This window comes from Oncorhynchus mykiss, chromosome 13 (genome assembly GCF_057628025.1).
Source record: "Oncorhynchus mykiss isolate SJ-2025 chromosome 13, ASM5762802v1, whole genome shotgun sequence".
Lineage (NCBI taxonomy): Eukaryota > Metazoa > Chordata > Actinopteri > Salmoniformes > Salmonidae > Oncorhynchus > Oncorhynchus mykiss.
The window spans coordinates 83,133,386-83,277,564 of record NC_143034.1 but is presented as its reverse complement, the minus strand read 5'-3'; the positions used below and the strand labels follow the sequence as shown (position 1 = coordinate 83,277,564).

General features: G+C 47.0%; 2 protein-coding genes across 2 annotated transcripts in view; both read right to left on the bottom strand.

Annotated features, from left to right (window-relative positions):
* tnrc6a (trinucleotide repeat containing adaptor 6A) overlaps nucleotides 1-51,542 on the bottom strand; it is a 77,394-nt gene extending 25,852 nt beyond the window's left edge. Inside the window, 16 exon segments of the mRNA XM_090194506.1 lie at nucleotides 1,379-1,501; nucleotides 5,926-6,109; nucleotides 7,224-7,328; nucleotides 7,438-7,572; nucleotides 8,367-8,483; nucleotides 8,845-9,000; nucleotides 13,397-13,582; nucleotides 14,180-14,257; nucleotides 16,517-16,788; nucleotides 18,079-18,288; nucleotides 22,341-24,804; nucleotides 25,529-25,617; nucleotides 29,501-29,548; nucleotides 41,265-41,355; nucleotides 51,217-51,270; nucleotides 51,373-51,542. Of these exon segments, the coding sequence (XP_090050632.1) occupies nucleotides 1,379-1,501; nucleotides 5,926-6,109; nucleotides 7,224-7,328; nucleotides 7,438-7,572; nucleotides 8,367-8,483; nucleotides 8,845-9,000; nucleotides 13,397-13,582; nucleotides 14,180-14,257; nucleotides 16,517-16,788; nucleotides 18,079-18,288; nucleotides 22,341-24,804; nucleotides 25,529-25,617; nucleotides 29,501-29,546 (4,165 nt within the window). The 5' untranslated portion in view covers nucleotides 29,547-29,548; nucleotides 41,265-41,355; nucleotides 51,217-51,270; nucleotides 51,373-51,542.
* A 32,506-nt stretch (nucleotides 51,543-84,048) lies between these two features.
* Nucleotides 84,049-142,930, bottom strand: rbbp6 (retinoblastoma binding protein 6). Its single transcript, XM_090194380.1, has 20 exons — nucleotides 141,819-142,930; nucleotides 138,378-138,477; nucleotides 130,939-131,050; nucleotides 127,158-127,202; nucleotides 114,836-114,924; nucleotides 111,918-112,014; nucleotides 111,625-111,767; nucleotides 110,073-110,245; nucleotides 107,242-107,345; nucleotides 103,444-103,658; nucleotides 103,234-103,341; nucleotides 102,565-102,640; nucleotides 102,392-102,452; nucleotides 102,071-102,085; nucleotides 101,946-101,995; nucleotides 101,466-101,785; nucleotides 98,901-99,020; nucleotides 92,900-95,284; nucleotides 89,596-89,734; nucleotides 84,049-87,463 (listed from the first exon to the last, which is right to left on the bottom strand). The coding sequence occupies exons 1-20, from the start codon at nucleotides 141,982-141,984 to the stop codon at nucleotides 84,611-84,613; spliced, it is 7,371 nt and encodes a 2,456-aa protein (XP_090050506.1). The 5' UTR covers nucleotides 141,985-142,930; the 3' UTR covers nucleotides 84,049-84,610.
* Between the last annotated feature and the right edge of the window lie 1,249 nt (nucleotides 142,931-144,179).

Sequence of the window (144,179 nt, the reverse complement as noted above, 5' to 3'; positions counted from 1 at the left end):
ACACACTGAGAGACGTCCCAGGCCTGGACACACACACTGAGAGACGTCCCAGGCTTGGACACACACACTGAGAGACGTACCAGGATTGGACACACACACTGAGCGACGTACCAGGCTTGGACACACACACACTGAGAGACGTACCAGGCTTGGACACACACACACTGAGAGACGTACCAGGCTTGGACACACACACACTGAGAGACGTACCAGGCTTGGACACACACACACTGAGAGACGTACCAGGCTTGGACACACACACACTGAGAGACGTCCCAGGCTTGGACACACACACTGAGAGACGTCCCAGGCTTGGACACACACACAGAGACGTCCCAGGCTTGGACACACACACTGAGAGACGTCCCAGGCTTGGACACACACACTGAGAGACGTCCCAGGCTTGGACACACACACTGAGAGACGTCCCAGGCTTGGACACACACACAGAGACGTCCCAGGCCAGGACACACACTGAGAGACGTCCCAGGCTTGGACACACACACAGAGACGTCCCAGGCTTGGACACACACACAGAGACGTCCCAGGCTTGGACACACACACTGAGAGACGTCTCAGGCTTGGACACACACACTGAGAGACGTCTCAGGCTTGGACACACACACTGAGAGACGTCCCAGGCCAGGACACACACACTGAGGAGACGTACCAGGCTTGGACACACACACTGAGGAGACGTACCAGGCTTGGACACACACACTGAGGAGACGTACCAGGCCTGGACACACACACTGAGGAGACGTACCAGGCCTGGACACACACACACACTGAGGAGACGTACCAGGCTTGGACACACACTGAGAGACGTAACAGGCCTGGACACACACACTGAGGAGACGTACCAGGCTTGGACACACACTGAGAGACTTGGACACACACTGAGAGATGTGGACACACACACTGAGAGACGTACCAGGCTTGGACACACACTGAGAGACGTACCAGGACACACACACTGAGAGACGTACCAGGCTTGGAGACACACACTGAGAGACGTACAAGGACACACACACTGAGAGACGTACCAGGACACACACTGAGAGACGTACCAGGCTTGGACACACACTGAGAGACGTACCAGGCTTGGACACACACACTGAGAGACGTACCAGGACACACACTGAGAGACGTACCAGGCTTGGACACACACACTGAGAGACGTACCAGGATACACACACTGAGAGACGTACCAGGACACACACACAGAGACGTACCAGGCTTGGACACACACACTGAGAGACGTACCAGGCTTGGACACACACACTGAGAGACGTACCAGGACACACACACTGAGAGACGTACCAGGCTTGGACACACACACTGAGAGACGTACCAGGACACACACACAGAGACGTACCAGGCTTGTGCTCCAGAGGTGAGTTAACGGACACGTCCAAGGCCGTCCACTTCTTCAGACGAGACTGAGGCTCCTTACAGCCAGACCCCGTGTCAAGGCCTACATTCAGGTTAGAGTTCAAGCCTGGAGAAGACGAGAGAATTTCAGTATTTCAGATATACACAGACAGAACTACGTAGACACCAGGATAAAACACTGTCTAGAACTACGTAGACACCAGGATAAAACACTGTCTAGAACTACAGATCTACGTAGACACCAGGCTAAAACACTGTCTAGAACTACGTAGACACCAGGATAAAACACTGTCTAGAACTACAGAACTACATAGACACCAGGATAAAACACTGTCTAGAACTACAGAACTACGTAGACACCAGGATAAAACACTGTCTAGAACTACAGAACTACGTAGACACCAGGATAAAACACTGTCTAGGACTACAGAACTACGTAGACACCAGGATAAAACACTGTCTAGAACTACAGAACTACGTAGACACCAGGATAAAACACTGTCTAGAACTACAGAACTACGTAGACACCAGGATAAAACACTGTCTAGAACTACAGAACTATGTAGACACCAGGATAAAACACTGTCTAGAACTACAGAACTACGTAGACACCAGGATAAAACACTGTCTAGAACTACAGTACTACGTAGACACCAGGATAAAACACTGTCTAGAACTACAGAACTACGTAGACACCAGGATAAAACACTGTCTAGAACTACAGAACTATGCAGACACCAGGATAAAACACTGTCTAGAACTACAGAACTACGCAGACACCAGGATAAAACACTGTCTAGAACTACAGAACTACGCAGACACCAGGATAAAACACTGTCTAGAACTACAGAACTACGCAGACACCAGGATAAAACACTGTCTAGAACTACGTAGACACCAGGATAAAACACTGTCTAGAACTACAGAACTACGTAGACACCAGGATAAAACACTGTCTAGAACTACAGGACTACGTAGACACCAGGATAAAACACTGTCTAGAACTACAGAACTACGTAGACACCAGGATAAAACACTGTCTAGAACTACAGAACTATGTAGACACCAGAATAAAACACTGTCTAGAACTACAGAACTACGTAGACACCAGGATAAAACACTGTCTAGAACTACAGAACTACGTAGACACCAGGATAAAACACTGTCTAGAACTACAGAACTACGTAGACACCAGGATAAAACACTGTCTAGAACTACGTAGACACCAGGATAAAACACTGTCTAGAACTACGTAGACACCAGGATAAAACACTGTCTAGAACTACGTAGACACCAGGATAAAACACTGTCTAGAACTACGTAGACACCAGGATAAAACACTGTCTAGAACTACAGAACTACGTAGACACCAGGATAAAACACTGTCTAGAACTACAGGACTACGTAGACACCAGGATAAAACACTGTCTAGAACTACAGAACTACGTAGACACCAGGATAAAACACTGTCTAGAACTACAGAACTATGTAGACACCAGAATAAAACACTGTCTAGAACTACAGAACTACGTAGACACCAGGATAAAACACTGTCTAGAACTACAGAACTACGTAGACACCAGGATAAAACACTGTCTAGAACTACAGAACTACGTAGACACCAGGATAAAACACTGTCTAGAACTACGTAGACACCAGGATAAAACACTGTCTAGAACTACGTAGACACCAGGATAAAACACTGTCTAGAACTACGTAGACACCAGGATAAAACACTGTCTAGAACTACGTAGACACCAGGATAAAACACTGTCTAGAACTACAGAACTACGTAGACACCAGGATAAAACACTGTCTAGAACTACAGAACTACGTAGACACCAGGATAAAACACTGTCTAGAACTACAGAACTACGTAGACACCAGGATAAAACACTGTCTAGAACTACAGAACTACGTAGACACCAGGATAAAACACTGTCTAGAACTACAGAACTACGTAGACACCAGGATAAAACACTGTCTAGAACTACGTAGACACCAGGATAAAACACTGTCTAGAACTACGTAGACACCAGGATAAAACACTGTCTAGAACTACGTAGACACCAGGATAAAACACTGTCTAGAACTACGTAGACACCAGGATAAAACACTGTCTAGAACTACAGAACTACGTAGACACCAGGATAAAACACTGTCTAGAACTACAGAACTACGTAGACACCAGGATAAAACACTGTCTAGAACTACAGAACTACGTAGACACCAGGATAAAACACTGTCTAGAACTACAGAACTACGTAGACACCAGGATAAAACACTGTCTAGAACTACAGAACTACGTAGACACCAGGATAAAACACTGTCTAGAACTACAGAACTACGTAGACACCAGGATAAAACACTGTCTAGAACTACAGAACTACGTAGACACCAGGATAAAACACTGTCTAGAACTACAGGACTACATAGACACCAGGATAAAACACTGTCTAGAACTACAGAACTACGTAGACACCAGGATAAAACACTGTCTAGAACTACAGAACTACGTAGACACCAGGATAAAACACTGTCTAGAACTACAGAACTACGTAGACACCAGGACAAAACACTGTCTAGAACTACAGAACTATGTAGACACCAGGATAAAACACTGTCTAGAACTACAGAACTACGTAGACACCAGGATAAAATACTGTCTAGAACTACGTAGACACCAGGATAAAACACTGTCTAGAACTACAGAACTACGTAGACACCAGGATAAAATACTGTCTAGAACTACGTAGACACCAGGATAAAACACTGTCTAGAACTACAGAACTATGCAGACACCAGGATAAAACACTGTCTAGAACTACAGAACTACGCAGACACCAGGATAAAACACTGTCTAGAACTACAGAACTACGCAGACACCAGGATAAAACACTGTCTAGAACTACAGAACTACGCAGACACCAGGATAAAACACTGTCTAGAACTACGTAGACACCAGGATAAAACACTGTCTAGAACTACAGAACTACGTAGACACCAGGATAAAACACTGTCTAGAACTACAGAACTACGTAGACACCAGGATAAAACACTGTCTAGAACTACAGGACTACATAGACACCAGGATAAAACACTGTCTAGAACTACAGAACTACGTAGACACCAGGATAAAACACTGTCTAGAACTACAGAACTACGTAGACACCAGGATAAAACACTGTCTAGAACTACAGAACTACGTAGACACCAGGACAAAACACTGTCTAGAACTACAGAACTATGTAGACACCAGGATAAAACACTGTCTAGAACTACAGAACTACGTAGACACCAGGATAAAATACTGTCTAGAACTACGTAGACACCAGGATAAAACACTGTCCAGGAAACCCCCGTAGACACAGGGATAGTAGCGAGACAGCTTGATGTACCAGGACACCCCCTGGACAGGACACTAGTCTATCTCCTGTTACTGTAGTGTGAGACAGCTTGATGTACCAGGACACCCCCTGGACAGGACACTAGTCTATCTCCTGTTTCTGTAGTGAGACAGCTTGATGTGCCAGGACACCCCCTGGACAGGACACTAGTCTATCTCCTGTTTCTGATGTACCAGGACACCCCCTGGACAGGACACTAGTCTATCTCCTGTTTCTGTAGTGAGACAGCTTGATGTGCCAGGACACCCCCTGGACAGGACACTAGTCTATCTCCTGTTACTGTAGAGAGACAGCTTGATGTGCCAGGACACCCCCTGGACAGGACACTAGTCTATCTCCTGTTTCTGTAGTGAGACAGCTTGATGTGCCAGGACACCCCCTGGACAGGACACTAGTCTATCTCCTGTTACTGTAGAGAGACAGCTTGATGTACCAGGACACCCCCTGGACAGGACACTAGTCTGTCTCCTGTTTCTGTAGTGAGACAGCTTGATGTACCAGGACACCCCCTGGACAGGACACTAGTCTGTCTCCTGTTTCTGTAGTGAGACAGCTTGATGTACCAGGACACTAGTCTATCTCCTGTACCAGGACACCCCCTGGACAGGACACTAGTCTGTCTCCTGTTTCTGTAGTGAGACAGCTTGATGTACCAGGACACCCCCTGGACAGGACACTAGTCTGTCTCCTGTTTCTGTAGTGAGACAGCTTGATGTACCAGGACACCCCCTGGACAGGACACTAGTCTGTCTCCTGTTTCTATAGTGAGACAGCTTGATGTACCAGGACACTAGTCTGTCTCCTGTTTCTGTAGTGAGACAGCTTGATGTACCAGGACACTAGTCTGTCTCCTGTTTCTGTAGTGAGACAGCTTGATGTACCAGGACACTAGTCTGTCTCCTGTTTCTGTAGTGAGACAGCTTGATGTACCAGGACACTAGTCTGTCTCCTGTACCAGGACACCCCCTGGATAGGACACTAATCTATCTCCTGTTTCTGTAGTGAGACAGCTCGATGTGCCAGGACACCCCCTGGACAGGACACCAATCTATCACAGCAGGCAGTGTGAGGGCCCTACTAAATTATCAGATTGATATTTCCTTCAGGCATCATGAAGGCCTACCTAAAGGGAAGTTGGTAAAGGAGCCCATGTGGTTGGGCTCCTTCTGCAGCTCAGATGCATTCTGGGGCATGTAGTTGTCCATGTAGGACTTGAGGGGCTGGTGGGCGGGGTTCTGCTTCAAGAGGGAGTGGTCGAGGTGTTGCGGAGGCTGCATCATCGACTGGGACGAACCAATAGGACGGCCCTGCACACAGAGAAGGGAGGGGTTAGATGACGGCACAGACAGTTAGTCTGTACTATAGACTAGTATCGGAAAACAACCAAGGTTGTGTATAACGTGAAACACAGACACCGAGAGACAGGCAGAGAGACAGACAACACCGAGAGACAGACAGTTAGTCTGTACTATAGACTAGTATCGGAAAAGAACCAAGGTTGTGTATAACGTGAAACACAGACACAGAGAGACAGGCAGAGAGACAGACAACACCGAGAGACAGACAGTTAGTCTGTACTATAGACTAGTATCGGAAAAGAACCAAGGTTGTGTATAACATGCAACACAGACACAGAGAGACAGGCAGACACCGAGAGAGAGACAGACAACACCGAGACAGGCAGAGAGACAGGCAGACAACACCGAGACAGGCAGAGAGACAGACAGACAACACCGAGACAGGCAGAGACAGAGAGACAGACAGACAACACCGAGACAGGCAGAGACAGAGAGACAGACAGACAACACCGAGACAGGCAGAGACAGAGAGACAGACAGACAACACCGAGAGACAGACAGACAACACAGAGAGACAGACAGACAACACAGAGAGACAGACAGACAACACAGAGAGACAGACAGACAACACAGAGAGACAGACAGACAACACAGAGAGACAGACAGACAACACAGAGAGACAGACAGACAACACTGAGAGAGGCAGAGAGACAGAGACAGGCAGACAGACAACACCGAGAGACAGACAGACAACACCGAGAGACAGACAGACAACACCGAGACAGCCAGAGAGACAGACACAAAGAGGCAGAGAGACTGAGACAGGCAGACAGACAACACCGAGAGACAGACAGACAACACCGAGAGACAGACAGACAACACCGAGAGACAGACAGACAACACTGAGAGAGGCAGAGAGACAGAGACAGGCAGACGGACAACAACGAGAGACAGACAGACAACACCGAGAGAGAGACAGACAGACAACACCGAGACAGCCAGAGAGACAGACACAAAGAGGCAGAGAGACTGAGACAGGCAGACAGACAACACCGAGAGACAGACAGACAACACCGACAGACAGACAGACAGACAGAAACAGACAGACACAGCCAGTATGTACCTGCTGGTCCTGCTGGCGTCCCACAGGCATTGGTCTGTGACTCTGCTGCTGTCCAACAGGCATGGGTCTCTGATTCTGCTGCTGAGACTGCTGGAGGAGGAGACGCTGTGGAGACAAACGACCCGTCAGGAATTACACTAGATTTCAGATCTGAGTTAACGGACATCAGTGTTAACCTGTGTATGACGGTGTGTGTGTGTCTGTGTGTGCTAACCTGTAACTGGTTAAGCTGGTTGAGTTGAGACAGCTGGTTGAGTTGAGACAGCTGGTTGAGGACAGCTACTTGCTGTGGACCAAACAGGTTCAGACCTCCTGCACTGGGAGGGTACTTCAGGATAGAGGGAGGGACCTGGAACACAGTCACATCAACTAGATTAGTAGAACAGAGACAGGCCTCCTGCACTGGGGAGGACAACTAGATTAGTAGACCAGTCAGGCCTCCTGCACTGGGAGGACAACTAGATGAGTAGAACATAGTCAGACCTCCTGCACTGGGAGGACAACTAGATTAGTAGAACAGTCAGGCCTCCTGCACTGGGAGGACAACTAGATTAGTAGAACAGTCAGACCTCCTGCACTGGGAGGACAACTAGATTAGTAGAACAGTCAGACCTCCTGCACTGGGGAGGACAACTAGATTAGTAGAACAGAGAGACCTCCTGCACTGGGAGGACAACTAGATTAGTAGGACAGTCAGACCTCCTGCACTGGGGAGGACAACTAGATTAGTAGAACAGAGAGACCTCCTGCACTGGGAGGGTACTTCAGTAGAGACGTCACTAGTAAGGCAATGGGGAGAATATTATTGGACCTTCAGGAGGTTGAACATCCCCTTTAAAGGGACCCCCTGGTTAACATCCCCTTTAAAAGGACCTCCCGGTTAACATCCCCTTTAAAGGGACCTCCCGGTTAACATCCCCTTTAAAAGGGACCTCCCGGTTAACATCCCCTTTAAAAGGGACCTCCCGGTTAACATCCTCTTTAAAGGGACAGTCTGGTTAACATCCCCTTTAAAGGGACAGTCTGGTTAACATTTTTATATGATCACACCAGGTAGTTCTTCGGTGGCCACATATATTGAGAGTGTGTGTGTGTGTGTGTGTGTGTGTGTGTGTGTGTGTGTGTGTGTGTGTGTGTGTGTACCTGAGAGGACAGGACGGGTGGAGGCACTTGGTTACGGAGATTGTTCTGGGCTGAGTTGAGGGGCTGGGGAGCGTTATGAGATGGTACTGCACTGCTGCCATACATGGAGTTCACGATCTGAAACACACACACACACACGTTAAGAGGACTGAAACACACACACACACACACACGTGAAGAGGACTGAAACACACACACACACACACGTTAAGAGGACTGAAACACACACACACACACACACGTTAAGAGGACTGAAACACACACACACACACACACACACACACACACACACGTTAAGAGGACTGAAACACACACACACACACACACACGTGAAGAGGACTGAAACACACACACACACACACGTGAAGAGGACTGAAACACACACACATTAAGAGGACTGAAACACACAGGATACACACACTTCGGACAGATTGTCACAAACAAACACACTATATTCAAGAGCATCGTAACCACTCACCTGCCTACCAGCCTCAGAGACAGAGGGGGTGGGAGCCTGCCCTGAGCAGAGAGAGGGGATAGGCTGAGCAGAGTGGGAGGGGGAAAAGCTCATGCCGTGATTGGAGGAGAGCTCCTCCGAGGCGGAGCGATCATAAGCAGAGAGCGGCAGGGAGAGCTGCAGAGGCAAGGACAGACGGACAGATGAGGAAGGAGGCATGACATCGTGGAAAACAGGGAGAGGAAGAGAGAGAGGAGAGAAGGCCCGAGAAGATGGAGGGAGGAAGAGAGAGAAGGCCCCAGAAGATGGAGGGAGGATGGAGAGAAGGCCCCAGAGGATGGAGGAAGAGAGAGGGAGGAAGAGAAGGCCCCAGAGGATGGAGGGAGGAAGAGAGAGGGAGGAAGAGAAGGCCCCAGAGGATGGAGGGAGGAAGAGAGAGGGAGGAAGAGAAGGCCCCAGAGGATGGAGGGAGGAAGAGAGAGGGAGGAGAGGAGAGAAGGCCCCAGAGGATGGAGGGAGGAAGAGAGAGGGAGGAGAGGAGGCCCCAGAGGATGGAGGGAGGAAGAGAGAGGGAGGAGAGAAGGCCCCAGAGGATGGAGGGAGGAAGAGAGACGGAGGAGAGAAGGCACCCAGAGGATGGAGGGCGGAAGAGAGACGGAGGAGAGAAGGCACCCAGAGGATGGAGGGCGGAAGAGAGAGGGAGGAGAGAAGGCCCCAGAGGATGGAGGGAGGAAGAGAGAGGGAGGAGAGAAGGCCCCAGAGGATGGAGGTAGGAAGAGAGAGGGAGGAGAGAAGGCCCCAGAAGATGGAGGGAGGAAGAGAGAGGGAGGAGAGAAGGCCCCAGAAGATGGAGGGAGGAAGAGAGAGGGAGGAGAGAAGGCCCCAGAGGAAGCTAGAGAAGCGGCAGGAAGCCAAAGCTTTTTTATGACGCTGAGCTACCACCAGGGGACTACATTCTGTAATGACACTGAGCTACCACCAGGGGACTACATTCTGTAATGACACAGAGCTACCACCAGGGGACTACATTCTGTAATGACACTGAGCTACCACCAGGGGACTACATTCTGTAACGACACTGAGCTACCACCAGGGGACTACATTCTGTAATGACACTGAGCTACCACCAGGGGACTACATTATGTAATGACACTGAGCTACCACCAGGGGGCTACATTCTGTAATGACACTGAGCTACCACCAGGGGACTACATTCTGTAATGACACTGAGCTACCACCAGGGGACTACATTCTGTAATGACACTGAGCTACCACCAGGGGGCTACATTCTGTAATGACACAGCTACCACCAGGGGACTACATTCTGTAATGACACTGAGCTACCACCAGGGGACTACATTCTGTAACGACACTGAGCTACCACCAGGGGACTACATTCTGTAACGTCACTGAGCTACCACCAGGGGACTACATTATGTAATGACAATGAGCTACCACCAGGGGACTACATTCTGTAATGACACTGAGCTACCACCAGGGGACTACATTCTGTAATGACACTGAGCTACCACCAGGGGGACACTGAGCTACCACCAGGGGACTACATTCTGTAATGACACTGAGCTACCACCAGGGGACTACATTATGTAATGACACTGAGCTACCACCAGGGGACTACATTCTGTAATGACACTGAGCTACCACCAGGGGACTACAATCTGTAATGACACTGAGCTACCACCAGGGGGCTACATTCTGTAATGACACTGAGCTACCACCAGGGGGACACTGAGCTACCACCAGGGGGCTACATTCTGTAATGACACTGAGCTACCACCAGGGGGACACTGAGCTACCACCAGGGGACTACATTATGTAATGACACTGAGCTACCACCAGGGGACTACATTCTGTAATGACACTGAGCTACCACCAGGGGACTACATTCTGTAATGACACTGAGCTACCACCAGGGGACTACATTCTGTAATGACACTGAGCTACCACCAGGGGACTACATTCTGTAATGACACTGAGCTACCACCAGGGGACTACATTCTGTAATGACACTGAGCTACCACCAGGGGACTACATTCTGTAATGACACTGAGCTACCACCAGGGGACTACATTCTGTAATGACACTGAGCTACCACCAGGGGACTACATTCTGATATGACACTGAGCTACCACCAGGGGACTACATTCTGTAATGACACTGAGCTACCACCAGGGGGCTACATTCTGTAATGACAATGAGCTACCACCAGGGGACTACATTCTGTAATGACACTGAGCTACCACCAGGGGACTACATTCTGTAATGACACTGAGCTACCACCAGGGGACTACATTATGTAATGACACTGAGCTACCACCAGGGGGCTACATTCTGTAATGACACTGAGCTACCACCAGGGGGCTACATTCTATAATGACACTGAGCTACCACCAGGGGGCTACATCCTGTAATGACACTGAGCTACCACCAGGGGACAACATTCTGATATGACACTGAGCTACCACCAGGGGGCTACAATCTGTAAAGACACTGAGCTACCACCAGGGGACTACATTCTGTAATGACACTGAGCTACCACCAGGGGACTACATTCTGTATTGACACTGAGCTACCACCAGGGGACTACATTCTGTAATGACACTGAGCTACCACCTGGGGGCTACATCCTGTAATGACACTGAGCTACCACCAGGGGACTACATTCTGATATGACACTGAGCTACCACCAGGGGACTACATTCTGTAATGACACTGAGCTACCACCAGGGGACTACATTCTGATATGACACTGAGCTACCACCAGGGGACTACATTCTGTAATGACACTGAGCTACCACCAGGGGACTACATTCTGTAATGACACTGAGCTACCACCAGGGGACTACATTCTGTAACGACACTGAGCTACCACCAGGGGGCTACATTCTGTAACGACACTGAGCTACCACCAGGGGACTACATTCTGTAATGACACTGAGCTACCACCAGGGGACTACATTCTGTAATGACACTGAGCTACCACCAGGGGACTACATTATGTAATGACACTGAGCTACCACCAGGGGACTACATTCTGTAATGACACTGAGCTACCACCAGGGGACTACAATCTGTAATGACACTGAGCTACCACCAGGGGGCTACATTCTGTAATGACACTGAGCTACCACCAGGGGGACACTGAGCTACCACCAGGGGGCTACATTCTGTAATGACACTGAGCTACCACCAGGGGGACACTGAGCTACCACCAGGGGGCTACATTCTGTAATGACACTGAGCTACCACCAGGGGACTACATTATGTAATGACACTGAGCTACCACCAGGGGACTACATTCTGTAATGACACTGAGCTACCACCAGGGGACTACATTATGTAATGACACTGAGCTACCACCAGGGGACTACATTCTGTAATGACACTGAGCTACCACCAGGGGACTACATTCTGTAATGACACTGAGCTACCACCAGGGGACTACATTCTGTAATGACACTGAGCTACCACCAGGGGACTACATTCTGTAGTGACACTGAGCTACCACCAGGGGACTACATTCTGTAATGACACTGAGCTACCACCAGGGGACTACATTCTGTAATGACACTGAGCTACCACCAGGGGACTACATTCTGATATGACACTGAGCTACCACCAGGGGACTACATTCTGTAATGACACTGAGCTACCACCAGGGGGCTACATTCTGTAATGACAATGAGCTACCACCAGGGGACTACATTCTGTAATGACACTGAGCTACCACCAGGGGACTACATTCTGTAATGACACTGAGCTACCACCAGGGGACTACATTATGTAATGACACAGCTACCACCAGGGGGCTACATTCTGTAATGACACTGAGCTACCACCAGGGGGCTACATTGTATAATGACACTGAGCTACCACCAGGGGGCTACATCCTGTAATGACACTGAGCTACCACCAGGGGACAACATTCTGATATGACACTGAGCTACCACCAGGGGGCTACAATCTGTAAAGACACTGAGCTACCACCAGGGGACTACATTCTGATATGACACTGAGCTACCACCAGGGGACTACATTCTGTAATGACACTGAGCTACCACCAGGGGACTACATTCTGTAATGACACTGAGCTACCACCAGGGGACTACATTCTGTAATGACACTGAGCTACCACCAGGGGGCTACATCCTGTAATGACACTGAGCTACCACCAGGGGACTACATTCTGATATGACACTGAGCTACCACCAGGGGACTACATTCTGTAATGACACTGAGCTACCACCAGGGGACTACATTCTGTAATGACACTGAGCTACCACCAGGGGACTACATTCTGTAACGACACTGAGCTACCACCAGGGGGCTACATTCTGTAACGACACTGAGCTACCACCAGGGGACTACATTCTGTAATGACACTGAGCTACCACCAGGGGACTACATTCTGTAACGACACTGAGCTACCACCAGGGGGCTACATTCTGTAACGACACTGAGCTACCACCAGGGGACTACATTCTGTAATGACACTGAGCTACCACCAGGGGGCAGTGCAACGCTGGGAGACGGTACACTACACAGACAGTACCTTGTCGTAGTAAGGGCTTCTCTCCATGGAAGGCTCTTTGTGGATCTGGTGCCTGGAAGCTGAGTTTTTCCCCATCACTCCACTGTACTCTCCCATGTTCACATCCATACGCTTGTCAGACATCATCCCTCCTCCTCCTCCCATCTCCATCTTATTGCTCTTCGACAAGTCTTCAGGAGAGTCTCTCTAGAAGGGGATGGACAGAGAGAGGTATAAGATAGGTCAGAGATGAGAGAGAGAGAGAGAGAGAGATAGTCCACTGATGTGCTGGGGGCTGGTCTTGTGGTCGTGCTGCTGCCCAGAGGTTTGCAAGTTCAGCAGGAGAACATGTGTAATTATTTATCTCCCTCTACCGCAGCGGTCGGGTCTATATGGGTCCTAGCAGGCAAATCTGTTACACATAAAGTCTACCCAAGACCTGTTACAATCACACCTGAAGGGTCGGGTTCACGGAACAGATTACCCTGATTACCCTTCCGACCCCTCTTCTCTAAAGGGTCGACATCTGACGAGTTCCGACCCCTCTTCTCTAAAGGGTCGACATGTGACGAGCTCCAACCCCTCTTCCCTGCGTACTCACAGGGTAGTTCATGTTGTTGAACTGTTTGATTTGAGGGTTCAAGGTTCAAGGTTGCGTACTCACAGGGTAGTTCATGTTGTTGAACTGTTTGATTTGAGGGTTCAGGGTTCAAGGTTCAAGGTTGCGTACTCACAGGGTAGTTCATGTTGTTGAACTGTTTGATTTGAGGGTTCAGGGTTCAAGGTTCAAGGCTGCGTACTCACAGGGTAGTTCATGTTGTTGAACTGCTTGACGAACTGGTTCATCCAGGCATCCTCCTGCTTGTTCACCGATTTGTTGATCTGAAACAAACAGAGACCCGGGTTAATAACCTACACAGAGAGACCCGGGGTAATAACCTACACAGAGAGACCCGGTTTAATAACCCACACAGAGAGACCCCGGTTAATAACCCACACAGAGAGACCCGGGGTAATAACCTACACAGAGAGACCCGGGGTAATAACCTACACAGAGAGACCCCGGTTAATAACCCACACAGAGAGACCCGGGGTAATAACCTACACAGAGAGACCCGGTTTAATAACCCACACAGAGAGACCCCGGTTAATAACCCACACAGAGAGACTCGGTTTAATAACCCACACAGAGAGACCCCGGTTTAATAACCCACACAGAGAGACGCCGGTTTAATAACCCACACAGAGAGACCCCGGTTTAATAACCCACACAGAGAGACCCCGGCTAATAACCTATACAGAGAGACCCGGGTTAATAACCTACACAGAGACCCGGTTAATAACCTACACAGAGACCCGGTTAATAACCCACACAGAGAGACCCGGGTTAATAACCCACACAGAGAGACCCGGGTTAATAACCCACACAGAGAGACCCCCAGGTTAATAACCTACACAGAGAGACCCCCAGGTTAATAACATACACAGAGACCCCCAGGTTAATAACCTACACAGAGAGACCCCTGGTTAATATCCCACACAGAGAGATCCCCTGGTTAATAACCCACACAGAGAGACCCCCAGGTTAATAACCTACACAGAGAGACCCCCAGGTTAATAACCTACACGGAGAGACCCCCAGGTTAATAACCTACACAGAGAGACCCCCAGGTTAATAACCTACACAGAGAGACCCCCTGGTTAATAACCTACACAGAGAGACCCCTTGGTTAATAACCTACACAGAGAGACCCCCTGGTTAATAACCTACACAGAGAGACCCCCAGGTTAATAACCTACAGAGAGACACCCAGGTTAATAACCTACACAGAGAGACCCCCTGGTTAATAACCTACACAGAGAGACCCCCTGGTTAATAACCCACACAGAGAGACCCGGGTTAATAACCCACACAGAGAGACCCAGGTTAATAACCCACACAGAGAGACCCAGGTTAATAACCTACACAGAGAGACCCCCGGGTTAATAACCCACACAGAGAGACCCCCAGGTTAATAACCTACACAGAGAGACCCCCGGGTTAATAACCTACACAGAGAGACCCCCGGGTTAATAACCCACACAGAGAGACCCAGGTTAATAACTTACACAGAGAGACCCCCGGGTTAATAACCCACACAGAGAGACCCCCAGGTTAATAACCTACATAGAGAGACCCCCAGGTTAATAACCTACACAGAGAGACCCCCGGGTTAATAACCCACACAGAGAGACCCGGGTTAATAACCCACACAGAGACCCCCTGGTTAATAACCTACACAGAGAGACCCCCTGGTTAATAACCTACACAGAGAGACCCCCTGGTTAATAACCTACACAGAGAGACCCCCAGGTTAATAACCTACACAGAGAGACCCCCAGGTTAATAACCTACACAGAGAGACCCCCTGGTTAATAACCTACACAGAGAGACCCCCTGGTTAATAACCCACACAGAGAGACCCGGGTTAATAACCCACACAGAGAGACCCAGGTTAATAACCTACACAGAGAGACCCCCGGGTTAATAACCCACACAGAGAGACCCCCAGGTTAATAACCTACACAGAGAGACCCCCGGGTTAATAACCTACACAGAGAGACCCCCGGGTTAATAACCCACACAGAGAGACCCAGGTTAATAACCTACACAGAGAGACCCCCGGGTTAATAACCCACACAGAGAGACCCCCAGGTTAATAACCTACACAGAGAGACCCCCAGGTTAATAACCTACACAGAGAGACCCCCAGGTTAATAACCTACACAGAGAGACACCCAGGTTAATAACCTACACAGAGAGACCCCCAGGTTAATAACCCACACAGAGAGACCAGGTTAATAACCTACACAGAGAGACCCCCAGGTTAATAACCTACACAGAGAGACCCCCAGGTTAATAACCTACACAGAGAGACCAGGTTAATAACCTACACAGAGAGACCCCCGGGTTAATAACCTACACAGAGAGACCCGGGTTAATAACCCACACAGAGAGACCAGGTTAATATAACTCCAGTAAAAGCCTAGAAGTTGACCCACACAGAGAGACCAGGTTAATAACCCACACAGAGAGACCAGGTTAACATAGCTCCAGTAAAAGCCTAGAAGTTGACCCACAGCTAGAAGCCTCAGTAATACCTTGGGAGGGATTTTCTTCATGTAGTTCCAGCTGTGTTGCTGTGGCCCGTTGTTCCTGTTGTCCTGACCGTGGCCGTCTCTGTGGTTCTCTCTGTGACCGTCTCTGTCCCGGTCTCTGTGGTTCTCTCTGTGACCGTCTCTGTCCCGGTCTCGGTGACTTGGGGTGTTGCTCCACATCCCGATCTCCACCTCCTCCTCCTGTTCCCAACTGGCCTGGCACGACACCTCCTCCCCACACCAGGTACTACTCTCCTGCTGCATGGGCTTGGGACCTGGAGGGTGGAGAGAGGACGAAGGGATTAAACCTGGAGAGAGACACGAGGGGACCTGGAGAGAGACACGAGGGGACCTGGAGAGAGAGACACACGAGGGGGCCTGGAGAGAGAGACACACGAGGGGGCCTGGAGAGAGAGACACACGAGGGGGCCTGGAGAGAGAGACACGAGGGGGCCTGGAGAGAGAGACACGAGGGGACCTGGAGAGAGAGACACACGAGGGGGCCTGGAGAGAGAGACACACGAGGGGGCCTGGAGAGAGAGACACGAGGGGGCCTGGAGAGAGAGACACGAGGGGGCCTGGAGAGAGAGACACGAGGGGGCCTGGAGAGAGAGACACGAGGGGGCCTGGAGAGAGAGACACGAGGGGGCCTGGAGAGAGAGACACGAGGGGGCCTGGAGAGAGAGACACACGAGGGGGCCTGGAGAGAGAGACACACGAGGGGGCCTGGAGAGAGAGACACACGAGGGGGCCTGGAGAGAGAGACACACGAGGGGGCCTGGAGAGAGAGACACACGAGGGGGCCTGGAGAGAGAGACACGAGGGGGCCTGGAGAGAGAGACACGAGGGGGCCTGGAGAGAGAGACACGAGGGGGCCTGGAGAGAGAGACACGAGGGGGCCTGGAGAGAGAGACACGAGGGGGCCTGGAGAGAGAGACACACGAGGGGGCCTGGAGAGAGAGACACGAGGGGGCCTGGAGAGAGAGACACACGAGGGGGCCTGGAGAGAGAGACACACGAGGGGGCCTGGAGAGAGAGACACGAGGGGGCCTGGAGAGACACGAGGGGGCCTGGAGAGAGAGACACGAGGGGACCTGGAGAGAGAGACGAGGGGACCTGGAGAGAGAGAGAGACGAGGGGACCTGGAGAGAGAGACACGAGGGGGCCTGGAGAGAGAGACACGAGGGGACCTGGAGAGAGAGACACGAGGGGACCTGGAGAGAGAGACACGAGGGGGCCTGGAGAGAGAGACACGAGGGGGCCTGGAGAGAGAGACACGAGGGGGCCTGGAGAGAGAGACACACGAGGGGACCTGGAGAGAGAGACACGAGGGGACCTGGAGAGAGAAACACGAGGGGACCTGGAGAGAGAGACACGAGGGGACCTGGAGAGAGAGACACGAGGGGACCTGGAGAGAGAGACACGAGGGGACCTGGAGAGAGAAACACGAGGGGACCTGGAGAGAGAGACACGAGGGGACGAGGGGGCCTGGAGAGAGACGAGGAGATGGGTGTGTGTGTATCTGTCTCACCAGGTTGGTCTGTGTGTGTGTATGTGTGTCTTACCAGGTTTGTGGTGGTTCTGTGCTCCAGGTCCTTCCCAGCCTCCTGTCGCAGAGTTGTCCCCTCTGTCTCTCAGCTCCTCCCAGGTGGAGCTGGTGTCCATGGGTTTCCCCCAGGCCGATGTCCCGTTGTCCACAGAGACGGGGGGGCCTGGCGGATCACCCCACGTTCCTGACTCCATCTTCTGGGGACCTGTGTACTGTTCACCCCAACCTGGAGGAGGAGAGAGAGGGGGAGGAGGAGAGAGAAAGGAGGAGAGACCGTAGGAGAGAGAGAGAGGGGGAGTAGGAGAGAGAGGGGGGGAGAGGTAGTAGGAGAGAGAGAGGGGTAAGAGAGAGAGGGGGGAGGAGGAGAGAGGGAGGAGGAGAGAGAGAGAGGGGGGAGGAGAGAGAGGGGGGAGGAGAGAGAGAGGGGGAGGAGAGAGAGAGGGGGAGGGGGGAGGAGAGAGAGAGGGGGAGGGGGGAGGAGAGAGAGAGGGGGGAGGAGAGAGAGAGGGGGGAGGAGAGAGAGAGGGGAGGGGGGAGAGAGAGAGGGGAGAGGAGAGAGAGAGGGGAGGGGGGAGGAGAGAGAGAGGGGAGGGGGGAGGAGAGAGAGAGGGGAGGGGGGAGGAGAGAGAGAGGGGGGAGGAGAGAGAGAGGGGAGGGGGGAGGAGAGAGAGAGGGGGGAGGAGAGAGATAGGGGGGAGGAGAGAGAGAGGGGAGGGGGGAGAGAGAGGGGAGGGGGGAGGAGAGAGAGAGGGGAGAGAGAGAGGTATGTGAGGTGGAGTTTCGTAAATGGCAGGTAACCTTGTACCTTCTCAACTCTGCTGTTGTACTCACTCAGACGATCAATAACAGACTAGCTGGGTTTCTAGATCAATAACAGACTAGCTGGGTTTATAGACTGAGATGATCAATAACAGACTAGCTGGGTTTCTAGACTGAGATGATCAATAACAGACTAGCTGGGTTTCTAGATCAATAACAGACTAGCTGGGTTTCTAGATCAATAACAGACTAGCTGGGTTTCTAGATCAATAACAGACTAGCTGGGTTTCTAGATCAATAACAGACTAGCTGGGTTTCTAGATCAATAACAGACTAGCTGGGTTTCTAGATCAATAACAGACTAGCTGGGTTTCTAGATCAATAACAGACTAGCTGGGTTTCTAGATCAATAACAGACTAGCTGGGTTTATAGATCAATAACAGACTAGCTGGGTTTCTAGATCAATAACAGACTAGCTGGGTTTCTAGATCAATAACAGACTAGCTGGGTTTCTAGATCAATAACAGACTAGCTGAGTTTCTAGATCAATAACAGACTAGCTGGGTTTCTAGATCAATAACAGACTAGCTGGGTTTATAGATCAATAACAGACTAGCTGGGTTTATAGATCAATAACAGACTAGCTGGGTTTATAGATCAATAACAGACTAGCTGGGTTTCTAGATCAATAACAGACTAGCTGAGTTTCTAGATCAATAACAGACTAGCTGGGTTTCTAGATCAATAACAGACTAGCTGGGTTTCTAGATCAATAACAGACTAGCTGGGTTTCTAGATCAATAACAGACTAGCTGAGTTTCTAGATCATTAACAGACTAGCTGGGTTTCTAGATCAATAACAGACTAGCTGGGTTTATAGATCAATAACAGATAGTGTAGTTTCCCCAAATTCAGTTTCATCATTTTGTTTATCCAGGTTTCCATTTTCCCCCTTTAATTCCAGTAAGCGCCCAGAAAGAGGCCGCCGTTTAGCGCCCAGCATGAGGCCGTTGTTTAGCGTCCAGCATGAGGCCGTTGTTTAGCGCCCGGCAAGAGGCCGTTGTTTAGCGCCCGGCAAGAGGCCGTTATTGTTTAGCGCCCGGCAAGAGGCCGTTGTTGTTTAGCGCCCGGCAAGAGGCCGTTGTTGTTTAGCGCCCGGCAAGAGGCCGTTGTTGTTTAGCGCCCGGCAAGAGGCCGTTGTTTAGCGCCCGGCAAGAGGCCGTTGTTTAGCGCCCGGCAAGAGGCCGTTGTTTAGCGCCCGGCATGAGGCCGTTGTTTAGCGTCCGGCAAGAGGCCGTTGTTTAGCGCCCGGCAAGAGGCCGTTGTTTAGCGCCCGGCAAGAGGCCGTTGTTTAGCGCCCGGCAAGAGGCCGTTGTTTAGCGCCCGGCAAGAGGCCGTTGTTTAGCGCCCGGCAAGAGGCCGTTGTTTAGCGCCCGGCAAGAGGCCGTTGTTTAGCGCCCGGCAAGAGGCCGTTGTTTAGCGCACAGCATGAGGCCTTTGTTTAGCGCCTAGCAAGAGGCCGTTGTTTAGCGCCCAGCATGAGGCCGTTGTTTAGCGCCTAGCAAGAGGCCGTTGTTTAGCACCTAGCAAGAGGCTGTTGTTTAGCACCCAGCAAGAGGCCGCCGTTTAGCGCCTAGCAAGAGGCCGTTGTTTAGCGCCCGGCATGAGGCCGTTGTTTAGCGCTCGGCATGAGGCCGTTGTTTAGCGCCCGGCAAGAGGCCACCGTTTAGCCCCTGGCAAGAGGCCGTTGTTTAGCCCCTGGCAAGAGGCCGTTGTTTAGCGCCTGGCAAGAGGCCGTTGTTTAGCGCCTGGCAAGAGGCCGTTGTTTAGCGCCTGGCAAGAGGCCGTTGTTTAGCGCCTGGCAAGAGGCCGTTGTTTAGCGCCTGGCAAGAGGCCGTTGTTTAGCGCCTGGCAAGAGGCCGTTGTTTAGCGCCTGGCAAGAGGCCGTTGTTTAGCCCCTGGCAAGAGGCCGTTGTTTAGCGCCTGGCAAGAGGCCGTTGTTTAGCGCCTGGCAAGAGGCCGTTGTTTAGCGCCTGGCAAGAGGCCGTTGTTTAGCGCCTGGCAAGAGGCCGTTGTTTAGCGCCTGGCAAGAGGCCGTTGTTTAGCGCCTGGCAAGAGGCCGTTGTTTAGCGCCTGGCAAGAGGCCGTTGTTTAGCGCCTGGCAAGAGGCCGTTGCTGTTTAGCGCCTGGCAAGAGGCCGTTGTTGTTTAGCGCCTAGCAAGAGGCTGTTGTCAGTCGATTCCCTACTAGGTTCAATACATTTAGTCGATTCCCTACTAGGTTCAATACATTTAGGTGATTCCTTACTAGGTTCAATACATTTAGTTGATTCCCTACTAGGTTCAATACATTTAGTTGATTCCCTACTAGGTTCAATACATTTACTTGATTCCCTACTAGGTTCAATACATTTAGTCGATTCCCTCCTATGTTCAATACATTTAGGTGATTCCCTCCTATGTTCAATACATTTAGTCGATTCCCTACTAGGTTCAATACATTTAGGTGATTCCTTACTAGGTTCAATACATTTACTTGATTCCCTACTAGGTTCAATACATTTAGTTGATTCCCTCCTAGGTTCAATGCATTTAGTTGATTCCCTCCTAGGTTCAATACATTTACTTGATTCCCTACTAGGTTCAATACATTTACTTGATTCCCTACTAGGTTCAATGCATTTAGTTGATTCCCTACTAGGTTCAATACATTTACTTGATTCCCTACTAGGTTCAATACATTTACTTGATTCCCTACTAGGTTCAATTCATTTAGTTGATTCCCTCCTAGGTTCAATACATTTACTTGATTCCCTCCTAGGTTCAATACATTTACTTGATTCCCTCCTATGTTCAATACATTTACTTGATTCCCTACTAGGTTCAATACAATGTCTGGATTCCATGATTCTGTCTGCGTTCTCTGCAATGCAGATATTTATAGAGCCCTGACCTGTGAGTGATTTTTATAGATCTCCCCCCTTTCTGTCTCTCTCTCCCCCCCTTTCTGTCTCTCTCTCCCCCCCTTTCTGTCTCTCTCTCCCCCCCTTTCTGTCTCTCTCTCCCCCCCTTTCTGTCTCTCTCTCCCCCCCTTTCTGTCTCTCTCTCCCCCCCTTTCTGTCTCTCTCTCACCCCCTTCCTGTCTCTCTCTCACCCCCTTCCTGTTTCTCTCTCACCCCCTTCCTGTCTCTCTCTCACCCCCTTCCTGTCTCTCTCTCACCCCCTTCCTGTCTCAGTCTACCCCCTTCCTGTCTCAGTCTACCCCCTTCCGGTCTCAGTCTACCCCCCCCCCTGGAACTATCTGTATTTCAGTTCAAACAAAGGTCTGTGTTTCTGCCTGCACTCACAGCTCAGAGAGAATAATCAATGCTGTAGAACATTCCAGAAGGATGACGCAACCCTAAAACACACACACACACACACACACACACACACACACACACACACACCAAAGGGGAGGTGGATGACACTGTGTGTGTGTGTGTGTGTGTGTGTGTGTGTACAGCTCCCTCCACTCACCAGAGCTGCAGGTCTTGTCCTTGTTGGCCATGTTGTTCAGGGGTGGTGGGGGCTGGGGCTGGGGGGGTTTGGTCGTGGCCATGGCATCCTGCTCTGATTGGCTGGTCTTGTTCCACATATTGACCCCGCTACAGTTGTATTTGCTGGGGTCTCCCCACGCCGAGGTGCCGTCATCGATCTCCATCCTCCTCCTCACCGACTCTGGACTAGGCTCCTCCCACCCCGTCGACGACGACTCCTCCTTGTGGGAGGGTCCAGCTGGGACCGCCACCCCAGTCCAGCCGCTGGGTTTGGAGGGGTGGGGACCGCCTGGTGGAGGTCCTCTAGGGTCCGGGTTGGCGTCTGAACCTTGACCCCACTCGGCCGGGTCTCCCCAGCTCTGAGAGGGGTGGCCGGGCTTCATGGCTGGCTCGCCCCACCCTCCCTGGGTCTGGTGGTTCTGGGGTTTGTGTCCGGCGGAGTTGGATACAGGGGGCTCCCCCCAGCCAGAGTGAGGGTTGCTGGGGTGGTCAGGGGTCCCTCCGCTGCCACCCCAGGTGCTGCTGCTTCCGTCGGGGTGTGTGTTGGTGTTGGCCGGGCGGCCTGGCTCGCCCCATCCTGCAGACCCTGAACGGTCGCTGTCGTTGTCCCATCCCCCAGACACGCTGGTCTTCTGGGGCTGACCCCAGTAGCTGCTCCCTCCACCTCCTCCTCTGGAGCGGTCTCCACCACCCATCCCCCAGCCCTGCTTTTGGGGTTTCGGAGGGTTGATCCAGGTGTTGGAGAGGTCCTCCTTCTGGCTGTTTCCCCAGGTAGAGGAAGGGTTACCGTTGTCCCATCCTCGCTCTCCTCCAGGACCTTTGTTGTCTCTGTCTCCACACCCAGACAAGGTCTTCTGCTCTACCCAGCCAGACCCTCCTGACTCTGGGCCCGTATTGCCCGGGCCGTCCCCCCCACGCCATCCTCCAGAGCTGGAGGTCTGAGAACGAGCGGCGTGGCTTTTCGAGCCCCAGCCAGGGCCTCCGTTACCGGGTTTTCTGTCATCGGGTCTGGGGGCGGGAGAGGTGACGTCCCAGGCGGTGTTCTGGCGTACGGGGGTCTGGCCCCAGCCGGTGTTGCAGAGGACACGGGGGTCCACGTCTGAACAGGAGAGGACTTGAGTAGACCCAGGGAGGGGGCCTCGTCGACGGGGGTCGTTCCTGTCCCTGTCTAAGCTACGGCCTCCAGAGCTCTCCCCGCTCTCCTCACTGCCGCCAGACGCCCCAACGCTCGCAGGTCCTCCTCCTCCTCCTCCTCCTCCCACCCTCAGGGCGTCGTCTTCAAGACTCTTCCAGCCGTTGGCTCCTCCCCCTGACTTCCGTCCGTCGCCGGAATCCTGAGATTTGTTACCGGGCAACGAGCTCCACTCCCCATTGGGGGGTTGCCTGTTGGAGGAGGAGCCAGAGGAAGAAGAGGAAGAAGAGGAGGAGGCGTTGCCCCATGGTCGGGGGATCCCGGCAGGACCCAGTCCGTTCCCATTGCTCGCCCCTCCTCCAGTCCCCAGGTTGTGAGGAGAGGCAGAGTCCCACCTCCCTACAGAGGCCTTGCTGTTAGTTTTACTGTTGTAAACAGCAGCAGCAGGGGAGGGTTGGCCTTGTCCCTGGCCGTTCACAGTGTCTCCAGGGCCCGAGGCCCCCCAGGGCTTAGAGAAGCCCCCTGCCAGGCCCTCGCTGTGGGGGTGCTGGGCGCCAGACAGGGTCCCGTTGGAAAGCTGATCTCCAAGCTCAGACCCCGCTCCTCCTCCTCCTCCTCCTCCTCCCGCTCCCCAGGAACGCAGCCCCGAGCCGGACTCGTTCCTGTGCACTGAGTTTGGTAAACTGGAGGTGTCGACGACGTTAGTAGTGTTATTTGGTCCGTTGGTCGTGTTAAGGTGGCGAGTCTTGATAGTAGTATCATTCAGGAGGAGGTGCTGCGGCTGTTCAGACAGAGAGAGGCTGTCCGGTTGTGTCCCTCCCCAGCCCAGAGAGCCTCCCTGCTGGCCAATCTTACAGCCGGAGGGTCCCTGGGGACCGGGCCAGGCACTGTGGTTAACTTTTGGGTTCAGAGTGCCGGGGGTCAGACCAGCACCGTTGGCCGACGCCCAGGGGCTTGGCTTGTTGCCGTGGCTACCGTCGGCGGGGGCGTCGTTGGGGCCGACGTTGGCCAGGCACCCCCACGGGCCTTTCCCCGCCCCGTTATACGTTATGATGTTATTGCTGCTAACGGGAGGAACGCCGCCGGTAGTCAACGGGGAGAAGTGGTTCCCGTTACGGCCTCCGTTCCCTTTAGTGCCGGGAGGCGGCGGCGACGACGACGTCATCGCGGTGACCAAGTTCTTCTCCGAGCCGCCAGAACTAGAGGCAGAGTCCGTGTCCATGCATTCTGAGGTGAGCTCGGGGTCGTTGCCGGCTGCCGAGGAGGACGAGGAGGAGGAAGGCGTGTCGCTGCAGACCGAGTCTACCAGCACCTTGAAAAGAAAATCAACTTTTATTAATAGGGTTACCAGGGTTACCAGTCTAACTAGCTAGTTCACCAGTCTGATTATAATAGGGTTAGGGTTACCAGTCTAACTAGCTAGTTCACCAGTCTGATTATAATAGGGTTAGGGTTAGCAGGCTAACTAGCTAGTTCACCAGTCTGATTATAATAGGGTTAGGGTTACCAGTCTAACTAGCTAGTTCACTATTCTGTCTAAACCAGTCTGATTTCATTACTAACTAGCTAGTTCACTATTCTGTCTAAACCAGTCTGATTTCATTACTAACTAGCTAGTTCACCAGTCTGATTTCATTACTAACTAGCTAGTTCACCAGTCTGATTTCATTACTAACTAGCTAGTTCACCAGTCTGATTTCATTACTAACTAGCTAGTTCACTATTCTGTCTAAACCAGACAGCTGCGACACTCTTGAGGTCAGGGAAGTTTGAGCTACCGTTTTCACATTGGGTAATGCAAACTAAACTTGGAAATGTTCCTTATTAAGTAAAATCATCAATCAATCATTTTTTTTTACAGTTAAGGATTTACAAAAACAACCAGAAAAACAGATTTCCGATCCATTTTTGGCGAGACATCCGAACGGGTTTCCCGTAAAAGCCGAATCACATTATAACGTTTGAAGATTAAAATACAAGAGGAGAAAACCAAACATGGAGGTATTTACGTTTGGAGAACCTCAGAGAGTACCCACCTTGTCCCAGTTACCGTCTCTGCTGCAGGGAGAACCAGAGCTCCAGGGGCAACTCTCATACTGAGAATCCAGGCCAGGATGGTCCAAACCTGGGGACAGGAAGACGGAGAGACGGGGTGGTGGTGGAGGTTTGGTTAGCTCACATGAGAACACACCAGGACATTCTGTCACTAATCATTGATCTGACGTGTGGATTGGTGGAAACGGAGGGATGGAACCCAGACGTCTAACCCGGCCCAGTCCCCGCCCCTCTGACGTGTGGATTGGTGGAAACGGAGGGATGGAACCCAGACGTCCACCTGTTACTGAGTGAGAAGATGGAAAAGTCCCCGTGTCCCTCTAACCCGGCCCAGTCCCCGTGTCCCTCTAACCCGGCCCAGTCCCCGTGTCCCTCTAACCCGGCCCAGTCCCCGTGTCCCTCTAACCCGGCCCAGTCCCCCTCCCTCTAACCCGGCCCAGTCCCCGTCCCAGTCCCTCTAATCCAGCCCAGTCCCCGTGTCCCTAACCCAGCCCAGTCCCCGTGTCCCTAACCCAGCCCAGTCCCCGTGTCCCTAACCCAGCCCAGTGTCCCTAACCCAGCCCAGTGTCCCTAACCCAGCCCAGTGTCCCTAACCCAGCCCAGTGTCCCTAACCCAGCCCAGTGTCCCTAACCCAGCCCAGTGTCCCTAACCCAGCCCAGTGTCCCTAACCCAGCCCAGTGTCCCTAACCCAGCCCAGTGTCCCTAACCCAGCCCAGTGTCCCTAACCCAGCCCAGTGTCCCTAACCCAGCCCAGTGTCCCTAACCCAGTCCAGTGTCCCTAACCCAGTCCAGTGTCCCTAACCCAGTCCCCGTGTCCCTAACCCAGCCCCCGTGTCCCTAACCCAGCCCAGTCCCCGTGTCCCTAACCCAGCCCAGTCCCCGTGTCCCTAACCCAGCCCAGTCCCCGTGTCCCTAACCCAGCCCAGTCCCCGTGTCCCTAACCCAGCCCAGTGTCCCGTGTCCCTAACCCAGTGTCCCGTGTCCCTAACCCAGCCCAGTGTCCCTAGTCCCTAACCCAGCCCAGTGTCCCTAACCCAGCCCAGTGTCCCTAACCCAGCCCAGTGTCCCTAACCCAGCCCAGTGTCCCTAACCCAGCCCAGTGTCCCTAACCCAGCCCAGTCCCTGTGTCCCTAACCCAGCCCAGTCCCTGTGTCCCTAACCCAGCCCAGTCCCTGTGTCCCTAACCCAGCCCAGTCCCTGTGTCCCTAACCCAGCCCAGTCCCTGTGTCCCTAACCCAGCCCAGTCCCTGTGTCCCTAACCCAGCCCAGTCCCTGTGTCCCTAACCCAGCCCAGTCCCTGTGTCCCTAAACCAGCCCAGTCCCTGTGTCCCTAACCCAGCCCAGTCCCTGTGTCCCTAACCCAGCCCAGTCCCTGTGTCCCTCTAAACCTAACCCAGTGATGTCAGTGATCATGATGCAGACATTCAGTGTCTCTAACCCAGCCCCTGTGTCTCTAAGCCAGCCCAGTCCCTCTAAGCCAGCCCAGTCCCTCTAACCCAGCCCAGTCCCTCTAACCCAGCCCCTGTGTCTCTAACCCAGCCCAGTCCCTGTCCCTCTAAGCCAGCCCAGTCCCTCTAAGCCAGCCCAGTCCCTCTAAGCCAGCCCAGTCCCCTAACCCAGCCCAGTGTCCCTAACCCAGCCCAGTGTCCCTAACCCAGCCCAGTGTCCCTAACCCAGCCCAGTGTCCCTAACCCAGCCCAGTGTCCCTAACCCAGCCCAGTGTCCCTAACCCAGCCCAGTGTCCCTAACCCAGCCCAGTGTCCCTAACCCAGTCCAGTGTCCCTAACCCAGTCCAGTGTCCCTAACCCAGTCCCCGTGTCCCTAACCCAGCCCCCGTGTCCCTAACCCAGCCCAGTCCCCGTGTCCCTAACCCAGCCCAGTCCCCGTGTCCCTAACCCAGCCCAGTCCCCGTGTCCCTAACCCAGCCCAGTCCCCGTGTCCCTAACCCAGCCCAGTGTCCCGTGTCCCTAACCCAGTGTCCCGTGTCCCTAACCCAGCCCAGTGTCCCTAGTCCCTAACCCAGCCCAGTGTCCCTAACCCAGCCCAGTGTCCCTAACCCAGCCCAGTGTCCCTAACCCAGCCCAGTGTCCCTAACCCAGCCCAGTCCCTGTGTCCCTAACCCAGCCCAGTCCCTAACCCAGCCCAGTCCCTGTGTCCCTAACCCAGCCCAGTCCCTGTGTCCCTAACCCAGCCCAGTCCCTGTGTCCCTAACCCAGCCCAGTCCCTGTGTCCCTAAACCAGCCCAGTCCCTGTGTCCCTAACCCAGCCCAGTCCCTGTGTCCCTAACCCAGCCCAGTCCCTGTGTCCCTCTAAACCTAACCCAGTGATGTCAGTGATCATGATGCAGACATTCAGTGTCTCTAACCCAGCCCCTGTGTCTCTAAGCCAGCCCAGTCCCTCTAAGCCAGCCCAGTCCCTCTAACCCAGCCCAGTCCCTCTAACCCAGCCCCTGTGTCTCTAACCCAGCCCAGTCCCTGTCCCTCTAAGCCAGCCCAGTCCCTCTAAGCCAGCCCAGTCCCTCTAAGCCAGCCCAGTCCCTCTAAGCCAGCCCAGTCCCTCTAAGCCAGCCCAGTCCCTCTAAGCCAGCCCAGTCCCTCTAAGCCAGCCCAGTCCCTCTAAGCCAGCCCAGTCCCTCTAAGCCAGCCCAGTCCCTCTAACCCAGTCCCGGTCCCTCTAACCCAGTCCCGGTCCCTCTAACCCAGTCCCGGTCCCTCTAACCCAGTCCCGGTCCCTCTAAGCCAGCCCAGTGATCATGATGCAGACATTCACAGTGTGTGTGTCAGTCTAGTCAGCAGACACCATTTTGTTTCAGCAGTGTGATGCTACAGCCAACCAGGAGGGAGGAAGGGAGACAGAGGAGGGAGGGGGCAGGGGGAGGAGGGACATTGGAGAGAGGGGAGAGACGGGAAAGGGGGAGGGTGGGGAGAGACGAGGGAGGGAGGGGAGAGACGTTGTTTGTTATTTTACGACGAGAACCTCTTCCTCAGAACTAAATGAACCCTTTCATGTCTCCAGTGTCCGCTCTTCTCTTCTGGCAATTAACCACCTTGGTTTTCTGTAAAGCCACGCTCATTCTCGCCAGTCACACACACACACACGATGGCTGCCAATTCTCCTTGAATGTTGTCTAGTCTGCCTGCTCAGTCAGAATGTTCTCTCCTCCTCCTTTCTCCCTTGATGTGCCTTTAACCCCTAACCCTACCTTTGTAGGAGCACATGCTGTTCTGTGCCTTTAACCCCTAACCCTACCTTTGTAGGAGCACATACTGTTCTGTGCCTTTAACCCCTAACCCTACCTTTGTAGGAGCACATACTGTTCTGTGCCTTTAACCCCTAACCCTACCTTTGTAGGAGCACATACTGTTCTGTGCCTTTAACCCCTAACCCTACCTTTGTAGGAGCACATGCTGTTCTGTGCCTTTAACCCCTAACCCTACCTTTGTAGGAGCACATGCTGTTCTGTGCCTTTAACCCCTAACCCTACCTTTGTAGGAGCACATACTGTTCTGTGCCTTTAACCCCTAACCCTACCTTTGTAGGAGCACATGCTGTTCTGTGCCTTTAACCCCTAACCCTACCTTTGTAGGAGCACATGCTGTTCTGTGCCTTTAACCCCTAACCCTACCTTTGTAGGAGCACATGCTGTTCTGTGCCTTTAACCCCTAACCCTACCTTTGTAGGAGCACATGCTGTGTTTAAAGGTAGTTTAACTTGAATAACAAGGTGAGACGATCTACAGGAGAAGAGATCAGACAATGACCGACACACTGAGACTACATAACAGCCGCCAACGTTAACGTGAGCACCTGGGCGGGCGGGAGAACTGGGATTCAGGAATGACCTTGTCTGACTGGAGTAGTATAGGGAGAGGTCCAGGAAGACAGGGAGAGGTCCAGGAAGACAAGAGAGAAGAAGAGTCAGGGTCAAAGGGTAAAATAAAAAAGGTAGTCACCTGTTTGGTTAGGAGAGTGGCTGACCGAGTCCCGAATTGGAGCCATGCCTAGGATACAGAGAGAGGAGGTTAGCGAGAGAGGAGGACAGCGAGAGAGGAGGCCAGCGAGAGAGGAGGGTAGCGAGAGAGGAGGCCAGCGAGAGAGGAGGCCAGCGAGAGAGGAGGCCAGCGAGAGAGGAGGCCAGCGAGAGAGGAGGACAGCGAGAGAGGAGCGTAGCGAGAGAGGAGCGTAGCGAGAGAGGAGGACAGCGAGAGAGGAGGACAGCGAGAGAGGAGGGTAGCGAGAGAGGAGGACAGCGAGAGAGGAGGGTAGCGAGAGAGGAGGCCAGCGAGAGAGGAGGGTAGCGAGAGAGGAGGATAGCGAGAGGAGGATAGCGAGAGGAGGACAGCGAGAGAGGAGGACAGCGAGAGAGGAGGACAGCGAGAGAGGAGGACAGCGAGAGAGGAGGACAGCGAGAGAGGAGGACAGCGAGAGAGGAGGACAGCGAGAGAGGAGGACAGCGAGAGAGGAGGACAGCGAGAGAGGAGGACAGCGAGAGAGGAGGACAGCGAGAGAGGAGCGTAGCGAGAGAGGAGGACAGCGAGAGAGGAGCGTAGCGAGAGAGGAGGACAGCGAGAGAGGAGCGTAGCGAGAGAGGAGGGTAGCGAGAGAGGAGCGTAGCGAGAGAGGAGGGTAGCGAGAGAGGAGCGTAGCGAGAGAGGAGCGTAGCGAGAGAGGAGGACAGCGAGAGAGGAGGACAGCGAGAGAGGAGGACAGCGAGAGAGGAGGACAGCGAGAGAGGAGGACAGCGAGAGAGGAGGACAGCGAGAGAGGAGGACAGCGAGAGAGGAGGACAGCGAGAGAGGAGGATAGCGAGAGAGGAGGACAGCGAGAGAGGAGGACAGCGAGAGAGGAGGACAGCGAGAGAGGAGGACAGCGAGAGAGGAGGACAGCGAGAGAGGAGGACAGCGAGAGAGGAGGATAGCAGCGAGAGAGGAGGTTAGCGAGAGAGGAGGATAGCAGCGAGAGAGGAGGTTAGCGAGAGAGGAGGACAGCGAGAGAGGAGGTTAGCGAGAGAGGACGACAGCGAGAGAGGAGGTTAGCGAGAGAGGAGGTTAGCGAGAGAGGAGGACAGCGAGAGAGGAGGACAGCGAGAGAGACAAGGGATAGAAGAAAAACACCATTAAAATGTTAAAACAGCGTCAGGAAGACAAGCAGACAAAGAAATAAAGCAGGTTTACAAGAAGAGACAAATACTACAGACAACACTGTCAGCTCTAGCTAAAGGCTAAAGGATAGAAAGCTAAAGGATAGAAAGCTAAAGGCTAAAAACTAAAGGCTCGAAAGCTAAAGGCTAAAAGCTAGAAAGCTAAAGGCTAAAAGCTAAAGGCTAGAAAGCTAAAGGCTAAAAGCTAAAGGCTAGAAAGCTAAAAGCTAGAAAGCTAAAGGCTAAAAGCTAAAGGCTAAAAGCTAAAGGCAAGAAAGCTAAAGGCTAAAAACTAAAGGCTAGAAAGCTAAAGACTAGAAAGCTAAAGGCTAGAAAGCTAAAGGCTAGAAAGCTAAAGGCTAGAAAGCTAAAGGTTAGAGCTCCCGCTTTCAAGGAGCGGGACACTAATCCGGACGCTTATAAGAAATCGTCTCTGAAGCTCATCGGATGTGGCAGGGGGCTTTCAAACTATTACGGACTACGAAGGGAAACACAGCCGCGAGCTGCCCAGTGACGAGGGCCTACCAGACGAGCTAAATGCCTTTTATGATCGCCTCGAGGCAAGCAACAATGAAGCATGCATGAGAGCACCAGCTGTTCCGGATGACTGTGTGATCACGCTCTCTGCAGCCGATGTGAGCAACACCTTTAAACAGGTGGCCGCGGGGCCAGACGGATTACCAGGACGTGTCCTCAGGATGTGTACTCAGAGCATACGCTGACAAACTGGTAAGTGTCTTCACTGACATTTTCAACCTCTCGCTGACCGAGTCTGTAATACCAACACGTTTCAAACAGACCACCATACTGAGACAGAGGACCTAGGTGTTGACAGTACTAACCTACTGATAGAGGACCTTGGTGTTGACAGTACTAACCTACTGATAGAGGACCTTGGTGTTGACAGTACTAACCTACTGACAGAGGACCTTGGTGTTGACAGTACTAACCTACTGATAGAGGACCTTGGTGTTGACAGTACTAACCTACTGATAGAGGGCCTTGGTGTTGACAGTACTAACCTACTGATAGAGGACCTTAGTGTTGACAGTACTAACCTACTGAGACAGAGGACCTTGGTGTTGACAGTACTAACCTACTGATAGAGGACCTTGGTGTTGACAGTACTAACCTACTGATAGAGGGCCATAGTGTTGACAGTACTAACCTACTGATAGAGGGCCTTAGTGTTGACAGTACTAACCTACTGACAGAGGACCTTAGTGTTGACAGTACTAACCTACTGAGACAGAGGACCTTAGTGTTGACAGTACTAACCTACTGATAGAGGACCTTAGTGTTGACAGTACTAACCTACTGAGACAGAGGACCTTAGTGTTGACAGTACTAACCTACTGAGACAGAGGACCTTGGTGTTGACAGTACTAACCTACTGATAGAGGACCTTAGTGTTGACAGTACATTTGAGATGTAGTCTAGATGAGGTAATGTTACTAACAGTAGTGGACTAAACAGAGCCAGGATGTAGTCTATGTGAGGTAATGTTGGTAACAGTAGTGGACTAAACAGAGTAGAGAGCCAGGATGTAGTCTAGGTGAGGTAATGTTACTAACAGTAGTGGACTAAACAGAGCAGAGAGCCAGGATGTAGTCTAGGTGAGGTAATGTTGCTAACAGTAGTGGACTAAACAGAGTAGAGAGCCAGGATGTAGTCTAGGTGAGGTAATGTTACTAACAGTAGTGGACTAAACAGAGCCATTCCAGATGTAGTCTAGGTGAGGTAATGTTGGTAACAGTAGTGGACTAAACAGAGCCATTCCAGATGTAGTCTAGGTAAGGTAATGTTGGTAACAGTAGTGGACTAAACAGAGCCATTCCAGATGTAGTCTAGGTGAGGTAATGTTGGTAACAGTAGTGGACTAAACAGAGTAGAGAGCCAGGATGTAGTCTAGGTGAGGGAATGTTGGTAACAGTAGTGGACTAAACAGAGTAGAGAGCCAGGATGTAGTCTAGGTGAGGTAATGTTGCTAACAGTAGTGGACTAAACAGAGTAGAGAGCCAGGATGTAGTCTAGGTGAGGTAATGTTACTAACAGTAGTGGACTAAACAGAGTAGAGAGCCAGGATGTAGTCTAGGTGAGGTAATGTTGCTAACAGTAGTGGACTAAACAGAGTAGAGAGCCAGGATGTAGTCTAGGTGAGGTAATGTTACTAACAGTAGTGGACTAAACAGAGCCAGGATGTAGTCTAGGTGAGGTAAAGTTACTAACAGTAGTGGACTAAACAGAGTAGAGAGCCAGGATGTAGTCTAGGTGAGGTAATGTTACTAACAGTAGTGGACTAAACAGAGCCATTCCAGATGTAATGTTGATAATAGTAGTGGACTAAACAGAGTAGAGAGCCAGGATGTAGTCTAGGTGAGGTAATGTTGCTAACAGTAGTGGACTAAACAGAGTAGAGAGCCAGGATGTAGTCTAGGTGAGGTAATGTTACTAACAGTAGTGGACTAAACAGAGCCATTCCAGATGTAATGTTGATAATAGTAGTGGACTAAACAGAGTAGAGAGCCAGGATGTAGTCTAGGTGAGGTAATGTTACTAACAGTAGTGGACTAAACAGAGCCATTCCAGATGTAGTCTAGGTGAGGTAATGTTGCTAACAGTAGTGGACTAAACAGAGCCATTCCAGATGTAGTCTAGGCGAGGTAATGTTGCTAACAGTAGTGGACTAAACAGAGTAGAGAGCCAGGATGTAGTCTAGGTGAGGTAATGTTACTAACAGCAGTGGACTAAACAGAGCCAGGATGTAGTCTAGGTGAGGTAATGTTACTAACAGTAGTGGACTAAACAGAGCCATTCCAGATGTAATCTAGGTGAGGTAATGTTGGTAACAGTAGTGGACTAAACAGAGCCATTCCAGATGTAGTCTAGGTGAGGTAATGTTGGTAACAGTAGTGGACTAAACAGAGCCATTCCAGATGTAGTCTCGGGGAGGTAATGTTGGTAACAGTAGTGGACTAAACAGAGCCAGGATGTAGTCTAGGTGAGGTAATGTTACTAACAGTAGTGGACTAAACAGAGCCATTCCAGATGTAGTCTCGGGGAGGTAATGTTGGTAACAGTAGTGGACTAAACAGAGCCAGGATGTAGTCTAGGTGAGGTAATGTTACTAACAGTAGTGGACTAAACAGAGCCATTCCAGATGTAGTCTAGGTGAGGTAATGTTACTAACAGTAGTGGACTAAACAGAGTAGAGAGCCAGGATGTAGTCTAGGTGAGGTAATGTTACTAACAGTAGTGGACTAAACAGAGTAGAGAGCCAGGATGTAGTCTAGGTGAGGTAATGTTACTAACAGTAGTGGACTAAACAGAGTAGAGAGCCAGGATGTAGTCTAGGTGAGGTAATGTTGGTAACAGTAGTGGACTAAACAGAGCCATTCCAGATGTAGTCTAGGTGAGGTAATGTTACTAACAGTAGTGGACTAAACAGAGTAGAGAGCCAGGATGTAGTCTAGGTGAGGTAATGTTGCTAACAGTAGTGGACTAAACAGAGTAGAGAGCCAGGATGTAGTCTAGGTGAGGTAATGTTGCTAACAGTAGTGGACTAAACAGAGTAGAGAGCCAGGATGTAGTCTAGGTGAGGTAATGTTACTAACAGTAGTGGACTAAACAGAGTAGAGAGCCAGGATGTAGTCTAGGTGAGGTAATGTTGGTAACAGTAGTGGACTAAACAGAGTAGAGAGCCATTCCAGATGTAGTCTAGGTGAGGTAATGTTACTAACAGTAGTGGACTAAACAGAGTAGAGAGCCAGGATGTAGTCTAGGTGAGGTAATGTTACTAACAGTAGTGGACTAAACAGAGTAGAGAGCCAGGATGTAGTCTAGGTGAGGTAATGTTGCTAACAGTAGTGGACTAAACAGAGCCATTCCAGATGTAGTCTAGGTGAGGTAATGTTACTAACAGTAGTGGACTGAACAGAGTAGAGAGCCAGGATGTAGTCTAGGTGAGGTAATGTTACTAACAGTAGTGGACTGAACAGAGTAGAGAGCCAGGATGTAGTCTGGGTGAGGTAATGTTACTAACAGTAGTGGACTAAACAGAGTAGAGAGCCAGGATGTAGTCTAGGTGAGGGAATGTTACTAACAGTAGTGGACTAAACAGAGTAGAGAGCCAGGATGTAGTCTAGGTGAGGTAATGTTTATAGTAATCTAATCTACATTGTATTACCTGTTAGTAGCGCTGCCTGTCCGGCGGCGGGTCAGGGCGCCACCTGGCTGTGTGGAGGACAGCTGCACTGGGGGGGGGGGGGGGGGGGGTTCCTAGAGCCACGGGGTCAGTTTGTGGTTAGGGCTCAAGGCTCAGGGCTGGGCACACAGGGGCAGGCTGGAAGAGGGGCTGGCAGCTGGCTGGGACCCTGTTGGCATCGCTGAAGATGCTCAGAGTAGTGTGTGTGTGTGTGTGTATAGTGGGGAGGTTGTCGTTCAGATTGGCAGGCCAAGGAGCAGGAGTCTGCCTGGATTTGATATGTTCTTACACTGCAGAGGAGGAGAGGAGGGAGGAGGAAGGAGGAAGAGGGAGGAAGAGGGAGGAGGAAGGAAAAGGGAGGGGGAAGAGGAAGGAGAAGAAGAGGAAGGAGACGATTAGGAAGGAGAAGAAGAGGAAGGAGAAGAAGAGGAAGGAGAAGAAGAGGAAGGAGAAGAAGAGGAAGGAGAAGAAGAGGAAGGAGAAGAAGAGGAAGGAGACGATTAGGAAGGAGAAGATTAGGAAGAAGAGGAAGGAGACGATTAGGAAGGAGAAGAAGAGGAAGGAGGAAGGAAAAGGGAGGGGGAAGAGGAAGGAGAAGAAGAGGAAGGAGAAGAAGAGGAAGGAGAAGAAGAGGAAGGAGAAGAAGAGGAAGGAGAAGAAGAGGAAGGAGAAGAAGAGGAAGGAGAAGAAGAGGAAGGAGAAGAAGAGGAAGGAGAAGAAGAGGAAGGAGAAGAAGAGGAAGGAGAAGAAGAGGAAGGAGTTAGGTTGGATACTCTTGTGTACTTTGATGTGAGTGTCAGACAACAGAACTTCTCCTACTTCCTCATCCTCTCTTCCTCCAGTATCTTCTAAAACCTTTCAGCTGGCTGGCTGGCTGCCTCCACACTTCTCCTGATCCACTGACTAACACAGACGCAACACACTTAGTGACAGTGATCCTCCCTCCCTCCCAGGAGAATATCATGGACACCAGGCAGTGTAGCGTCAGTCTGGTAATTCCACACCACCTCTAGGAGAACAGAATGTGTGTGTCTGTTTGTAAACACGGCCAAGATCCCAGAGAGGAGAGATACCATAACGGTCACAGGTGCGTTAGTCCCCTCCTCAACTCTGATGACTGTGAGAACAGGGAACTCTAGTCGCTGTTATACAACAGGCTTAGAAAATGATCTGACTCCGTGGCAACAAAACCTCAGAGACAGAGAGAGAGAAGCTAGGTGGAAGAGAGATAGGTGTTGGGATGTGGACTAGGTGTTGGGATGTGGACTAGGTGTTGGGATGTGGACTAGGTGTTGGGATGTGGACTAGGTGTTGGGTTATGTGGACTAGGTGTTGGGTTATGTGTTGGAATGTGGACTAGGTGTTGGTATGTGGACTAGGTGTTGGTATGTGGACTAGGTGTTGGGTTATGTGTTGGAATGTGGACTAGGTGTTGGTATGTGGACTAGGTGTTGGAATGTGGACAAGGTGTTGGGTTATGTGTTGGAATGTGGACTAGGTGTTGGTATGTGGACTAGGTGTTGGTATGTGGACTAGGTGTTGGTATGTGGACAAGGTGTTGGGTTATGTGTTGGAATGTGGACTAGGTGTTGGTATGTGGACTAGGTGTTGGTATGTGGACTAGGTGTTGGTATGTGGACTAGGTGTTGGTATGTGGACTAGGTGTTGGTATGTGGACTAGGTGTTGGGTTATGTGTTGGAATGTGGACTAGGTGTTGGTATGTGGACTAGGTGTTGGAATGTGGACTAGGTGTTGGAATGTGGACTAGGTGTTGGAATGTGGACTAGGTGTTGGTATGTGGACTAGGTGTTGGATTAGGTGTTGGAATGTGGACTAGGTGTTGGAATGTGGACTAGGTGTTGGAATGTGGACAAGGTGTTGGATTAGGTGTTGGAATGTGGACTAGGTGTTGGAATGTGGACTAGGTGTTGGAATGTGGACTAGGTGTTGGAATGTGGACTAGGTGTTGGAATGTGGACTAGGTGTTGGAATGTGGACTAGGTGTTGGAATGTGGACTAGGTGTTGGAATGTGGACTAGGTGTTGGAATGTGGACTAGGTGTTGGAATGTGGACTAGGTGTTGGATTAGGTGTTGGAATGTGGACAATGTGTTGGATTAGGTGTTGGAATGTGGACAAGGTGTTGGATTAGGTGTTGGAATGTGGACTAGTTGTTGGAATGTGGACTAGGTGTTGGAATGTGGACAAGGTGTTGGATTAGGTGTTGGAATGTGGACTAGGTGTTGGAATGTGGACTAGGTGTTGGTATGAGGACTAGGTGTTGGTATGAGGACTAGGTGTTGGTATGAGGACTAGGTGTTGGAATGTGGACTAGGTGTTGGAATGTGGACTAGGTGTTGGGTTATGTGTTGGAATGTGGACTAGGTGTTGGAATGTGGACAAGGTAATGGAATGTGGACTAGGTGTTGGGTTATGTGTTGGAATGTGGACTAGGTGTTGGAATGTGGACAAGGTGTTGGAATGTGGACAAGGTGTTGGAATGTGGACAAGATGTTGGAATGTGGACTAGGTGTTGGAATGTGGACAAGGTAATGGAATGTGGACTAGGTGTTGGGTTATGTGTTGGAATGTGGACTAGGTGTTGGAATGTGGACTAGGTGTTGGGATGTGGACTAGGTGTTGGAATGTGGACTAGGTGTTGGGTTATGTGTTGGAATGTGGACTAGGTGTTGGAATGTGGACAAGATGTTGGAATGTGGACTAGGTGTTGGAATGTGGACTAGGTGTTGGAATGTGGACTAGGTGTTGGAATGTGGACTAGGTGTTGGAATGTGGACAAGGTGTTGGAATGTGGACTAGGTGTTGGAATGTGGACTAGGTGTTGGAATGTGGACTAGGTGTTGGAATGTGGACTAGGTGTTGGAATGTGGACTAGGTGTTGGAATGTGGACTAGGTGTTGGAATGTGGACTAGGTGTTGGGTTATGTGTTGGAATGTGGACAAGGTGTTGGAATGTGGACAAGGTGTTGGAATGAGGACAAGGTGTTGGAATGAGGACTAGGTGTTGGTATGAGGACTAGGTGTTGGTATGAGGACTAGGTGTTGGTATGAGGACTAGGTGTTGGTATGAGGACTAGGTGTTGGTATGCGGACTAGGTGTTGGTATGAGGACTAGGTGTTGGTATGAGGACTAGGTGTTGGTATGTGGACTAGGTGTTGGTATGAGGACTAGGTGTTGGTATGAGGACTAGGTGTTGGTATGAGGACTAGGTGTTGGTATGTGGACTAGGTGTTGGAATGAGGACTTGGTGTTGGTATGAGGACTAGGTGTTGGTATGAGGACTAGGTGTTGGAATGTGGACAAGGTGTTGGAATGTGGACAAGGTGTTGGAATGTGGACAAGGTGTTGGAATGTGGACAAGGTGTTGGAATGTGGACAAGGTGTTGGAATGTGGACAAGGTGTTGGAATGTGGACAAGGTGTTGGTATGTGGACTAGGTGTTGGGTTATGTGTTGGTATGAGGACTAGGTGTTGGTATGAGGATTAGGTGTTGGTATGAGGACTAGGTGTTGGTATGTGGACTAGGTGTTGGAATGTGGACTAGGTGTTGGTATGAGGACTAGGTGTTGGTATGAGGACTAGGTGTTGGTATGTGGACTAGGTGTTGGTATGTGGACTAGGTGTTGGAATGTGGACTAGGTGTTGGTATGAGGACTAGGTGTTGGTATGAGGACTAGGTGTTGGTATGAGGACTAGGTGTTGGTATGTGGACTAGGTGTTGGAATGTGGACTAGGTGTTGGAATGTGGACTAGGTGTTGGAATGTGGACTAGGTGTTGGAATGTGGACTAGGTGTTGGAATGTGGACTAGGTGTTGGAATGTGGACTAGGTGTTGGAATGTGGACTAGGTGTTGGAATGTGGACTAGGTGTTGGAATGTGGACTAGGTGTTGGAATGTGGACTAGGTGTTGGGTTGGGTGTTGGTATAGGTGCTCAGATCAAGAGAGAAGAGAGAACGGAGAGGAAGAACGGAGAGGAGAGGAGAGGAAGAACGGAGAGGAGAGGAAGAGAGAACGGAGAGGAGAGGAAGAACGGAGAGGAAGAGAGAACGGAGAGGAAGAACGGAGAGGAAGAGAGAATGGAGAGGAGAGGAAGAGAGAGAACGGAGAGGAGAGGAAGAACGGAGAGGAAGAGAGAACGGAGAGGAGAGGAAGAGAGAGAACGGAGAGGAGAGGAAGAGAGAGAGAACGGAGAGGAGAGGAAGAGAGAGAGAACGGAGAGGAGAGGAAGAGAGAGAGAACGGAGAGGAGAGGAAGAGAGAGAACGGAGAGGAGAGGAAGAGAGAGAACGGAGAGGAGAGGAAGAGAGAGAACGGAGAGGAGAGGAAGAGAGAGAACGGAGAGGAGAGGAAGAGAGAGAACAGGAAGAGAGAGAACGGAGAGGAGAGGAAGAGAGAGAACGGAGAGGAGAGGAAGAGAGAGAACGAAGAGGAGAGGAAGAGAGAGAACGGAGAGGAGAGGAAGAGAGAGAACGGAGAGGAGAGGAAGAACGGAGGGGAAGAGAGAGAGAGAACGGAGAGGAGAGAGACGAGGGAGTGTCTGAAAGGACAAGAGGCTGAAGACGTTCGTGTCAACCCCTGACTGGGTTTGCAGGATTTTGTTCCAGTCCTTCACTAACATACCTGTTTCCAATGCTGAACTAATCATGGTCATTCAGTCTGGTGGGACAGGTGTATCTGAAGCTGATGTGTTTTACAGCAGGGCTGGAATGAAAGCCTGCACCCCCCCTCCCCCCTGTGGCTCGTCAGGACCAGCGGGGGGGGTTTAGCCTAACAGCTAATCGACAGAGTGACAGAGGAGAGAGCACGACGACAACACAACAGGAAACTAACTGTACTGTCCCTTAGGGAAAGGAAATGCTTGGCTCAGTCTCTTACACCTTATATAAACAACCCTGTACTAAAATAAACTGACTAGAAACAACTAGGAGACAAGAAAGAGGTGGATAGACTGGTCTGTCCTCTGACTATCTAGGCTAACAACATAACTAGCTACTGGCTTCCCTGCAGAACAGCTAGACTAACATGTACCTAGCTAGTAGCTACCCTGCAGAACAGCTAGGCTAACAACATGTAACTAGCTAGTAGCTACCCTGCAGAACAGCTAGGCTAAAAACAAGTACCTAGCTAGTAGCTACCCTGCAGAACAGCTAGGCTAACAACATGTAACTAGCTAGTAGCTACCCTGCAGAACAGATAGGCTAACAACGTGTAACTAGCTAGTAGCTACCCTGCAGAACAACTAGGCTAACAACATGTAACTAGCTAGTAGCTACTCTGCAGAACAACTAGGCTAACAACATGTAACTAGCTAGTAGCTACTCTGTGTTGGGGACCCGGCTGTGGCTGTCTAAGACAGGAGATAAGTTAACTCTGCTACTGAGACCCACTCCACCCCGGGGGCTAAGGCTACCGGGCCGAGCCGGGGGCCAAGGCTACTTGCGTTACCACGGAAACCTCCAGATAACAGCAGCATTGTGTTGTTGTTGTTGTTGTTGTATAAGACCATGTTCAGAGAACAACACGTTTCTACATCACGTCAAGAGTTTCAAAACTCTCAACAACAACAAAAACACTTCTAAAAGGGCTCTTCAGACCACAGCAGCAGTACGTCTAACCCGAGGAAGAGAATCTATTGGCTCTTCAAAGGGCCAGAAGGGGAGGGTTTAAACCACAGCAGTACGTCTAACCCGAGGAAGAGAATCTATTGGCTCTTCAGAGGGCCAGAAGGGGAGGGTTCAAACCATAGCAGTACGTCTAACCCGAGGCAGAGAATCTATTGGCTCTTCAGAGGGCCAGAAGGGGAGGGTTCAAACCACAGCAGTACGTCTAACCCGAGGCAGAGAATCTATTGGCTCTTCAGAGGGCCAGAAGGGGAGGGTTCAAACAGAGGACAGCCAATAGTGTCAGTCCTGGTAGATTAGACATCAATAGAATTCTAAAAACTGGGTATTATGTTGATTTTTATTATTATTCTGCCACTTTTTAACCAGGCAAGTCAGATAAGAACAAATTCTAATTTCTTTGTTTACTGAGGGTGCTATCCTCAGATAATGGCATCGTTTGCTTTCGCCCTAAAGCATTTTTGAAATCTGACATATTGGCTGGATTGACAACAAGTGTAGCTTTAATTTGGTATATTGAATGTGTTGAATGTTGAATTTTTATAGTAATTTATTTTCACTGGATGTTGGCCATTTATCCCGAGAGGTTAAGAACAAATTCTTATTTTCAATGACGGCCTAGGAGGTTTAACTGAGTTAACTGGGTTAAGTGGTTTAAGTGGTTTAAGTACCTTGTCAGCTCGGGGATTTGAACTTGCAACCTTTCGGTTACTAGTCCAACGCTCTTACCTGTTGACCAGCCCCTGTATCTTAACCTCCGTCCTCTTCACTCTCTCTCGCTCTCTTCCATCCACTGTTCTGTCTTCTATGGGCTGGTTCCCTGTAGAGGCAGAGTGGGGAGGGGGGGAGACGTTAGGTCTATTACACCACACAAGGGCCTTGTGTTCCTGGGGGGGGGGGCGGCTCCGACTACTGGGCCCCGTCTCTGGGGCTCCTGACCAGAACATGTTTCTATTCCGTAATAGGGTGCGCCCTACTCCCTACGTAGTGCACCCTACGTCGTGCGCCCTACCCCCTACGTCGTGCACCCTACCCCCTACGTCGTGCACCCTACCCCCTGCGTCGTGCACCCTACCCCCTGCGTCGTGCACCCTACCCCCTGCGTCGTGCACCCTACCCCCTGCGTCGTGCACCCTACCCCCTGCGTCGTGCACCCTACCCCCTGCGTCGTGCACCCTACCCCCTGCGTCGTGCACCCTACCCCCTGCGTCGTGCACCCTACCCCCTGCGTCGTGCACCCTACCCCCTGCGTCGTGCACCCTACCCCCTACGTCGTGCACCCTACCCCCTACGTCGTGCACCCTACCCCCTACGTCGTGCACCCTACCCCCTACGCCGTGCACCCTACCCCCTACGTCGTGCACCCTACCCCCTACGTCGTGCACCCTACCCCATACGTTGTGCACCCTACCCCCTACGTCGTGCACCCTACCCCCTATGTAGTGTATTGCTACTTTTGTCCAGGCTCCGATAGTTGGTTCTGGGTTTGGAGCCTTGTTTAAATCAGTCTGGATATTATGCACAACTTTTAATGCGACAAGACACTTAAAAAAAAAAATGGTTGGCAAATTTCCAGAACGCCCCCCCCCCCCCCCCCCGAAAACGTTTTCAGTCTAACCCCCGTTTCTGCCTATAAAGAGGGAGAGTTGGAGGGTGAGGTCTTTCTGGAGAAGCAGGTCGAGCGTGGGAACTCAAAGTTTGTTGACTTCAGGGTCACCAAGGGAACAAAAAGGCCAGTCTGACACCAAGCAGCTTCATGACACTACTGCCCCCTAAAACCCACCACTAGTCCTACTGCCCCCTCCACCACAGCTCAATACTTAGACACTAAAACGCACCACAAGTCCTACCGGCTTCTCCAGGGACCACGGGGTCATACCGGCTGCTCTAGGGACCCCGGGGTCATAACGGTAAAGTTCTACCGGCTGCTCCAGGGACCACGGGGTCATACCGGCTGCTCTAGGGACCACGGGGTCATAACGGTAAAGTCCTACCGGCTGCTCTAGGGACCACGGGATTATACCGGCTGCTCCAGGGACCACGGGGTCATACCGGCTGCTCTAGGGACCCCGGGGTCATAACGGTAAAGTCCTACCGGCTGCTCCAGGGACCACGGGGTCATACCGGCTGCTATAGGGACCCCGGGGTCATAACGGTAAAGTCCTACCGGCTGCTCCAGGGACCACGGGGTCATACCGGCTGCTCTAGGGACCCCGGGGTCATAACGGTAATGTCCTACCGGCTGCTCCAGGGACCATGGGGTCATACCGGCTGCTCTAGGGACCCCGGGGTCATAACGGTAAAGTCCTACCGGCTGCTCCAGGGACCACGGGGTCATACCGGCTGCTCTAGGGACCCCGGGGTCATAACGGTAATGTCCTACCGGCTGCTCCAGGGACCATGGGGTCATACCGGCTGCTCTAGGGACCCCGGGGTCATAACGGTAAAGTCCTACCGGCTGCTCCAGGGACCACGGGGTCATACCGGCTGCTATAGGGACCCCGGGGTCATAACGGTAAAGTCCTACCGGCTGCTCCAGGGACCACGGGGTCATACCGGCTGCTCTAGGGACCCCGGGGTCATAACGGTAATGTCCTACCGGCTGCTCCAGGGACCATGGGGTCATACCGGCTGCTCTAGGGACCCCGGGGTCATAACGGTAAAGTCCTACCGGCTGCTCCAGGGACCACGGGGTCATACCGGCTGCTCTAGGGACCCCGGGGTCATAACGGTAATGTCCTACCGGCTGCTCCAGGGACCACGGGGTCCTACCGGCTGCTCCAGGGACCACGGGGTCATACCGGCTGCTCCAGGGACCACGGGGTCATACCGGCTGCTCTAGGGACCACGGGGTCATAACGGTAATGTCCTACCGGCTGCTCTAGGTCATGTTTTGGTTTCGGGTAAAGCCGGGAAACTAAAAGGCATTCACAATGTTCCTGGCATTGTCTGTTGTGACAGAACTGTTATGTTGGGACACGTTTCCACTCTGATGTGACGTTTGTAACCATGTGGGAGGTGGGAATTTACCAGATGTGAAGTCATAAATACCAGCTGAATGCATTCATGAGATATGAACTCATTGGGGCCGAAAGGGCTAATGGCCAACCAATCATAAACTGAAAGTACAACCCCCCCCCCCCCCCAAATAGATGCTGTTATGAATGTCATTTCCTTAGTAGGGCGAGGTCAGAGGTCACCACGTGGGAGAAGTTGGTGATTGTCAGTTTTCCACTTGGAGAGCCGTACATTTTTTTTTAAATAGTACAGTTTGTCCATTTTCAGATGCCGTAGCCAGTATACAGAACGTGGGGGCCTCACCCCCCAGTCAGAACAGGGCATCCACACTCACACCATGAACTGTGAGTCAGTGTCTGGCGGCGCGTGGCTAATGTAGCATTCAGCCATGATGACATCAGCCTTCATTAGCATGAGGATGATGATGTCACAGAGGCTGGCTGCTGGTTCCTCTGTCCAGGAAAAGTCCTCCTGATAATTAGCGCAGGGGGTGAACTACAGGCCCGTAGGATACAGGGGGTATGTTATACAGGCTACAGGCCTATAGGGGGTATGCTATACAGGCTACAGGCCTATAGGGGGTATGCTATACAGGCTACAGGCCTATAGGGGGTATGCTATACAGGCTACAGGCCTATAGGGGGTATGCTATACAGGCTACAGGCCTATAGGGGGTATGTTATACAGGCTACAGGCCTATAGGGGGTATGCTATACAGGCTACAGGCCTATAGGGGGTATGCTATACAGGCTACAGGCCTATAGGGGGTATGCTATACAGGCTACAGGCCTATAGGGGGTATGCTATACAGGCTACAGGCCTATAGGGGGTATGCTATACAGGCTACAGGCCTATGGCAGTATGTTATACAGGCTACAGGCCTATGGCAGTATGTTATACAGGCTACAGGCCTATGGCAGTATGTTATACAGGCTACAGGCCTATAGGGGGTATGTTATACAGGCTACAGGCCTATAGGGGGTATGTTATACAGGCTACAGGCCTATAGGGGGTACGCTATACAGGCTACAGGCCTATAGGGGGTATGTTATACAGGCTACAGGCCTATAGGGGGTATGTTATACAGGCTACAGGCCTATAGGGGGTATGTTATACAGGCTACAGGCCTATAGGGGGTATGTTATACAGGCTACAGGCCTATAGGGGGTATGTTATACAGGCTACAGGCCTATAGGGGGTATGTTATACAGGCTACAGGCCTATAGGGGGTATGTTATACAGGCTACAGGCCTATATATAAATCACAATGCAAAATAAGGCTTTTAGTTCACGGATATATGATCAGATGTGAATCCATTTGACCGTCATGTTGATCTATAAAGCTGGGTTTCCGTTAAGGAAAATGTGCCACCGGACAACGTGACCAGACAGATTTACATGTAACAAAAAACGGCCGCCGCATGAGAAATTTACAAAACACGCAACTCATTCTAGACAGAACACCTGATTGAGGTGCCATGTTACACGTGAGACGTTCATCTCTGTCAGAAACTTAGAGGGAAGAACTAAAGATGCAACAACTAGCATGGGATGCTAATATGACTAGGATTATCATCAACTAGCATGGGATGCTAATATGACTAGGATCATCAACTAGCATGGGATGCTAATATGACTAGGATTATCAACTAGCATGGGATGCTAACATGACTAGGATTATCAACTAGCATGGGATGCTAACATGACTAGGATTATCAACTAGCATGGGATGCTAATATGACTAGGATCATCAACTAGCATGGGATGCTAATTTGACTAGGATTATCAACTAGTATGGGATGCTAATATGACTAGGATTATCAACTAGCATGGGATGCTAATATGACTAGGATCATCAACTAGCATGGGAAAGAACAAGGAGAGAAATGCCTTAGAGGTGGGTCCCAATAGGGAAATAAATAAAAATATAATTTGCCAAAATTATATATAAAATTACTCCAGTCTGTGCAGAAATAAATAAAATAATTTTTAAAAACTTAACCAAAAAGCTGTGGATTGTGTCAAAAAAATAACAAAAATAATCACAAACTCGCTATTTGTGAACCCCATAATTTAGACAGTGCACGTGTGGCAGTAGGCCCAGCTGATTATTGAGTTGGGCTGTCGGTGAAAAGCATCGCAAATATCTGTGTGGAGACAGTGTGTGTTCGGTATAATAAAACCTGTTGCTCCGCTGTCTCCCGCCAATTCTCCTGCATTAAATTGCAGGTATTGATTACAGTAAAGCAGTTTAGTAGTGTAGTAAAGTAGTGTGGTAAAGCAGTGTGGTAGTGTAGTAAAGTAGTGTGGTAGTGTAGTAAAGTAGTGTAGTAAAGTAGTGTGGTAAAGCAGTTTAGTAGTGTAGTAAAGCAGTGTGGTAAAGCAGTGTGGTAGTGTAGTAAAGTAGTGTGGCTGTTAATAAATGCAGGTATTAATTACAGTAAAGCAGTGTAGTAGTGTAGTAAAGTAGTGTGGTAAAGCAGTGTAGTAGTGTAGTAAAGTAGTGTGGTAAAGCAGTGTGGTAGTGTAGTAAAGTAGTGTAGTAAAGTAGTGTGGTAAAGCAGTTTAGTAGTGTAGTAAAGTAGTGTAGTAAAGCAGTTTAGTAGTGAAGTAAAGTAGTGTGGTAAAGCAGTTTAGTAGTGTAGTAAAGTAGTGTAGTAAAGCAGTTTAGTAGTGTAGTAAAGTAGCGTAGTAAAGCAGTTTAGTAGTGTAGTAAAGTAGTGTGGCTGTTAATAAATGCAGGTATTAATTACAGTAAAGCAGTTTAGTAGTGAAGTAAAGTAGTGTGGCTGTTAATAAATGCAGGTATTAATTACAGTAAAGCAGTGTAGTAAAGCAGTGTGGTAAAGCAGTGTGGTAGTGTAGTAAAGCAGTGTGGTAAAGCAGTGTGGTAGTGTAGTAAAGTAGTGTGGTAAAGCAGTGTGGTAGTGTAGTAAAGTAGTGTGGTAGTGTAGTAAAGTAGTGTGGTAAAGCAGTGTGGTAAAGCAGTTTAGTAGTGTAGTAAAGTAGTGTAGTAAAGCAGTTTAGTAGTGAAGTAAAGTAGTGTGGCTGTTAATAAATGCAGGTATTAATTACAGTAAAGCAGTTTAGTAGTGAAGTAAAGTAGTGTGGCTGTTAATAAATGCAGGTATTAATTACAGTAAAGCAGTGTAGTAAAGCAGTGTGGTAAAGCAGTGTAGTAGTGAAGTAAAGTAGTGTGGCTGTTAATAAATGCAGGTATTAATTACAGTAAAGCAGTGTAGTAGTGTAGTAAAGTAGTGTGGCTGTTAATAAATGCAGGTATTAATTACAGTAAAGCAGTGTAGTAGTGTAGTAAAGTAGTGTGGCTGTTAATAAATGCAGGTATTAATTACAGTAAAGCAGTGTAGTAGTGAAGTAAAGTAGTGTGGCTTTTAATAAATGCAGGTATTAATTACAGTAAAGCAGTGTGGTAGTGTAGTAAAGTAGTGTAGTAAAGTAGTGTAGTAAAGTAGTGTGGCTGTTAATAAATGCAGGTATTAATTACAGTAAAGCAGTATAGTAGTGCAGTAAAGTAGTGTAGTAAAGTAGTGTAGTAAAGTAGTGTAGTAGTGTAGTAAAGTAGTGTGTCTGTTAATAAATGCAGGTAGTAATTACAGTAAAGCAGTGTAGTAGTGTAGTAAAATAGTGTGGCTGTTCATAAATGCAGGTAGTAATTACAGTAAAGCAGTGTAGTAGTGTAGTAAAGTAGTGTGGCTGTTAATAAATGCAGGTATTAATTACAGTAAAGCAGTGTAGTAGTGAAGTAAAGTAGTGTGGATGTTAATAAATGCAGGTATTAATTACAGTAAAGCAGTGTAGTAAAGTAGTGTGGTAAAGCAGTGTGGTAAAGCAGTGTAGTAGTGTAGTAAAGTAGTGTGGCTGTTAATAAATGCAGGTATTAATTACAGTAAAGCAGTGTAGTAAAGTAGTGTGGTAAAGCAGTGTGGTAATGTAGTAAAGTAGTGTGGTAAAGCAGTGTAGTAGTGTAGTAAAGTAGTGTGGCTGTTAATAAATGCAGGTATTAATTACAGTAAAGCAGTGTAGTAGTGTAGTAAAGTAGTGTGGCTGTTCATAAATGCAGGTATTAATTACAGTAAAGCAGTGTAGTAGTGTAGTAAAGTAGTGTGGCTGTTCATAAATGCAGGTATTAATTACAGTAAAGCAGTTTAGTAGTGTAGTAAAGTAGTGTGGTAAAGCAGTTTAGTAGTGTAGTAAAGTAGTGTGGTAAAGCAGTGTAGTAGTGTAGTAAAGTAGTGTGGCTGTTAATAAATGCAGGTATTAATTACAGTAAAGCAGTGTAGTAGTGTAGTAAAGTAGTGTGGCTGTTCATAAATGCAGGTATTAATTACAGTAAAGCAGTGTAGTAGTGTAGTAAAGTAGTGTGGTAAAGCAGTGTGGTAGTGTAGTAAAGTAGTGTGGCTGTTAATAAATGCTGGTATTAATAAAGCAGTGTACTTTACAACTAACGAAAAATACACAGGCCAATTTAACACCACTGAATTAAGCTACATGACCATCTAGACCGATAAGCATGATGGTCAAACGCATTTCTACATCAACTGTTACTGCCATCAATTAATCAATTGTACCACAACAACGAGGACTGTCTCATCAGATCGATCTATCAACTAAAGGGATTTAAACCCTGTACCACAACAACGAGGACTGTCTAATCAGATCGACCTATCAACTAAAGGGATTTAAACCCTGTACCACAACAACGAGGACTGTCTAATCAGATCGACCTATCAAATAAAGGGATTTAAACCCTGTACCACAACAACGAGGACTGTCTAATCAGATCGACCTATCATGTACCACAACAACGAGGACTGTCTCATCAGATCGATCTATCAACTAAAGGGATTTAAACCCTGTACCACAACAACGAGGACTGTCTCATCAGATCGACCTATCAACTAAAGGGATTTAAACCCTGTACCACAACAACGAGGACTGTCTCATCAGATCGACCTATCAACTAAAGGGATTTAAACCCTGTACCACAACAACGAGGACTGTCTCATCAGATCGACCTATCAACTAAGGGGATTTAAACCCTGTACCACAACAACGAGGACTGTCTCATCAGATCAACCTATCAACTAAGGGGATTTAAACCCTGTACCACAACAACGAGGACTGTCTCATCAGATCGACCTATCAACTAAAGGGATTTAAACCCTGTACCACAACAACGAGGACTGTCTCATCAGATCGACCTATCAACTAAAGGGATTTAAACCCTGTACCACAACAACGAGGACTGTCTCATCAGATCGACCTATCAACTAAAGGGATTTAAACCCTGTACCACAACAACGAGGACTGTCTCATCAGATCGATCTATCAACTAAAGGGATTTAAACCCTGTACCACAACAACGAGGACTGTCTCATCAGATCGACCTATCAACTAAAGGGATTTAAACCCTGTACCACAACAATGAGGACTGTCTCATCAGATCGACCTATTTCACCCCATTCAACTAAAGGTATTTAAACCCTGTTATTCAACTCACATGCGCCGATATTGAAAGCTCTCTCTGTTTTCCAATTATCTGTTCATTTAAAAAAGGCAATCGGCCTCACAGAGGTGAAGGGTGTAGGACCTGGGGGATGGGGTAGGACCTGGGGGATGGGGGTCAGGATACGGAAAGACCTGGGGGATGGATGTCAGGATACGGAAAGACTTGGGGGATGGGGGTCAGGAGAAGGGGTAGGACCTGGGGGGTGGGGTAGGACCTGGGGGATGGGGGTCAGGAGAAGGGGTAGGACCTGGGGGGTGGGGTAGGACCTGGGGGATGGGGGTCAGGAGAAGGGGTAGGACCTGGGGGATGGGGGTCAGGGGACGGGGTAGGACCTGGAAGATGGGGGTCAGGATGCGGGGTAGGACCTGGGGGTCAGGAGAAGGACCTGGGGGATGGGGGTCAGGGGACGGGATAGGACCTGGAGGATGGGGGTCAGGATACGGGGTAGGACCTGGGGGTCAGGGGAAGGACCTGGGGGATGGGGGTCAGGGGACGGGGTAGGACCTGGGGGATGGGGGTCAGGGGACGGGGTAGGACCTGGAGGATGGGGGTCAGGATACGGGGTAGGGGGTCAGGGGAAGGACCTGGGGGATGGGGGTCAGGGGAAGGACCTGGGGGATGGGGGTCAGGGGAAGGACCTGGGGGATGGGGTAGGACCTGGGGGATGGGGGTCAGGGGAAGGACCTGGGGGATGGGTGTCAGGGGACATCATAGACCTGAGGGATGGGTGTCAGGGGAAGGGGTAGGAACTGGGGGATGGGGGTCAGAGGACGGGGTAGACCAGTGGGATGGGGGTCGGGGATGGGATAGAAGCTGGGGGATGGGGGTCAGGGGTATGACCTGGGGGATGGGGTAGGAGGTGGGGATGGGGGTCAGGGGACCTGGTAGGACCTGGGGACAGGGTAGGACCTGGGGGATGGGGGTCAGGGGATGTGGTAGGACCTGGGGGATGGGGTAGGAGGTGGGGGTCAGGGGACCTGGTAGGACCTGGGGACAGGGTAGGACCTGGGGGATTGTAAGAGGGGTGGGTAGGGGGTCAGGGTAGGACCTGGGGGATGGGGGTCAGGGGACAGGGTAGGACCTGGGGGATTGGAAGAGGGGTGGGTAGGAGCTGGAGATAGGAACGGGGGTGGCTAGGGGGTCACTCTTCCAATCCCCCAGGTCCTACCCCGTCCCCTGAAACCCAGGTCCTACCCTGGGGGACCTGGGGGATTGGAAGAGGGGTGGGTAGGTGCTGGAGATAGGAACAGGGGTGGCTAGGGGGTCACAGGTCTTTTGTCTCCGCATGAACTGTACGACTACAATGAGCTACACAAACAGCCGCCCACAACAAAAGTGTGACAGTGGGTTTCATTTAGCCCTTAAAACAGCAGTGCTGACTCAGCAGGGGGCCTGGCCGCTCGGTCGCTACATTACAACGGAACTGCATGTGCTGCTTGTACCAGACTTTACCTCCAGTATGCACACACACATTGATGCCCCCCCCCCTACACACACACACACACACACACAGGAAAAGGCCAGGCAGGCACACACACAGGTCCAGGGCTCTATAAAACCACACACAGATCCAGGGCTCTATAAAACCACACACAGATCCAGGGCTCTATAAATAAACCACACACAGGTCCAGGGCTCTATAAATAAACCACACACAGTTCCAGGGCTCTATAAATAAACCACACACAGTTCCAGTGCTCTATAAATAAACCACACACAGATCCAGGGCTCTATAAATAAACCACACACAGTTCCAGGGCTCTATAAAACCACACACAGGTCCAGGGCTCTATAAATAAACCACACACAGGTCCAGGGCTCTATAAATAACCCACACACAGATCCAGGGCTCTATAAATAAACCACACACAGATCCAGGGCTCTATAAATAAACCACACACAGTTCCAGGGCTCTATAAATAAACCACACACAGATCCAGGGCTCTATAAATAAACCACACACAGGTCCAGGGCTCTATAAATAACCCACACACAGATCCAGGGCTCTATAAATAAACCACACACAGATCCAGGGCTCTATAAATAAACCACACACAGTTCCAGGGCTCTATAAATAACCCACACACAGATCCAGGACTCTATAAATAACCCACACACAGATCCAGGGCTCACCTGTTTTGACTCTTGAGTTTGTTTCTTTGTTGGCAACAGGTTGTATTGAGAGCTCTAAAAAAACAAAAGAAAGATGGGTCAGTTCACTAATCTGCTCCCGAGAGGCACAGAGGTCTAAGGTCGCTGCATCTCAGAGCAAGAGGTGTCACTACAGACCCTGGTTCGAATCCAGGCTGTATCACATCCGGCCGTGATTGGGAGTATCGTGGGGCGGCGCACAATTGGCGTCGTTCAGGTTTGACCCGGGGTCGTTCAGGTTTGACCCGGGGTCGTTCAGGTTTGACCAGGGGTCGTTCAGGTTTGACCAGGGGTCGTTCAGGTTTGACCTGGGGTCGTTCAGGTTTGACCTGGGGTAGGCCGTCATTGTAAATAAGAAGTTGTTCTTCATTTAAATAGGCGACTAAGTTAAGGTTAAATAAAACATATATATATAAATGAATGATTAAACTCCCCAGTCAAAACAAAGACCAGTCAGTTAATTTATCCTGCTCACTAATAAACTCTCCTGTCAAAGACCAGTCAGTTAATTTATCCTGCTCACTAATAAACTCTCCTGTCAAAGACCAGTCAGTTCATTTATCCTGCTCACTAATAAACTCTCCTGTCAAAGACCAGTCAGTTCATTTATCCTGCTCACTAATAAACTCTCCTGTCAAAGACCAGTCAGTTAATTTATCCTGCTCACTAATAAACTCTCCTGTCAAAGACCAGTCAGTTAATTTATCCGGCTCACTAATAAACTCTCCTGTCAAAGACCAGTCAGTTAATTTATCCTGCTCACTAATAAACTCTCCTGTCAAAGACCAGTCAGTTCATTTATCCTGCTCACTAATAAACTCTCCTGTCAAAGACCAGTCAGTTCATTTATCCTGCTCACTAATAAACTCTCCTGTCAAAGACCAGTCAGTTAATTTATCCTGCTCACTAATAAACTCTCCTGTCAAAGACCAGTCAGTTAATTTATCCGGCTCACTAATAAACTCTCCTGTCAAAGACCAGTCAGTTCATTTATCCTGCTCACTAATAAACTCTCCTGTCAAAGACCAGTCAGTTCATTTATCCTGCTCACTAATACACTCTCCTGTCAAAGACCAGTCAGTTCATTTATCCTGCTCACTAATAAACTCTCCTGTCAAAACAAAGACCAGTCAGTTCATTTATCCTGCTCACTAATAAACTCCCCAGTCAAAGCAAAGACAGTTCATTTATCCTGCTCACTAATAAATTCTCCTGTCAAAACAAAGACCAGTCAGTTCATTTATCCTGCTCACTAATACACTCTCCTGTCAAAGACCAGTCAGTTCATTTATCCTGCTCACTAATAAACTCTCCTGTCAAAACAAAGACCAGTCAGTTCATTTATCCTGCTCACTAATACACTCTCCTGTCAAAGACCAGTCAGTTCATTTATCCTGCTCACTAATACACTCTCCTGTCAAAACAAAGACCAGTCAGTTCATTTATCCTGCTCACTAATAAACTCCCCAGTCAAAACAAAGACAGGTCAGTTATACATTTTAAAAGATAGTTTGTTTTGTTGAGTCTTGGCATAATTCAGTTACTATGGAATTGACCACTAGGCATTAAGAGTTTGAAATAAGTGTATTATTTCAGAAATGTAAATACTGTGGACCCGTCTACCAGGGTTTGGGTCAACTCCATTTATCTAGCTAGGGACCCGTCTACCAGGGTTTGGGTCAACTCCATTTATCTAGCTAGAGACCCGTCTACCAGGGTTTGAGTCAACTCCATTTATCTAGCTAGGGACCCGTCTACCGGGGTTTGGGTCAACTCCATTTATCTAGCTAGAGACCCGTCTACCAGGGTTTGGGTCAACTCCATTTATCTAGCTAGGGACCCGTCTACCAGGGTTTGGGTCAACTCCATTTATCTAGCTAGGGACCCGTCTACCAGGGTTAGGGTCAACTCCATTTATCTAGCTAGGGACCTGTCTACCAGGGTTAGGGTCAACTCCATTTATCTAGCTAGGGACCTGTCTACCAGGGTTAGGGTCAACTCCATTTATCTAGCTAGGGACCTGTCTACCAGGGTTAGGGTCAACTCCATTTATCTAGCTAGGGACCCGTCTACCAGGGTTAGGGTCAACTCCATTTATCTAGCTAGGGACCCGTCTACAAGGGTTAGGGTCAACTCCATTTATCTAGCTAGGGACCCGTCTACCAGGGTTTGGGTCAACTCCATTTATCTAGCTAGGGACCCGTCTACCAGGGTTTGGGTCAACTCCATTTATCTAGCTAGGGACCCGTCTACCAGGGTTAGGGTCAACTCCATTTATCTAGCTAGGGACCTGTCTACCAGGGTTAGGGTCAACTCCATTTATCTAGCTAGGGACCTGTCTACCAGGGTTTGGGTCAACTCCATTTATCTAGCTAGGGACCCGTCTACCAGGGTTTGGGTCAACTCCATTTATCTAGCTAGGGACCCGTCTACCAGGGTTAGGGTCAACTCCATTTATCTAGCTAGGGACCCGTCTACCAGGGTTAGGGTCAACTCCATTTATCTAGCTAGGGACCAGTCTACCAGGGTTTGGGTCAACTCCATTTATCTAGCTAGGGACCCGTCTACCAGGGTTTGGGTCAACTCCATTTATCTAGCTAGGGACCCGTCTACCAGGGTTTGGGTCAACTCCATTTATCTAGCTAGGGACCCGTCTACCAGGGTTTGGGTCAACTCCATTTATCTAGCTAGGGACCCGTCTACCAGGGTTTGGGTCAACTCCATTTATCTAGCTAGGTACCAGTCTACCAGGGTTAGGGTCAACTCCATTTATCTAGCTAGGGACCCGTCTACCAGGGTTTGGGTCAATTCCAGTTTCATTCAATTTCATTCAGGAAATACACTAAAAAGGTTTTTCCATTCAGAATTGTTTTTGTTTTTTTTTAAGGAATTTTGTTAACTTTCTGAGATAGATTGGAATTGACAGCGTTGGACCAGTAACCGAAAGGTCGCTAGGTCAGATCCCCGAGCTGACCAGGTAAAAAAAAAAAAAAAAAATCTATCGATGGGCCCTTGAGCAAGGCACTTAAACCCTAATTGCTCCTGTAAGTGGCTCTGCATAAGAGCATCTACTAAACGACTAAAACGTCCAACAAAATGAAGAAAAAAAAAAAATTAATGTAGAAAAGTAACTTGCCACACACACCAACCAACACATGGGATTGGACAGTCAAACTGTCCATTAAAATAGCAGCCAACCGGTGTCACTGGTGATATCCTGCGCCGCGTCGTGATTCGTTTACGTTCACAAACAAACAAAAAGCAGTACGTTACCTTTACTGTAACGGCCGCCTTCAAAATATAGATATGAGCCTTCGACAAGTGCTCCTCTAACCAACCACCAACCAACATTTCACTCACGCTTGTGAATAAAAAAAATAGTAAAGTATGATCACATTTATAGTAAAGTATGATCAGTTATAGTAAAGTATGATCACATGTATAGTAAAGTATGATCGCATTTATAGTAAAGTATGATCAGTTATAGTAAAGTATGATCACATGTATAGTAAAGTATGATCACATGTATAGTAAAGTATGATCACATGTATAGTAAAGTATGATCACATGTATAGTAAAGTATGATCACATTTATAGTAAAGTATGATCACATTTATAGTAAAGTATGATCACATGTATAGTAAAGTATGATCACATGTATAGTAAAGTATGATCACATGTATAGTAAAGTATGATCACATGTATAGTAAAGTATGATCACATGTATAGTAAAGTATGATCGCATTTATAGTAAAGTATGATCGCATTTATAGTAAAGTATGATCACATGTATAGTGAAGTATGATCGCATTTATAGTAAAGTATGATCACATTTATAGTGAAGTATGATCGCATTTATAGTAAAGTATGATCACATTTATAGTAACGCATGATCACATTTATAGTAACGCATGATCACATTTATAGTAAAGTATGATCACATTTATAGTAAAGTATGATCACATTTATAGTAACGCATGATCACATTTATAGTAACGCATGATCACATTTATAGTAAAGTATGATCGCATTTATAGTAAAGTATGATCACATTTATAGTAACGCATGATCACATTTATAGTAAAGTATGATCGCATTTATAGTAACGCATGATCACATTTATAGTAAAGTATGATCACATTTATAGTAAAGTATGATCACATGTATAGTAAAGTATGATCACATGTATAGTAACGTAAACACTGCAAGTAGCAGTTTCCAACATATTTTTAGCCGTTTTGTTTCATAGCTAGTGAATTAACAGCACAAAGTCAAAGAACGACAAATCCTAAATAAGCCGATTCCACCTCACGCTGCAACACTTCCTGTCAAGAGCAGAGTGAAAGATTAATGTTTTTTTTAGAAGCGCTGCCCACGGGCATACAAGTTGGTCTAATTGACTTGAAAAGAAAGTCTACTGAAATGAATGAGACTTTGTCCTCGTGTTTCTTGGTCTAGTTATATTGTTTAGTTTACAAGCTAGGTTGTTTCAACTGTTAAGAGAAGACAACACTTCCTTCCACTAGTCAGACTCCATCTCAAAGAGGTGTAACCATGGTAGCATACCGCCCTTAAAGGGACAGGCAATTTGTTGTCTCATCAGTGATATGTTTTGCTTAATAGACAAAACAAATGTAATTAAACAATATACCGCATTAGCTCGTAAAACATTTGTTTTTAGAAACATTACAAAGCATCTGTTTTTTGTGTGTTTTACTGGTATAATTTTAGGGGCCCAAAAATAAAATAAAACATTTAAATAATGATATACTTGCCACAGTGGCTGTTGGACCCAAAAGTACATTTTATACCCTGGCTGAGATGTATTTATATTTGAGGATTTACCAGAAGTTACCAAAACAGGGTTTGCCATGCCTACTACATGTCACATAGTACATGATGTACTATGGGCCTGGGCAGAGCCAATGAGCATGTTGACACATGATGTACTATGGGCCTGGGCAGAGCCAATGAGCATGTTGACACATGATGTACTATGGGCCTGGGCAGAGCCAATGAGCATGTTGACACATGATGTACTATGGGCCTGGGCAGAGCCAATGAGCATGTTGACACATGATGTACTATGGGCCTGGGCAGAGCCAATGAGCATGTTGACACATGATGTACTATGGGCCTGGGCAGAGCCAATGAGCATGTTGACCACATGATGTACTATGGGCCTGGGCAGAGCCAATGAGCATGTTGACCACATGATGTACTATGGGCCTGGGCAGAGCCAATGAGCATGTTGACCACATACAGAGATGTTAAAAGGAGCTTCGTGCAATATTTGTTGTGGCAGCAAATCTCTTGGTGTCAAATTAACTGGGGCTGAGAGTTTTAGTACAGAGCACTAACGGATTGTGCCACAGACAGTTAGAGTGCAGCTCAGGCCCAGTCAATTTGACAAGAGATTTCCTGCCCCCCCCCCACCCCCCACAAAGAAAATCATAACAGAAATGTGGGAAAACAGTCTACCGGTACCCCCCACCTCCCACTTGTACAGCAGGCGTGAGGCTGGAGCGACACCGCGCGCAAACTAGCCAGCGACACCGCGCGCAAACTAGCCAGCGACACCGCGCGCAAGCTAGCCGGCGACTCCGCGCGCAAGCTAGCCAGCGACACCGCGCGCAAGCTAGCCAGCGACACCGCGCGCAAGCTAGCCAGCGACACCGCGCGCAAGCTAGCCAGCGACACCGCGCGCAAGCTAGCCAGCGACACCGCGCGCAAGCTAGCCAGCGACACCGCGCGCAAGCTAGCCAGCGACACCGCGCGCAAACTAGCCAGCGACACCGCGCGCAAACTAGCCAGCGACACCGCGCGCAAACTAGCCGGCGACACCGCGCGCAAACTAGCCGGCGACACCGTGCGCAAACTAGCCAGCGACACCGCGCGCAAACTAGCCAGCGACACCGCGCGCAAACTAGCCAGCGACTCCGCGCGCAAACTAGCCAGCGACACCGTGCACAAACTAGCCGGCGACACCGCGCGCAAACTAGCCAGCGACTCCGTGCGCAAACTAGCCAGCGACACCGTGCGCAAACTAGCCGGCGACTCCACGCGCAAACTAGCCGGCGACTCCGTGCGCAAACTAGCCGGCGACACCGCGCGCAAACTAGCCGGCGACACCGCGCGCAAACTAGCCGGCGACACCGTGCGCAAACTAGCCGGCGACTCCGTGTGCAAACTAGCCGGCGACACCGCGCGCAAACTAGCCAGCGACTCCACGCGCAAACTAGCCGGCGACACCGTGCGCAAACTAGCCAGCGACACCGTGCGCAAACTAGCCAGCGACTCCATGCGCAAACTAGCCAGCGACACCGCGCGCAAACTAGCCAGCGACTCCACGCACAAACTAGCCGGCGACACCGTGCGCAAACTAGCCGGCGACACCGTGCGCAAACTAGCCAGCGGCACCGCGCGCAAGCTAGCCAGCGACACCGTGCGCAAACTAGCCAGCGACACCACGCGCAAACTAGCCGGCGACTCCGTGCGCAAACTAGCCGGCGACTCCGTGCGCAAACTAGCCGGCGACACCGCGCGCAAACTAGCCGGCGACACCGTGCGCAAACTAGCCGGCGACTCCGTGCGCAAACTAGCCGGCGACACTGCGCGCAAACTAGCCAGCGACTCCACGCGCAAACTAGCCGGCGACACCGTGCGCAAACTAGCCAGCGACACCGTGCGCAAACTAGCCAGCGACTCCACGCACAAACTAGCCGGCGACACCGTGCGCAAACTAGCCGGCGACACCGTGCGCAAACTAGCCAGCGGCACCGCGCGCAAGCTAGCCAGCGACACCGTGCGCAAACTAGCCAGCGACACCGTGCGCAAACTAGCCGGCGACTCCACGCGCAAACTAGCCGGCGACTCCACGCGCAAACTAGCCGGCGACACCGTGCGCAAACTAGCCGGCGACACCGTGCGCAAACTAGCCGGCGACTCCGTGCGCAAACTAGCCGGCGACACCGCGCGCAAACTAGCCAGCGACTCCACGCGCAAACTAGCCGGCGACACCGTGCGCAAACTAGCCAGCGACACCGTGCGCAAACTAGCCAGCGACTCCATGCGCAAACTAGCCAGCGACACCGCGCGCAAACTAGCCAGCGACTCCACGCACAAACTAGCCGGCGACACCATGCGCAAACTAGCCGGCGACACCGTGCGCAAACTAGCCAGCGGCACCGCGCGCAAGCTAGCCAGCGACACCGTGCGCAAACTAGCCAGCGACACCGTGCGCAAACTAGCCGGCGACTCCGTGCGCAAACTAGCCAGCGACACCGTGCGCAAACTAGCCGGCGACACCGTGCGCAAACTAGCCAGCGACACCGCGCGCAAACTAGCCAGCGACACCGTGTGCAAGTTTGCTTATTAGCTAGCACACGATGTCGCCCCCACCTCCTGCCTGCTGTGTACCCTGTCGGGCCATGGGCACTGTCTACCGGTCATCCCTGCATACCCGCTAGCAACACTGTGTGCTAGCTTCTAGTTAGCACACGGTGTCACCCCCAGCCTCCTGTGTATCTGAGAAAACTGCTCCCGAGAGGCACAGAGGTCTAAGGTCGCTGCATCTCAGAGCAAGAGGTGTCACTACAGACCCTGGTTCGAATCCAGACTGTATCACATCCGGCCGTGATTGGGAGTATCGTGGGGCGGTGCACAATTGGCTCCGGCGTTGTTCAGGTTTCACCCGGGGTCGTTCAGGTTTGACCCGGGGTCGTTCAGGTTTGACCCGGGGTCGTTCAGGTTTGACCCGGGGTAGGCCGTCATTGCAAATAAGAAGTTGTTCTTCATTTAAATAGGCGAGTAAGTTAAGGTTAAATAAAAAATATATATAAATGAATGATTAAACTCCCCTGTCAAAACAAAGACCAGTCAGTTCATTTATCCTGCTCACTAATACACTCTCCTGTCAAAACAAAGACCAGTCAGTTCATTTATCCTGCTCACTAATACACTCTCCTGTCAAAACAAAGACAGTTAATTTATCCTGCTCACTAATAAACTCTCCTGTCAAAACAAAGACAGTTCATTTATCCTGCTCACTAATAAACTCTCCTGTCAAAACAAAGACAGTTCATTTATCCTGCTCACTAATACACTCTCCTGTCAAAGACCAGTCAGTTCATTTATCCTGCTCACTAATAAACTCCCCAGTCAAAATAAAGACCAGTCAGTTCATTTATCCTGCTCACTAATAAACTCTCCTGTCAAAGACCAGTCAGTTCATGTATCCTGCTCACTAATAAACTCTCCTGTCAAAACAAAGACCAGTCAGTTCATTTATCCTGCTCACTAATACACTCTCCTGTCAAAACAAAGACCAGTCAGTTCATTTATCCTGCTCACTAATACACTCTCCTGTCAAAACAAAGACAGTTAATTTATCCTGCTCACTAATAAACTCTCCTGTCAAAACAAAGACAGTTCATTTATCCTGCTCACTAATAAACTCTCCTGTCAAAACAAAGACAGTTCATTTATCCTGCTCGCTAATACACTCTCCTGTCAAAGACCAGTCAGTTCATTTATCCTGCTCACTAATAAACTCCCCAGTCAAAATAAAGACCAGTCAGTTCATTTATCCTGCTCACTAATAAACTCTCCTGTCAAAGACCAGTCAGTTCATGTATCCTGCTCACTAATAAACTCTCCTGTCAAAACAAAGACCAGTCAGTTCATTTATCCCGCTCACTAATACACTCTCCTGTCAAAGACCAGTCAGTTCATTTATCCTGCTCACTAATAAACTCCCCAGTCAAAACAAAGACCAGTCAGTTCATTTATCCCGCTCACTAATAAACTCTCCTGTCAAAGACCAGTCAGTTCATTTATCCCGCTCACTAATAAACTCTCCTGTCAAAGACCAGTCAGTTCATTTATCCCGCTCACTAATAAACTCTCCTGTCAAAACAAAGACCAGTCAGTTCATTTATCCCGCTCACTAATAAACTCTCCTGTCAAAGACCAGTCAGTTCATTTATCCTGCTCACTAATAAACTCCCCAGTCAAAACAAAGACCAGTCAGTTCATTTATCCTGCTCACTAATAAACTCTCCTGTCAAAGACCAGTCAGTTCATTTATCCCGCTCACTAATAAACTCTCCTGTCAAAGACCAGTCAGTTCATTTATCCTGCTCACTAATAAACTCCCCAGTCAAAACAAAGACCAGTCAGTTCATTTATCCTGCTCACTAATAAACTCCCCAGTCAAAACAAAGACCAGTCAGTTCATTTATCCTGCTCACTAATACACTCTCCTGTCAAAGACCAGTCAGTTCATTTATCCTGCTCACTAATACACTCTCCTGTCAAAACAAAGACCAGTCAGTTCATTTATCCTGCTCACTAATAAACTCCCCAGTCAAAACAAAGACCAGTCAGTTCATTTATCCTGCTCACTAATAAACTCTCCTGTCAAAGACCAGTCAGTTCATTTATCCTGCTCACTAATAAACTCCCCAGTCAAAACAAAGACCAGTCAGTTAATTTATCCTGCTCACTAATAAACTCCCCAGTCAAAACAAAGACCAGTCAGTTCATTTATCCTGCTCACTAATACACTCTCCTGTCAAAGACCAGTCAGTTCATTTATCCTGCTCACTAATACTCTCCTGTCAAAACAAAGACCAGTCAGTTCATTTATCCTGCTCACTAATAAACTCCCCAGTCAAAACAAAGACCAGTCAGTTAATTTATCCTGCTCACTAATAAACTCTCCTGTCAAAGACCAGTCAGTTCATTTATCCTGCTCACTAATAAACTCTCCTGTCAAAGACCAGTCAATTCATTTATCCTGCTCACTAATACACTCCCCAGTCAAAACAAAGACCAGTCAGTTCATTTATCCTGCTCACTAATAAACTCTCCTGTCAAAGACCAGTCAGTTCATTTATCCTGCTCACTAATAAACTCTCCTGTCAAAGACCAGTCAGTTCATTTATCCTGCTCACTAATAAACTCTCCTGTCAAAGACCAGTCAGTTCATTTATCCTGCTCACTAATACACTCCCCAGTCAAAACAAAGACCAGTCAGTTCATTTATCCTGCTCACTAATAAACTCTCCTGTCAAAGACCAGTCAGTTCATTTATCCTGCTCACTAATAAACTCTCCTGTCAAAGACCAGTCAGTTCATTTATCCTGCTCACTAATAAACTCTCCTGTCAAAGACCAGTCAGTTCATTTATCCTGCTCACTAATACACTCCCCAGTCAAAACAAAGACCAGTCAGTTATACATTTTAAAAGATAGTTTGTTTTGTTGAGTCTTGGCATAATTCAGTTACTATGGAATTGACCACTAGGCATTAAGAGTTTGAAATAAGTTTATTATTTCAGAAATGTAAATACTGTGGACCTGTCTACCAGGGTTAGGGTCAACTCCATTTATCTAGCTAGGGACCCGTCTACCAGGGTTTGGGTCAACTCCATTTATCTAGCTAGGGACCCGTCTACCAGGGTTTGGGTCAACTCCATTTATCTAGCTAGGGACCCGTCTACCAGGGTTTGGGTCAACTCCATTTATCTAGCTAGGGACCCGTCTACCAGGGTTAGGGTCAACTCCATTTATATAGCTAGGGACCCGTCTACCAGGGTTAGGGTCAACTCCATTTATCTAGCTAGGGACCCGTCTACCAGGGTTAGGGTCAACTCCATTTATCTAGCTAGGGACCCGTCTACCAGGGTTTGGGTCAACTCCATTTATCTAGCTAGGGACCCGTCTACCAGGGTTAGGGTCAACTCCATTTATATAGCTAGGGACCCATCTACCAGGGTTAGGGTCAACTCCATTTATCTAGCTAGGGACCCATCTACCAGGGTTTGGGTCAACTCCATTTATCTAGCTAGGGACCCGTCTACCAGGGTTTGGGTCAACTCCATTTATATAGCTAGGGACCCGTCTACCAGGGTTTGGGTCAATTCCATTTTCATTCAATTTCATTCAGGAAATACACTAAAAAGGTTTTTCCATTCAGAATGTTTTTTTTTTTTTAAAGGAATTTTGTTAACTTTCTGAGATAGATTGGAATTGACAGCGTTGGACCAGTAACCGAAAGGTCGCTAGGTCAGATCCCCGAGCTGACCAGATAAAAAAATATATATATAAATCTATCGATGGGCCCTTGAGCAAGGCACTTAAACCCTAATTGCTCATGTAAGTGGCTCTGCATAAGAGCATCTACTAAACGACTAAAATGTCCAACAAAATGAAAAAAAAAAAAAATGTAAATGTAGAAATGTAACTTGCCACACACACCAACCAACACATGGGATTGGACAGTCAAACTGTCCATTAAAATAGCAGCCAACCGGTGTCACTGGTGATATCCTGCGCCGCGTCGTGATTCGTTTACGTTCACAAACAAACAAAAAGTAGTACGTTACCTTTACTGTGACGGCAGCCTTCAAAATATAGATATGAGCCTTCGACAAGTGCTCCTCTAACCAACCACCAACCAGCATTTCACTCACGCTTGTGAATAAAAAAAATAGTAAAGTATGATCACATGTATAGTAAAGTATGATCACATTTATAGTAACGTGTGATCACATGTATAGTAAAGTATGATCACATGCATAGTAAAGTATGATCACATGTATAGTAAAGTATGATCACATGCATAGTAAAGTATGATCACATTTATAGTAAAGTATGATCACATGTATAGTAAAGTATGATCACATTTATAGTAAAGTATGATCACATGTATAGTAAAGTATGATCACATTTATAGTAAAGTATGATCACATGTATAGTAAAGTATGATCAGTTATAGTAAAGTATGATCACATGTATAGTAACGTAAACACTGCAAGTAGCAGTTTCCAACATATTTTTAGCCGTTTTGTTTCATAGCTAGTAAATTAACAGCACAAAGTCAAAGAACGACGAATCCTAAATAAGCCGATTCCACCTCACGCTGCAACACTTCCTGTCAAGAGCAGAGTGAAAGATTAATGTTTTTTTTTTAGAAGCGCTGCCCACAGGCATACAAGTTGGTCTAATTGACTTGAAAAGAAAGTCTACTGAAATGAATGAGACTTTGTCCTCGTGTTTCTTGGTCTAGTTATATCGTTTAGTTTACAAGCTAGGTTGTTTCAACTGTTGAGAGAAGACAACACTTCCTTCCACTAGTCAGACTCCATCTCAAAGAGGTGTAACCATGGTAGCATACCGCCCTTAAAGGGGCAGGCAATTTGTTGTCTCATCAGTGAAATGTTTTGCTTAATAGACAAAAACAAATGTAATTAAACAATATACCGCATTAGCTCGTAAAACATTTGTTTTTAGAAACATTACAAAGCATCTGTTTTTTGTGTGTTTTACTGGTATAATTTTAGGGGCCCAAAAATAAAATAAAACATTTAAATAATGATATAGTTGCCACAGTGGCTGTTGGACCCAAAAGTACATTTTATACCCTGGCTGAGATGTATTTATATTTGAGGATTTACCAGAAGTGACCAAAACAGGGTTTGCCATGCCTACTACATGTCACCTAGTACATGATGTACTATGGGCCTGGGCAGAGCCAATGAGCATGTTGACCACATAGAGAGATGTTAAAAGGAGCTTCCTGCAATATTTGTTGTGGCAGCAAATCTCTTGGTGTCAAATTAACTGGGGCTGAGAGTTTTAGTACAGCGCACTAACGGATTGTGCCACAGACAGTTAGAGTGCAGCTCAGGCCCAGTCAATTTGACAAGAGATTTCCTGCCCCCCCCCACAAAGAAAATCATAACAGAAATGTGGGAAAACAGTCTACCGGTACCCCCCACCTCCCACTAGTACAGCAGGCGTGAGGCTGGAGCGACACCGCGCACAAACCAGCCGGCGACACCGCGCGCAAACTAGCCGGCGACACCGTGCGCAAACTAGCCAGCGACACCGTGCGCAAACTAGCCGGCGACACCGCGCGCAAACTAGCCGGCGACACCGCGCGCAAACTAGCCGGCGACACCACGCGCAAACTAGCCGGCGACACCGCGCGCAAACTAGCCGGCGACACCGCGCGCAAACTAGCCGGCGACACCGCGCGCAAACTAGCCAGCGACACAGTGCCATGGGCACTGTCTACCGGTCATCCCTGCATACCCGCTAGCAACACTGTGTGCTAGCTTCTAGCTAGCACACGGTGTCACCCCCAGCCTCCTGTGTACCTGAGAAAACCGTGCCCGACAGCTAGCTTGCTAGTCAGCTAAGACACAATGCTGCTCCTGGCTAAGCTAGCACACGCCTGCTGTCAACATCGTTAACAGAACTGTGGGAAAACAGAGCCCGACAGGCAGGGGCGAAGGTCACTATCGGTGTGCACTAGCAATATGTAACAGTATAGCTTCCGTCCCTCTCCTCGCCCCTACCTGGGCTCGAACCAGGGACCATCAGCACACATCGACAACAGCCACCCTCGAAGCATCGTTACCCATCGCTCCCCAAAAGCCGCGGCCCTTTGCAGAGCAAAGGGGAAACAACTACTTCAAGGTCTCAGAGCGAGTGACGTCACCGCTAACTAGCTAGCCATTCAACATTGGTTACATTTTGCTAGCTACAGTTATTGCTCCCGCCTCTTCTGTGGGGTTTATCGGCAGTTGGCATCCAATGTTATGGCGCATTACCGCCATCTACTGTACTGGAGCGCCCCCGGTCTCCCGCCTAGGTACTGAAGTAATAGCTTTTTTTTTTTTAAATCGACCAATAGAAGTATAAAGAGGAGTTCCTGCAGATACAGGAACGCCCCGAATTGCTGGCTGCAGTTGCACCCTTATTAAGTCAGCTAGCCAAACGTTAAGAGTTTAAGCCTAACTAGTCTGAAAGGAAAGTAGAGGGTTAAAGTTTGTTGTTGATCTGCCATTAGCTGGCTTGCTAGCAGCTTAACATGGGCCACACTACTGTACCGACTAGCTCTGCAAAAGGTGTTTCATTCACACGGTGCAACAGCTAACTAGCAAACATATCCCATGTTTAAAATGTATTTATTAACTTACTACTTTAGGAAGCACTTGTTTGCTTTGGTAAAAGTGCAGCAAAAAACGATAATTAGCTAAATGCAATGTAACTAGCTAAATGCAATGTAACTAGCTAGCTAGGCTACTCCTGTGCAGAAAACCCCTTGTTGTTAGCTAGCTAGCGAACAGGTTAGCTAAAAATACAGCAACAATAGCTTGCTGGCTATCAAAACAACCCAAGGACAAATAAGAGATGTTGCACACTATAAATAAAGTTATTTGTTAATAAACCTGTGCCATGGTTTACAGTGAGGACATTCATGATTTATTTTTATTTTACAGATTCTACAGCCGCGTATCCTAGCGACGACTTGGGTTGGATTTATGCTAACTAGCAGTTAGCATAAACTAACAAAACACTAACTAGCTATGGTGAAAACTAAATCACAATCGATCAAACAGTTAAAGGATAAATCGTAACATCTTTGTGTTGGCAGTATTGATGAAACTAAGTTACCGAAGAAAAATCGCCTTATATTTGACGCCCTTTAAATTCTGCACCACCGTCTGACTGCAGCGTAGCCAACATTAGCTAACGTTAGCTAACAAAAAGTTTCAGACCGGGTCATCCACATACCGATAATATTAACTAATCAAATCGTACAGTGCATTTCAATCTAACCTTTCGATACTTTTTTTAAAATAAAGTCATTTCGTCATTTTCTTCCATGAAAAAACACACTACCGCGTAACTACCGACTATGTAGCTAACACGTTAATACAAGCGGGCTCAATGGCTAACATGCTAACACGTTAATACAAGCGGGCTCAATGGCTAACATGCTAACACGTTATTACAAGCGGGCTCAATGGCTAGCATGCTAACATGCTAACCAACAGCGGGCAAACTGAACTACGACAAGCTTTCCTTGGTTGCCCGGTGAGCTGCGTAACACATCGATACTGGCTAGGGAAAAAAGCACGATTACACAACCTGGAAAACGTCTTTAAAAAAAAAAAGAGCCTTACCTCATAACATGTAAAGTGTAACAGAGTGGAAATGGAAGCCGGCTGTAAAAAAAAGGCTAAAGAAATTCAATGCATTTTTGTCGCTTTTACAAGGAGAGCCATTTGTCCTGTACGATCAGCCATTTTCTTCACTCGCAAACCTTTTTTTATTTTTTTTATGTTGCTGCTGCTTTTCCCCTCTTCTCGCTGTGTGTATTCGGGGGGCTGCAGGAAATGAGTTGCACCACTTCCTCTCGAAGGCACACAGACACACACACACAGACCCAAAATGGTCGCTTTGGAGTAGAGCACTGCAGAGTGCCAAAAGTCTCGTTTCTCTGGAGTTATAGCAGCAAGCTACAGTTTTACTGGTAGCTAGTGTTGCGTGAAGAAATACACTACTTTAAATTCTAAAGGGTTTGGGTTTTAGAGTTCTAAGTTGATTAACGGCACCATTCACACAACTGTAGGTGCAAGGTTTACCAAAGTCCAAGAGCTGATAAGAGAGTGAGTTCTTATCAGCAAGTTATTGACAACAAAACAATAGCGCAAATCAAATCACATTTGGTTTGTCACATGCGCCGAATGCAACAGTGCGATGCTTCCTTTACAAGCCCTTAACCAACAATGCTGTTAAGGAAAATAAGTGTTATTAAGTAAAAAAATACAAGGCGATCTTTAACTTATTCAATTTCCTATTTTTTATAAACCCTCCACTCTAGATCACCTCCAGGCTGCTCTCAGTGTTGTTGGGAAATACTCAGTGATGTAAAGTACTTAAGTTAAAAAAAAAATACATTTTTTGGGGGGGGTATCTGTACTTTGGTATTTATATGTTTGACTACTTTTACTTTACTACATTCCTAAAGAAAATAATGTACTTTTTACTCTCTATGCGTTTTACCTGACACCCACAACAGTACTCGTTACATTTTGAATGCTTAGACAGGACAGGAAAATGGTGTAATTCACGCACTTATCAAGACAACATATGGTCCTCCCTTCTGCCTCTGATCTGGCGGACTCAACTAAACACAAATGCATCTTTTTGTCAAATATGTCTGAGTGTTGAAGTGTGCACCTGGCATTTTTTTAAAACAACAAAATGGTTCCGTCTGCTTAATTAAAATAAGGGATTTTAAATGATTTATACTTTTGATACTTAAGTATATTTAGAACCAAATACTTTGATTTTTACTCAAGTAGTATTTTACTGGGTGACTTTGTCTTTTACTCAAGTAGTATTTTACTGGGTGACTTTGACTTTTACTCAAGTAGTATTTTACTGGGTGACTTTGTCTTTTACTCAAGTAGTATTTTACTGGGTGACTTTGTCTTTTACTCAAGTAGTATTTTACTGGGTGACTTTGACTTTTACTCAAGTAGTATTTTACTGGGTGACTTTGTCTTTTACTCAAGTAGTATTTTACTGGGTGACTTTGTCTTTTACTCAAGTAGTATTTTACTGGGTGACTTTGTCTTTTACTCAAGTAGTATTTTACTGGGTGACTTTGACTTTTACTCAAGTAGTATTTTACTGGGTGACTTTGACTTTTACTCAAGTAGTATTTTACTGGGTGACTTTGTCTTTTACTCAAGTAGTATTTTACTGGGTGACTTTGACTTTTACTCAAGTAGTATTTTACTGGGTGACTTTGACTTTTACTCAAGTAGTATTTTACTGGGTGACTTTGACTTTTACTTGAGAAACTTTCTATTAAAAGGTATCTATACTTTTACCACCACTGGAAAATAAAAACTAAAACTAGTGTGAAGTTTAGTTATCAGGGGGGTGTCGGACAGAGATGGTGACAGACTGTCTATACAAGATAATACTCAGATCATAGATGAAGGTGGGGAAAGAGAGATTGACGTCCTGGTGAAGCTCCTATCAACGACAGCAACACTCCCCCGGTCAGAAGATACTATCGTTAACAGGCGCTAAAGGTAGCTAGCATCGGGGCTCTTAGCAACACGGGCCCCGATCAGAAGATACTATTGTTAACAGGTGCTAAAGGTAGCTAGCATCGGGGCTCTTAGCAACACGGGCCCAGATCAGAAGATACTATTGTTAACAGGTGCTAAAGGTAGCTAGCATCAGGGGTTTTAGCAACACGGGCCCCGATCAGAAGATACTATCGTTGATAGGCGCTAAAGGTAGCTAGCGTCTATAAATGAAATAACTCAGACCCTTGTGTGTGTGTGACAGAACACAATGAAGTGACCATTGACCTGCCTGCAACAAAAAACAACCCTTATCTCACTATCTCTTCAACTCTGTGAGTGTATGTCACAGATAGACAGAGGGAGACGGGTAGAGAGAGGGAGACGGGTAGAGAGAGGGAGACGGGTAGAGAGAGGGAGACGGGTAGAGAGAGCGACAGACGGTCTTTAGACTGTGACTCCTACAACTATAAACTGGTCTTTAGACTGTCAACACTACAACTATAAACTAGTCTTTAGACTGTCAACACTACAACTATAAACTGGTCTTTAGACTGTCAACACTACAACTATAAACTAGTCTTTAGACTGTCAACACTACAACTATAAACTAGTCTCTAGACTGTCAACACTACAACTATATACTAGTCTTTAGACTGTCAACACTACAACTATAAACTAGTCTTTAGATTGAATCCTACATCTATAAACTAGTCTTTAGACTGTCAACACTACAACTATAAACTAGTCTTTAGACTGTCAACACTACAACCATAAACTAGTCTTTAGACTGTCAACACTACAACCATAAACTAGTCTTTAGACTGTCAACACTACAACTATAAACTAGTCTTTAGACTGTCAACACTACAACTATAAACTGGTCTTTAGACTGTGACTCCTACAACTATAAACTAGTCTTTAGACTGTCAACACTACAACTATAAACGAGTCTTTAGACTGGGAACACTACAACTATATACTAGTCTTTAGACTGTCAACACTACAACTATAAACTAGTCTTTAGACTGTCAACACTACAACTATAAACTAGTCTTTAGACTGTCAACACTACAACTATAAACTGGTCTTTAGACTGTCAACACTACAACTATAAACTGGTCTTTAGACTGTCAACACTACAACTATAAACTGGTCTTTAGACTGTCAACACTACAACTATAAACTGGTCTTTAGACTGTCAACACTACAACCATAAACTAGTCTTTAGACTGGGAACACTACAACTATAAACTGGTCTTTAGACTGGGAACACTACAACTATAAACCGGTCTCTAGACTGTCAACACTACAACTATAAACTAGTCTTTAGACTGACTCCTACATCTATAAACTAGTCTTTAGACTGTCAACACTACAACTATATACTAGTCTTTAGACTGTCAACACTACAACTATAAACTAGTCTTTAGACTGTCAACACTACAACTATAAACTAGTCTTTAGACTGTCAACACTACAACTATATACTAGTCTAGACTGTCAACACTACAACTATAAACTAGTCTTTAGACTGTCAACACTACAACTATAAACTAGTCTTTAGACTGTCAACACTACAACTATAAACTAGTCTTTAGACTGTCAACACTACAACTATAAACTAGTCTTTAGACTGTCAACACTACAACTATAAACTAGTCTTTAGACTGTCAACACTACAACTATATACTAGTCTTTAGACTGTCAACACTACAACTATAAACTAGTCTTTAGACTGTCAACACTACAACTATAAACTAGTCTTTAGACTGTCAACACTACAACTATAAACTAGTCTTTAGACTGGGAACACTACAACTATAAACTAGTCTTTAGACTGTCAACACTACAACTATAAACTAGTCTTTAGACTGTCAACACTACAACTATAAACTAGTCTTTAGACTGGGAACACTACAACTATAAACTAGTCTTTAGACTGTCAACACTACAACTATATACTAGTCTTTAGACTGACTCCTACAACTATAAACTAGTCTTTAGACTGTCAACACTACAACTATAAACTAGTCTTTAGACTGTCAACACTACAACTATAAACTAGTCTTTAGACTGTCAACACTACAACTATAAACTAGTCTTTAGACTGACTCCTACAACTATAAACTAGTCTTTAGACTGTCAACACTACAACTATAAACTAGTCTTTAGACTGTCAACACTACAACTATAAACTAGTCTTTAGACTGACTCCTACAACTATAAACTACTCTTTAGACTGTCAACACTACAACTATAAACTAGTCTTTAGACTGGGAACACTACAACTATAAACTGGTCTTTAGACTGTCAACACTACAACTATAAACTAGTCTTTAGACTGTCAACACTACAACTATAAACTGGTCTTTAGACTGTCAACACTACAACTATAAACTAGTCTTTAGACTGTCAACACTACAACTATAAACTAGTCTTTAGACTGACTCCTACAACTATAAACTAGTCTTTAGACTGTCAACACTACAACTATAAACTGGTCTTTAGACTGTCAACACTACAACTATAAACTAGTCTTTAGACTGTGACTCCTACAACTATAAACTGGTCTTTAGACTGTCAACACTACAACTATAAACTAGTCTTTAGACTGTCAACACTACAACTATAAACTAGTCTTTAGACTGTCAACACTACAACTATAAACTAGTCTTTAGACTGTCAACACTACAACTATAAACTGGTCTTTAGACTGTCAACACTACAACTATAAACTAGTCTTTAGACTGTCAACACTACAACTATAAACCGGTCGGACAGACTGTCAACACTACAACTATAAACTAGTCTTTAGACTGTGACTCCTACAACTATAAACTAGTCTTTAGACTGTCAACACTACAACTATAAACTAGTCTTTAGACTGTCAACACTACAACTATAAACCGGTCGGACAGACTGTCAACACTACAACTATAAACTGGTCTTTAGACTGTGACTCCTACAACTATAAACTGGTCTTTAGACTGTCAACACTACAACTATAAACTAGTCTTTAGACTGTGACTCCTACAACTATAAACTAGTCTTTAGACTGTCAACACTACAACTATAAACTGGTCTTTAGACTGTCAACACTACAACTATAAACTAGTCTTTAGACTGTCAACACTACAACTATAAACTGGTCTTTAGACTGTAACTCCTACAACTATAAACTGGTCTTTAGACTGTGACTCCTACAACTATAAACTAGTCTTTAGACTGTCAACACTACAACTATATACTAGTCTTTAGACTGTCAACACTACAACTATAAACTAGTCTTTAGACTGTGACTCCTACAACTATAAACTGGTCTTTAGACTGTCAACACTACAACTATAAACCGGTCTTTAGACTGTGACTCCTACAACTATAAACTAGTCTTTAGACTGTCAACACTACAACTATAAACTGGTCTTTAGACTGTCAACACTACAACTATAAACTAGTCTTTAGACTGTCAACACTACAACTATAAACTGGTCTTTAGACTGTCAACACTACAACTATAAACTAGTCTTTAGACTGTGACTCCTACAACTATATACTAGTCTTTAGACTGTCAACACTACAACTATATACTAGTCTTTAGACTGTCAACACTACAACTATAAACTGGTCTTTAGACTGTCAACACTACAACTATAAACTAGTCTTTAGACTGTCAACACTACAACTATAAACTAGTCTTTAGACTGTGACTCCTACAACTATAAACTAGTCTTTAGACTGTCAACACTACAACTATAAACGAGTCTTTAGACTGTCAACACTACAACTATAAACTAGTCTTTAGACTGTCAACACTACAACTATAAACTAGTCTTTAGACTGTGACTCCTACAACTATAAACTGGTCTTTAGACTGTCAACACTACAACTATAAACTAGTCTTTAGACTGTCAACACTACAACTATAAACTAGTCTTTAGACTGTCAACACTACAACTATAAACTAGTCTTTAGACTGTCAACACTACAACTATAAACTAGTCTTTAGACTGTCAACACTACAACTATAAACTAGTCTTTAGACTGTCAACACTACAACTATAAACTAGTCTTTAGACTGTGAACACTACAACTATAAACTAGTCTTTAGACTGTCAACACTACAACTATAAACTAGTCTTTAGATTGAATCCTACAACTATAAACTAGTCTTTAGACTGTGAACACTACAACTATATACTAGTCTTTAGACTGTCAACACTACAACTATAAACTAGTCTTTAGACTGTCAACACTACAACTATATACTAGTCTTTAGACTGTCAACACTACAACTATATACTAGTCTTTAGACTGTCAACACTACAACTATATACTAGTCTTTAGACTGTCAACACTACAACTATAAACTAGTCTTTAGACTGTCAACACTACAACTATAAACTAGTCTTTAGACTGTCAACACTACAACTATAAACTAGTCTTTAGACTGTCAACACTACAACTATAAACTAGTCTTTAGACTGTCAACACTACAACTATAAACTAGTCTTTAGACTGTCAACACTACAACTATAAACTAGTCTTTAGACTGTCAACACTACAACTATAAACCGGTCGAACAGACTGTCAACACTACAACTATAAACCGGTCGGACAGACTGTCAACACTACAACTATAAACCGGTCGGACAGACTGTCAACACTACAACTATAAACCGGTCGGACAGACTGTCAACACTACAACTATAAACCGGTCGGACAGACTGTCAACACTACAACTATAAACCGGTCGGACAGACTGTCAACACTACAACTAGAAACCGGTCGAACAGACTGTCAACACTACAACTAGAAACCGGTCGAACAGACTGTCAACACTACAACTAGAAACCGGTCGAACAGACTGTCAACACTACAACTAGAAACCGGTCGGACAGACTGTCAACACTACAACTATAAACTGGTCTTTAGACTGTCAACACTACAACTATAAACCGGTCGAACAGACTGTCAACACTACAACTATAAACCGGTCGGACAGACTGTCAACACTACAACTATAAACCGGTCGGACAGACTGTCAACACTACAACTATAAACCGGTCGGACAGACTGTCAACACTACAACTATAAACTGGTCTTTAGACTGTCAACACTACAACTATAAACTAGTCTTTAGACTGTCAACACTACAACTATAAACTGGTCTTTAGACTGTCAACACTACAACTATAAACTGGTCTTTAGACTGTCAACACTACAACTATAAACTGGTCTTTAGACTGTCAACACTACAACTATAAACGAGTCTTTAGACTGTCAACACTACAACTATAAACTAGTCTTTAGACTGTCAACACTACAACTATAAACTGGTCTTTAGACTGTCAACACTACAACTATAAACTGGTCTTTAGACTGTCAACACTACAACTATAAACAAGTCTTTAGACTGTCAACACTACAACTATAAACTAGTCTTTAGACTGTCAACACTACAACTATAAACTAGTCTTTAGACTGTCAACACTACAACTATAAACTAGTCTTTAGACTGTCAACACTACAACTATAAACGAGTCTTTAGACTGTCAACACTACAACTATAAACTAGTCTTTAGACTGTCAACACTACAACTATAAACTAGTCTTTAGACTGTCAACACTACAACTATAAACTAGTCTTTAGACTGTCAACACTACAACTATAAACTAGTCTTCAGACTGTCAACACTACAACTATAAACTGGTCTTTAGACTGTCAACACTACAACTATAAACCAGTCTTTAGACTGTCAACACTACAACTATAAACTAGTCTTTAGACTGTCAACACTACAACTATAAACTAGTCTTTAGACTGTCAACACTACAACTATAAACTAGTCTTTAGACTGTCAACACTACAACCATAAACTGGTCTTTAGACTGTCAACACTACAACTATAAACTAGTCTTTAGACTGTCAACACTACAACTATAAACCGGTCGAACAGACTGTCAACACTACAACTATAAACTAGTCTTTAGACTGTCAACACTACAACTATAAACTGGTCTTTAGACTGTCAACACTACAACTATAAACTAGTCTTTAGACTGTCAACACTACAACTATAAACGAGTCTTTAGACTGTGACTCCTACAACTATAAACCGGTCGGACAGACTGTCAACACTACAACTATAAACTAGTCTTTAGATTGAATCCTACAACTATAAACTAGTCTTTAGACTGTCAACACTACAACTATAAACTAGTCTTTAGACTGTCAACACTACAACTATAAACTAGTCTTTAGACTGTCAACACTACAACTATAAACTGGTCTTTAGACTGTCAACACTACAACTATAAACTAGTCTTTAGACTGTCAACACTACAACTATAAACTGGTCTTTAGACTGTCAACACTACAACTATAAACTAGTCTTTAGACTGTCAACACTACAACTATAAACTAGTCTTTAGAATGTCAACACTACAACTATAAACTAGTCTTTAGACTGTCAACACTACAACTATAAACTGGTCTTTAGACTGTCAACACTACAACTATAAACTAGTCTTTAGACTGTCAACACTACAACTATAAACTGGTCTTTAGACTGTCAACACTACAACTATAAACTGGTCTTTAGACTGTCAACACTACAACTATAAACTAGTCTTTAGACTGTCAACACTACAACTATAAACTAGTCTTTAGACTGTCAACACTACAACTATAAACTGGTCTTTAGACTGTCAACACTACAACTATAAACTGGTCTTTAGACTGTCAACACTACAACTATAAACTAGTCTTTAGACTGTCAACACTACAACTATAAACTAGTCTTTAGACTGTCAACACTACAACTATAAACTGGTCTTTAGACTGTCAACACTACAACTATAAACTAGTCTTTAGACTGTCAACACTACAACTATAAACTAGTCTTTAGACTGTCAACACTACAACTATAAACTGGTCTTTAGACTGTGACTCCTACAACTATAAACTAGTCTTTAGACTGTCAACACTACAACTATAAACTAGTCTTTAGACTGTCAACACTACAACTATAAACTAGTCTTTAGACTGTCAACACTACAACTATAAACTAGTCTTTAGACTGTCAACACTACAACTATAAACTGGTCTTTAGACTGTCAACACTACAACTATAAACTAGTCTTTAGACTGTCAACACTACAACTATAAACTGGTCTTTAGACTGTCAACACTACAACTATAAACTAGTCTTTAGACTGTCAACACTACAACTATAAACTGGTCTTTAGACTGTCAACACTACAACTATAAACTAGTCTTTAGACTGTCAACACTACAACTATAAACTAGTCTTTAGACTGTCAACACTACAACTATAAACCGGTCGGACAGACTGTCAACACTACAACTATAAACCGGTCGGACAGACTGTCAACACTACAACTATAAACCGGTCGAACAGACTGTCAACACTACAACTATAAACCGGTCGGACAGACTGTCAACACTACAACTATAAACTGGTCTTTAGACTGTCAACACTACAACTATAAACCGGTCGGACAGACAGAAAAAATGATCAGTCATGAACTCTAATCTGAAAATACACTATCCAAAAATAGCATCACAACATCACCTGCTATTTCGGATACGGTGTCATCTCCTTGCGTCTGTCCCAGTTCCTCCAGGATTCTGCGATCGTAAATGGGTTTTCTTCTTCCCCCAAATCAACAATTCCCCGCATATTACGCAAGAGTTTACAAATCTAATCAATTACTGTATAAAACAGTCAAATCGTCGCAATTGTGTCGCATAAAACTGACCCATCACCGCACGACAAAAAAAAGAGGGCTCGCAATTTCAACCAATCACTGCACAATTTACCGCATAATATGGTTGAATCAAGTCAATAAACTTTTTCCCTCGTCAGCGCATTTGTGATAAATTGAACAAAATCATTGCATACTGCCATGCAAAATAGCAGAATTTACGCAGCAAAATCAAGCTTTTTTTTTTGATCGCAAATATCACACACAAAAAAAAACCCTCCACGAAAATCCTCGCAGGACTGGTCTTTCCTATAGCTGAAGATCTGATGAGTTAGGTTCAGCGTAGAGAAGTAGAGTATTGTGTTGATTAAATATTACCATGAGTCCATGTACCCCTACATTAGTAATGAATAGAATAAATAACATGGTTCTATACAGAGAGTACCAGTACTGAGTCCATGTACCCCTACATTAGTAATGAATAGAATAAATAACATGGTTCTATACAGAGAGTACCAGTACTGAGTCCATGTACCCCTACATTAGTAATGGATAGAATAAATAGCATGGTTCTATACAGAGAGTACCAGTACTGAGTCCATGTACCCCTACATTAGTAATGAATAGAATAAATAACATGGTTCTATACAGAGAGTACCAGTACTGAGTCCATGTACCCCTACATTAGTAATGAATAGAATACATAACATGGTTCTATACAGAGAGTACCAGTACTGAGTCCACGTACCCCTACATTAGTAATGAATAGAATAAATAACATGGTTCTATACAGAGAGTACCAGTACTGAGTCCATGTACCCCTACATTAGTAATGAATAGAATAAATAACATGGTTCTATACAGAGAGTACCAGTACTGAGTCCACGTACCCCTACATTAGTAATGAATAGAATACATAACATGGTTCTATACAGAGAGTACCAGTACTGAGTCCATGTACCACTACATTAGTAATGAATAGAATAAATAACATGGTTCTATACAGAGAGTACCAGTACTGAGTCCATGTACCACTACATTAGTAATGAATACACAGTCAATAACATGGTTATATACAGAGAGTACCAGTACTGAGTCCACGTACCCCTACATTAGTAATGAATAGAATACATAACTTGGTTCTATACAGAGAGTACCAGTACTGAGTCCACGTACCCCTACATTAGTAATGAATAGAATAAATAACATGGTTCTATACAGAGAGTACCAGTACTGAGTCCATGTACCCCTACATTAGTAATGAATACACAGGGAATAACATGGTTCTATACAGAGAGTACCAGTACTGAGTCCATGTACCACTACATTAGTAATGAATAGAATACATAACATGGTTCTATACAGAGAGTACCAGTACTGAGTCCACGTACCCCTACATTAGTAATGAATAGAATACATAACATGGTTCTATACAGAGAGTACCAGTACTGAGTCCACGTACCCCTACATTAGTAATGAATAGAATACATAACATGGTTCTATACAGAGAGTACCAGTACTGAGTCCATGTACCCCTACATTAGTAATGAATAGAATACATAACATGGTTCTATACAGAGAGTACCAGTACTGAGTCCATGTACCACTACATTAGTAATGAATAGAATAAATAACATGGTTCTATACAGAGAGTACCAGTACTGAGTCCATGTACCCCTACATTAGTAATGAATAGAATACATAACATGGTTCTATACAGAGAGTACCAGTACTGAGTCCATGTACCCCTACATTAGTAATGAATAGAATAAATAACATGGTTCTATACAGAGAGTACCAGTACTGAGTCCATGTACCCCTACATTAGTAATGAATAGAATAAATAACATGGTTCTATACAGAGAGTACCAGTACTGAGTCCATGTACCCCTACATTAGTAATGAATAGAATAAATAACATGGTTATAGTGTGTGTGTGTGTGTGTGTGTGTCATTGTGTGTGTGTTGGGGTGTCATTGTAAGTGTGTGTGTGTCTGTGTGTGTGTGTGTGTTGGGGTGTCATTGTAAGTATGTGTGTGTGTGTGTGTGTGTTGGGGTGTCATTGTAAGTATGTGTGTGTGTGTGTGTGTGTTGGGGTGTCATTGTAAGTATGTGTGTGTGTGTGTGTGTGTGTTGGGGTGTCATTGTAAGTATGTGTGTGTCCCTTCTGTTGTCGTCGACTGGTGGCCCCATTCCTTTTCCTCAGGTGGGAACCGTTCTGTTGTCGTCGACTGGTGGCCCCATTCCTTTTCCTCAGGTGGAACCGTTCTGTTGTCGTCGACTGGTGGCCCCATTCCTTTTCCTCAGGTGGGAACCGTTCTGTTGTCGTCGACTGGTGGCCCCATTCCTTTTCCTCAGGTGGGACCGTTCTGTTGTCGTCGACTGGTGGCCCCATTCCTTTTCCTCAGGTGGAACCTCTGTTGTCGTCGACTGGTGGCCCCATTCCTTTTCCTCAGGTGGGAACCGTTCTGTTGTTGTCGACTGGTGGCCCCATTCCTTTTCCTCAGGTGGGACCGTTCTGTTGTCGTCGACTGGTGGCCCCATTCCTTTTCCTCAGGTGGGAACCGTTCTGTTGTCGTCGACTGGTGGCCCCATTCCTTTTCCTCAGGTGGAACCGTTCTGTTGTCGTCGACTGGTGGCCCCATTCCTTTTCCTCAGGTGGAACCTCTGTTGTCGTCGACTGGTGGCCCCATTCCTTTTCCTCAGGTGGGAACCGTTCTGTTGTCGTCGACTGGTGGCCCCATTCCTTTTCCTCAGGTGGGACCGTTCTGTTGTCGTCGACTGGTGGCCCCATTCCTTTTCCTCAGGTGGGAACCTCTCTGTTGTCGTCGACTGGTGGCCCCATTCCTTTTCCTCAGGTGGGAACCGTTCTGTTGTTGTCGACTGGTGGCCCCATTCCTTTTCCTCAGGTGGGACCGTTCTGTTGTCGTCGACTGGTGGCCCCATTCCTTTTCCTCAGGTGGGAACCGTTCTGTTGTCGTCGACTGGTGGCCCCATTCCTTTTCCTCAGGTGGGACCGTTCTGTTGTCGTCGACTGGTGGCCCCATTCCTTTTCCTCAGGTGGGTACGGTTCTGTTGTCGTCGACTGGTGGCCCCATTCCTTTTCCTCAGGTGGGAACCGTTCTGTTGTCGTCGACTGGTGGCCCCATTCCTTTTCCTCAGGTGGGACCGTTCTGTTGTCGTCGACTGGTGGCCCCATTCCTTTTCCTCAGGTGGGAACCTCTCTGTTGTCGTCGACTGGTGGCCCCATTCCTTTTCCTCAGGTGGGAACCGTTCTGTTGTTGTCGACTGGTGGCCCCATTCCTTTTCCTCAGGTGGGACCGTTCTGTTGTCGTCGACTGGTGGCCCCATTCCTTTTCCTCAGGTGGGTACGGTTCTGTTGTCGTCGACTGGTGGCCCCATTCCTTTTCCTCAGGTGGGAACCGTTCTGTTGTCGTCGACTGGTGGCCCCATTCCTTTTCCTCAGGTGGGAACCGTTCTGTTGTCGTCGGTTGGTGGGTCCATATTTTTCATCCTATTAAAATGGGCATTACGTGGGCGAATCATTGAAGCTCATGTTTGTCAGTTTGGTCAATGGTCAACTAATTTAAACATTTACCTAACTGGTTTAGCTGTATCACATCCGACCGTGAATGGGAGTCCCATAGGGCGGTGCACAATTGACCCAGCGTCGTCCGGGTTTAGCCGGTGTAGTCCGTCATTGTTAATAAGAATTTGTTCTTAACTCACTTGCCAAGTTAAATAGCTGAATAAAAATAAATAAAGCTACAGACATTTGTTAGCCTCGTTCCTCCATCTCCCTCTTTTACCAGAAGCCTAAAAACCTCATCTTGGCATCGAACCTTCCTTGCAGATCCTGCGCTTGACTAGTATGACAGGCGACTTCAATTAAAAGTTCCTAAAAAACGTCGTGAAACTAGTCGGGGCATAGCGGATCCGACAGAACAACACGTTAAGAAGGTCAAAGGGCAAAGGTCTTCACTCGCCAAGCTTTTCACTTGGAGAACATCTGGAGGACGGGTCAGGGTTCAACTCCGCCCCCTGCGCACCCCCCCCCCCCACACATCACCGTGACGACATTATTTAAGGTTCCGTAATGAACCATTTATATAGTATTTATAAAAGTGTGTTTGTTCATCATGTATTAACCATCAACTCATCATTAGTAAAAGCATGTTTTCCAGTCCCTAATCTAAAATGAGTTTATACTTTATTAAAACGTTTTGAGTTGACCAGTGTAATTTCCCACCAAAAAGACGAGCACATTGGTAGACATTCTACCCGAGTAACAGAATAAGGACACAAGGCTGTTTAAGGAAAATATACATTTGTGACTAGATTTAGTAAAACATTAACCGATGTGGAAGTAACAATGAACAAACTGACCATTAATATAAATTACAGACCCTTAATATAAACCTTAATATAAATTACAGACCCTTAATATAAATTACAGACCCTTAATATAAACCTTAATATAAATGACAGACCATTAATATAAATTACAGACCCTTAATATAAACCTTAATATAAATTACAGACCCTTAATATAAACCTTAATATAAATTACAGACCCTTAATATAAACCTTAATATAAATGACAGACCCTTAATATAAACCTTAATATAAATGACAGACCATTAATATAAATTACAGACCCTTAATATAAACTACAGACCCTTAATATAAACTACAGACCCTTAATATAAACTACAGACCCTTAATATAAACTACAGACCCTTAATATAAACTACAGACCCTTAATATAAATTACAGACCCTTAATATAAACCTTAATATAAATGACAGACCATTAATATAAATTACAGACCCTTAATATAAATTACAGACCCTTAATATAAACTACAGACCCTCAGTACTGGTATATAACCATGTTATTTAAAGTGATCCACATTTGAAGCACCTTTGATTTCTGGGTAAAAAAACAAACAACTAAAAGTGAAGAACAAAGAAAATGGAGGACAACTTCTTGTTTTTTGCAGAATTTTTTAATTTTTACCTTCAAAACAATAAAAATGTCCCTCCGGTTCATTCAGCTGGTAGTTTAAATTAAACAGAGGTCATTGCAGAAAACCCAAGTCACAGATGGATGAATCTTCACAGTGCAATGCATGGAACCTTTTGAATCCAATATGTAACACCATCCAGTGCATCTCTACCCCCAGTCCACCTCCACTAACAACAATATTCACAGACTGGCAAATATCATTAATGCCATAAGACATGGCCCCCTACTACCTCTAGGGTTGAACAACTCTGGAAACTTATATATATATATATATATATATATACACACACACATATATTTTTTTTAATCCCAGATTCCTAAAATCAAGAAGGGAATCTGGGAATCCTACAACCTGGGATTTCTGGAAATCTGGTGAATTTTGGGAAGTACTTTTGCAAAATATAGACCCACAACTACCTCTAGGTCAGTCTGTTGACAGCAGAGTAATATAGACCCACAACTACCTCTAGGTCAGTCTAGCTCAGTCTGTTGACAGCAGAGTAACATAGACCCACAACTACCTCTAGGTCAGTCTAGCTCAGTCTGTTGACAGCAGAGTAACATAGACCCACAACTACCTCTAGGTCACTCTAGATCACTCTGTTGACAGCAGAGTAACATAGACCCACAACTACCTCTAGGTCAGTCTAGCTCAGTCTGTTGACAGCAGAGTAACATAGACCCACAACTACCTCTAGGTCACTCTAGATCACTCTGTTGACAGCAGAGTAACATAGACCCACAACTACCTCTAGGTCAGTCTGTTGACAGCAGAGTAACATAGACCCACAACTACCTCTAGGTCAGTCTGTTGACAGCAGAGTAACATAGACCCACAACTACCTCTAGGTCACTCTAGCTCAGTCTGTTGACAGCAGAGTAACATAGACCCACAACTACCTCTAGGTCACTCTAGATCACTCTGTTGACAGCAGAGTAACATAGACCCACAACTACCTCTAGGTCAGTCTGTTGACAGCAGAGTAACATAGACCCACAACTACCTCTAGGTCAGTCTGTTGGCAGCAGAGTAACATAGACCCACAACTACCTCTAGGTCACTCTAGCTCAGTCTGTTGACAGCAGAGTAACATAGACCCACAACTACCTCTAGGTCAGTCTGTTGACAGCAGAGTAACATAGACCCACAACTACCTCTAGGTCACTCTAGCTCAGTCTGTTGACAGCAGAGTAACATAGACCCACAACTACCTCTAGGTCAGTCTAGCTCAGTCTGTTGACAGCAGAGTAACATAGACCCACAACTACCTCTAGGTCACTCTAGCTCAGTCTGTTGACAGCAGAGTAACATAGACCCACAACTACCTCTAGGTCACTCTAGCTCAGTCTGTTGACAGCAGAGTAACATAGACCCACAACTACCTCTAGGTCACTCTAGCTCAGTCTGTTGACAGCAGAGTAACATAGACCCACAACTACCTCTAGGTCACTCGAGCTCAGTCTGTTGACAGCAGAGTAACATAGACCCACAACTACCTCTAGGTCAGTCTAGCTCAGTCTGTTGACAGCAGAGTAACATAGACCCACAACTACCTCTAGGTCACTCTAGCTCAGTCTGTTGACAGCAGAGTAATATAGACCCACAACTACCTCTAGGTCACTCTAGCTCAGTCTGTTGAAAGCAGAGTAACATAGACCCACAACTACCTCTAGGTCACTCGAGCTCAGTCTGTTGACAGCAGAGTAACATAGACCCACAACTACCTCTAGGTCACTCGAGCTCAGTCTGTTGACAGCAGAGTAACATAGACCCACAACTACCTCTAGGTCAGTCTAGCTCAGTCTGTTGACAGCAGAGTAACATAGACCCACAACTACCTCTAGGTCACTCTAGCTCAGTCTGTTGACAGCAGAGTAACATAGACCCACAACTACCTCTAGGTCACTCTAGCTCAGTCTGTTGACAGCAGAGTAACATAGACCCACAACTACCTCTAGGTCACTCGAGCTCAGTCTGTTGACAGCAGAGTAACATAGACCCACAACTACCTCTAGGTCAGTCTGTTGACAGCAGAGTAACATAGACCCACAACTACCTCTAGGTCAGTCTAGCTCAGTCTGTTGACAGCAGAGTAATATAGACCCACAACTACCTCTAGGTCAGTCTGTTGACAGCAGAGTAACATAGACTCACAACTACCTCTAGCTCAGTCTGTTGACAGCAGAGTAACATAGACCCACAACTACCTCTAGGTCAGTCTAGCTCAGTCTGTTGACAGCAGAGTAACATAGACCCACAACTACCTCTAGGTCAGTCTAGCTCAGTCTGTTGACAGCAGAGTAATATAGACCCACAACTACCTCTAGGTCAGTCTGTTGACAGCAGAGTAACATAGACCCACAACTACCTCTAGGTCAGTCTAGCTCAGTCTGTTGACAGCAGAGTAACATAGACCCACAACTACCTCTAGGTCACTCTAGATCACTCTGTTGACAGCAGAGTAACATAGACCCACAACTACCTCTAGGTCACTCGAGCTCAGTCTGTTGACAGCAGAGTAACATAGACCCACAACTACCTCTAGGTCACTCGAGCTCAGTCTGTTGACAGCAGAGTAACATAGACCCACAACTACCTCTAGGTCACTCTAGCTCAGTCTGTTGACAGCAGAGTAACATAGACCCACAACTACCTCTAGGTCAGTCTGTTGACAGCAGAGTAACATAAATTGACATCTTGATAGTGCTTTTCGTCCTCCTCCTACACGTTTTCACTCTAGAGAATGTATATCTGATATGAAAGATGGTATTTTCACTCTAGAGAATGTATATCTGATATGTGAAAAGATGGTATTTTCACTCTAGAGAATGTATATCTGATATGTGAAAAGACGGTATTTTCATTCTAGAATACATATCTAATCAGATGGTATATATTGTGTGTGTGTCCATAACGGTGCACTATTCTGTATATAGTCCACTACATCGGGAACCGGTTGCTATTTGGGATCCATCCCAGGTCGTAGAAACTCTTCAATAAAGACCTGGGGACTGGAAGGACAGGAGGGGAGGGACGGGAGGACGGGAGGGGAGGGACAGGAGGGGAGGGACGGGAGGACGGGAGGACGGGGGAGGGGAGGGACAGGAGGGGAGGGACGGGAGGACGGGGGGAGGGGAGGGACAAACCAAGGTTTAGCAATTACATCCTTTTATTTTTTTTAAACACACAAAACAAATAGTTTGAAGCATCATTCAAGTAAACCGACTGGTCCAAGCAAACAGCCTCTGTTTTAGCAGAGTCTAAAAAAAACAAAATATATATTTATTTTATACATCAGCCTTTAAATTCATTAAATTATTTCAAATCCTCAGCAAAAAAAAACTAAACAAACATCCCCCTTAGATAAAGAGTTGAACTAGAGTGAACAGCTTGCAGAGCGATTCAAGTCCTCTTTACTATCTACACTACGGGGTGTCCCGGCACAAACGACACCCACGTCCCCTACGTATAGGGGCCTACATAGGGAATAGGTGTTTGGAATACAGGCTGTGTGATGCCTCTCTTGAGGACCTTACAGTTCACTGACAGGAGGGAAGAAAAACCAAGTCTCTTTCCTGCAAAAAAATGGCACCCGAATTCCCTTCTTAGTACACTAGGCTTGTCCTTCAGTCGTGCACTAGTTAGGGAATAAGGTTTAGGGGCCACGAGCCTTGGGCTGAAACGTGTCGAAAACGCTTCACAACGAAAACGTCTCATAAGGCTACGCTAGCCATTTGGTCTTCTCCTCTTCTCTCCTCCTCCACCTCCTCTTCTCTCTCATTGTCCTCTTTCTCCTTGTTCTTCTTCTTGTGTTTGTGTTTCAGTCCCGTGATCTCTCCCTCCTCAGCGTCCAGGCTCCCCTGTCTCCTCTGCTTTCTATCCTTCTTCTTCTTCTTCTTCTTCTGTTTCTTCTTCTCTTTTCTATCTTTCTTCTTCTTGTCTTTCTTGTTGCCCAGGCTACCGACAGAGCTGGCGCTGCTGCTACGACTTCTGCCGCTCTCTCCCTCCACCGCTCTCTCTCCCTCCACCGCTCTCTCTCCCTCCACCGCTCTCTCTCCCTCCACCGCTCTCTCCCCCTCCACCGCTCTCTCTCCTTCCTCCTCCCCCTCTGAGATCTCTCCCTCGCTGTAGTCAGGTTCGAAGGCCTCATCAGTCTCTCTGACCAGGTCAGGAGGAGGTCTGGAAGAAGGGACCGAGGGAGGAGGTCTGGAAGAAGGGACCGAGGGAGGAGTTCTGGAAGAAGGGACCGAGGGAGGAGGTCTGGAAGAAGGGACCGAGGGAGGAGATCTGGAAGAAGGGACCGAGGGAGGAGATCTGGAAGAAGGGACCGAGGGAGGAGGTCTGGAAGAAGGGGCCGAGGGAGGGGGTCTGACTTTAGGGTTCTCCCTCCCTCTCTCCTTCTCCCTACTTACCCCCCTCTCTCTCTCCTTCTCCCTATCGACCCCTCTCTCTCTCTCCTTCTCCCTATTGACACCTCTCTCTCTCTCCTTCTCCCTATCCACCCCTCTCTCTCTCTCCTTCTCCCTATCGACCCCTCTCTCTCTCTCCTTCTCCCTATCGACCCCTCTCTCTCTCTCCTTCTCCCTATCGACCCCTCTCTCTCTCTCCTTCTCCCTATCCACCCCTCTCTCTCTCTCCTTCTCCCTATCGACCCCTCTCTCTCTCCCCTTCTCCCTATCGTCCCCTCTCTCTCTCTCCTTCTCCCTATCGACCCCTCTCTCTCTCTCCTTCTCCCTATCGACCCCTCTCTCTCTCTCCTTCTCCCTATCGACCCCTCTCTCTCTCTCCTTCTCCCTATCGACCCCTCTCTCTCTCTCCTTCTCCCTATCGACCTCTTTATCTCCCTCCTCATCTCTCTCCTTCTCCATCTTCTCCCTCGTCTTTTGCATCTGCCTCTCTCTCTCTTTCTTTCTCTCTCTCTCTCTGACAGCTCGGGGCACCCCTGCCCTGTTGTCAGTCCTGGGGGGCTGTAGGAGTGAGGCTGGGTGTTGGTGGGGCTTTCCACCACTCATCTCCTTCTCTAGGTTTCCTAGGCTGGCCTGTTGGCTCTGTCTCCCCGCTGAGGAGCGCTCCACTCTGGGCTCTTCTCCCTCAGCCTTCCCCCTCCCGGGCTGGTTCTCCACGGAGATGGAGACCTGAGGAGAGGGGTATCTGTCCTGCGTCGTGTCCCTGCCAGGGCTGCTTTCGCTAGGTCTGGTGGGCTCAGAGCTTCCCTGAGATCTCTGGGTGCTGGAGGAGGAGGGGTCCGATGGAGGTGGGGCTCTCTTGGAGACGGGAGAGGCACTGCCTAGCTCTCTGTGGTCTTTGTGTTTGGGTTCGAGGCGGTCTCTGTGTTCTCTGGTGGTCTCCTGGTCGTCTAGTGGTCTACGGTCAGTAGAGTTGGTGTTACGGTCAACGGTGGAGGAGTTCTGGTCGTTGTGGTCTTTATGTTTGTGGTCTCTGTGCTCCCTGGCTCTGGGGTCAGAGGTCGCTTTGTGGTCCCTGGAAGAAGAAAAAGGTTTACGATCTCGTGAGTAAGAGTGTGAGGAGGAAGAGGAGCTCTTTTCGCTGCTGTGGTCGCTCCCTCTCTCCCCAGTCCTCTCTCCTCCTCTCTCTCTTCTCTCTCGCTCCGGCCGCTGAGAGGAGCTCTTCTCACTGATGTGGTCGCTCCCTCTCTCCCCAGTCCTCTCTCCTTCTCTCTCTCTCCTCTCTCGCTCCGGCCGCTGAGAGGAGCTCTTCTCACTGATGTGGTCGCTCCCTCTCTCCCCAGTCCTCTCTCCTTCTCTCTCTCTCCTCTCCGGCCGCTGAGAGGAGCTCTTCTCACTGACGTGGTCGATCCCTCTTTCCCCAGTCCTCTCTCCTTCTCTCTCTCTCCTCTCTCGCTCCGGCCGCTGAGAGGAGCTCTTCTCACTGACGTGGTCGATCCCTCTCTCCCCAGTCCTCTCTCCTTCTCTCTCTCTCCTCTCTCGCTCCGGCCGCTGAGAGGAGCTCTTCTCACTGATGTGGTCGCTCCCTCTCTCCCCAATCCTCTCTCCTTCTCTCTCTCTCCTCTCCGGCCGCTGAGAGGAGCTCTTCTCACTGATGTGGTCGCTCCCTCTCTCCCCAGTCCTCTCTCCTTCTCTCTCTCGCCTCTCCGGCCGCTGAGAGGAAGAGGAAGAGGGAATCTTTCTCGGTCTGTCCATATCTTTGTCAGAAGCACGGCTGTGTTCTCTCTCTCTTTCTCTCTCTTTCGCCCGCTCTCTGTCCCGTTCGTTATCTCTTTCCCTCTCCTGCTCCTTTTCCTTTAAATGATCTCTCTTTCTCTCCGTCTCTCCGTCTTTCTCAGAAGGGATGGGGTCTCCGGAGTGTTTTCCACCCTGCAGGCCGTCTTCTCTGTCTCTGCCACTAGAGGGGGACATAGTTCTCTCTGGCTTGGGAAAAGTACAGTCCCTCTCTTTCCTTCGCCCTGCCTCCGTCGTCACGGTGATGTGGGGTCCAGGGGGGAAAGGGAGGGAGGGGGTGAGCAGGGGGCGGAGTTGAACCCTGACCCCTCCTCCTTCCTCTTCCTCTGATTCGTAGTCCTCCTTCTCCCACTTGGAGCGAGGGACCTGGACGAGGAGAGAAGAGAACACGTCTGAGCTGTGTCTCCTGTATGAGTACTATCTAGTCTAACAGGTGTAGAGCTGTGTGTCTCCTGTATGAGTACTATCTAGTCTAACAGGTGTAGAGCTGTGTGTCTCTGACCTGTATGAGTACTATCTAGTCTAACAGGTGTAGAGCTGTGTGTCTCCTGTATGAGTACTATCTAGTCTAACAGGTGTAGAGCTGTGTGTCACCTGTATGAGTACTATCTAGTCTAACAGGTGTAGAGCTGTGTGTCTCTGACCTGTATGAGTACTATCTAGTCTAACAGGTATAGAGCTGTGTCTCTGACCTGTATGAGTACTATCTAGTCTAACAGGTGTAGAGCTGTGTGTCTCCTGTATGAGTACTATCTAGTCTAACAGGTGTAGAGCTGTGTGTCTCCTGTATGAGTACTATCTAGTCTAACAGGTGTAGAGCTGTGTGTCACCTGTATGAGTACTATCTAGTCTAACAGGTGTAGAGCTGTGTGTCTCTGACCTGTATGAGTACTATCTAGTCTAACAGGTATAGAGCTGTGTCTCTGACCTGTATGAGTACTATCTAGTCTAACAGGTGTAGAGCTGTGTGTCTCTGACCTGTATGAGTACTATCTAGTCTAACAGGTGTAGAGCTGTGTGTCTCCTGTATGAGTACTATCTAGTCTAACAGGTGTAGAGCTGTGTGTCACCTGTATGAGTACTATCTAGTCTAACAGGTGTAGAGCTGTGTGTCTCTGACCTGTATGAGTACTATCTAGTCTAACAGGTATATAGCTGTGTCTCTGACCTGTATGAGTACTATCTAGTCTAACAGGTGTAGAGCTGTGTGTCTCTGACCTGTATGAGTACTATCTAGTCTAACAGGTGTAGAGCTGTGTGTCTCCTGTATGAGTACTATCTAGTCTAACAGGTGTAGAGCTGTGTGTCTCTGACCTGTATGAGTACTATCTAGTCTAACAGGTGTAGAGCTGTGTCTCTCTGACCTGTATGAGTACTATCTAGTCTAACAGGTGTAGAGCTGTGTGTCTCTGACCTGTATGAGTACTATCTAGTCTAACAGGTGTAGAGCTGTGTGTCTCATGTATGAGTACTATCTAGTCTAACAGGTGTAGAGCTGTGTGTCTCCTGTATGAGTATTATCTAGTCTAACAGGTGTAGAGCTGTGTCTCCTGTATGAGTACTATCTAGTCTAGCAGGTGTAGAGCTGTGTGTCTCCTGTATGAGTACTATCTAGTCGAACAGGTGTAGAGCTGTGTGTCTCCTGTATGAGTACTATCTAGTCTAACAGGTGTAGAGCTGTGTGTCTCATGTATGAGTACTATTTAGTCTAACAGGTGTAAAGCTGTGTGTCTCTGACCTGTATGAGTACTATCTAGTCTAACAGGTGTAGAGCTGTGTGTCTCATGCATGAGTACTATCTAGTCTAACAGGTGTAGAGCTGTGTGTCTCATGTATGAGTACTATTTAGTCTAACAGGTGTAAAGCTGTGTGTCTCTGACCTGTATGAGTACTATCTAGTCTAACAGGTATAGAGCTGTGTGTCTCCTGTATGAGTACTATCTAGTCTAACAGGTGTAGAGCTGTGTGTCTCCTGTATGAGTACTATCTAGTCTAACAGGTGTAGAGCTGTGTCTCCTGTATGAGTACTATCTAGTCTAACAGGTATAGAGCTGTGTGTCTCCTGTATGAGTACTATCTAGTCTAACAGGTGTAGAGCTGTGTCTCTGACCTGTATGAGTACTATCTAGTCTAACAGGTGTAGAGCTGTGTGTCTCTGACCTGTATGAGTACTATCTAGTCTAACAGGTGTAGAGCTGTGTGTCTCTGACCTGTATGAGTACTATCTAGTCTAACAGGTGTAGAGCTGTGTGTCTCTGACCTGTATGAGTACTATCTAGTCTAACAGGTGTAGAGCTGTGTGTCTCCTGTATGAGTACTATCTAGTCTAACAGGTGTAGAGCTGTGTGTCTCCTGTATGAGTACCATCTAGTCTAACAGGTGTAGAGCTGTGTGTCTCCTGTATGAGTACTATCTAGTCTAACAGGTGTAGAGCTGTGTGTCTCTGACCTGTATGAGTACTATCTAGTCTAACAGGTGTAGAGCTGTGTGTCTCTGACCTGTATGAGTACTATGTGTCCGTCAGCAGGTGCCGAGCTGTCATTGGTGTATTCCTCCAGTGTTTTAACGACAGTCTTCCTCTGCTCTGCTCTGCCCTCTGATCCATCGCCACACACAGGACTACTGCCCCCTGGGGGACTGGTGGTGTAATACACAACAACACATAGTTAATATAGACACCTCCTCCTCCTCCTCCTCCTCCTCCTCACAGGACTACTGCCCCCTGGGGGACTGGTGGTGTAATACACAACAACACATAGTTAATATAGACACCTCCTCCTCCTCCTCCTCCTCACAGGACTACTGCCCCCTGGGGGACTGGTGATGTAATACACAACAACACATAGTTAATATAGACACCTCCTCCTCCTCCTCCTCCTCACAGGACTACTGCCCCCTGGGGGACTGGTGGTGTAATACACAACAACACATAGTTAATATAGACACCTCCTCCTCCTCCTCCTCCTCACAGGACTACTGCCCCCTGGGGGACTGGTGGTGTAATACACAACAACACATAGTTAATATAGACACCTCCTCCTCCTCCTCCTCCTCCTCACAGGACTACTGCCCCCTGGGGGACTGGTGGTGTAATACACAACAACACATAGTTAATATAGACACCTCCTCCTCCTCCTCCTCCTCCTCCTCACAGGACTACTGCCCCCTGGGGGACTGGTGGTGTAATACACAACAACACATAGTTAATATAGACACCTCCTCCTCCTCCTCCTCCTCCTCCACACAGGACTACTGCCCCCTGGGGGACTGGTGGTGTAATACACAACAACACATAGTTAATATAGACACCTCCTCCTCCTCCTCCTCCTCCTCACAGGACTACTGCCCCCTGGGGGACTGGTGATGTAATACACAACAACACATAGTTAATAGAGACACCTCCTCCTCCTCCTCCTCCTCCTCCTCCTCACAGGACTACTGCCCCCTGGGGGACTGGTGATGTAATACACAACAACACATAGTTAATAGAGACACCTCCTCCTCCTCCTCCTCCTCCTCACAGGACTACTGCCCCCTGGGGGACTGGTGATGTAATACACAACAACACATAGTTAATATAGACACCTCCTCCTCCTCCTCCTCCTCCTCCTCATCCTCACAGGACTACTGCCCCCTGGGGGACTGGTGGTGTAATACACAACAACACATAGTTAATATAGACACCTCCTCCTCCTCCTCCTCCTCCTCACAGGACTACTGCCCCCTGGGGGACTGGTGGTGTAATACACAACAACACATAGTTAATATAGACACCTCCTCCTCCTCCTCCTCCTCCTCCTCACAGGACTACTGCCCCCTGGGGGACTGGTGGTGTAATACACAACAACACATAGTTAATATAGACACCTCCTCCTCCTCCTCCTCCTCACAGGACTACTGCCCCCTGGGGGACTGGTGATGTAATACACAACAACACATAGTTAATATAGACACCTCCTCCTCCACCTCCTCCTCCTCCTCCTCACAGGACTACTGCCCCCTGGGGGACTGGTGGTGTAATACACAACAACACATAGTTAATATAGACACCTCCTCCTCCTCCTCCTCCTCCTCCTCCTCACAGGACTACTGCCCCCTGGGGGACTGGTGATGTAATACACAACAACACATAGTTAATATAGACACCTCCTCCTCCTCCTCCTCCTCCTCCTCCACACAGGACTACTGCCCCCTGGGGGACTGGTGGTGTAATACACAACAACACATAGTTAATATAGACACCTCCTCCTCCTCCTCACAGGACTACTGCCCCCTGGAGGACTGGTGGTGTAATACACAACAACACATAGTTAATATAGACACCTCCTCCTCCTCCTCCTCCTCCTCCTCCTCACAGGACTACTGCCCCCTGGGGGACTGGTGATGTAATACACAACAACACATAGTTAATATAGACACCTCCTCCTCCTCCTCCTCCTCCTCCTCACAGGACTACTGCCCCCTGGAGGACTGGTGGTGTAATACACAACAACACATAGTTAATATAGACACCTCCTCCTCCTCCTCACAGGACTACTGCCCCCTGGAGGACTGGTGGTGTAATACACAACAACACATAGTTAATATAGACACCTCCTCCTCCTCCTCCTCCTCCTCACAGGACTACTGCCCCCTGGGGGACTGGTGGTGTAATACACAACAACACATAGTTAATATAGGCACCTCCTCCTCCTCCTCCTCCTCCACACAGGACTACTGCCCCCTGGGGGACTGGTGGTGTAATACACAACAACACATAGTTAATATAGACACCTCCTCCTCCTCCTCCTCCTCCTCCACACAGGACTACTGCCCCCTGGGGGACTGGTGGTGTAATACACAACAACACATAGTTAATATAGACACCTCCTCCTCCTCCTCCTCCTCACAGGACTACTGCCCCCTGGGGGACTGGTGGTGTAATACACAACAACACATAGTTAATATAGACACCTCCTCCTCCTCCTCCTCCTCCTCCTCACAGGACTACTGCCCCCTGGGGGACTGGTGGTGTAATACACAACAACACATAGTTAATATAGACACCACCTCCTCCTCCTCCTCCTCCTCACAGGACTACTGCCCCCTGGGGGACTGGTGGTGTAATACACAACAACACATAGTTAATATAGACACCTCCTCCTCCTCCTCCTCCTCCTCCTCCTCCTCACAGGACTACTGCCCCCTGGGGGACTGGTGGTGTAATACACAACAACACATAGTTAATATAGACACCTCCTCCTCCTCCTCACAGGACTACTGCCCCCTGGGGGACTGGTGGTGTAATACACAACAACACATAGTTAATATAGACACCTCCTCCTCCTCCTCCTCCTCCTCCTCCTCCTCCTCACAGGACTACTGCCCCCTGGGGGACTGGTGGTGTAATACACAACAACACATAGTTAATATAGACACCTCCTCCTCCTCCTCCTCCTCCTCCTCCTCACAGGACTACTGCCCCCTGGGGGACTGGTGGTGTAATACACAACAACACATAGTTAATATAGACACCTCCTCCTCCTCCTCCTCCTCACAGGACTACTGCCCCCTGGGGGACTGGTGATGTAATACACAACAACACATAGTTAATATAGACACCTCCTCCTCCTCCTCCTCCTCACAGGACTACTGCCCCCTGGGGGATTGGGTAGGACTGTAATCATGTGTTATGACTTGACATTGACCCTGTTATCCCAGAGAGACTTCCTGTTATCCCAGAGAGACTTCCTGTCAACCCACTCAGGTTTCCACTCGTTACTACTAGAGGAAATAATCAGTTTTCCACACAGCCAGTCTCACCTGGTGTAGTCCACGGTGGTTCCCGGACCATCGGACACTAGGACCTTACGGTTCCTCTTGGCTTTGCTCCTCTCCACGCTTCCCTTTATATAGCTGCTCTGATTGGCTGCCTCTGTTCCGGCCACGCCCGCAAGCTTGCCGGCCCTCCTCCCTTCTTCTCTGTTGGTCTTAATCTTCCTCTGAGGTTCTCCTCCTTTCGTCCCGCTCTCCATCGGAGGCCTTACGGAAGCCCTCTCCCTCTCCTCCTCGACGTCACGTTTGAGGTTGCAGGGTTTTACGGTCTCGGTGAGCTCCACTCCGGGTGATTTGATTCGGGGCACCTCCATCTCCTTATCAGACATACTCCTCTCCTCCTTTCTCGTCTTCCTCTTCTCCTCCTCCTCCTCCTCCTTCCTCCTCCTCCTCTTCTCAGACTTGGTGTCTGGAGCTTTGCCAGGGTCTCTCTCCTGTTCTCTACCCACCCTGATGTCAGCCTCTCTCCTGGGCTTGTCCTCTCTCCCTGAGCCCCTGTCCTGCCGAAACCCTGGATCTCTCTTCCCTCTCTGCTCCTCCTTGGCTGGTCTGGAATGGTCCAGGTCGGATCTGAACGGTTTAAACTGATCCGGGTCGGTTCTAACCGGTTTAAACTGGTCTGGGTCGGTTCTAACTGTGTTGAACTGGTCTGAGTCGGTTCTGACAGGTTTAAACTGGTCTGGGTCGGTTCTGACAGGTTTAAACTGGTCTGGGTCAGTTCTGACAGGTTTAAACTGGTTTGGGTCAGTTCTGACAGGTTTAAACTGGTCTGGGTCGGTTCTGACAGGTTTAAACTGGTCTGGGTCGGTTCTAACCGGTTTGAATGGGTCTGGGTTGATTCTGACTGTGTCAAGCTGGTCTGCGTGGGGTTTAGGAGGAGGTAGTTTGGGAGCTGATGCTAGGGGCGCAGGGTGTTGGAGTTCCATCTCTCTCTGGAGGGAGGTGCAAGAGTCTGGTTGGAAGGGAATAGATTCATCTTTGACCCGTTTGGCTGACGGTTCTGTTAGAGAAGTCTTCTGGTAGGCTAAACCGGCTGTACCGGTCTGATCCCGGGCTGTACCGGTCTGATCCCGGTCTGTCTCTCTAACGGTCTTCCAGCTCTTGGACGATGAGTCTTTCCTCGCTACGCTGGAGTCCGGTCCGCGTTTATAAACTCTGTCACTCTTTCTCCTCACTTCCTCCTCCTTACTGTCCCTGGTCCACCTATCAGCTTTGTCCGGGACTGAGTCTGAGGCGTCGCTGTCTATTGGCTCGTCCCGTACTGGGGTGGAGTCGTCATGGCTTGACGAACCAACGGGAGTACTCCCGGTTCTCTTCTTCTTCTTCTCCTCCTTCTCTTCTTTCCGAGCGTCGTCTGTAGAGTCAGAAGCACTGAAGGACTCCCCTCCCCCATGCTCAGTCTTCCTCTTCTTCCTCTTCCTGTGCTTCTGCTCTTTCAGGTCGGAGGTCACAGTGACCGCGGGAGAGGCGACGCTCGACGACGGATCTCTGTCACCCTTTGCGACCTTCAGTGGCGTCTGATGATCCTGATTTGCTGACCGGGACAGCGGCAGAGTTCCAAACTGCTCAGCACACTTCTCCTGGTAAGTCATTGGCTGGTTCCTGCCCCTGGGGGAGGGGTGTGAGGGGGGAGGGGGAAAGCCCTCACCTCGCCTCCTCCCTCGACTGAAGGGGGAGGATCCACGGTCCAGGCGGTGTCGGGGGGAAGGGTAGAAGTCCGAGGGCGGAGGAGGGTTGTAGGGGTCTCTGTCTCGTCCGGCTGGGGGTGCCACAGGGGCGGGGGCGAAACCAAGGGGGGGTCGGCCCCTGTAGGCGGGGGGGTTATTGGGAGGAGGGTTGTGGGAGTTGTAGTTTTTGAAGTATTTCTCATACCATTCTCTGTACTCCTTCTCCCACTCCCGGTACCTCTCCCTCTCGTACGGGTCTTTGTGCTCTGGACCCCGTTCGTACACCGCCGGCTCCCAATCCCTCTCCCGGGTCCGGCCCGGGTACTTCCTCTCACCCTCCGGTGGCGCTCCAGCAGCGGCAGGCTTCCGGGAGCTTGGGGGTGGAGGAGTGTGGGTCCGGTACCCCCCTTGGCCAGGTGATCTAGAGCGCGACCGGTAACCTCGTCCCCGTCCTCTCCCCCGTCCCGCCCCTCCACCGTCCCTGAAAGGCGGCGGCGAGCGTGATCGGCGGTAGCCACGGGAACGGGAGCGGTAGCCGCGAGGTCGTCCGTGGCGGCGGGAGTACGGAGAGGAGCGGGAGTAAGACCTGGAACGGGATCTGGAACGGGATCTGGAACGGGATCTGGAACGACTGGAGGAACGGGAGTACGAACGAGAACGGGAACGGGATTTGGAGTAGGATGAGCTACTGTAGGACGACCTAGACCTGGAGACAGAGAGAGAGACAGAGACAGAGAGACAGAGAGAGAGAGAGAGAGAGAGAGAGAGAGAGAGAGAAAGAGAGAGAGAGAGAGAGACAGACAGAGAGATGGGGGAGAGATTAAGTGTTAGTAGTATAGAATAGCATTATATGAGTAAAGAATACTATTTTGCAAGTATAGAATACTACTACGCAGGTTTAGAATACTATTATACGAGTATTGTAGGAGTATTGTATTACAGTTATTAGTACTATGTGAATATTGCATGGGTATTATACGAGTATTATACCTGGAGTAAGAGAGTCTCCTCTCCTTCTGTATTATATGAGTATTATACCTGGAATAAGAGTCTCCTCTCCTTCTGTATTATATGAGTATTATACCTGGAATAAGAGAGTCTCCTCTCCTGTATTATATGAGTATTATACCTGGAATAAGAGGGTCTCCTCTCCTTCTGTATTATATGAGTATTATACCTGGAATAAGAGAGTCTCCTCTCCTTCTGTATTATATGAGTATTATACCTGGAATAAGAGGGTCTCCTCTCCTGTATTATATGAGTATTATACCTGGAATAAGAGAGTCTCCTCTCCTTCTGTATTATATGAGTATTATACCTGGAATAAGAGGGTCTCCTCTCCTGTATTATATGAGTATTATACCTGGAATAAGAGAGTCTCCTCTCCTTCTGTATTATATGAGTATTATACCTGGAATAAGAGTCTCCTCTCCTTCTGTATTATATGAGTATTATACCTGGAATAAGAGTCTCCTCTCCTTCTGTATTATATGAGTATTATACCTGGAATAAGAGAGTCTCCTCTCCTTCTGTATTATACGAGTATTATACCTGGAATAAGAGAGTCTCCTCTCCTTCTGTATTATATGAGTATTATACCTGGAATAAGAGTCTCCTCTCCTTCTGTATCGTTCTGTATTATACCTGGAATAAGAGAGTCTCCTCTCCTTCTGTATTATATGAGTATTATACCTGGAATAAGAGTCTCCTCTCCTTCTGTATTATACCTGGAATAAGAGAGTCTCCTCTCCTTCTGTATTATATGAGTATTATACCTGGAATAAGAGAGTCTCCTCTAATTCTGTATCGTTCTGTATTATACCTGGAATAAGAGTCTCCTCTCCTTCTGTATTATATGAGTATTATACCTGGAATAAGAGCGTTGTCTCTCCTTCTGGATCATTCTGTATTATACCTGGAATAAGAGAGTCTCCTGTCCTTCTGTATTATATGAGTATTATACCTGGAATAAGAGAGTCTCCTCTCCTGTATTATATGAGTATTATACCTGGAATAAGAGAGTCTCCTCTCCTTCTGTATTATGTGAGTATTATACCTGGAATAAGAGAGTCTCCTCTCCTTCTGTATCGTTCTGTATTATACCTGGAATAAGAGAGTCTCCTCTCCTTCTGTATTATTTGAGCATTATACATGGAATAAGAGGGTCTCCTCTCCTTCTGTATCGTTCTGTATTATACCTGGAATAAGAGAGTCTCCTCTCCTTCTGTATTATTTGAGTATTATACCTGGAATAAGAGGGTCTCCTCTCCTTCTGTATTATATGAGTATTATACCTGGAATAAGAGCGTTGTCTCTCCTTCTGTATCGTTCTGTATTATACCTGGAATAAGAGAGTCTCCTCTCCTTCTGTATTATTTGAGCATTATACCTGGAATAAGAGCGTTGTCTCTCCTTCTGTATTATATGAGTATTATACCTGGAATAAGATTCTCCTCTCCTTCTGTATTATATGAGTATTATACCTGGAATAAGAGTCTCCTCTCCTCCTGTACTATATGAGAATTATACCTGGAATAAGATTCTCCTCTCCTTCTGTATTATATGAGTATTATACCTGGAATAAGAGATTCTCCTCTCCTCCTGTATTATATGAGTATTATACCTGGAATAAGAGAGTCTCCTCTCCTGTATTATATGAGTATTATACCTGGAATAAGAGTCTCCTCTCCTGTATTATATGAGTATTATACCTGGAATAAGAGGGTCTCCTCTCCTTCTGTATTATATGAGTATTATACCTGGAATAAGAGAGTCTCCTCTCCTGTATTATATGAGTATTATACCTGGAATAAGAGTCTCCTCTCCTTCTGTATTATATGAGTATTATAACTGGAATAAGAGAGTCTCCTCTCCTGTATTATATGAGTATTATACCTGGAATAAGAGTCTCCTCTCCTTCTGTATTATACCTGGAATAAGAGAGTCTCCTCTCCTTCTGTATTATATGAGTATTATACCTGGAATAAGAGAGTCTCCTCTAATTCTGTATCGTTCTGTATTATACCTGGAATAAGAGTCTCCTCTCCTTCTGTATTATATGAGTATTATACCTGGAATAAGAGCGTTGTCTCTCCTTCTGGATCATTCTGTATTATACCTGGAATAAGAGAGTCTCCTGTCCTTCTGTATTATATGAGTATTATACCTGGAATAAGAGAGTCTCCTCTCCTGTATTATATGAGTATTATACCTGGAATAAGAGAGTCTCCTCTCCTTCTGTATCGTTCTGTATTATACCTGGAATAAGAGAGTCTCCTCTCCTTCTGTATTATTTGAGCATTATACATGGAATAAGAGGGTCTCCTCTCCTTCTGTATCGTTCTGTATTATACCTGGAATAAGAGAGTCTCCTCTCCTTCTGTATTATTTGAGTATTATACCTGGAATAAGAGGGTCTCCTCTCCTTCTGTATTATATGAGTATTATACCTGGAATAAGAGCGTTGTCTCTCCTTCTGTATCGTTCTGTATTATACCTGGAATAAGAGAGTCTCCTCTCCTTCTGTATTATTTGAGCATTATACCTGGAATAAGAGCGTTGTCTCTCCTTCTGTATTATATGAGTATTATACCTGGAATAAGATTCTTCTCTCCTTCTGTATTATATGAGTATTATACCTGGAATAAGAGTCTCCTCTCCTCCTGTATTATATGAGTATTATACCTGGAATAAGATTCTCCTCTCCTTCTGTATTATATGAGTATTATACCTGGAATAAGAGTCTCCTCTCCTCCTGTATTATATGAGTATTATACCTGGAATAAGAGATTCTCCTCTCCTCCTGTATTATATGAGTATTATACCTGGAATAAGAGATTCTCCTCTCCTGTATTATATGAGTATTATACCTGGAATAAGAGTCTCCTCTCCTGTATTATATGAGTATTATACATGGAATAAGAGTCTCCTCTCCTGTATTATATGAGTATTATACCTGGAATAAGAGTCTCCTCTCCTGTATTATATGAGTATTATACCTGGAATAAGAGGGTCTCCTCTCCTTCTGTATTATATGAGTATTATACCTGGAATAAGAGAGTCTCCTCTCCTGTATTATATGAGTATTATACCTGGAATAAGAGTCTCCTCTCCTTCTGTATTATATGAGTATTATACCTGGAATAAGAGAGTCTCCTCTCCTGTATTATATGAGTATTATACCTGGAATAAGAGTCTCCTCTCCTTCTGTATTATATGAGTATTATACCTGGAATAAGAGCGTCGTCTCTCCTTCTGGATCTTTCTGTACTCTACCTGGAATAAGAGCGTCTCCTCTCCTTCTGGATCTTTCTGTACTCTACCTGGAATAAGAGCGTCTCCTCTCCTTCTGGATCTTTCTGTACTCCAGCAGCTCCTTGGCAAAGTCGTTGGTGAACTCATCCAGCTTGGACTTTTCCCGGTTACCGTAGCGACAGTCGGAGCTGGGGGACGACAGGAGGAGGAAGAGGAAGATATTTGGACAATGGTAGAAGTAAGACGAGAAAAGCAATACAGCAAAAAGTTCAACAAGGTTTTCCATCGTAGTTTAAATGATAAACTAAGAGGCGGATCGAAACAGACTTGGCCTGAGACTTTAGTTCAGTGGGCTAACAGTCAGAGCAGCACGCGGGCACGAGACCCAGTCGCTCACACAATACATATTAGCAGAGAAGAATGACATCACACACAGGTGTCAAAACTCAACTCCTCAGTCAGTCCATCAGAATGACAGTCAGAATGAGACAGCCCTGACCTGACAGATCAACTCCTCAGTCAGTCCATCAGAACGACAGTCAGAATAACAGTCAGTCCATCAGAACAACAGTCAGAATGAGACAGTCCTGACCTGACAGATCAGTCAGTCCATCAGAACATAGGAAGACTACCCACTCAACAGTCAGAATGACAGTCACTTCATCAGAACGACAGTCAGAATGACAGTCAGTCCATCAGAACAGAGGAAGTCTACCTAGTCAACAGTCAGAATGACAGTCAGTCCATCAGAATGACAGTCAGTCCATCAGAACAACAGTCAGAATGACAGTAAGTCCATCAGAACAGTCTATCAGAACAACAGTCATAATGACAGTCAGTCCATCAGAATGACAGTCATTCTATCAGAACAACAGTCATAATGACAGTCAGTCCATCAGAATGACAGTCATTCTATCAGAACAACAGTTAGAATGACAGTCAGTCCGTCAGAATGACAGTCAGTCCATCAGAACAACAGTCGGAATGACAGTCAGTTTATCAGAACAACAGTCAGAATGACAGTCTGTCCATCAGAACAACAGTCAGAATGACAGTCAGTCTATCAGAACAACAGTCAGTCCATCAGAACAACAGTCAGAATGATAGTCGGTCCATTAGACCAACAGTCTGAATGACAGTCAGTCCATCAGAACAACAGTCAGTTTATCAGAACAACAGTCAGACTGACAGTCAGTCCATCAGAACAACAGTCAAGATGACAGTCAGTCCATCAGAACAACAGTTAGAATGACAGTCAGTCCATCAGAACAACAGTCAGAATGACAGTCAGTCCATCAGAACAACAGTCAGTCCATCAGAACAACAGTCAGAATGACAGTCAGTCCATCAGAACAACAGTCAGTCTATCAGAACAACAGTCAGAATGACAGTCAGTCCATCAGAACAACAGTCAGAATGACATTCAGTCCATCAGAACAACAGTCAGTCTATCAGAACAACAGTCAGTCTATCAGAACAACAGTCAGAATGACAGTCAGAATGACAGTCAGTCCATCAGAATGACAGTCAGTCTATCAGAACAACAGTCAGAATGACAGTCAGTCCATCTGAATGACAGTCAGTCTATCAGAACAACAGTCAGTCTATCAGAACAACAGTCAGACCATCAGAACAACAGTCAGTCCATCAGAACAACAGTCAGTCCATCAGAAACAACAGTCAGTCCATCAGAACAACAGTCAGTCTATCAGAACAACAGTCAGTCTATCAGAACAAAAGTCAGAAATGACAGTCAGTCTATCAGAACAACAGTCAGAATGAAAGTCAGTCCACCAGAACAACAGTCAGAATGACAGTCAGTCTATCAGAACAACAGTCAGAATGACAGTCAGTCCATCTGAATGACAGTCAGTCTATCAGAACAACAGTCAGTCTATCAGAACAACAGTCAGACCATCAGAACAACAGTCAGTCCATCAGAACAACAGTCAGTCCATCAGAACAACAGTCAGTATCAGAACAACAGTCAGTCTATCAGAACAACAGTCAGTCTATCAGAACAACAGTCAGTCTATCAGAACAAAAGTCAGAATGACAGTCAGTCTATCAGAACAACAATCAGAATGACAGTCAGTCACCAGAACAACAGTCAGAACGACAGTCAGTCTATCAGAACAACAGTCAGTCTATCAGAACAACAGTCAGTCTATCAGAACAACAGTCAGTCTATCAGAACAACAGTCAGTCTATCAGAACAACTGTCAGAATGACGGTCAGTCCATCAGAACAACAGTCAGAATGACAGTCAGAACGACAGTCAGTCCCTCAGAACAACAGTCAGAATGACAGTCAGTCCATCAGAACAACAGTCAGAATGACAGTCAGTCCATCAGAACAACAGTCAGAATGACAGTCAGAATGACGGTCAGTCCATCAGAACAACAGTCAGAATGACAGTCAGAACGGACAGTCAGTCCATCAGAACAACAGTCAGAATGACAGTCAGAATGACAGTCAGAATGACGGTCAGTCCATCAGAACAACAGTCAGAATGACAGTCAGAATGACGGTCAGTCTCAGCAAACAACAGTCAGAATGACAGTCAGAACGACAGTCAGTCCATCAGAACAACAGTCAGAATGACAGTCAGAGATGACAGTCAGTCTACTCACTTATCCTTCAGCCTCTTCTGTTGTCTGTAGAACTCATCCTTGGACAGGAAGGAAGAGGAGGGGATTGGCTTCCCGGCGAGGGGGGGCTGGGTGTTGGGGGCGCCCAGGGGGGGTTGGTGACTCCTGGGTAGGGGGGTATCCAGGAGGGGGCAGGGAGTAGCTGGAGGGGGCTGTTGCCCCGGGGGGAAGTGGGGAGGGGGGTAGTGGGGGGGGTATGACACCTGGGGGATGGGGAAGAGGAGAGGAGAAAATGGAGGGAGGGTTGTAGAGAAGGGGGTGGCACGTTGGTGGGCGGAGGCTGGGAGGGAGGGGCGCGGTCGCTATGGTTCCTGCCACGACCGGAGGGGCTGGAGAGAGAGAGAGAGAGACAGAACAGGACGTGACATGACTAGTCAGGTGAGTCAAATGTTAAAACTTCATAACATTAGGCAAAAGATCACTAGCCAGTCAGTAAACACACAGAGAGAGATAAACACACACACCTGTACCTGTCCCAATGGGCTGGTCCTTCAGAAAGTCTGGGAGGAGACCTGTTTAGGAGGACAACAGCACCATTAAATACTACAGTGTGAGTAGGGGGGGGGGGGGGTAGTGGAGGGGGGTACTGGGGGGAGGAGGACCTGTTTTAGGAGGACAACAGCACCATTAAATACTACAGTGTGAGTTGGAGGAGAAGGTCTCTGAGGGGTGGGGGGTAGTGGAGGGGGGGTTACCTGTCCTCTGCAGGGAGTGACTGTCAGACTGGGGTTGGGGTAGTGGGGGGGTTGGGGTAGGGGTAGGGGGAGGGGTTAGAGTGGGGGGGGTGGGGTAGTGGGGGGGGTTACCTGTCCTCTGCAGGGAGTGACTGTCAGACTGGGGTTGGGGTAGTGGGGGGGGTTGGGGTAGGGGTAGGGGGGGGTAGTGGGGGGGGGGTAGTGGGGGGTTACCTGTCCTCTGCAGGGAGTGACTGTCAGACTGGGGTTGGCTCATCACTGGAACATGGTATTCCTATAGACAACAACACACAGACACTCTGGTAGCAACAACAATGTAATGTCTGATAATACACACCTGATCTATTTGGAAGGTGTGTGTGTGGGGTGTGTGTGTGTGTGTTCACCTTGGTCATGGGGGCAGTGGCTAGAGGGGGGTCGGCTGAGACCACCACAGACTGAACTCCTCCACTCTCTGGCTCTCTGGAAAAACAGACATGTATCATCGTTACTTAACCTCAACCTGACAGACACCTCTGTTCACTGGCTGTGTCTATGAGAGGGGGAGAGAGAGAGAGACAGAGACAGAGACAGAGAGAGACAGAGACAGAGAGACAGAGACAGAGACAGAGAGACAGAGACAGAGACAGAGAGACAGAGACAGAGAGACAGAGACAGAGAGACAGAGACAGAGAGACAGAGACAGAGAGACAGAGACAGAGAGACAGAGACAGAGAGACAGAGACAGAGAGACACACACAGACACACACAGACACACACAGACACACACAGACACACACAGACACACACAGACACACACAGACACACACAGACAGACACAGACAGACACAGACACAGACAGACAGACAGACAGACAGACAGACAGACAGACAGAGAGAGACAGAGAGAGACAGAGAGAGACAGAGAGAGACAGAGAGAGACAGAGACAGAGAGAGAGAGACAGAGAGAGACAGAGAGAGCAGAGAGAGACAGAGAGAGACAGAGAGAGACAGAGAGAGAGAGAGAGAGAGAGGAGAGAGAGAGAAAGAAAGGGCAAGTTTAAGAGAGAATCTTACTTTAGCATAAGCGTGTTGTTGTGATTGGTTGGGTGCTGGGAGGAGGGGCCTGTTGTGTTATAGGAGGAGCCAGCAGCCATGTGGGAGGAGTTATTATGGTTCCCGACTCTATGGTGAAAATAACACACTTAGATATGTGAGGAAAATGTCCCCCAGACACCTGGTTGGTTATTGAGCATTTGACACTAGTGACAACTACATTTATCTTACCTGAGGGGCGGGCCAACCTGCTGCTGAGCCAATGGTGGCGTGTCTAAGGCTGGAGGGCGGGGCATAAGAGGGTCCTGCTGGCTCCTGATAGGCTGGAGCGGGCACTGAGGGCGGGACTGAGGCTGAAGAGGAGGGGTAGGGACGACGGGGGGCTGGGCTACTCTCGTCATCATGCGTTTGGTGTAACCGGTCTCATTCTTAAAGTTATTTACCGCCTGAGAGAGGAGAGGAGAGGGAGAGGGAGAGGGAGATGGAGAGGGAGAGGGAGAGGGAGAGGGAGAGGAGAGGAATTCAACATATTTCTACAGTATGTTAGTTTTATTTAATTTTCATTTAACAGTATATAGTATAGAATATACAGTGCAGTAGGAAAGTATTCAGACCCCAGCCTTATTCTAAAATGTATTTAAAAAGTTCCCTCAACCTACACACAATACCCCATAATGACATCACAATACCCCATAGTGACATCACAATACCCCATAATGACATCACCATAGCCCATAATGACATCACAATACCCCATAATGACATCACAATACCCCATAATGACATCACAATACCCCATAATGACATCACAATACCCCATAATGACAAGGCGAAAACAGGTTTTTAGAAATGTTAGCAAATGTATTACCAGTAAAAAACAGAAATAACTAATAATTATTATTATTTATTTACATAATTATTCTGACACTTTGCTTTGAGACTTGAAATTGAGCTCAGGAGCATCCTGTTTCCATTGATCATCCTTGAGATGTTTTTACAACTTGATTGGAGTCCACCTGTGGGGAAAGGTACCAAAACATTTCTGCAGCATTGAAGGTCCCCAAGAACACAGTGGCCTCCATCCTTCTTAAATGGAACAAGTTTGGAACCACCAAGACTCCCCCCCCCCCCCCCCCCCCCCCCCAGTTCCCTGGCCGCAGCACTCCACCAATCAGGCCTTTATGGTAGAGTGGCCAGACAAGATTCTCTGGTCTGATGAAACCAATATTGAACTCTGTGGCCTGAATGCCAAGCGAGGAGGAAACCTGGCACCATCTCTACGGTGAAGCACGGTGGTGGTGGCAGCATCATGCTGAGGGGATGTTTTTTCAGCGGCAGGGAGACTAGTCAGGATCGGGAAAGATGAACGGAGCAAAGTACAGAGAGATCCTTGATAACAACCTGCTTCAGAGCGCTCAGCACCTCAGACTGGGGCGAAGGTTCACCTTCCAACAGGACAACGACACAAGAATGGCTTTGGAACAAGTCTCTGAATGTCCTTGAGTGGCCCAGCCAGAACCCGGACTTGAACCCGATCGAACATCTCTGGAGAGACCTGAAAATAGCTGTGCAGCAACGCTCCCCATCCAACCTGACAGAGCTTGAGAGGATCTGCAGAGAAGAATGGGAGAAACTCCCCAAATACAGATGTGCCAAGCTTGTAGCGTCAAACCCAAGAAGACTAGAGGCTGTAATCGCTGCCAAAGGTGCTTCAACAAAGTTCTGAGTAAAGGGTCTGAATACTGATGTAACGGTGTTGTTTCTGTTTTAGCTTTGGTATTGTGATGTCATTATGGGGTATTGTGATGTCACTATGGGGTATTGTGATGTCACTATGGGGTAGTGTGATGTCACTATGGGGTAGTGTGATGTCACTATAGGATATTGGGATGTCTTTATGGGGTATTGGGATGTCATTATGGGGTATTGGGATGTCTTTATGGGGTATTGGGATGTCTTTATGGGGTATTGGGATGTCTTTATGGGGTATTGGGATGTCATTATGGGGTATTGGGATGTCTTTATGGGGTATTGGGATGTCTTTATGGGGTATTGGGATGTCTTTATGGGGTATTGGGATGTCTTTATGGGGTATTGGGATGTCACTATGGGGTAGTGTGATGTCATTATAGGATATTGGGATGTCTTTATGGGGTATTGTGATGTCATTATGGGGTATTGGGATGTCTTTATGGGGTATTGGGATGTCTTTATGGGGTACTGGGATGTCTTTATGGGGTATTGGGATGTCTTTATGGGGTATTGGGATGTCACTATGGGGTAGTGTGATGTCATTATAGGATATTGGGATGTCTTTATGGGGTATTGTGATGTCATTATGGGGTATTGGGATGTCTTTATGGGGTATTGGGATGTCTTTATGGGGTATTGGGATGTCACTATGGGGTAGTGTGATGTCATTATAGGATATTGGGATGTCTTTATGGGGTATTGTGATGTCATTATGGGGTATTGGGATGTCTTTATGGGGTATTGGGATGTCTTTATGGGGTATTGGGATGTCTTTATGGGGTATTGGGATGTCTTTATGGGGTATTGGGATGTCTTTATGGGGTATTGGGATGTCACTATGGGGTAGTGTGATGTCATTATAGGATATTGGGATGTCTTTATGGGGTATTGTGATGTCATTATGGGGTATTGGGATGTCTTTATGGGGTATTGGGATGTCTTTATGGGGTACTGGGATGTCTTTATGGGGTATTGGGATGTCTTTATGGGGTATTGGGATGTCTTTATGGGGTATTGGGATGTCACTATGGGGTAGTGTGATGTCATTATAGGATATTGGGATGTCTTTATGGGGTATTGTGATGTCATTATGGGGTATTGGGATGTCTTTATGGGGTATTGGGATGTCTTTATGGGGTATTGGGATGTCACTATGGGGTAGTGTGATGTCATTATAGGATATTGGGATGTCTTTATGGGGTATTGGGATGTCTTTATGGGGTATTGGGATGTCTTTATGGGGTATTGGGATGTCTTTATGGGGTATTGGGATGTCTTTATGGGGTATTGGGATGTCTTTATGGGGTATTGGGATGTCTTTATGGGGTATTGGGATGTCTTTATGGGGTATTGGGATGTCTTTATGGGGTATTGGGATGTCTTTATGGGGTACTGGGATGTCTTTATGGGGTACTGGGATGTCTTTATGGGGTACTGGGATGTCTTTATGGGGTACTGGGATGTCTTTATGGGGTATTGGGATGTCTTTATGGGGTATTGGGATGTCTTTATGGGGTATTGGGATGTCTTTATGGGGTATTGGGATGTCTTTATGGGGTATTGGGATGTCTTTATGGGGTACTGGGATGTCTTTATGGGGTACTGGGATGTCTTTATGGGGTATTGGGATGTCTTTATGGGGTATTGGGATGTCTTTATGGGGTATTGGGATGTCTTTATGGGGTATTGGGATGTCTTTATGGGGTATTGGGATGTCTTTATGGGGTATTGGGATGTCTTTATGGGGTACTGGGATGTCTTTATGGGGTACTGGGATGTCTTTATGGGGTACTGGGATGTCTTTATGGGGTATTGGGATGTCTTTATGGGGTATTGGGATGTCTTTATGGGGTATTGGGATGTCTTTATGGGGTATTGTGATGTCTTTATGGGGTAGTGTGATGTCTTTATGGGGTATTGGGATGTCTTTATGGGGTACTGGGATGTCTTTATGGGGTATTGGGATGTCTTTATGGGGTATTGGGATGTCTTTATGGGGTATTGTGATGTCTTTATGGGGTAGTGTGATGTCTTTATGGGGTATTGTGATGTCTTTATGGGGTATTGGGATGTCATTAGGGGGTAGTGGGTGTAGATTGATGAGGGGGAAAAAACAATTTAATCAACTTTAGAATAAGACTAACGTAACAAAATGTGGAAAAAGTCAAGGGGTCTGAATGCTTTCTGAAGACACCTGTATGTTGTGGAACATTTCATACACGTTACCTCACTAAATAAAGGCCAGGGTTGAGCAGGCGGAGCCTGAGAGAGTTTTACCTGGCGCAGGAACTTATTGGCTATGAGCGCGTCAGGGGAGACATTCGATTGGCTACAGGTGGGACACACATGTTCCTCTGACTCCAGCAGAGACGTACGGATACCTGAGGAGAGGAGACAGCATCAGTCACTATGGATACCTGAGGAGAGGAGACAGCATCAGTCACTACGGATACCTGAGGAGAGGAGAGAGCATCAGTCACTATGGATACCTGAGGAGAGGAGACAGCATCAGTCACTATGGATACCTGAGGAGAGGAGACAGCATCAGTCACTATGGATACCTGAGGAGAGGAGACAGCATCAGTCACTATGGATACCTGAGGAGAGGAGACAGCATCAGTCACTATGGATACCTGAGGAGAGGAGAGAGCATCAGTCACTATGGATACCTGAGGAGAGGAGACAGCATCAGTCACTATGGATACCTGAGGAGAGGAGACAGCATCAGTCACTATGGATACCTGAGGAGAGGAGACAGCATCAGTCACTATGGATACCTGAGGAGAGGAGAGAGCATCAGTCACTATGGATACCTGAGGAGAGGAGAGAGCATCAGTCACTATGGATACCTGAGGAGACAGCATCAGTCACTATGGATACCTGAGGAGACAGCATCAGTCACTATGGATACCTGAGGAGAGGAGAGAGCATCAGTCACTATGGATACCTGAGGAGAGGAGAGAGCATCAGTCACTATGGATACCTGCGGAGACAGCATCAGTCACTATGGATACCTGAGGAGAGGAGAGAGCATCAGTCACTATGGATACCTGCGGAGACAGCATCAGTCACTATGGATACCTGAGGAGACAGCATCAGTCACTATGGATACCTGCGGAGAGGAGACAGCATCAGTCACTATGGATACCTGAGGAGAGGAGACAGCATCAGTCACTATGGATACCTGAGGAGAGGAGAGAGCATCAGTCACTATGGATACCTGCGGAGACAGCATCAGTCACTATGGATACCTGAGGAGACAGCATCAGTCACTATGGATACCTGCGGAGAGGAGACAGCATCAGTCACTATGGATACCTGAGGAGAGGAGACAGCATCAGTCACTATGGATACCTGCGGAGATGAGACAGCATCAGTCACTATGGATACCTGAGGAGACAGCATCAGTCACTATTGATACCTGAGGAGAGGAGACAGCATCAGTCACTATGGATACCTGAGGAGACAGCATCAGTCACTATGGATACCTGCGGAGAGGAGACAGCATCAGTCACTATGGATACCTGAGGAGAGGAGAGAGCATCAGTCACTATGGATACCTGCGGAGACAGCATCAGTCACTATGGATACCTGCGGAGAGGAGACAGCATCAGTCACTATGGATACCTGAGGAGAGGAGAGAGCATCAGTCACTATGGATACCTGCGGAGAGGAGAAAGCATCAGTCACTATGGATACCTGAGGAGAGGAGACAGCATCAGTCACTATTGATACCTGAGGAGAGGAGACAGCATCAGTCACTATGGATACCTGAGGAGACAGCATCAGTCACTATGGATACCTGAGGAGACAGCATCAGTCACTATGGATACCTGCGGAGAGGAGACAGCATCAGTCACTATGGATACCTGAGGAGAGGAGAGAGCATCAGTCACTATGGATACCTGCGGAGACAGCATCAGTCACTATGGATACCTGAGGAGACAGCATCAGTCACTATGGATACCTGCGGAGAGGAGACAGCATCAGTCACTATGGATACCTGAGGAGAGGAGAGAGCATCAGTCACTATGGATACCTGCGGAGAGGAGACAGCATCAGTCACTATGGATACCTGAGGAGAGGAGACAGCATCAGTCACTATTGATACCTGAGGAGACAGCATCAGTCACTATGGATACCTGAGGAGACAGCATCAGTCACTATGGATACCTGCGGAGAGGAGACAGCATCAGTCACTATGGACACCTGAGGAGAGGAGAGAGCATCAGTCACTATGGATACCTGCGGAGACAGCATCAGTCACTATGGATACCTGCGGAGAGGAGACAGCATCAGTCACTATGGATACCTGAGGAGAGGAGAGAGCATCAGTCACTATGGATACCTGCGGAGAGGAGACAGCATCAGTCACTATGGATACCTGAGGAGAGGAGACAGCATCAGTCACTATTGATACCTGAGGAGAGGAGACAGCATCAGTCACTATGGATACCTGAGGAGACAGCATCAGTCACTATGGATACCTGAGGAGACAGCATCAGTCACTATGGATACCTGCGGAGAGGAGACAGCATCAGTCACTATGGATACCTGAGGAGAGGAGAGAGCATCAGTCACTATGGATACCTGCGGAGAGGAGACAGCATCAGTCACTATGGATACCTGAGGAGAGGAGAGAGCATCAGTCACTATGGATACCTGCGGAGAGGAGACAGCATCAGTCACTATGGATACCTGAGGAGAGGAGACAGCATCAGTCACTATTGATACCTGAGGAGAGGAGCGAGCATCAGTCACTATGAATACCTGAGGAGACAGCATCAGTCACTATGGATACCTGCGGAGAGGAGACAGCATCAGTCACTATGGATACCTGAGGAGAGGAGAGAGCATCAGTCACTATGGATACCTGCGGAGAGGAGACAGCATCAGTCACTATGGATACCTGAGGAGAGGAGAGAGCATCAGTCACTATGGATACCTGCGGAGAGGAGACAGCATCAGTCACTACGGATACCTGAGGAGAGGAGAGAGCATCAGTCACTATGGATACCTGAGGAGACAGCATCAGTCACTACGGATACCTGAGGAGAGGAGACAGCATCAGTCATCAGGTCTTTACAGGTGTGTGTTTGTCGACTCACAGTCGTCGCAGTAGGAGTTGCCACAGCAGGGAATGACCACAGCGTCAGTCATCAGGTCTTTACAGAGCAGACAGAGGAGCTCATCAGGGACTGGATCCTCGTCCTCCTCGGAACTGGACTGGTCCCTGGGGACGAACGGAGGCCTCTCCTTCTTACCTAAAGCGTAGGCCTCACTGTGGAGGACACACACATAGAGGTTTACGGGTTAGACGTCAGAGGTCAGGGGTTAAAGGTCAGGCAAACCATAACCTTTCTAAAAACTCGTGTCTGAGGTGGTTACTCAAATCTCTAAATAAATGTATCACTAGCCACTTTAAACAATGCCACTCTATATAATGTTTACATTCTCTACATTATTCATCTCATATGCATACGTATATACTGTACTCTATATCATCGACTGTATCCTTATGTAATACATGTATCACTAGCCACTTTAACTATGCCACTTTGTTTACATACTCATCTCATTTGTATATACTGTACCCGATACCAGCTACTGTATCTTGCCTATGCTGCTCTGTACCTTGCCTATGCTGCTCTGTACCATCACTCATTCATATATCCTTATGTACATATTCTTTATCCCCTTACACTGTGTACAAGACAGTAGTTTTGGAATTGTTAGTTAGATTACTTGTTATTACTGCATTGTCGGAACTAGAAGCACAAGCATTTCGCTACACTCGCATTAACATCTGCTAACCATGTGTATGTGACCATTAACATCTGCTAACCATGTGACCATTAACATCTGCTAACCATGTGACCATTAACATCTGCTAACCATGTGACCATTAACATCTGCTAAACATGTGACCAATAACATCTGCTAACCACGTGACCATTAACATCTGCTAACCATGTGACCATTAACATCTGCTAACCACGTGACCATTAACATCTGCTAACCATGTGACCATTAACATCTGCTAACCATGTGACCATTAACATCTGCTAACCATGTGACCAATAACATCTGCTAAACACGTGACCAATAACATCTGCTAACCACGTGACCATTAACATCTGCTAACCATGTGACCATTAACATCTGCTAACCATGTGACCATTAACATCTGCTAACCATGTGACCATTAACATCTGCTAACCACGTGACCAATAACATCTGCTAACCACGTGACCATTAACATCTGCTAACCACGTGACCAATAACATCTGCTAACCACGTGACCATTAACATCTGCTAACCATGTGACCAATAACATCTGCTAACCACGTGACCATTAACATCTGCTAACCATGTGACCATTAACATCTGCTAAACATGTGACCATTAACATCTGCTAAACATGTGACCAATAACATCTGCTAAACATGTGACCATTAACATCTGCTAACCATGTGACCAATAACATCTGATAACCACGTGACTGTGACCAATAAAAATTAGATTTGCTAAGTTGCTGTTTAGTCCTCAAATCAGGATATCTGAAACAACATTTTGCTCACTGATATTTTTTCTCCCTTGTCAATGTGGAAGGACACCGATGTCGGGGGGGGGGGGGGTCAGAGGTCGGCAGTAACTCACGCGTCTATCGTAGGGATGGCGTAGTGGCCGGTGTTGGTCAACATGGCTCCCTTTATAGACGGGTCGTCCACTTCCTTCATGAAGGACCGGGGGATGCCGGTACTCTTCTTGATCCTCTGGGGCGGCTCAAACCCTTTCTCCTTCTAACACACACACACACACACACACACACACACACACACACACACACACACACACACACACACACACACACACACACACACACACACACACACTTACTGGGTTGCTCTGGACAACGATAACACACACACACCAAGGATGTGTTGTCTTACCCCGTTAGTAGGACAGTTCCTGATGTGATGTCCGTTCTTGCCACAGCGATAACAGGTGTAGTTGGCTGGAGGGGGCCCCGTCAACTTCTTCACATAACTAATAACATGAATACAACGTTAACACAACGTTAACACATGATAGAGCTGCTGTTACATCCTGGTTCAGTTACAGGATAGAGCTGCTGTTACATCCTGGTTCAGTTACAGGATAGAGCTGCTGTTACATCCTCTACCGGTTCAGTTACAGGATAGAGCTGCTGTTACATCCTGGTTCAGTTACAGGATAGAGCTGCTGTTACATCCTCTACCGGTTCAGTTACAGGATAGAGCTGGTGTTACATCCTGGTTCAGTTACAGGATAGAGCTGCTGTTACATCCTCTACCGGTTCAGTTACAGGATAGAGCTGGTGTTACATCCTGGTTCAGTTACAGGATAGAGCTGCTGTTACATCCTGGTTCAGTTACAGGATAGAGCTGCTGTTACATCCTGGTTCAGTTACAGGATAGAGCTGCTGTTACATCCTCTACCGGTTCAGTTACAGGATAGAGCTCCTGTTACATCCCGGTTCAGTTACAGGATAGAGCTGCTGTTACACCCTGGTTCAGGTACAGGATAGAGCTGCTGTTACACCCTGGTTCAGTTACAGGATAGAGCTGCTGTTACATCCTCTACCGGTTCAGTTACAGGATAGAGCTGCTGTTAGATCCTCTACCGGTTCAGTTACAGGATAGAGCTCCTGTTACATCCCGGTTCAGTTACAGGATAGAGCTGCTGTTACACCCTGGTTCAGGTACAGGATAGAGCTGCTGTTACACCCTGGTTCAGTTACAGGATAGAGCTGCTGTTACATCCTGGTTCAGTTACAGGATAGAGCTGCTGTTACAGCCTCTACCGGTTCAGTTACAGGATAGAGCTGCTGTTACATCCTCTACCGGTTCAGTTACAGGATAGAGCTGCTGTTACATCCTCTACCGGTTCAGTTACAGGATAGAGCTGCTGTTACATCCTCTACCGGTTTAGTTACAGGATAGAGCTGCTGTTACATCCTCTACCGGTTCAGTTACAGGATAGAGCTGCTGTTACATCCTGGTTCATTTACAGGATAGAGCTCCTGTTACATCCCGGTTCAGTTACAGGATAGAGCTCCTGTTACACCCTTGTTCAGGTACAGGATAGAGCTGCTGTTACACCCTGGTTCAGGTACGGGATAGAGCTGCTGTTACACCCTGGTTCAGTTACAGGATAGAGCTGCTGTTACACCCTGGTTCAGTTACAGGATAGAGCTGTTGTTACATCCTGGTTCAGTTACAGGATAGAGCTGCTGTTACATCCTGGTTCAGTTACAGGATAGAGCTGCTGTTACATCCTGATTCAGTTCAGGTACAGGATAGAGCTGGTGTTACATCCTGGTTCAGTTACAGGATAGAGCTCCTGTTACATCCCGGTTCAGTTACAGGATAGAGCTGCTGTTACATCCTGGTTCAGTTACAAGATAGAGCTGCTGTTACATCCTCTACCGGTTCAGTTACAGGATTGAGTTGCTGCTACTTCCTGGTTCAGTTACAGAATAGAGCTGCTGTTACATCCTGGTTCAGTTACATGATAGAGCTGCTGTTACATCCTGGTTCAGTTACAGGATAGAGCTGCTGTTACATCCTCTACCAGTTCAGTTACAGGCTAGAGATGCTGCTACATCCTGGTTCAGTTACAGGATAGAGCTGCTGTTACACCCTGGTTCAGTTACAGGATAGAGCTGCTGTTACATCCTGGTTCAGTTACAAGATAGAGCTGCTGTTACTTCCTGGTTCAGTTACAGGATAGAGCTGCTGCTACTTCCTGGTTCAGTTACAGGATAGAGCTGCTGCTACTTCCTGGTTCAGTTACAGGATAGGGTCGTAGTCGTGATTGGACTGTGTGTGCTAATACTCACTGTATGGGGTCGTAGTCGTGATTGGACTGTGTGTGGTAATACTCACTGTATGGGGTCGTAGTCGTGATTGGACTGTGTGTGGTAAGACTCACTGTATGGGGTCGTAGTCGTGATTGGACTGTGTGTGCTAATACTCACTGTATGGGGTCGTAGTCGTGATTGGACTGTGTGTGGTAATACTCACTGTATGGGGTCGTAGTCGTGATTGGACTGTGTGTGGTAATACTCACTGTATGGGGTCGTAGTCGTGATTGGACTGTGTGTGGTAAGACTCACTGTATGGGGTCGTAGTCGTGATTGGACTGTGTGTGGTAAGACTCACTGTATGGGGTCGTAGTCGTGATTGGACTGTGTGTGGTAATACTCACTGTATGGGGTCGTAGTCGTGATTGGACTGTGTGTGGTAAGACTCACTGTATGGGGTCGTAGTCGTGATTGGACTGTGTGTGCTAATACTCACTGTATGGGGTCGTAGTCGTGATTGGACTGTGTGTGGTAATACTCACTGTATGGGGTCGTAGTCGTGATTGGACTGTGTGTGCTAATACTCACTGTATGGGGTCGTAGTCGTGATTGGACTGTGTGTGGTAATACTCACTGTATAGTGGGTAATACTCACTGTATGGGGTCGTAGTCGTGATTGGACTGTGTGTGGTAATACTCACTGTATGGGGTCGTAGTCGTGATTGGACTGTGTGTGGTAATACTCACTGTATGGGGTCGTAGTCGTGATTGGACTGTGTGTGGTAATACTCACTGTATGGGGTCGTAGTCGTGATTGGACTGTGTGTGGTAAGACTCACTGTATGGGGTCGTAGTCGTGATTGGACTGTGTGTGGTAAGACTCACTGTATGGGGTCGTAGTCGTGATTGGACTGTGTGTGCTAATACTCACTGTATGGGGTCGTAGTCGTGATTGGACTGTGTGTGCTAATACTCACTGTATGGGGTCGTAGTCGTGATTGGACTGTGTGTGGTAATACTCACTGTATGGGGTCGTAGTCGTGGTTGGACTGTGACATCATGGCTCTGATCTTGTCGTCCTCCGATGCGTTGGCCTCAGCCAGGTTCGCCGTCTGTTCCCAGAAACCACCAGGATATATGACATAGTTAGATAGAGACCAGGGGTCACCAGGATATATGACATAGTTAGATAGAGACCAGGGGTCACCAGGATATATGACATAGTTAGATAGAGACCAGGGGCCACCAGGATATATGACATAGTTAGATAGAGACCAGGGGCCACCAGGATATATGACATAGTTAGATAGAGACCAGGGGTCACCAGGATATATGACATAGTTAGATAGAGACCAGGGGTCACCAGGATATATGACATAGTTAGATAGAGACCAGGGGCCACCAGGATATATGACATAGTTAGATAGAGACCAGGGGCCACCAGGATATATGACATAGTTAGATAGAGACCAGGGGTCACCAGGATATATGACATAGTTAGATAGAGACCAGGGGTCACCAGGATATATGACATAGTTAGATAGAGACCAGGGGTCACCAGGATATATGACATAGTTAGATAGAGACCAGGGGTCACCAGGATATATGACATAGTTAGATAGAGACCAGGGGCCACCAGGATATATGACATAGTTAGATAGAGACCAGGGGTCACCAGGATATATGACATAGTTAGATAGAGACCAGGGGCCACCAGGATATGTGACATAGTTAGATAGAGACCAGGGGTCACCAGGATATATGACATAGTTAGATAGAGACCAGGGGTCACCAGGATATATGACATAGTTAGATAGAGACCAGGGGTCACCAGGATATATGACATAGTTAGATAGAGACCAGGGGTCTCTAATCTAGTCAGTCTGTTAGATCTGTGTCTAACCTAGTCAGTCTGTTAGATCTGTGTCTAACCTAGTCAGTCTGTTAGATCTGTGTCTAACCTAGTCAGTCTGTTAGATCTGTGTCTAACCTAGTCGGTCTGTTAGATCCTGTTAAATCTGTGTCTAACCTAGTCGGTCTGTTAGGTCCTGATAGATCTGTGTCTAACCTAGTCCGTCTGTTAGATCTGTGTCTAACCTAGTCAGTCTGTTAGATCTGTGTCTAACCTAGTCAGTCTGTTAGATCTGTGTCTAACCTAGTCAGTCTGTTAGATCTGTGTCTAACCTAGTCAGTCTGTTAGATCTGTGTCTAACCTAGTCAATCTGTTAGATATGTGTCTAACCTAGTCAGTCTGTTAGATCTGTGTCTAACCTAGTCGGTCTGTTAGATCCTGTTAAATCTGTGTCTAACCTAGTCGGTCTGTTAGGTCCTGATAGATCTGTGTCTAACCTAGTCAGTCTGCTAGATCTGTGTCTAACCTAGTCAGTCTGTTAGATCTGTGTCTAACCTAGTCAGTCTGTTAGATCTGTGTCTAACCTAGTCGGTCTGTTAGATCCTGTTAAATCTGTGTCTAACCTAGTCAGTCTGTTAGGTCATGTTAGATCTGTGTCTAACCTAGTCAGTCTGTTAGGTCATGTTAGATCTGTGTCTAACCTAGTCTGTCTGTTAGATCTGTGTCTAACCTAGTCGGTCTGTTAGATCCTGTTAAATCTGTGTCTAACCTAGTCAGTCTGTTAGATCTGTGTCTAACCTAGTCAGTCAACTAGTATATAGACAGGGGAGGGGAGAGAGTCAACTACTATATAGACAGGGGAGGGGAGAGAGTCAACTAGTATATAGACAGGGGAGAGAGTCAACTAGTATATAGACAGGGGAGAGAGTCAACTAGTATATAGACAGGGGAGAGAGTCAACTAGTATATAGACAGGGGAGAGGAGAAAGTCAACTAGTATATAGACAGGGGAGGGTCCTGATAGATCTGTGTCTAACCTAGTCAGTCTGTTAGATCTGTGTCTAACCTAGTCAGTCTGTTAGATCTGTGTCTAACCTAGTCGGTCTGTTAGATCTGTGTCTAACCTAGTCGGTCTGTTAGGTCCTGATAGATCGGTGTCTAACCTAGTCAGTCTGCTAGATCTGTGTCTAACCTAGTCAGTCTGTTAGATCTGTGTCTAACCTAGTCAGTCTGTTAGATCTGTGTCTAACCTAGTCAGTCTGTTAGGTCCTGATAGATCTGTGTCTAATCTAGTCAGTCTGTTAGATCTGTGTCTAACCTAGTCAGTCTGTTAGATCTGTGTCTAACCTAGTCAATCTGTTAGGTCCTGATAGATCTGTGTCTAATCTAGTCAGTCTGTTAGATCTGCGTCTAACCTAGTCAGTCTGTTAGATCTGTGTCTAACCTAGTCAGTCTGTTAGATCTGTGTCTAACCTAGTCAGTCTGTTAGATCTGTGTCTAACCTAGTCAGTCTGTTAGATCTGTGTCTAACCTAGTCGGTCTGTTAGATCCTGTTAAATCTGTGTCTAACCTAGTCGGTCTGTTAGGTCCTGATAGATCTGTGTCTAACCTAGTCAGTCTGTTAGATCTGTGTCTAACCTAGTCAGTCTGTTAGATCTGTGTCTAACCTAGTCAGTCTGTTAGATCTGTGTCTAACCTAGTCAGTCTGTTAGATCTGTGTCTAACCTAGTCAGTCTGTTAGATCTGTGTCTAACCTAGTCAGTCTGTTAGATCTGTGTCTAACCTAGTCAATCTGTTAGATATGTGTCTAACCTAGTCAGTCTGTTAGATCTGTGTCTAACCTAGTCGGTCTGTTAGATCCTGTTAAATCTGTGTCTAACCTAGTCGGTCTGTTAGGTCCTGATAGATCTGTGTCTAACCTAGTCAGTCTGCTAGATCTGTGTCTAACCTAGTCAGTCTGTTAGATCTGTGTCTAACCTAGTCAGTCTGTTAGATCTGTGTCTAACCTAGTCAGTCTGTTAGGTCCTGATAGATCTGTGTCTAATCTAGTCAGTCTGTTAGATCTGTGTCTAACCTAGTCAGTCTGTTAGATCTGTGTCTAACCTAGTCAATCTGTTAGGTCCTGATAGATCTGTGTCTAATCTAGTCAGTCTGTTAGATCTGCGTCTAACCTAGTCAGTCTGTTAGATCTGTGTCTAACCTAGTCAGTCTGTTAGATCTGTGTCTAACCTAGTCAGTCTGTTAGATCTGTGTCTAACCTAGTCAGTCTGTTAGATCTGTGTCTAACCTAGTCGGTCTGTTAGATCCTGTTAAATCTGTGTCTAACCTAGTCGGTCTGTTAGGTCCTGATAGATCTGTGTCTAACCTAGTCAGTCTGTTAGATCTGTGTCTAACCTAGTCAGTCTGTTAGATCTGTGTCTAACCTAGTCAGTCTGTTAGATCTGTGTCTAACCTAGTCAGTCTGTTAGATCTGTGTCTAACCTAGTCAGTCTGTTAGATCTGTGTCTAACCTAGTCAGTCTGTTAGATCTGTGTCTAACCTAGTCAATCTGTTAGATATGTGTCTAACCTAGTCAGTCTGTTAGATCTGTGTCTAACCTAGTCGGTCTGTTAGATCCTGTTAAATCTGTGTCTAACCTAGTCGGTCTGTTAGGTCCTGATAGATCTGTGTCTAACCTAGTCAGTCTGCTAGATCTGTGTCTAACCTAGTCAGCCTGTTAGATCTGTGTCTAACCTAGTCGGTCTGTTAGATCCTGTTAAATCTGTGTCTAACCTAGTCAGTCTGTTAGGTCATGTTAGATCTGTGTCTAACCTAGTCAGTATGTTAGGTCATGTTAGATCTGTGTCTAACCTAGTCAGTCTGTTAGATCTGTGTCTAACCTAGTCGGTCTGTTAGATCCTGTTAAATCTGTGTCTAACCTAGTCAGTCTGTTAGGTCATGTTAGATCTGTGTCTAACCTAGTCAGTCTGTTAGGTCATGTTAGATCTGTGTCTAACCTAGTCAGTCTGTTAGATCTGTGTCTAACCTAGTCAGTCTGTTAGATCTGTGTCTAACCTAGTCAGTCTGTTAGATCTGTGTCTAACCTAGTCAGTCTGTTAGATCTGTGTCTAACCTAGTCAGTCTGTTAGATCTGTGTCTAACCTAGTCAGTCTGTTAGATCTGTGTCTAACCTAGTCAGTCTGTTAGGTCCTGATAGATCTGTGTCTAACCTAGTCAGTCTGATAGATCTGTGTCTAACCTAGTCAGTCTGTTAGGTCATGATAGATCTGTGTCTAACCTAGTCAGTCTGTTAGGTTAGATCTGTGTCTAACCTAGTCAGTCTGTTAGGTCCTGATAGATCTGTGTCTAACCTAGTCAGTCTGATAGATCTGTGTCTAACCTAGTCGGTCTGTTAGATCCTGTTAAATCTGTGTATAACCTAGTCAGTCTGTTAGGTCATGTTAGATCTGTGTCTAACCTAGTCAGTCTGTTAGGTTAGATCTGTGTCTAACCTAGTCAGTCTGTTAGATCTGTGTCTAACCTAGTCGGTCTGTTAGATCCTGTTAAATCTGTGTCTAACCTAGTCAGTCTGTTAGGTCATGTTAGATCTGTGTCTAACCTAGTCAGTCTGTTAGGTTAGATCTGTGTCTAACCTAGTCAGTCTGTTAGATCTGTGTCTAACCTAGTCGGTCTGTTAGATCCTGTTAAATCTGTGTCTAACCTAGTCAGTCTGTTAGGTCATGTTAGATCTGTGTCTAACCTAGTCAGTCTGATAGATCTGTGTCTAACCTAGTCAGTCTGTTAGGTCATGATAGATCTGTGTCTAACCTAGTCAGTCTGATAGATCTGTGTCTAACCTAGTCAGTCTGTTAGGTCATGATAGATCTGTGTCTAACCTAGTCGGTCTGTTAGGTCCTGATAGATCTGTGTCTAACCTAGTCAGTCTGTTAGATCTGTGTCTAACCTAGTCAATCTGTTAGATATGTGTCTAACCTAGTCGGTCTGTTAGATCCTGTTAAATCTGTGTCTAACCTAGTCAGTCTGTTAGGTCATGTTAGATCTGTGTCTAACCTAGTCAGTCTGTTAGATCTGTGTCTAACCTAGTCAGTCTGTTAGATCTGTCTAACCTAGTCAGTCTGTTAGATCTGTGTCTAACCTAGTCAGTCTGTTAGATCTGTTTCTAACCTAGTCAGTCTGTTAGGTCCTGATAGATCTGTGTCTAACCTAGTCAGTCTGATAGATCTGTGTCTAACCTAGTCAGTCTGTTAGGTCATGATAGATCTGTGTCTAACCTAGTCAGTCTGTTAGGTTAGATCTGTGTCTAACCTAGTCAGTCTGTTAGGTCCTGATAGATCTGTGTCTAACCTAGTCAGTCTGATAGATCTGTGTCTAACCTAGTCAGTCTGTTAGGTCATGATAGATCTGTGTCTAACCTAGTCAGTCTGTCATGATAGATCTGTGTCTAACCTAGTCAGTCTGTTAGGTTAGATCTGTGTCTAACCTAGTCAGTCTGTTAGATCTGTGTCTAACCTAGTCAGTCTGTTAGATCTGTGTCTAACCTAGTCAGTCTGTTAGATCTGTGTCTAACCTAGTCAGTCTGTTAGGTCCTGATAGATGTGTCTAACCTAGTCAGTCTGTTAGATATGTGTCTAACCTAATCAGTCTGTTAGGTCCTGATAGATCTGTGTCTAACCTAGTCAGTCTGTTAGATCTGTGTCTAACCTAGTCAGTCTGTTAGATCTGTGTCTAACCTAGTCAGTCTGTTAGATCTGTGTCTAACCTAGTCAGTCTGATAGGTCCTGTTAGATTTGTGTCTAACCTAGTCAGTCTGTTAGATCTGTGTCTAACCTAGTCAGTCTGTTAGATCTGTGTCTAACCTAGTCAGTCTGTTAGATCTGTGTCTAACCTAGTCAGTCTGTTAGATCTGTGTCTAACCTAGTCAATCTGATAGGTCCTGTTAGATTTGTGTCTAACCTAGTCATTCTGTTAGATCTGTGTCTAACCTAGTCAGTCTGTTAGATCTGTGTCTAACCTAGTCAGTCTGTTAGATCTGTGTCTAACCTAGTCAGTCTGTTAGATCTGTGTCTAACCTAGTCAGTCTGTTAGATCTGTGTCTAACCTAGTCAGTCTGTTAGATCTGTGTCTAACCTAGTCAGTCTGTTAGATCTGTGTCTAACCTAGTCAGTCTGTTAGATCTGTGTCTAACCTAGTCAGTCTGTTAGATATGTGTCTAACCTAGTCAGTCTGTTAGATCTGTGTCTAACCTAGTCAGTCTGTTAGATCTGTGTCTAACCTAGTCAGTCTGTTAGATCTGTGTCTAACCTAGTCAGTCTGTTAGATCTGTGTCTAACCTAGTCAGTCTGTTAGATCTGTGTCTAACCTAGTCAGTCTGTTAGATCTGTGTCTAACCTAGTCAGTCTGTTAGATCTGTGTCTAACCTAGTCAGTCTGTTAGATCTGTGTCTAACCTAGTCGGTCTGTTAGATCCTGTTAAATCTGTGTCTAACCTAGTCGGTCTGTTAGGTCCTGATAGATCTGTGTCTAACCTAGTCAGTCTGCTAGATCTGTGTCTAACCTAGTCAGTCTGTTAGATCTGTGTCTAACCTAGTCAGTCTGTTATATCTGTGTCTAACCTAGTCGGTCTGTTAGATCCTGTTAAATCTGTGTCTAACCTAGTCAGTCTGTTAGGTCATGTTAGATCTGTGTCTAACCTAGTCAGTCTGTTAGGTCATGTTAGATCTGTGTCTAACCTAGTCAGTCTGTTAGATCTGTGTCTAACCTAGTCGGTCTGTTAGATCCTGTTAAATCTGTGTCTAACCTAGTCAGTCTGTTAGGTCATGTTAGATCTGTGTCTAACCTAGTCAGTCTGTTAGATCTGTGTCTAACCTAGTCAGTCTGTTAGATCTGTGTCTAACCTAGTCAGTCTGTTAGATCTGTGTCTAACCTAGTCAGTCTGTTAGATCTGTGTCTAACCTAGTCAGTCTGTTAGATCTGTGTCTAACCTAGTCAGTCTGTTAGGTCCTGATAGATCTGTGTCTAACCTAGTCAGTCTGATAGATCTGTGTCTAACCTAGTCAGTCTGTTAGGTCATGATAGATCTGTGTCTAACCTAGTCAGTCTGTTAGGTTAGATCTGTGTCTAACCTAGTCAGTCTGTTAGATCTGTGTCTAACATAGTCAGTCTGTTAGGTCCTGATAGATCTGTGTCTAACCTAGTCAGTCTGATAGATCTGTGTCTAACCTAGTCGGTCTGTTAGATCCTGTTAAATCTGTGTATAACCTAGTCAGTCTGTTAGGTCATGTTAGATCTGTGTCTAACCTAGTCAGTCTGTTAGATCTGTGTCTAACCTAGTCGGTCTGTTAGATCCTGTTAAATCTGTGTCTAACCTAGTCAGTCTGTTAGGTCATGTTAGATCTGTGTCTAACCTAGTCAGTCTGTTAGATCTGTGTCTAACCTAGTCAGTCTGTTAGATCTGTCTAACCTAGTCAGTCTGTTAGATCTGTGTCTAACCTAGTCAGTCTGTTAGATCTGTTTCTAACCTAGTCAGTCTGTTAGGTCCTGATAGATCTGTGTCTAACCTAGTCAGTCTGATAGATCTGTGTCTAACCTAGTCAGTCTGTTAGGTCATGATAGATCTGTGTCTAACCTAGTCAGTCTGTTAGGTTAGATCTGTGTCTAACCTAGTCAGTCTGTTAGGTCCTGATAGATCTGTGTCTAACCTAGTCAGTCTGATAGATCTGTGTCTAACCTAGTCAGTCTGTTAGGTCATGATAGATCTGTGTCTAACCTAGTCAGTCTGTCATGATAGATCTGTGTCTAACCTAGTCAGTCTGTTAGGTTAGATCTGTGTCTAACCTAGTCAGTCTGTTAGATCTGTGTCTAACCTAGTCAGTCTGTTAGGTCCTGATAGATGTGTCTAACCTAGTCAGTCTGTTAGATATGTGTCTAACCTAATCAGTCTGTTAGGTCCTGATAGATCTGTGTCTAACCTAGTCAGTCTGTTAGATCTGTGTCTAACCTAGTCAGTCTGTTAGATCTGTGTCTAACCTAGTCAGTCTGTTAGATCTGTGTCTAACCTAGTCAGTCTGATAGGTCCTGTTAGATTTGTGTCTAACCTAGTCAGTCTGTTAGATCTGTGTCTAACCTAGTCAGTCTGTTAGATCTGTGTCTAACCTAGTCAGTCTGTTAGATCTGTGTCTAACCTAGTCAGTCTGTTAGATCTGTGTCTAACCTAGTCAGTCTGTTAGATCTGTTTCTAACCTAGTCAGTCTGTTAGGTCCTGATAGATCTGTGTCTAACCTAGTCAGTCTGATAGATCTGTGTCTAACCTAGTCAGTCTGTTAGGTCATGATAGATCTGTGTCTAACCTAGTCAGTCTGTTAGGTTAGATCTGTGTCTAACCTAGTCAGTCTGTTAGGTCCTGATAGATCTGTGTCTAACCTAGTCAGTCTGATAGATCTGTGTCTAACCTAGTCAGTCTGTTAGGTCATGATAGATCTGTGTCTAACCTAGTCAGTCTGTCATGATAGATCTGTGTCTAACCTAGTCAGTCTGTTAGGTTAGATCTGTGTCTAACCTAGTCAGTCTGTTAGATCTGTGTCTAACCTAGTCAGTCTGTTAGATCTGTGTCTAACCTAGTCAGTCTGTTAGATCTGTGTCTAACCTAGTCAGTCTGTTAGGTCCTGATAGATGTGTCTAACCTAGTCAGTCTGTTAGATATGTGTCTAACCTAATCAGTCTGTTAGGTCCTGATAGATCTGTGTCTAACCTAGTCAGTCTGTTAGATCTGTGTCTAACCTAGTCAGTCTGTTAGATCTGTGTCTAACCTAGTCAGTCTGTTAGATCTGTGTCTAACCTAGTCAGTCTGATAGGTCCTGTTAGATTTGTGTCTAACCTAGTCAGTCTGTTAGATCTGTGTCTAACCTAGTCAGTCTGTTAGATCTGTGTCTAACCTAGTCAGTCTGTTAGATCTGTGTCTAACCTAGTCAGTCTGTTAGATCTGTGTCTAACCTAGTCAATCTGATAGGTCCTGTTAGATTTGTGTCTAACCTAGTCAGTCTGTTAGATCTGTGTCTAACCTAGTCAGTCTGTTAGATCTGTGTCTAACCTAGTCAGTCTGTTAGATCTGTGTCTAACCTAGTCAGTCTGATAGGTCCTGTTAGATTTGTGTCTAACCTAGTCAGTCTGTTAGATCTGTGTCTAACCTAGTCAGTCTGTTAGATCTGTGTCTAACCTAGTCAGTCTGTTAGATCTGTGTCTAACCTAGTCAGTCTGTTAGATCTGTGTCTAACCTAGTCAGTCTGTTAGATCTGTGTCTAACCTAGTCAGTCTGTTAGATCTGTGTCTAACCTAGTCAGTCTGTTAGATCTGTGTCTAACCTAGTCAGTCTGTTAGATCTGTGTCTAACATAGTCAGTCTGTTAGGTCCTGATAGATCTGTGTCTAACCTAGTCAGTCTGATAGATCTGTGTCTAACCTAGTCGGTCTGTTAGATCCTGTTAAATCTGTGTATAACCTAGTCAGTCTGTTAGGTCATGTTAGATCTGTGTCTAACCTAGTCAGTCTGTTAGATCTGTGTCTAACCTAGTCGGTCTGTTAGATCCTGTTAAATCTGTGTCTAACCTAGTCAGTCTGTTAGGTCATGTTAGATCTGTGTCTAACCTAGTCAGTCTGTTAGATCTGTGTCTAACCTAGTCAGTCTGTTAGATCTGTCTAACCTAGTCAGTCTGTTAGATCTGTGTCTAACCTAGTCAGTCTGTTAGATCTGTGTCTAACCTAGTCAGTCTGTTAGATCTGTTTCTAACCTAGTCAGTCTGTTAGGTCCTGATAGATCTGTGTCTAACCTAGTCAGTCTGATAGATCTGTGTCTAACCTAGTCAGTCTGTTAGGTCATGATAGATCTGTGTCTAACCTAGTCAGTCTGTTAGGTTAGATCTGTGTCTAACCTAGTCAGTCTGTTAGGTCCTGATAGATCTGTGTCTAACCTAGTCAGTCTGATAGATCTGTGTCTAACCTAGTCAGTCTGTTAGGTCATGATAGATCTGTGTCTAACCTAGTCAGTCTGTCATGATAGATCTGTGTCTAACCTAGTCAGTCTGTTAGGTTAGATCTGTGTCTAACCTAGTCAGTCTGTTAGATCTGTGTCTAACCTAGTCAGTCTGTTAGATCTGTGTCTAACCTAGTCAGTCTGTTAGATCTGTGTCTAACCTAGTCAGTCTGTTAGGTCCTGATAGATGTGTCTAACCTAGTCAGTCTGTTAGATATGTGTCTAACCTAATCAGTCTGTTAGGTCCTGATAGATCTGTGTCTAACCTAGTCAGTCTGTTAGATCTGTGTCTAACCTAGTCAGTCTGTTAGATCTGTGTCTAACCTAGTCAGTCTGTTAGATCTGTGTCTAACCTAGTCAGTCTGATAGGTCCTGTTAGATTTGTGTCTAACCTAGTCAGTCTGTTAGATCTGTGTCTAACCTAGTCAGTCTGTTAGATCTGTGTCTAACCTAGTCAGTCTGTTAGATCTGTGTCTAACCTAGTCAGTCTGTTAGATCTGTGTCTAACCTAGTCAGTCTGTTAGATCTGTGTCTAACCTAGTCAATCTGATAGGTCCTGTTAGATTTGTGTCTAACCTAGTCAGTCTGTTAGATCTGTGTCTAACCTAGTCAGTCTGTTAGATCTGTGTCTAACCTAGTCAGTCTGTTAGATCTGTGTCTAACCTAGTCAGTCTGTTAGATCTGTGTCTAACCTAGTCAGTCTGTTAGATCTGTGTCTAACCTAGTCAGTCTGTTAGATCTGTGTCTAACCTAGTCAGTCTGTTAGATCTGTGTCTAACCTAGTCAGTCTGTTAGATCTGTGTCTAACCTAGTCAGTCTGTTAGATCTGTGTCTAACCTAGTCAGTCTGTTAGATCTGTGTCTAACCTAGTCAGTCTGTTAGATCTGTGTCTAACCTAGTCAGTCTGTTAGATCTGTGTCTAACCTAGTCAGTCTGTTAGATCTGTGTCTAACCTAGTCAGTCTGTTAGATCTGTGTCTAACCTAGTCGGTCTGCTCAGATTGGTCTGAAAACACATTGCTGACGCAACTTATTTCTCACGAGAAAATACTAATCTACCAGATTCACTTGAATCGACTTTACTAAAAAAAGGACAGGAAGTGTAAATCCACTGGGGGAGAAAACAGATATTATCCTTCAAGAATACATGAGTAGTAGTCCACACATAAATGGTCAGGGGTCTAGGAGACGTTTTATTGGATAAAACATTCACACTCCCACATTCCAGCTACCCAATCACAGCTACACGCATAAATGGTCAGGGGTCTCAGGGACGTTTGCCAAGTTTTATTGGATAAAACATTCACACTCCCACATTCCAGCTACCCAATCAAAACACAGTCCTTCTAACAGCTGACTGTCATTACAAGCCCGTTAACACCATTAAAAGCAGTAAATGCTGTTCTCTGGTTGAACGTCACAGGGTATAAATATATATATATATAAACGAACAATAACAAAATCAGTTTATCACAACATCAACAGAAGAGTTCAGCCAAGAAACACGTCTGTGGTTCACACTGTCGGTTTGTGTTTTACTTCAGCAAACTACATATTTGAGGATAAAACAAGAACCATATTTGAGGATAAATTACATCTGCTAGATGTTATATATATATATATATATATTTATATAAAGTTAATCTCTTCAAAAACACAGTGTGGTGACAAAGCATGGTGCAGTAGAGAGGATTTGGCAAGTTGAAATGTTTAAAAAAAAAAAAGTTGTTACATGGGCTTCAATAATTTTTGAAATCAAGATTGATAACAGGTTTGTTTTATAAATTAGTGTCCTAGGGGTGAAAGGTCATGTATGAGCAAAAAATAAATCAATAAATAAACAACCCGTTGAGTCTTCATTTAGAGAGAGAAGAAGAAGAAGGGAAAAAACGAGGCGAACGCTTCATTCTTCAGGATGCGTGTTCGGGAACGAGTGTGTGTGTGTGTGTGACGTACGAGTGTGTGTGTGTGTGTGTGTAACGAACGAGTGTGTGTGTGTGTAACGTACGAGTGTGTGTGTGTGTGTGTAACGTACGAGTGTGTGTGTGTGTGTGTGACGTACGAGTGTAAGCAGCAGCAAGTGTACGTCTCCTTCAGACTAAAAAGACACAGAGAGAAATCTCTTTACATGACCAGGGACAGTAAACAAATCACATCAAATTCAAAACCACCAATTAATATCATTACAACCAAGTCAGTCAACATCACTTTTTAAAAACAGGTTTTTTACACTTAGTTTCAATCCAACTTAACTGTTTTAAGAGAAAAGAGAGAGAAGAGGAGAGAAGGAAAGGAGAGGAGAGAAGGAGAGAAGGGAAGGAGAGAAGGAGAGAAGGAAAGGAGAGGAGAGAAGGAGAGAAGGGGAGGAGAGAAGGAGAAGAGGAGAGAAGGCGAGAAGGAGAGAAGAAGGAGAGAAGGAGAGAAGAAGGAGAGAAGAAGGAGAGAAGAGAAGGAGAGAATATATAGTTTACCTTTGAAAGTTGGGCCAGTGATATTGATGAAGCATGATCATCAATCTGTTTGAGACAAAAATCAGATTACTGCTCCATCACACACACACACACACACACACACACACACACACACACACACACACACACACACACACACACACACACACACACACACACACTCTGTAGAGTAACACACGAGCTAGATATCTACTGTCAAACCCGTGTTGATGGTATTAACTAGTCAGTTATGAAACACTGGAACAGACATAGCCATAATAAACACACGTCAGCTTGGTAATGAGACATGAATAAACACACGTCAGCTTGGTAATGAGACATGAATAAACACACGTCAGCTTGGTAATGAGACATGAATAAACACACGTCAGCTTGGTAATGAGACATGAATAAACACACGTCAGCTTGGTAATGAGACATGAAAAGGACCATTAGAAATGAAAGTCCCCAAACAACCTAATCATTTTTATTTATTTTTTTACCTTCAGAACAAATTAATGATTTACAAAAAAGGGACCAGTTCATTTCATAAAACATCCAAAAAAGTCTTAGTGACATTAAATTAGGTCTTTGTAAAAATATGTTTTTTAAAAGAGCACCCTCTCCCCCAGTTTCACGGGCGTCTAATCCCCCTCCTCCAGTTTCACGGGCGTCTAATCCCCCTCCCCCAGTTTCACGGGCGTCTAATCCCTCTCCCCCAGTTTCACGGGCGTCTAATCCCTCTCCCCCAGTTTCACGGGCGTCTAATCCCCCTCCCCCAGTTTCACGGGCGTCTAATCCCCCTCCTCCAGTTTCACGGGCGTCTAATCCCCCTCCCCCAGTTTCACGGGCGTCTAATCCCCCTCCTCCAGTTTCACGGGCGTCTAATCCCCCTCCTCCAGTTTCACGGGCGTCTAATCCCCCTCCCCCAGTTTCACGGGCGTCTAATCCCCCTCCTCCAGTTTCACGGGCGTCTAATCCCCCTCCTCCAGTTTCACGGGCGTCTAATCCCCCTCCCCCAGTTTCACGGGCGTCTAATCCCCCTCCCCCAGTTTCACGGGCGTCTAATCCCCCTCCTCCAGTTTCACGGGCGTCTAATCCCCCTCCTCCAGTTTCACGGGCGTCTAATCCCCCTCCTCCAGTTTCACGGGCGTCTAATCCCCCTCCTCCAGTTTCACGGGCGTCTAATCCCCCTCCTCCAGTTTCACGGGCGTCTAATCCCCCTCCCCCAGTTTCACGGGCGTCTAATCCCCCTCCTCCAGTTTCACGGGCGTCTAATCCCCCTCCCCCAGTTTCACGGGCGTCTAATCCCCCTCCTCCAGTTTCACGGGCGTCTAATCCCCCTCCTCCAGTTTCACGGGCGTCTAATCCCCCTCCCCCAGTTTCACGGGCGTCTAATCCCCCTCCCCCAGTTTCACGGGCGTCTAATCCCCCTCCTCCAGTTTCACGGGCGTCTAATCCCCCTTCTCCAGTTTCACGGGCGTCTAATCCCCCTCCTCCAGTTTCACGGGCGTCTAATCCCCCTCCTCCAGTTTCACGGGCGTCTAATCCCCCTCCTCCAGTTTCACGGGCGTCTAATCCCCCTCCTCCAGTTTCACGGGCGTCTAATCCCCCTCCTCCAGTTTCACGGGCGTCTAATCCCCCTCCTCCAGTTTCACGGGCGTCTAATCCCCCTCCCCCAGTTTCACGGGCGTCTAATCCCCCTCCTCCAGTTTCACGGGCGTCTAATCCCCCTCCTCCAGTTTCACGGGCGTCTAATCCCCCTCCTCCAGTTCCAGGGCGTCTAATCCCCCTCCCCCAGTTTCACGGGCGTCTAATCCCCCTCCTCCAGTTTCACGGGCGTCTAATCCCCCTCCTCCAGTTTCACGGGCGTCTAATCCCCCTCCTCCAGTTTCACGGGCGTCTAATCCCCCTCCTCCAGTTTCACGGGCGTCTAATCCCCCTCCTCCAGTTTCACGGGCGTCTAATCCCCCTCCTCCAGTTTCACGGGCGTCTAATCCCCCTCCTCCAGTTTCACGGGCGTCTAATCCCCCTCCTCCAGTTTCACGGGCGTCTAATCCCCCTCCTCCAGTTTCACGGGCGTCTAATCCCCCTCCTCCAGTTTCACGGGCGTCTAATCCCCCTCCTCCAGTTTCACGGGCGTCTAATCCCCCTCCTCCAGTTTCACGGGCGTCTAATCCCCCTCCTCCAGTTTCACGGGCGTCTAATCCCCCTCCTCCAGTTTCACGGGCGTCTAATCCCCCTCCTCCAGTTTCACGGGCGTCTAATCCCCCTCCTCCAGTTTCACGGGCGTCTAATTCCCCTCCCCCAGTTTCACGGGCGTCTAATCCCCCTCCTCCAGTTTCACGGGCGTCTAATCCCCCTCCTCCAGTTTCACGGGCGTCTAATCCCCCTCCTCCAGTTTCACGGGCGTCTAATTCCCCTCCTCCAGTTTATGTTAGCAACATGCTAACACCCTGTGTGACTTGCTTCTTGTATAGGTGTTAGCAACATGCTAACACCCTGTGTGACTTGCTTCTTGTATAGGTGTTAGCAACATGCTAACATCCTGTGTGACTTGCTTCTTGTATAGGTGTTAGCAACATGCTAACATCCTGTGTGACTTGCTTCTTGTATAGGTGTTAGCAACATGCTAACATCCTGTGTGACTTGCTAATTGTATAGGTGTTAGCACACATGCTAACATCCTGTGTTCAAGGCACACTTAACCAGCATGGCTACCACAGCATTCTGCAGTGATACACCATTCCATCTGGTTTGCACTTAGTGGGACTATCATTGGTTTATCAACAGGACAATGACCCAGAACACACCTCCAGGCTGTGTAAGGGCTATTTAACCAAGAAGGAGAGTGATGGAGTGCTGCATCAGACGACCAGGTCTCCACAATCCCCCGACCTCAACCCAGTTGAGATGGTTTGGGATGAGTTGGACCGCAGAGTGAAGGAAAAGCAGCCAACAAGTGCTCAGCATACATAGCCCATCTGTAAATAGCCCACCCAACTACCTCATCCCCAAGCATACATAGCCCATCTGTAAATAGCCCAGCCAACTACCTCATCCCCAAGCATACATAGCCAATCTGTAAATAGCCCACCCAACTACCTCATCCCCATATTGTTATTTATTTGCTCCTTTGCACCCCAGTATCTCTACTTACACATGAATCTCCTGCACATCTATCACTCCAGTGTTTAATTGCTATATGGTAATGATTTCGCTTCTATGGCCTATTTATTGCCTTACCTCCCTACATTTCCACACACTGGACATAGATTGTTCTATTGTGTTATTGACTGACTATGTTTACTCCATGTGTAACTCTGTGTCGTTATCTGTGTCGCACTGCTTTGGTTTATCTTGGTCAGGGTCTCAGTTGTAAATGAGAACTTGTTCTCAGCTGGCCGACCTGGTTAAATGAAGGTGAAATCAAAATATATAAAAACATGTGGGAACTCCTCCAAGACTGTTGGAAAAGTATTCCAGGTGACTACCTCATGAAGCTGGTTGAGAGAATGCCAAGAGTGTGCAAAAGCTGTCATCAAGAAGGCAAAAAGGAGGCTACTAAAATCTATTTATTTTTTTGGTTACTACATGATTCCATGTGTTAGTTGATCGTTTTAATGTCTTCACTATTATTCTACAATGTAGAAAATAAAATCCCTTGAGGTGTGTTCAAAACTTTTGACTGGTACTGTAGTTTTAAAAAACAGGACAACACTAGAATGGTATGACAAGACATTTCACACACGTGTGTGTGTGTGTGTGTGTGTGTGTGTGTGTGTGTGAATTCGTTACATACTCCTTTGGAGGATCCAATGGAAAAGTGACAGTGTTCTGAAGAACGATCTCCTTTGGAGGATCCGACGGGGAGGTTCTGAACGGGGAAGTGATTCTGTTCTGAAAAACGCTCACTGGAACACACAGAGAGAGAGAGACAGGAGAGAGAGAGGACAGAGAGAGAGAGGACAGAGAGAGAGGGCAGAGAGAGAGAGGGCAGAGAGAGAGAGGACAGAGAGAGAGAGAGGACAGAGAGAGAGGAGAAAGAGAGAGAGAGTTAAATTCATGTTGGTCATTCAGACGCTCTTCTCCAGACAGACACACGTCCAAGTTTAAAATAGTCAGTCTAGAAAAATAAAAGCAGGATTCACAACTTGTTTGAGCCTGAAATTCCAAAAACCGACACGTCTGACCTGTCGTGTGTCTGTTACCCCCAGACCTGTCGTGTGTCTGTTACCCCCAGACCTGTCGTGTGTCTGTTACCCCCAGACCTGTCGTGTGCCTGTTACCCCCAGACCTGTCGTGTGCCTGTTACCCCCAGACCTGTCGTGTGCCTGTTACCCCCAGACCTGTCGTGTGTCTGTTACCCCCAGACCTGTCGTGTGTCTGTTACCCCCAAACCAGACCTGCCACCACACCCCCAGCAGCACCACACCCCCAGCAGCACCACACCACCACACCCCCAGCAGCACCACACCCCCTGCAGCACCACACCCCCACACCCCCTGTAGCACCACACCCCCAGCAGCACCACACCCCCACACCCCCTGCAGCACCCCCACACCCCCTGCAGCACCCCCACACCCCCAGCAGCACCACACCCCCAGCAGCACCACACCCATAGCAACACCACACTCCCTGCAGCACCACACCCCCTGCAGCCCCACACCCCCAGCAGCACCACACCCCCTGCAGCACCACACCCCCACACCCCCTGCAGCACCCCCACACCCCCAGCAGCACCCCCACACCCCCAGCAGCACCCCCACACCCCCAGCAGCACCACACCCCCAGCAGCACCACACCCCTTACAGCAGCACCACACCCCTTACAGCAGCACCACACCCCCTACAACACCACACCCCCACACCCCTTACAGCACCACACCACACCCCCTACAACACCACACCCCCACACCCCCTACGGCACCACACCCCCTAAGGCACCACACCCCCTAAGGCACCACACCCCCTACGGCACCACACCCCTTACAGCACCACACCCCCAGCAGCACCACACCCCCACACCCCCTGCAGCACCACACCCCCAGCAGCACCCCCACACCCCCAGCAGCACCACACCCCCAGCAGCACCACACCCATAGCAACACCACACTCCCTGCAGCCCCACACCCCCTGCAGCACCACACCCCCTGCAGCACCCCCACACCCCCAGCAGCACCCCACCCCCAGCAGCACCACACCCCCAGCAACACCACACCCCTTACAGCAGCACCACACCCCCTACAACACCACACCCCCACACCCCTTACAGCACCACACCCCCTACAGCACCACACCCCCTACAACACCACACCCCCACACCCCTTACAGCACCACACCACACCCCCTACAACACCACACCCCCACACCCCCTACGGCACCACACCCCCTACAGCACCACACCCCCACACCCCCTACAACACCACACCCCCTACAGCCCCACACCCCTTACAGCACCACACCCCCTAAGGCACCACACCCCCTACAACACCACACCCCCACACCCCTTACAGCACCACACCCCCTACAGCACCACACCCCTTACAGCACCACACCCCCTACAGCCCCACACCCCTTACAGCATCACACCCCCTAAGGCACCACACCCCCTAAGGCACCATACCCCCTACAGCACCACACCCCCTAAGGCACCACACCCCCACACCCCCTAAGGCACCACACCCCCACACCCCCGCAGCACCACCACACCCCCTACAGCACCACACCCCTTACAGCACCACACCCCCCGCACCACCACACCCCCCGCACCACCACACCCCCTACAGCACCACCACACCCCCTACAGCACCACCACACCCCCTACAGCACCACACCCCCTACAGCACCACCACACCCCCTACAGCACCACACCCCCTAAGGCACCACCACACCCCCTACAGCACCACCACACCCCCTACAGCACCACCACACCCCCTACAGCACCACACCCCCTACAGCACCACCACACCCCCTACAGCACCACACCCCCTACAGCACCACACCCCCTACAGCACCACCACACCCCCTACAGCACCACACCCCCTACAGCACCACACCCCCTAAGGCACCACATCCCCTAAGGCACCACCACACCCCCTACAGCACCACACCCCCTACAGCACCACCCCCTAAGGCACCACATCCCCCAGCAGCAGGTGTGAGAGAGCAGAGCTGCGGTCCAACGTCCCTTATTTGAATATCTTAACTGACACAGTTCTCAGTTCTCAGTCACACAAACAATCCAGAGCTCCTCACTTAGAAACGAATCTAGATAAATGATCTGGGGCCCACTGCTTCCAACATCAGGAAGAAACAAATCTAGATAAATGATCTGGGGCCCACTGCTTCCAACATCAGGAAGTAACGAATCTAGATAAATGATCTGGGGCCCACTGCTTCCAACATCAGGAAGAAACTAATCTAGATAAATGATCTGGGGCCCACTGCTTCCAACATCAGGAAGAAACTAATCTAGATAAATGACCTGGGGCCCACTGCTTCCATCATCAGGAAGTAACGAATCTAGATAAATGATCTGGGGCCCACTGCTTCCATCATCACTTGATGCCACATCAGGAACTGTTTTAAGTGAGAAATAGGCATTGGTCTGTAGCCCCCCCCCCCCCCCCCCCCAAAAAGCGAATAAATTCACGAGCTCCACAACGCCTGCTTCACCCATAATCCACCAAGGTTTTCCAGCACACAGCTTTGACCTACTACAGTAGCTATGGTTGGTCTATTGTGCTTCAAACTATGTGCCTGTCTTAGGTCAGTTAGGATCACCACTTTATTTTAAGAATGTGAAATGTCAGAATAATAGTAGAGAGAATGATTTATTTCAGCTTTTATTTCTTTCATCACATTCCCAGTGGGTCAGAAGATTACATACACTCAATTAGTATTTGGTAGCATTAAATTGTTAAACTTGGGTCAAATGTTTCGGGTAGCCTTCCACAAGCTTCCCACAATAAGTAGGGTGAATTTTGGCCCATTCCTCCTGACAGAGCTGGTGTAACTGAGTCAGGTTTGTAGTCCTCCTGACAGAGCTGGTGTAACTGAGTCAGGTTTGTAGGCCTCCTGACAGAGCTGGTGTAACTGAGTCAGGTTTGTAGGCCTCCTGACAGAGCTGGTGTAACCGAGTCAGGTTTGTAGGCCTCCTGACAGAGCTGGTGTAACTGAGTCAGGTTTGTAGGCCTCCTGACAGAGCTGGTGTAACTGAGTCAGGTTTGTAGGCCTCCTGACAGAGCTGGTGTAACTGAGTCAGGTTTGTAGGCCTCCTGACAGAGCTGGTGTAACTGAGTCAGGTTTGTAGGCCTCCTGACAGAGCTGGTGTAACTGAGACAGGTTTGTAGGCCTCCTGACAGAGCTGGTGTAACTGAGACAGGTTTGTAGGCCTCCTGACAGAGCTGGTGTAACCGAGTCAGGTTTGTAGGCCTCCTGACAGAGCTGGTGTAACTGAGTCAGGTTTGTAGGCCTCTTTGCTTTTTCAGTTCTGCCCACAAATGTTCTATGTGATTGAGGTCAGGGCTTTGTGATGTCCAATCCAGTACCTTGACTTTGTTGTCCTTAAGCCATTTTGCTAAAACTTTAGAAGTATGCTTGGGGTCATTGTCCATTTGGAAGGCCCATTTGCAACCAAGCTTTAACTGATGTCTTGAAATGTTGCTTCAGTATATCCACATCATTTTCCGTCCTCATGATGCCATCTATTTTGTGAAGTGCACCAGTCCCTCCTGCAGCAAAGCACCCCCACAACATGATGCTGCCACCCCCGTGCTTCACGGTTGGGATGGTGTTCTTCGGCTTGCAAGCCTCCCCCTTTTTCCTCCAAACATAACGATGGTCATTATGGCCAAACAGTTATGTTTTTGTTCCATCAGACCGGAGGACATTTCTCCAAAAAGTACGATCTTTGTCCTCATGTGCAGTTGCAAACCGTAGTCTGGCTTTTTTATGGTGGTTTTGGAGCAGTGGCTTCTTCCTTGCTGAGTGGCCTTTCAGGTTGTGTTGATATAGGACTTGTTTTACTGTGGATATAGATACTTTTGTACCTGTTTCCTCCAGCATCTTCACAAGGTCCTTTGCTGTTGTTCTGGGATTGATTTTCACTTTTCGCACCAAAGTACGTTCATCTCTAGGAGACAGAACGCGTCTCCTTCCTGAGCGGTATGATGGCTGCGTGGTCCCATGGTGTTTATACTTGTGTACTACTGTTTGCTAGTGTCCAGTCATTAGGTTTGTGTAACCAGTGTCTAACTAGTGTCCAGCCATCTTGGTTTTGGACGGCAGCCGTCTTGGTTTTTGACGGCAGCCGTCTTGGTTTTTGACGGCAGCCATCTTGGTTTTTGACGGCAGCCATCTTGGTTTTTGACGGCAGCCATCTTGGTTTTTGACGGCAGCCATCTTGGTTTTTGACGGCAGCCATCTTGGTTTTTGACAGCAGCCATCTTGGTTTTTGACGGCAGCCATCTTGGTTTTCATTTGAAACATCTTTTCACCCTTTGCTTCTTTATAACAAATGCAGAGCCAGGGGCAATCCATGGAAATGTAAAAGTGAGAAGTAGGCATTGGTCTGACGCCGATAAAGGAACTTCACATGAGCATCACAATGCCCACCAACGCATTCCTGCACACAGCTTTGACCTACTACAGTAGCTATTGTTGGGTCTATTGTACATCAAAACAACGTGTATGCAGGTTGCTTAGAATTCAAAAACCTTCTCAAAAAAAAAGGCTAATTCCTACTCTTCAGGGGAATAATGGACTTTACAGTGTCCTGCTATTAAAATGTATTTTCAGTACATTCAGAAAGTATTCAGACCCCTTGACTTCGATATTTTTGTTACGTTACAGCCTTATTCTAAAATGGATTAAATCTATACACAATACCCCATAATGACATCACAATACCCCACAGTGACATCACAACACCCCATAATGACATCACAACACCCCATAATGACATCACAATAACAAAGCAAAAACAGGTTTTAGACATTTTGGCAAAAGTATTAAAAATAAATACTGAAATATAATTTACATATGCATTCAGAGCCTTTACTCTGTACGTTGATGAAGCTACAAGCTTGGCACACCTGTATTTGGGGGAGTTTCTCCCATTCTCCTCTGCAGATCCTCTCACGCTCTGTCAGGTTGGATGGGGAGCGTCACTGCACAGCTATTTTCAGGTCTCTCCAGAGATGTTCGATCGGCTTCAAAGTCTGGGCTCTGGCTGGGCCACTCAAGGACATTCAGAGACTTGTCCCGAAGCCACTTCCGTGTTGTCTTGGCTGTGTGCTTAGGGTCATTGTCCTGTTGGAAGGTGAACCTTCACCCCAGTCTGAGGTCCTGAGCACTCCGATTCAGGTTTTCATCAAGGATCTCTCTGTACTTTGCTCCGTTCATCTTTCCCTCGATCCTGACTAGTCTCCCAGTCCCTGCCGCTGAAAAACATCCCCACAGCATGATGCTGCCACCACCATGCTTCACCGTAGGGATGGTGCCAGGTTTCCTCCAGATGTGATGCTTGGCATTCAGGCCAAAGAGTTCAATCGTGGTTTCAGACCAGAGAACCTTGTATCTCATGGTCTGAGAGTCCTTTAGGTGCCTTTTGGCAAACTCCAAGCAGGCTGTCATGTGCCTTTTACTGAGGAGTGGCTTCTGTCTGGCCTTTCTACCATAAAGGCCTGATTGGTGGAGTGCTGTTGAAATGGTTGTCCTTCTGGAAGGTTCTCCCATCTCCACAGAGGAACTCTGGAGCTCTGTTAGAGTGACCATCAGGTTCTCAGTCACCTCCCTGACCAAGGCCCTTCTCCACCGATTGCTCAGTTTGGCCGGGCAGCCAGCTCTAGGAAGAGTCTTTGGTGGTTCCAAACTTGTTCCATTTCAGAATGATGGAGGCCACTGGGTTCTTGGGGACCTTCAATGCTGCAGAAATGTTTTGGTACCCTTCCCCAGATCTGTCTCTCGACATAATCCTATCTCGGAGCTCTACGGATAATTCCCAATTCCTTCGACCTCATGGCTTGGTTTTTGCTCTGACATGCCCTTCTCCAGGATTGAGACAATGCAAAGATCTGTCTCGGAGCTCTACCGACAATTCCTGCGACCTCGTGGCTTTGTTTTTGCTCTGACATGAACTGTCAAATGTGGGACCTTTATATAGACAGGTGTGTGCCTTTCTAAATCATGTCCAATCAGTTGAATTTACCACAGGTGGACCTCCAATCAAGTTGTAGAAACATCTCAAGGATGATCAATGGAAACAGGATGCTCCTGAGCTCAATTTCAAGTCTCATAGCAAAGGGGTCTGAATAATTATGTAAATATTATTTTTTAATACATTTGCAAATATTTCTAAATACCTGTTTTCGCTTTGTCACAATGGGGCAGATTGTGATGTCACTATGGGGTACTGTGATGTCACTATGGGGTACTGTGATGTCACTATGGGGTACTGTGATGTCATTATGGGGCAGATTGATGGAGGACAAAAATATTTAATACATTTTAGAACGGGGCTGAAAAGTTTTAAACAAAATGTGGGGAAAATGGGTTTGTATAGTTCCTGATTTTTTTAAATATTTAATTTAACCTTTAATTTAACTAGGCAAGTCAGTTCAGAACAAATTATTATTTACAATGAAGGCCTACCCCCGGGTCAAACCCGGACGACGCTGGGCTAATTGTGCGCCACCCTATGGGACTCCCAATCACGGCCGGATGTGATACAGCCTGGAATCGAACCAGGGACTGTATTGACCCCCCTCTTGCACTGAGACTCAGCGACCTTAGACCACCAGGGAGTCCTCGATGCACTGTGTATATATGTACTCACATGTTATACATCTTGCTTGGTGACTACAGGCTGGGTTAAGGCCAGGTGACTACAGGCCAGGTGACTACAGGCTGGGTTAAGGTCAGGTGACTACAGGCCAGGTGACTACAGGCTGGGTTAAGGTCAGGTGACTACAGGCCAGGTGACTACAGGCTGGGTTAAGGCCAGGTGACTACAGGCCAGGTGACTACAGGCTGGGTTAAGGCCAGGTGACTACAGGCCAGGTGACTACAGGCTGGGTTAAGGCCAGGTGACTACAGGCCAGGTGATTACAGGCTGGGTTAAGGCCAGGTGACTACAGGCCAGGTGACTACAGGCTGGGTTAAGGCCAGGTGACTACAGGCCAGGTGACTACAGGCTGGGTTAAGGCCAGGTGACTACACTGTGTATATATGTACTCACATGTTATACATCTTGCTTGAAGCCTTGACTCCTCCGATGGGTATTCTTCTGATGATGACAGAGGAGTTCTTGGATATCAGGGCCTCGTCGTCTTTGTATTCTACAGATCAGAGACGAGGGAATTACTGGTCTGTCTGTTGGTAGTCCCCCGGTGCGCCATCCCAGATATCTAGTCCCCCGGTGCGCCATCCCAGATATCTAGTCCCCCGGTGCCCCATCCCAGATATCTAGTCCCCCGGTGCCCCATCCCAGATATCTAGTCCCCCGGTGCCCCATCCCAGATATCTAGTCCCCCGGTGCTCCATCCCAGATATCTAGTCCCCCGGTGCGCCATCCCGGATATCTAGTCCCCCGGTGCGCCATCCCGGATATCTAGTCCCCCGGTGCGCCATCCCGGATATCTAGTCCCCCGGTGCGCCATCCCAGATATCTAGTCCCCCGGTGCCCCATCCCAGATATCTAGTCCCCCGGTGCCCCATCCCGGATATCTAGTCCCCCGGTGCGCCATCCCGGATATCTAGTCCCCCGGTGCGCCATCCCGGATATCTAGTCCCCCGGTGCGCCATCCCAGATATCTAGTCCCCCGGTGCGCCATCCCAGATATCTAGTCCCCCGGTGCGCCATCCCAGATATCTAGTCCCCCGGTGCGCCATCCCAGATATCTAGTCCCCCGGTGCGCCATCCCAGATATCTAGTCCCCCGGTGCGCCATCCCAGATATCTAGTCCCCCGGTGCGCCATCCCAGATATCTAGTCCCCCGGTGCGCCATCCCAGATATCTAGTCCCCCGGTGCGCCATCCCAGATATCTAGTCCCCCGGTGCGCCATCCCAGATATCTAGTCCCCCGGTGCGCCATCCCAGATATCTAGTCCCCCGGTGCGCCATCCCAGATATCTAGTCCCCCGGGCACCATCCCAGATATCTAGTCCCCCGGGCACCATCCCAGATATCTAGTTCCCCGGGCGCCATCCCAGATATCTAGTTCCCCGGGGTACCATCCTAGATATCTATATCTAATATAAAATCAATCCATCTTATCTATTCAATTTACATATGACGTTTTACATTCATGGTTGTCAGGAAGTGTTTTTAAAGTACACTGGCCTCAACCCCCCCAAAGAGCAAGCAGTTCACAGTAGAAGGAAGAAACCATAAGAGGAACCAGACTCCCTGACTAGGCCTAACCCCACCATGCCAGCACCCAAGCCAACCACCTGGGCTGAAATAAGGGGTTTTGTGGATGATGGAACCTTACAGGTAGGCCAAATAAAATAAAATAAATGCATATAAAATTACCATTTCCCTTCAACGAAACGGCTCAAACCCATTGACCCTCTTCTCTATTCAAGCCCTGTCACAAAAACAAATATACCGGGCCCCATTTGACCAGGAACCACAGTGGTTGTCTGGCTGTCAAGACCTCTTCATTCGAAACGGGTTCCCGACGGTGATTATTGATCCCTGTGGTTGACACTAGTTTATTGGTGCTTATTGATCCCTGTGGTTGTCACTAGTTTATTGGTGCTTATTGATCACTGTGGTTGACACTAGTTTATTGGTGCTTATTGATCCCTGTGGTTGTCACTAGTTTATTGGTGCTTATTGATCCCTGTGGTTGACACTAGTTTATTGGTGCTTATTGATCCCTGTGGTTGTCACTAGTTTATTGGTGCTTATTGATCCCTGTGGTTGACACTAGTTTATTGGTGCTTATTGATCCCTGTGGTTGTCACTAGTTTATTGGTGATTATTGATCCCTGTGGTTGACACTAGTTTATTGGTGCTTATTGATCCCTGTGGTTGACACTAGTTTATTGGTGCTTATTGATCCCTGTGGTTGACACTAGTTTATTGGTGATTATTGATCCCTGTGGTTGACACTAGTTTATTGGTGCTTATTGATCCCTGTGGTTGACACTAGTTTATTGGTGCTTATTGATCCCTGTGGTTGTCACTAGTTTATTGGTGCTTATTGATCCCTGTGGTTGACACTAGTTTATTGGTGCTTATTGATCCCTGTGGTTGTCACTAGTTTATTGGTGCTTATTGATCCCTGTGGTTGACACTAGTTTATTGGTGATTATTGATCCCTGTGGTTGTCACTAGTTTATTGGTGATTATTGATCCCTGTGGTTGACACTAGTTTATTGGTGCTTATTGATCCCTGTGGTTGACACTAGTTTATTGGTGCTTATTGATCCCTGTGGTTGTCACTAGTTTATTGGTGCTTATTGATCCCTGTGGTTGACACTAGTTTATTGGTGCTTATTGATCCCTGTGGTTGACACTAGTTTATTGGTGATTATTGATCCCTGTGGTTGTCACTAGTTTATTGGTGCTTATTGATCCCTGTGGTTGTCACTAGTTTATTGGTGATTATTGATCCCTGTGGTTGTCACTAGTTTATTGGTGCTTATTGATCCCTGTGGTTGTCACTAGTTTATTGGTGCTTATTGATCCCTGTGGTTGTCACTAGTTTATTGGTGATTATTGATCCCTGTGGTTGTCACTAGTTTATTGGTGATTATTGATCCCTGTGGTTGTCACTAGTTTATTGGTGATTATTGATCCCTGTGGTTGTCACTAGTTTATTGGTGATTATTGATCCCTGTGGTTGTCACTAGTTTATTGGTGATTATTGATCCCTGTGGTTGACACTAGTTTATTGGTGCTTATTGATCCCTGTGGTTGACACTAGTTTATTGGTGCTTATTGATCCCTGTGGTTGACACTAGTTTATTGGTGATTATTGATCCCTGTGGTTGACACTAGTTTATTGGTGCTTATTGATCCCTGTGGTTGACACTAGTTTATTGGTGATTATTGATCCCTGTGGTTGACACTAGTTTATTGGTGATTATTGATCCTTGTGGTTGTCACTAGCTCACCTTATTTAACGTTAGGATTTCCGTCCAGGCCCCGTTATGTGCTGCTTCCCGATGGGGGTTCAGCATCAGCAAACGGCACGGAAAGCCCCTGCACTTGAGCTATAGCTCGTCAACCAACTTACTAGTTAGCTTTTTATTTTTAAACTTAGCTACCTAGCTGTCATCCGAGGTTGAAGCAGTAACCTGGTTAGTTAGAAAGTAGCTAGTTAGCAGTTAGCAGCAACAGGACAGTCAAACACAACACGTGTGTTTTGTCTGATAAAGTGATGGTAGATCAGGACTATATAGGTGATACGGGAAAAAAATTATATATATATATATATATATTCAACACGAAGAACTCAATAACATGACATTATACATTTCATAAAAGTTTTAAAAATGTCTGATTTTGGGGGGAGGGGCTTTCCGTCACTGGACTAATTTGTTCTTAGCTAATAACTAGGTAGCAACAGCTGTCGGCAGCTTTGACATCCCAAGTGATTTAACTTAGTTAAGATAAATAAAAATGTCATCCTTTAAAAGAACACAGATGATAAAACTACTTTCTTACCTTCTTTAGTTTGTGCGTTGGTGATTTGTAGGCCGCAGTCGACAGCTTTGAGTCTCTCTCGACCCATGATCTGTCTTTTCAGGTCGGCCAGAGTGATGTTCAGGCCATCGAAAGTGACCGTGTCGTAGTTGAGTTTAGATGAGAATTTATAATGTACACAAGACATGGTGGCAACGAAAAGGGACACAGACGGGTTCACTCGATGTCCCCAGACACCAAACGGATCATATGTAAGAGGGAACACAACAAGCTGTCCAAAATGACACAGAGCAAGTTCAATGGAGGTCGCTGAGTTTTTAATGTAGCTAAATGTTAATATCTAACGCGTCGGAAGGGGAAGAACAAAAAAAAAACATGCTGATTGTGAGTTGTCAAATGGACTGAAATCACTTGTTTGTTGGTTTGTGTTTTTTTTTAGAGTTTTGTACCGTAGAAACTGGCCCAAAGCAACACACCGCCTTCCAGAAACATGGTGGGGGAAAAGCAATTTGACCCGATACTTCAATACATAAAATAAAGATCAACAAAGTGTCCGAGAGCCAAAAGGTAGGAAACTAAGACTAGTAAACAGTAAATCCAATAAAAACGTTACTTGCGTCCTTACTGTCCAAAAAAAAATTAAAAAAATAAATGCGATCACTTAAGAGAGAATCAAGAGTTTGAAAATAAACAAAAAAACAGAGCAAACACGACGGTATGTAATAGCTAATTTATTCCCTGTGTAAAAGGGGTAGCTAACTAGTTCATGTGAATTATGACAGAAAATAAAGACAAGTCTGGCCTTCTCGTAAACGCTAACGTGTAGCTAACAGTTAGCTTGCTGATAGCTTACAGACAAAACCCAAACAAGCTACCTAAGACACTGTCAACTCAAATGACATGAAGACATTAACCGGATACTACAACAAAAACATTAATATTTCAGAAACTATATATATATATATATAGTCATTACATTCCATGCAAATATCTGAATAATGTTGTATTCCTTTCCATGTTGAAGTGTCCAGAAATCAACCAGCTGTGTCGACTTCCCACAGAGACAAGAGGAGAGAGCTGTCATTTTGGCTCGGCGGCCTTTCTGCGCATGCGCAGAAAAAGGGAACGGCCACGTTCAGAACATCAGTCGCTTTGCTTCCTGCGCAGTCGACTGATGACGCAATCCAACACGTTTCCCCAATGGACAAGGTGTGTGACAATACACACCAACGGGTAAATGAGACAATACACCAACGGGTAAATGCAGAGGGGTCTTTTACTCAGTTATAAGGATTTTTTTTTTTTTTTTTTGGCATTTTGACAAGGTCCCCTGTAAAAACTAAAGATTTTTGAAATTGTTTTAGATGCCATTCCCCTCAGGTGTTGCTCTGTTATTCAGGAAGGTGACCCTCAGAGCCTACCTTCTGTTGACCCTGTTGACTCATCAGTAGGAAAGACCTGACCCTCAGAACCTACCTTCTGTTGACCCTGTTGACTCATCAGTAGGAAAGACCTGACCCTCAGAGCCTACCTTCTGTTGACCCTGTTGACTCATCAGTAGGAAAGACCTGACCCTCAGAGCCTACCTTCTGTTGACCCTGTTGACTCATCAGTAGGAAAGACCTGACCCTCAGAGCCTACCTTCTATTGACCCTGTTGACTCATCAGTAGGAAAGACCTGACCCTCAGAGCCTACCTTCTATTGACCCTGTTGACTCATCAGTAGGAAAGACCTGACCCTCAGAGCCTACCTTCTATTGACCCTGTTGACTCATCAGTAGGAAAGACCTGACCCTCAGAGCCTACCTTCTGTTGACCCTGTTGACTCATCAGTAGGAAAGACCTGACCCTCAGAACCTACCTTCTATTGACCCTGTTGACTCATCAGTAGGAAAGACCTGACCCTCAGAACCTACCTTCTATTGACCCTGTTGACTCATCAGTAGGAAAGACCTGACCCTCAGAGCCTACCTTCTGTTGACCCTGTTGACTCATCAGTAGGAAAGACCTGACCCTCAGAGCCTACCTTCTGTTGACCCTGTTGACTCATCAGTAGGAAAGATTCGTTTCTCTTTTGGTCCGTTCAACAACAGAGCGATACGAACCTTGTTTCAGCAGGATGTTGTATCTATACCTTATGTCATGCCTTATGTCATGCCTTATGTCATGCCTTATGTCATGCCTTATTGGAATGGATGTGTTGATCATATCTGTTGGGAAAAAAAGTTTGAATGTTGCCACACACATACCTACTTGTTAACACAATTAAGGAAGTTTCCTTTAAAATGATTCATAAATATTATCCTGCCAACCACTATATGAAGAAGTTTAACGAAAACATCAACTCAAATTGCTCCTTTTGTAATGACCAGCCAGAAACAG

What these genes read in the sequence shown, in the direction of transcription:
- rbbp6 (XM_090194380.1), bottom strand. Translation starts at nt 141,984, where the DNA reads ATGTCTTGTGTACATTATAAATTCTCATCTAAACTCAACTACGACACG. An exon ending in GCCATCCCTACGATAGACGC is followed by an intron (nt 110,246 to 111,624) that starts GTGAGTTACTGC and finishes TGTCCTCCACAG; the next exon opens with TGAGGCCTACGCTTTAGGTA. An exon ending in CAACTCCTACTGCGACGACT is followed by an intron (nt 107,346 to 110,072) that starts GTGAGTCGACAA and finishes TCCTCTCCTCAG; the next exon opens with GTATCCGTACGTCTCTGCTG.